Source organism: Triturus cristatus, chromosome 6 (assembly GCF_964204655.1).
Source record: "Triturus cristatus chromosome 6, aTriCri1.1, whole genome shotgun sequence".
Lineage (NCBI taxonomy): Eukaryota > Metazoa > Chordata > Amphibia > Caudata > Salamandridae > Triturus > Triturus cristatus.
The window spans coordinates 1,064,907,405-1,065,051,583 of NC_140589.1; positions in this window are offsets into that span (position 1 = coordinate 1,064,907,405).

Genomic DNA, 144,179 nt, shown 5'->3' on the forward strand with positions numbered 1-144,179 from the left:
AAGATAGAAAACACAAAAAAATGATGGATGGAATACAGAAACTTTACAGATACTCATCCCCAGTCAAGAGATCTGGGTTTAATCCATGGTTCTTTTCCTATTATGCTACCCCAGTTTGGACCCAGCCATATGTAAATCAGTCTTGACTCTACTACTCAGTGGAACAGTCCAGCCCAAACTGCAGGTCAGGTCTTCTCTGGACCGGAAACCAGCATTGTGGGGCCGGTTTCGGGGTATCACTCCTCATCAGCCAGGCTAGCTTGAATTCAGTGGCACAGCAAGCAAAGGACCCACATCTGGGCATACTCTTGGTCACTTAGAGCGAACATAGCAAACACAACAAGATGATGGATGGAGTCCTGAAACTTTTCACCCATTGGACTAGATGGATCCACTACGCGTTCATAGGCTGTCCTTTGTCCCATCTGACTGCAAAAACAGGCAGCAGAAGGTTTCTGTACAACTTGTCGACCTACTATAAACACATGGGTTAAAGGTCTGAATAGTTCTACACACTCTGATTTTCCCCCACAACCAACCTTTGAGAGAGGCCAGTGTACAAGCAGTATTGATTTTATATTTCTGGATAGTGCACTTTGACCTTTTATGACTCAAACGGAGGTAGTCCCCAGATCATATAGTGACCACAATGCACTGTCCATTTCTGAGTACAAAACTCCCATGCAACAATATCAGATGCCCAATTGAGACCAATAACAACAGAAAGAACGTAACATGGACAGTGATGGCAGATAATCCCAAACCCTACTCCCAATATACAACCTATTTGGGGAGATACTGACTCCTCTGGAGGAGACTGACAAGAGCAGGATACATTAATACTCACTGCAAACTTATAGAATCACTGAGAACCCTCTTTACAAAGGAGTGCCAGAAGGGCCATTATCCAACAAACCTTCCGGGATGGTACACGCGTGAATGCAGGCACACAAAAACCACACTACTAGAAGCAGTAACAAAAGCTGATAGTAGGGCATTAAATGGTGCTAGAAGAGCCCTGACCCAAGCAAAAACGAACTGGGAGAAAAATCGTTTGGGAAGAACTTGCAGACTCCCTTTAGAATTGGAACTTTCAGGAATTCTGGAGATTAATAGCTGCTGGGTCCCGCACCATAGATAAACATCTTGATGCGGCTGTCCAACTAGAGATATGGGTAGCCCGTTTCGGAGACTTGTACAAGGAGTGGCCCAATATTGCAACCTAGATGATGGCTGGCCCTACAGTAGACAGCACAGCACACAAGGGTGGGATTAACAATGGAGGTTCCAAGGACACAATGCAGATACACACAGTTTTTCCACCAGCACATAAGGCTGAGGACAGTGTCAGTACCCCATTGAACTTTGGGTTTGCAGAAACAGTGCAGGCTTTAAAACTAATGAAGAGGGAGAAAGCACCTGGCCCCAATCTGAAAAGATGGCATTGCTCCTGCTTACTGGTGTAGTTGGATTTGATATTACTATTTTAGAAATACCACTTTTAGAAAGTGGGCATTTCTCTGTGCTTATGACTCTTTGTGCTTTGCATCCTGACTTCAATTCATGTCTGACCTGGGTGAAAGCTACACTTGATGCATACTTTCCAGACAGCCACAACACAGGAAGGGCTGGGTGTGACAAGGATTACATCTCCACACTGATGGTCTTCCTGTGCTGGGAGAGGGCGTTCACACTTTACATGTGTATAGGTTGTGTCCTGCACTCACACAAATGGCTGATTTACCCCCTACTGATGTCTGGAGCCAGAGCTGGGTTGAAAGTGAGTGTTGTGCACTTCTAAGGTTTCTTGTGAAGTCACCCCCTACATCAAAGACATTTATGAGTATAGGTACAGGGGCTCTGACCTCATGTTGGAGTAACACATTTGGATCTGGTACTGAACGTCTGTCAGAAGGAGTGCTGTGCTGCTTTTCTGCTTGTTGCCCTGCTGTCTGCTTACTGCTGTGCTGCCTAAAGGACTCAACTGGACTGCTGTTCTGCTTGTTGCCCTGCTGCCTGCCACACCCTGATTCTGGTCTAACCAGAGATTGCATGGACTTGTAACCAGATGCTGCTGGCTCTACAAATTGCACATTGCTAGAGGACTGCTGTGCTGTCAGGAGAAACCTGCAATTCACAAATTGCCTTATGTGCTGGCCTGCTGCCTGTTATCTTCCCTTGTACTCAGCATCAAGTTCTCGCAAATGAATCTCAGTGCTTGGGGAGCACTAATTACTGCTTCTTGTCTGTGTTCTCCCCCAGCACGTGTGGAGTGCTTTAGAATCTCACGTAAACAGCGTTCAGTGCCTCTTTAGTGAGGAGCACTCTATCTCTAGGGAGCGGGCATGACTATTCAGGGATGAGCGCCGGGTGTAATTCCACCCCACACTCCGCTGGGAGGATCATTGAGTACAGAATGCTGCAAGCTTTCCCTGTGTAGTGTGGTGGATGAAGTAGTGATAGCCTGTATTGCGCTCCTGCAGTTCCAGCGTGAAGTTGCGCACCGCGAGCCTGAGAGTGGTGCCGCGGCCTGGGGAAGAGTGAGTCTCCGCTCTTCAAAGTTGGTGGTCTGATTGATTGGAGTCCAGTGAAGATTTCCTTTCTTGCGCAGTCCAGCAAAGCCGACGATACCACAGAGCCTCTAGCCCCGCAGATCAACATGGCCCCGGGACAGAGACCACCATGTCGGAGCTCCGATGTTGGCGACCCACCATAGTCCCCTGCTGAAAATGACCCTTTCTACAGGTTAGCAAGTAATATTGGTTTATGTGCATAACTTGGAAAGCTTCCAAAATCAAAAGTATACCTGTGGTACATGCGTCTATTGTAACATATGATGTTCCATATGTTTGGTCTCCAAACAAGGTCACAATACTTGCACTAATGTGGTGACTTGTGAACCTTTTCCTACTTTGCTGAATTGTTATGCCCTGGTGTTTTCTAAAGTATGTCATTTTGATTCTTGCCTGGTCAGGGCAACGAGTACTATTTCAACATTGGAATAATATGCACAGTATTTATGATTCATGTAGTTATGGTCTTTGTTGAATGTAGAATTCACTATAGATACATTTCTATATAATCTTGTGTGGAGTCTCTTTCATGATGTATTCATTGTGTTACTGTATGTGTGCACTGCCCAAATACTTTACACAGGTTGCAGGGATTCTCCACATACACAGAACTATGCGCAGAAAAACAGGACCTCGGTGTACAGGGGCTAAGCTTTCCCACCATCTTAGTGCCCACGAGCCAAGGAACGACTAGCTATAGTGTCTCACTCGCTCTCCTTCACACTCATGAAGAAGCAAATGATTAGACACCCCAGAACACAACACTCCCGGATCTCTCAGTTATCGCAGTAACAAGACACACCTTTTCGCTCAAAATCTCATACCTGTCCACAATAAGAACTGACTGAAACACAATTGTAGTTTAAAATATTTATTTCAACTATCGTGCTGTGAACCCAGTATACAAGCCACAACCAGCAGCAAAATGCATAATATCAATGAAGTTAGCCTTGCAGCAAGGCCATATATCATAAAGGGAGATGTAATCATATAAATACAGTTGATAAAGGACTATAACGCCTAACCACCCTCCCCTTGGTAAGAAGAAGTATATTTATATAATAGAAGATCTCTGGGCTTTGTCAGCAGACCCCATACCTTAGTGTCTAAATGGTATATCTGTATCATAGGAACTACATGGCTCTTCTCCCTGGAAATCTCCCACTCCAAGTGTGTGTTACCTAAACATGCATCCCCATAATATCAAAGACGAGTTTCCAGCAGCAGCTGTGTTAGCATGTTTTGTGTAGGTGCTAGGGACTGACCTAAACAGAATAACAAGTTCAGACTAAACTCTAGGAACAGACAGAGAACGAACAAAGCAGACAGTTCTGTGAAATGCATAAATAGAGTCTTGCAAAAATAAAGCCATCTAGTACCTTGCGCAAAAGCAGAATCATGTCTGCTGGGCTCATGCTAACTTAGCGATGTCGACAATGTTCCTATTGCTCACATGACACCCTCCCCTTGGACAGAACATAGTGTATAGAAAAACAGAATGCAACTGTAAGCAGAATCAAATAGCTTGGAAAAAGCGCTAAATTGGAAAATGTTGAAATTCCTGAGTAAAAATGTATTAAGGGGAGTCCCAAGAAATCATCAGATTACTTGAACCGAGTAATGCAAGCTGTTCCAAAAAATCATCCCTGTGATTTATAGCAAAGAGGGATGCCATCAATTAAGCAATTTGAAGGAACACACATGCTCCTCACAATCCGATGCCTCCAGGAGCATATCCGGGCAACTTGCGTGATACTCGATGAAACTCCATTGCAAGAGGCGCTGTGCTGCCTCACAGGTATTCCAGTCTGCCAACACTCCACTTGCAGCTGCAGGCATCAAACGGCCATCCCCAGAACAGCCCTGGTCATGGGCCAGTAATGGACCCACTAACAGATCATAATCCGGGTCAGTGCCGGGTGCATTGGAGAGGCATATATCCAAGGCCCAATAGAAAGGGCACCGTCGGCAATAGAACACAGGTTGCAAGCAAGTGAAGTAGGCGAAGCGAAAAGTAAGTCCATAACTCACTCCAAGCATTGCCAATGGCAAACATCCAAACAGTTGTTTCATTCGGTCACAGTACAGTCACAACTGTCCAGGTCTGTGTAGTACCACAAGATGGGCAGCCATTGCGTAACAGGAGCAGAAGTACCAGCGTCAACGAGAGAATCAATGGGAACCCTCCGAATGCGCTGGAAAAAATAGAATGAATAAATGCCAGTATTACTCCAAAAATAGTCTGAAAAGAGGACACAAGGCCAGATCCCACAAGTTAAAAAAATTAGCAAGGCCTTCAGTATCAGACGCATTGAATATTTGGTGTATTAATTCTCAAAATTGGAGTGGGAGATTAGTGTTTAGTAGTGAGTGTATCTCACTTGCGGTTCTTGCCACCTGCAATTCAAAGGTCTCTCGTGCTGATGTGAGAGCCACTTCTTGTTGAAACAAATTGCTTTGAGTCTTCTCAGTTTATTGAAATCTGTTTTCAAAGTTGGAATGGAAGGCCAAAGCGAACTATCTACGATCCCATGCGGGGGTGGAAAAAGGACATTGCTGCAACAAGTAACATGTTGCAAAACCGTTACTATATACGGGATGCCGTCTCATAAACCACAGCAGTCCTGGTTACTCAAAAGAAGTTATATGCCATTTGAAAGCAACGTGAGCGTGGGAATAATTGCTTGGACTGGCGTTGCTTTCAGAAAGCAAGCCATATTAGGCGCCAACACGTTACAGGCGCCGTGCAACTTAACTTGTTTACAAACAAGGGAATATCCTCCGCTGTTAGGAAAACCCCCTTATCCATGCACTGACACCTGTCTGTGAAGGGTAAGCACCACAATTGATGAATAAAAGCACTGCCCAGGGGTTAAAAGCGGCCAACTGGAAAGTGTTTCATGCAAGAAGTGAACTGAAATAGTGAGAAGGGTAGGGAAATAACACCATGCATTAAAAACACAGCAGAATCAGTCTCTGTCATAGAAAAAGATAACTGGTCTAATTGTTCAATATGTAACAGTGTGTAACTTGCATCTTTCATGGACATAAATGTCTGATTATCAGTCAAATTAAACAGTAAAAACAGTGCAGAAGCATTCAAATAATCCCACAGAACCTTTCCCATTTTGAGCGTTTGTAACGTCCATGCAAATTGCATTACAGAGCGCAATTGATTTTGACCATGATACAACACAGATACATCATTCTGTACAATGTCAATAACAGAGGAAACAATATTATCCAAGGTGTAAATACGGGAAGATAATGTATTAATGCTGTTATCTACAACTGCAAGGACTTTTTCCAAATTAGCTTGGCCAATTTGGTGCAGACGTACCGCAGCTTCCATCTGCGATAATTTCCATAACTCTTTATATGCCTCATAAATAAATCATTTTGATCTAAGTGAATTAGGACTCCAAAAAAATCAGCCAAATCGATGTCACTTGACAAAAATGACAAGTGTTTTTTCACTGACACTAGTGTAGAATGTCCCAACCACTGCTGACACGATTTCCACACTGAGTACATGGTTACTGAATGAGAATGCAGAAAACGTGGATCAGGTCTACTTTGCGTGAAACCTGTGGTGGTATTGAGAAAACTTAGTTGACATGCATTAGAGCTTGTTGGCCACAACAACTACCCCAAGGGGTCAATGTCTGACACATTTATACTACCATTTCTGAACAGGGCAAGCAGTACATCAATAGTATGATTAGTGTGTTTATGCCATGTATTGTACTCAGCCAGTGAACGAATGGAAGGAACATTCGAGTTCTTGGCCATAGCCAAACCATAACAAGTAGTCTTCTGCACCGTGTCATTTAAAAACAAAATTTGAGACAGACACACACGATGCAGAGCTTCGTTACCCTATGCCAATTTTTTAGTACCCCAGATCGCTTTCAAAACAATGGTATCTTTCCATTGGACGTAACCATAAAGCCAAATCAGTCCTAAAGGAATTAGAATAAATCAATTTAGTGTGAGTCAACATGGACTTAGATTGAGATGGCAATTTTAATTTATAGAAATAGGACTCTGGATTGGACGCATTGAAATCTGAAAAGTTTGTGAACGTACTCTGGAGAGTATTAGAACTCTCCAGTAAAGGAGTCGGACAATGCTCCCACTGGGTAAAATTAAAAATCAGTCTTAACGTGTTTGTTTTATAAAGAAATGATGGCCATAATGTTGGTAACAGAATAAATATGCATAATTGACCTAATTAAAATACAAATTTTCAAAAGCAGCATAATATTTCAAATCAGAAAACAATGAATAAACTGCCTGAACATCCCAGTTGTCTGAGGATATGTCCTGTGATACCACATCTCCTTGTGAAATGCGGAACACATATAGAACGTTCAGGACCTCCGTCGGACCATGGATATCGAATGCAATTTTGTCTCAAACGATGCCATCAGCGACAGGAAAGGCCGAAATGTTCACGAGAGCTTGATGTTGTTTCATTTTATGGGAGCCAGAATATCATCAACCAACTTCACAGCAGAGCGTTTTGGCAAATAATGACCATTGATAACTAAGAAAAACACAGTCACAAACCCAATCCACATGAAAAGGAAGATAAGTGTGAGTACTATCCAGATGTATATCCAGAGAGGGACCAGGTAAGTATTTTTGAACCAGGTGATGAAAAGACTAGTTTGCGTCTGTTGAGCTGTCACAGATGAGGACCAATATGATGAATTGTAGGAGACAAATGTACGATCCATGTAATAATCGAAAGCTCCCAAGCGCAACATCAGGGGCTGTGCAGCATCAGATTGCGGATGGACAGTACTGTCAGGAATGTCAATGAAAACCTCAATAGGAGGAGAATCATACTCGACGTCTGCATCGGAGGAAGACGAAGGCACAACAAGCAAGAAGTAAACAGAAGTTTACACTACCCCCTCCATCACACGGGTATTTGTCGAAGAATTTGTAGCCATCTGATTTAGTGAAACAGCCTGGCTTGGAAAACTGCGAGTCATACTATTCAGTATCGGCCATATGGTGTAGCTTGACATTGTCAATTGAAATAAATCTGTTATCCTTACAGCCTGGCAGAGGAGGTAAAATTACTGTATGAGTACCCTTCAATTCAAGAACGGGGACAGGTGCGCGATGAGAGGAACCACATTTTTATTTGTTCTCCAGCTTTTCTCATACCAGTTCACCAACTTTTGGAAGTCAGCCAGCAACAGGGATCAGCATCAACGCTTCAGTCGATGAGGGTGAATGATCTTTAGTCAATGTGTCACAGGTCTTTTGTAGTTCCTGCAACATAGTAGAATGGTTATCCAAGTCAAATGTTGTGGCAGCCGCCACACGTCTAGCCCATCAAGCTCTGGCACAAACGTTTTAATGCCAAAGAGCATCTCGTATGGGGTCCGCCCACACAGAGATCTTTTTGGGAGATTATTTAGTGCACGTTGAACCCCATACAAATGAGTCAGCCAGCCCCTGTCAGTACCTAAGACTCTAGCTGTCAAAGATTACTTTAAGTCACAGATCATTCGCTCCACTATAAAATTACCCTCAGGCCTGTACGGAGACAAAAACTGCACTAGTACCTCCAAAGACCTCATTGCGTCCTTGTACGCCTTAAAGGCAAACGCAGGACCTTGGTCAGAATGGAAGGTCCCACAGGCAAAAGTCCCAACAAAGACACGCAAATCTCTAATGACATTTCGAGCGCCAGCACTGCGTTGTGGCCAAACCCAAAGGAATCTAATGCACGAATCAACCACAACAAAATTTTGTTTATATGCACTGTCGGAAGTCAAAGGACTGCAGTGATCAAGATAAATACAACCAAACGGTTGATTAGAAATGTATAACTGCGTATGTGATGGACTTGCAACTGTAGATGCTTTAACCCTTTGCGTGCGTCGGACGGCCCTCGGCCGGCTGACGTCACGGTGGGCGTGTGCTGAGGACGGCCGGGGGCCGTCCTAACCACGCCCACTCATAAATCATCCGCACCGTGGCGGAATTCACGCTGCGGTCAACGGGTTAATCTGTTGACAAATGTCACAAGACAGCACCTAATTATGGGTTTGTTTGTATAGACCATGCCACCAATAACATTGCTGTAAAATAGAAACAGTCACTGACACTCCAGCATGTGCAGATGCCATGCCTTCCTGTGCAGCTATGATCAAAGGAAGTCTGCGATCCTCATTGGGAATCAGCCGATCCCCAACGGATGGTATCGTAGCAAAAGGGACTTGCTCAGGTGATAAATGATAAGAATACTTAGAAGGGAATCCTTGTGGGAAGTCTGTACCACTCTTTGTGGCAGCTATCGCCACAAGAATATCATTATAAATCCTAGTCATGGACCTAGTAACTGCTGCTACTGAACATGTGGCTACTGCAGATTTGGCTGCCTCACCAGCCAAGAAATTACCAACAGCATGTGTTACCACACACTGATGGCAAGAGTATGAATAACCTGTGTTAGCGGTAAATGTTCTTGAAGTTCCGCCACTCTGGCCCAAAGTATTTTATGCTTTATTGCGCTACCTTTAGAGTCTCTATAATCATTCTGAGACCAAAAGAACAAATTGTCATTGAAAGCCTGCACACAGTAGTAGGAATCGCACACAACAAGAGTTTTCACATCGGGATCTGCAAATTCTAGAGCCAAAATCAAAGCACGCAGCTCTGCCAATTGAACCGTACAGTCTCCAAGTGCCTGCGTATGAACTATAGAAGACCCAAATTCCCCATTTACTATTGAGCCCGCCACTATGGTGCAAGCAGCCGAAGCATGCTTTGCCCCACGGCTGGTTGTGCAGATCTGTCGGTACAGATTATACATTTGTACTGATCCAAAGGAAGCAACAACAACAGAGGAGGATGAACATGTTCATATTTTAAAAACTCCTGTGTCTGCAAAGAAGGATCAAAGATAAACATCACATCAGCTGATGTCAAAGAACTCACCCATTGTATCAAACTCGGATATGAAGCATTAGAATTCGGAACACTCGCCTTAGTCACTGCTTCTAAAGGAGATACAGACAAAACCATAAGAATGCATTTTCCCTGCGCCAGAGAACATTCTTTCAAAATTGTCATCTGGATTGCAGTCAAAATGTTCTCAACATTAGAAAAGGGCATTTCCGCTAATGTGTACAGATGCGACTTATAAGCTATAGGTACTGTGTCACCTTCATTGTATGTCAAGTAAGTGAAACCTACTGTTCCTGGCACAATTCTCATTACCAAGTTCATAGAATTGTCATGTGTCAACAAGAAGCTGATCTCAAATAACATGCACTTATGCCGAGGCACACTGAGTCAGTTCAAATTGTAATGTAGGTAGTAGGCCATATAGTAATCACAGGGAGTCCATATAATATTTCTTTTTCTTTTCTTTTCTTCCCAAAGATCCAAGCACAAAAGCACACTGGCAGCCGACATGTGTTTCGTCCAATGGACTTTTTGAAGGCTGCGAATAATTGTAATACAATTAAAACCTCTCACATACAAATGTATGTACAGTTAAAAGTGCCATTAGCGGGATGCCCACAAATAGGACAAAGCCCAATGCAGCTAATCACCCCACAGCAAGCGACATAAGACAGACTGTGACAGCCGGTGAGAAAGTTTTTATTCCGTTAGCAAGCATCACCAAAAAGAAAAAAACACCATATTCATGCTCCCGTGAAAATTGCCAACAAAGAGGTGGAAAGATTTGGAAGTGAATAATGGAGTTCTAGAAAGCAATATGTCTCCAAGGTAGACGTCACTAATGTCTACCTAAAATGTCCACGAGCGTGCTGAGCAGAGGAAAACCCTACGAACAGCATACCGCATGTAAGTTTACATGTGAAGATTCCGAATGAAGAAGAGACCTACAAGAAGTTGGTCTCAAGCAGATCAGACTGCAAAGACCGAAGAATTGAAGCCAGCTGGCAGATGAAAAAGAGGGTTGTATCAATGCATAAAGTGGTTTGATATGCTGGGCATAATCAGGAATGTAAGTCCTCCTAAAATTCAAAAACCCCAGCAAAGACTGACATTTTTCAATGTAGATGGAGGCTGCAATTGTTCACACTTCTCCAGAAAGTGGGGTGCTAAACCCCTACCTTCATTATTGAGGTTGTAGCCCAAGAAAAGAACCGCCAGACAAGCGATATGTGACTTGGCAAGATTAAATTTGTAACCCAAGTCTGCAAAAGAGAGAATGATGCGATCCACACGCACAAGATGCGGGATCAATTTGCCATCTGTCAAATAAATGTCATCGACGTATGAGAATGCATCAGGGTCAATGTTGTGTAACAGAGACACAACACATGTAGCAAAAGCCCCGGGACTGTTCTTATAGCTCATAGGCAAATGCGTAAGCGCTTCTGATTGCTGACCGTGGTAAATGCGGTTAAGTCACGGCTACCCAGAGCCAAATTGTGACTATATAATCCATTGGAAATATCCAGTGTTGTTTTGTATGTCTTACGAATGATATTATTCACTAACATAGATCTGTGTGTGTTTTGTACTGCAAATGTACAAACGTGACTGTTTTAATGTCTGTAATCCAAAACTGTACGATATGAACCATCCGATTTCGATATTGGAAAAAGAGGATTATTCACTGATGAAACACAGGGTTCATTGACACCCTGATATTCCAACTGGGTCAAAATGTCACTACCAATACTTTTGCTTCATGCCTAATCGTATATTGAACCTGCAGCTGTGGCATAGACCATAAAGGTATTTCATGTGCTTGTGAATCGTTATCCCAGCCAACCTGATTACAATACACAGCAAGCGCTAACGCCAAAGCCTTCCGCAGTGTAAACTAGTTTAGTCTCTTCAGGGACGTAACTGGAAAAACACGGGAGTATCACGTCTTCCCCTGAGGAAGAAGACAAAACAAATGGAGGGGGCCAATCTGTCTCCGCCAAGAAAATGACATAAGAGGACGTAAGGTTGTCTCAAAAGACTCCCTTAATGGTATGTTTAATATCACCCTCAATTTGGATGTCTATCTCATAAAGTCTAGCAGGGGGTGCAACTCGTGTATCAGCTGTCTCCACAGTAATGAAAGTATCAGTTGCTCACGCCTCCAGACAAGGATGGAGTGCCTCCTGCACTATGGTAACTTTCTCCGTGCTGTTGAGGAGTGTCACCTCCCATCTCCAATCGAGGAGCAGGGTTCTCACCATCTGAGACATACTTGGCTGTTAAAGGGGCATCTTCTCTTTTTCTGAAATGGGTCTCGAAAAGGAGGTAATCCCTCCAGTTTGGCTTTAACCTCAAACTGGGGTGGCGGATCACATCTCTGCTGAATGGTCTCACCTTGTCTGGGATCCTGGCGCTCTCTACCACCGAACTGTGAATCAAACAAGTCCTGTAAAGAAAAAGGAGAGTGTGGATCAGGAACCTGAAACCACTCCGGTGTCTTAAGTTTAGAGTAGTATGCAAATCATATCTACGCTCAGAAGCTTCAGGTGTTGGTGAACCAACACGCAACCCTGCTTCTGTTTTTGCTGCTGCTGATTTCTATTCCACATCTTTTTAGGAAATACGGGATGCCCGTCCTTTTCAGACTGGGTTTTTTGTTGCATCTGCACAAAAGGCTTAATCCCCATATTATTGCGCTCTAAGGATATATAAACTTTAGCAATAATCTTCGTCAACTCGTGTAGCTTATCGATGTCTGCAACCGCCTCAAGCCGCTTTCTCACCTGAAAGCTAATTGCTTCCCCCTTTACATTAGCAAGGATCATATTGGATACAATAGGGAACACCCCCACCAATCTCATCCCCAACTCCAGGGAAGCCTCTGCCCAGTGTCCATCCTGAACCTTTTTAAGCATGACGGAAGAAAGGTCATGGCAGGGGTGCCAAAGCACAGCGAATACACTGCTGCAAACACTTTACCCCAGGTGGTACAATCAGCCAGATTAGGAATAAGTCCTTTAGGTAAACTCATGGTAAGGATCCTGTGTTTCTCCACAGGTGAAGTATGTGGAAAGAAAGCTTCGAGTTGAGTAAGGGAAGTCATCCCCATTCTGGGGATGTTAACCCATCACTGAATTAATCATGATGGGCCTAATAACCAGACCACCACCATGTCCTGGTGGGTGTGCAGCAGCTCCAGGTGCAGCCACCTGAATATTGCGTGACAGTAACTGTATTACAGCTCTATGTATATGTATCAATGATGTATGCAATTGTTGTGACTGTACGATAGGAATATGTAGGTAATTTGGATGTGGTGTAAACCCAGTCAAAACTAGCCACGTGGCCCCATCGACTGATAAGGGGCCTAAACGGACCACAGAAACAGGGTGAGGAAGGGTGTCATTAAACCATATGGTGTGCTGCCAAGCCATCAACGGAACTTCAAGTATTCTATACGGGCGATACTCCTGCTGAACTGCAGAGGCAGTATATTAGTGAAAGAAATTGTCATTCCCATCCACTGCTGGAAAGGTAACCCAAGAATAGAAATCCTCGAAGCGGTATGCTGCATCCGCTTCTACCACAAAAATTAAATCGGCCCCTTCATTAGGGACTCCATGCTGTGACAAATAAGCTGTGAACGCAGCGTGGTTCGGCGCTGCAATAGCAACCGCCATAAGAAGAAAAGTATCAAAGGAACAGTAGCGCACAAGCGGGTTTATATAGAAAAAAGAAACTTTTAAAATTCAAGCTTGAAAAACCTATAAACATCAAATATACGAAGCTAAGCCCTCACACTACGGACGTCTCTGGAAACTGGTGAGAGGGTATTGTGGACAAGCACAAGCACAACTCAGGGATCTCACGAATAAGTACCAGACCAAACGTTGGTGGCACCATGTTGCAGGGATTCTTCACATACACATAACTATGTGCAGGAAAATGGGACCTCGGTGTACAGGGGCTAAGCCTTCCCACAACCTTAGTGCCCATGATGGAGCGGGTAGTACAACATTTTGTATACCTCACCCATTCTGCATGAAAATACTAATTGAATAATCTATTAATTATAATATTATTAAATGAGTTTGCATGTATATTAAACCAACAATTCTAATAACCAAATTACACGTGGGAGTGCATATTGCATGGCTAAATAACCTTTATGACTAAAATCCGTATGCATACTAACTGTAGTATATGTAGTAAATAGAATACTGCATGATATATGTTGCTTTTGTAATGTCTTGTAATGTTGCCCAGGAGGAGGACCAAAAGGGTGAATATAATTGCTTTAAATGTTGCTATACGCTAGATAAATACAAGCACATAGAGGGATTAGTAAGGGGTTAACATTAGATTTATTATTTCTATGCATTAATTACTCTTTTGTGTTTGTTTCGCTTAAGTTGGTGTTTGGGCCTAAAACCCAAAATGGCCGCTGACGCTACACGACGAAGTGGCCACTGTCCCATGAGGTGCGGAGTGAAGTGCGCAGAAGCGACAAAGTCTTCCAGACTCCGTCGTGAACTGTGATCTCCGTGTACCCAAGCAAGGACGCTGTGGGAAGACGGCCAAGACTGAGGACAATTGATTTTCAGTAAAACCGGAATGAACTGACTTTTCACTGACTTGATGACCTCACCCCTCATACTGTACTAAGGTCCCAAACTTTAGCATCAGACGATTGCAACCAGCCAATCATAACCGTGCTGAAATTACAAAATGTATCTTCTTGATTTTATTTTATTATAAAAGTACATGTTAGAATAGTGAGGGTTAATCACGCTCTCGACCGTTCCCTACATCGACTTCATCGACGACGCTACTTAGGCGACTGACTGCGTTTTCCTGAATCCTAGATGGTCCGGATGCTGCCCAATTATCTGATGACTGCGAACTTTTCCTAATTCTATGGGCACTGATAGATGCTTGCACGTCTCTGGTCTTTTGCCGATCCTTTGAGACTGTAGCGTGCTGAGCAAAGAACTTTGAACTTTGATTAGCTTTCGGACGATTGACTACAAATACAAACCAATGAATTAGAGGACTCCGAATAGCCAGATTAGGTAAATATGATGTTCTGCGATATATTTGAAATTTGATATAAACTTTCCAAATGCGAACTTTACTCATCCAGAAATTTAGATAAACAGATATTGATTAACAAGAAACAAGTTTGTGGTTTATTAAGAAAGGTGAGATCTAAATCTTGAATGTGTTTTAGCTGGTTCTAAATCACCATCAACCAATCCAACTAAATGGTCCATTGACCATGTGGGAGGAGTGCCTTGATGTTTAGGATTGAGATCTGTAGGTGGAAGGGGTATTGATGTACATTGGTGCAAAATAACTTTTCTTTCCCTATAGGTTATAAGGTGTTCCCCACACATGTCGAGTGCTTGAACCGCTCATCCCTCTTGTTGTGTGCAGACCGGAGAATGGTTAGTGTGAGTGTTGGTGTTATGGGCCCCACCAATGACTGCATGTGTGAATGAGTTAATGTGACGTCTGGTCTGACAAAGGGAGGATACCGGTGCAGGTTTGCTTTCCCCGTAACCAGGGTTTTTGCGCTCCATCAGTTTTTCTGGTAGCAGTTATGGTTTTTATTGTTTTGGTTTGGTGATTATTGCTTGTAAATTGCTTATTGATTATTGATTGTGGATAAGTATTGGTTTATGTATTAACACTCTATGTTGAGTCGCGTCGAGTTCTATGTTGTTTGACGGCTTCTGGGATGTAGGAAGTCAGAAGTTGTAACGGTTCCGTAGTAGAGCAGAGGTAAGCGCTGCTCTCGGTAAAGACGGAATTGTTGTTGCCCTGTAGGTACATGGGGAAAACGTGTGACGATTGAAGTTGCACGACGCATTATCTGGGTTCGATTTAGGTAACATCGTTGTGTGTTGCCATTAGGGACATTTTCTGTATGAAAGGAGTGTGTGGTAGCGAAGGTCACCTGTGAAATTTTGGTCTTAGGTACCAGGAGTCCAAAAGGTACTCTGATTACGCTTATCACTGGAAAGGTAATAGGTGTTCCCTAAGCTTGCTAGAAGGATAAGGTAGAGGGAAGCGCTACTTTATTAATGAGTGTAATAATTCTGTAGTAGGGCAGACTGTTCGCTGCTCTCGGGAAAGACAGAATTATGTGTGAATGTACTACATTTTCCGTATAAAAGTGCGTGAATGAAATAGCATTCAGGTTAATTGTGAAACTCTGGTTTTATTTCTCAGGAGCATTACGTCTCCAACTAGGTGTCTTAATTCTGGAGAAACGGTTAGCTGATGCTTGCTAGAAGGGTGAAGTAGAAGAAGGTGCTACTTTATCAACGGAAGTAACGATTCCGTAGTAGGGCAGAGGTAAGCGCTGCTCTCGGGAAAGACGGAATTTTTGTGAAAAAGGTCATTAACTATTCTTTGGTTAGCGAACCAGATAATGGTGGCGTTTTTATGTCGTTACTAACAGATTTGTAAGTTAAAAGAGCGTAAAGAGCTTACCGAGAAAATGTTGTAAAGGAGGGGTCAGCAGAAGCAGGAGTAGCGAGAAAAGCTGACGTCAGAAAGACCGCTCTGGGATTGGTTAGTCAGTAAGAAACGTGATTGGTGCGTTAGTGTGAGTCGCGCTGAGATTGGAGAATTACAGGGTGACGTAGACGCTGATGATTGGTGCGTTAGTGTGAGTCGCGCTGGGATTGGAGAATTGCAGAAGCGACATAGACGCTCCGGATTGGTGCGTTAGTGTGAGTTGCGCTACGATTGGTTAAAACAACAGAATAGTCATAGGGAAAATTTAGCGATACACCGAAGACAAAATGATGTATTACGATCCACCAGAAAAGGAGAAAAAGTCCTGGTTTGGAAAAATCAAGAGTTTATTTAAAAAGGACAAACCGATTAAGACTAGAGAGGGACAGTTGCTTCCTCCACCAAAATCACCCGCATCCTTTATGGTTGCAAAATATGGATATCATACTTGCATTTGGTTGGACAATTGGGCAAAATATACAAAAGATGATGGAGTTTTGGCATTTCCAGAGCATGGTTCATTTAATTTAGCAGTTTTGAGAAATTTACGAGAGAGAATGATGAATCTAGAACCGAGACCTAGACCAACACAGTTTGAAGCATTGACAGAATGGGAAGATGAGATGCATGACAGAGAAAGACAGAGGAGTGGCGGAAGGTATAGGTACATGTTTGGTTGATCACATGGACAAGAGAATCATGATGACAGAATGAGGAGATGGTGAAGTGCAAATATGACTGATGGTTTGTTTCCTATGAGACATGTTGAAGACGTTAATGGTAGAAAATGTACGGAAAAGAGACATAATATAGAATCAGGATGGTATGGAGTGAATGAATCAGAGGATGATGTTCTTGACGACATGTTTTATAAAAATCCACCCCCGTATCAACCAGATTCTGATATGTTGACACCAAGTGCCCCAATGAGAGAGACTTTGCGAAACATTAAGATTAAACCAGTACCCCAAGAGTTAGGGAGAAATAATTCTTTCAGAGAAATAGAGAAAACAGGATAGCAAGGTAAGTAGTGAAAATTCAACACAACTAGCAAAAACCACTTTAGAGTTAACCGAAAAGATTAGGGAATTGACTAAAAACTTAGAAGCTGTGACTGTTCCCTTAACCATAGCTCCAGTAATACCTATTTTTGATAAACAAAAGGATAATGAACATTGTTTAACGGTCCCTTATAACAGTAATAAACAGACAGAAAGGCCAAGGATAAAATCAGAAGAGAGCCCATGGAGACAAACAATAAGTACATCAGAACAGAGTACGCCTAAAAATTTGACAGGAAATCCAGGTTTAGTTGAGAGACTGATAATGACTACAGATTCCATATCAGAAACCCCAAGAGACTCAGAACGAGGTAATGAGGAGAAACCAGTAGGTCCTACTTCAGAAGAATTAAGTGAATGGTTAAGGAGCTTACAGAGAAAAGACAGAGAATCTCAATCTATAGATGTGGCCAAACTAAGGATGGTTTTGGAAGAATTAACAGTAGGGACTATCCCCACAGAAAAATTAAAAACTAAGGTGAAGAATTACTCTTTTTGTGCAAAAGTATAACTTGGAGAGCAAAAAGTCTACACAATAGACTAGAGGAAATAGCAAATGAAATGGGTATAGACATGGAAAAGGTAAAAGATTCGCAAAAACCATATCGAGTAGACTTTACCGAGAAAGATATTGAAAATCTGAACACCACAGGACGAATAATTCAGATTAAAGACATAATCATTTTGTTATGGAAATGGGGAGATGTAGATAAATGGGGAAGTAGGTGGTTTAGAAAACGAGATGATGCCTCAGAGAAAACGTTTGCCGCCTTCCCCGTAAGAGAAAAGGAAAAGATAGTGACAGAATGCCCTATGAGGGAAATTCCAGGAGGAGGATATGTACATGATCCTTGGACTAGGCAAGATATTTTGTCATTTACAAATGATTTCCCTCGACTACGCGAAAAGCCAGTCGAGTGGTATAGACAAGTGGACAGATTTGTAAAATTGTCAAAAGTTTAGTGGATTGATTTGAATAGCCTATTTGACGTAATAGTGCCAGCAGATTTATGGACGGAGTGTAAAATTGTAATAGACTGGCCTACAAAAGAATACCCTAGAGATCCAAAGACAGGTGCCCCTGATCCAGAGGTGATGAGAAAATATGAACAAGTGATCACCTTTTTGAAAAACAAAGTACCTCCCAAAGAGACTGATTGGGTGAAAATTGACCGAACTCATCAAGAAACTAAGGAGTCAGTGCATGCGTACTACGAAAGGTTAATCCTTGCCTTTAAGCAGTTTAGTGGTGATGACAATTTTGTATATAGATTTGTATATGGCGTACGTCCAGAAATTAGTGAAATGATTAAACAGCATACTGTGGATTGGCAAAACAAGAAAATAGATGAAGTACTAAGACATGCAAAATATTTTAGTGATGAAATTGAAGCCAAACAGTGTAAATTAAAAGAAAAAGCAATGTGGGCACAAGTAAAGGTCGCAGAAAGACAGGAAGCACAATTTATTGAACAAGCAAATAATGCAGAACCAAAACCTAGATTTAATACTGGAAAAGGAAAGGGACAATTCAATATTGATGAAGCCAAAAAGAAATGGCCATGTCATAATTTCGGAAGAATAGGGCACTGGAAATCCGAGTGTAAATTCCCCCGAATACTAATGGTGATAATGCATCATTGAATCCGCAGGTGCAGAAAGAGGTGAGTGGTCAACCGCAGCGACAGCAGCAGGTTGTTACCCAACAGAATCAGGTGCCAAAGCCGCCTATTCCACAGAGCGTAAATTCACAGAAATACAGTAATGAGACAGGATTCCACAACGAAGAACAGGTAACTAAGCTGACGCGCGCTAGCGCTGTTTCGCAGTATTGGCTACATCGCGATTAGAGTGAGTCAGAAGAAGGTTATTGACGGGGCCGAAGGGAGGAAGAAGAGTGCGTACTTGGCACAACTTTAGAAGTAGACCAGACAGGCCCTTTTGTGGACGGAAAGGTAAATAACAAAAATATTACTTTCCTGGTCGATACTGGTGCTACTCGATCAACTGTTAGGTCAGCTGATGTTAAGAATCTTCCTCTCTCGGATGAAACAATCCAAGTGGTTGGAGTATCCAACAGACAGATCAAAACGTATCTCACAGAACCAGTAAAGGTCAATATAGGGAAATTTTCCGAAATGCACCGCTTTGTTGTGTGCGATTCAAGTCCTGTAAACCTATTAGGAAGAGACCTGTTGTGCAAAATGAATTGCACCATATTTTGTACCCCTGATGGTATAGCATTTAAGACCCCTGATGAAGATGTACTGTATAAAATGACTATGGCTAAAATGGAAACTGAAATTACTGAAGCCTATGCTGTATTCAACCCTGACGAATTACCAAAAGAATTGCAACAGACAGTGAAAGCAGAGGTGTGGGATTTTACAGGAGAAGATGTAGGATTGATGAGAAATGTGGATCCCGTAAAAGTAACAGTGAAGGAAGGAATAAGCTACCCAAATGTTCCTCAATATAAATTGACACCCGAAATAATTGAAGGAGTTATCCCAATAATTGAGAAAATGATTAAACAAGGAATTTTGAGGGAAATAATGAGTAGTCCATGTAATTCAGCAATTATGGGACTGAAAAAGCCTAATGGAAAGTTCAGGGTAGTGCAGGATTTGAGAAAGATAAACAAAATTGTTGTGTAATGCTGTCCTATTGTACCAAATCCATTTGTGATTTTTTATCAGATTCCTCATGATGCAGACTGGTACACAGTAATTGACTTATGTCACGCTTTCTTTTCCATCCCGTTGCACCATGATAGCCAGCAAAGTTTTGCGTTCCGTTTTGGCGAACATATTTTGGCTTGGTGCCGAATCCCACAGGGGTATACAGAAAGTCCCTCTATATTTAATCAGATATTGAAAAAGTCTTTGGAAGATTTAGAAATGCCCGAGAATTCAGTGCTAGTTCAATATATCGACGACCTGCTTGTGTCTTCGAAAACTTGAGAAGCCTGTGTAATGGACACCGTAGCATTGTTAAATCATTTGGCAGATGGAGGACTTAAGGTATCCCCATCGAAATTGCAATTTTGTCAGAAAGAAGTACAATATTTAGGTCATAAAATTGAAAAAGGACTAAGAAAGAAAACTACTGACAGGATCAAGATAATAAAAGGAATGAGAGCTCCAATGACGCAAAGAGAAGTGAGAATGTTCCTTGGAATGGTTTTATATTGTCGTCAGTGGATAAGTAACTTTTCCCTGATCGCACAACCTTTGGTACGCCTGATGAGAAGTGATGTGAGAGACCCCATTGACTTAAGTAGGGAAGAACTAGCAGCTTTTAATAAATTGAGAGACAGTTTGTGTGAAGCGCCAGCATTAGGAATGCCTGACTATGAAAAAGAGTTTGAGCTGTACTGCAGTGAGAGGAATGGATGTGCACTTTCTGTATTAATACAGAAACATGAAAAATTGAGAAGACCACTTGCATATTTTTCAGCAATGCTAGATCCTGTAGCTGTAGCGCTGCCAGGGTGTTTGAAAGCAGTAGCTGCTACTTGTAAGAGTCTGGAACAGAGTGAGGGAATTGTGATGGGATATCCTGTGCGCGTGTTTGTACTTCATGATGTGGCAATCCTTTTAACAAGGAGTTACACTCAATACATGACACATAATCGGCTGACTAAGTATTAAAAGGTCATATTAGGTGCAACGAATGTGAGCCTTGTGAGATGCCTGAATGTGAATCCTTCAACGCTATTGCCTAATGCTGAGAATGTTGAAGTCAGGGACAAAGTAGATCATGATTGTTTGGATGTATTGGATTTCTGTACCAAACCACGTCCTGATATAAAAGATGTACCTTTGTCTGAGAGTGACTTTGTGATGTTTGTAGATGGGTCATGCTTGAGAACAGAGGAAGGAAATCTGAGTGCAGCATATGCAGTATGCACAGTTGCAGCAGTGAGCATCTTACCTGAAGGGAGTAAAATCAGCCCAGCTTGCTGAACTTGTAGCCTTAACTAGAACATGCAAGATTGGAAAGAATGTGAGAGTGACTGTGATGACTGATAGTCAGTATGGGTTTGGTGTTGTGCATGATTTCGGCCAGATATGGCTGCAGAGAGGATTTCTGACTTCAAGTGGAACTCCTATAAAGAATGCTGAAGTGGTTGGAAAGTTGCTTGAGGCGATACAGCTGCCTAAACAATTGGCTGTTGTGAAGTGTGCTGCCCATGTGCAAACCGCTGATTATATCGCGGTCGGAAACAGATATTCCAACGATATGGCCCAATATTGTGCTCGAAATCAGAACTCAGTCAACAGGGCTAAAGAAAGGGAGATACATTCTTGCCCCCTACTGTTTACTAACAATATGGGTACTTGGGAAGAAGTGAGGCAATTGCAGGAAGAAGCAGGAGATGAGGAAATGAGACAATGGGTAAAAGCAGGATGTGAACCAAGAGAAACAGATCATGTGTGGGTTTATCGAGATGGAAGACCAGTCATGCCTGATAGCATGGTGTCTGCCATGGCACGGATGTATCATGGACAGGGACACATAGGGAGGGACGCGATGCTTCGGTCCTTCAAGCAAACGTGGTACAATGCAAAATTTAGACTTGTAGCTGAGAGCCTTTGTCAAAGATGCCTTATATGTCAGCAGTTCAATCCAGGAAGGAAAACAGTAGTAAGTCTAGGAACGATAGGTCGAGAAGGAGGGCCTTTCACCAGAATGCAGATTGATTTCATTGAGATGCCGCCCTGTAAAAGGTTGATGTATGTATTAGTAATGGTCTGCTTGTTTTCTAGATGGGTAGAAGCATATCCCACAAGAAGGAGTGATGGAATTACAGTAGCAAAACTGCTTTTGAGGGAATTCATCCCTAGATTTGGGTTCCCAGTCACAATTGAATCAGATAGAGGGAAGCATTTCCATAATGAGATCATGAAATTGATATGTGAAGCATTGAATGTACAACAAAAACGACATTGGGCCTATCGCCCAGAGGCTTCTGGTGTGGTGGAACAAATGAATGGCACCATTAAAAACCGATTGGAAAAATGTGTCTGGCCATAGGTTTGAAATGGCCTGATGTCTTGCCTCTGGTACTCATGACTCTTAGGTCAATTCCAGATAGAAACACAGGTTTGAGTCCACATGAAATTATCATGGGAAGAGCAATGCGCCATGTATTCATACCAGTCAACAAGCTGTTGCCTATATCTGATGACTTGGTGTTGGATTACTGTAAGGGGCTGGCTGACGCAGTTCATTCTGTGTTTCATCAGGTTGGAGCGGATGCCACCACCTTTGAAAAGAAGCAAGCTCATGATCTGAGCCCAGAAGACTGGGTGGGAATTAAAGTACACAGAAGAAGGGACTGTCTGGTCCCACATTGGGGAAAACCACGACAAGTGATTTTGACTACAACAACAGCTGTGAAGTGTGCTGGGTTCAAGAACTGGATCCATACTAGTCACACATTGAGAATCCCAAATCCAGTGGATAATCTAGAACGAGAATATTATGAAGAGTCAGAAAGTAGTTCTGAATCGGATGCGGAAGAAGTAAGAATAAAAGAAAATCCTGAAAGGGTGGAGACAGAGCCAAACTTGACATTTGCACCGGTGAATATTCCCTTGAGAAGGAGATTGCAGATTTCTGATACCAGCTCAGACTCAGAGACTGAACAAATACCGGTATGCTCCGGAAAAGAGAAAAGCAGTGAAGGGACAATCAAAGAAGTGAAATTCCACCTGAAATAACAAAAGTAGACAAACAGGTGCCAGATACAGGAAGTGAGGGAAAGATTCTTGCGGAAGACCCCGGAGGAGTTGTAGGGAATTCCAACATCCAGTTAGAGGAAGGGACAGTTAGTCAGCAGGAAGATATTGTGCAAGAAACACGAGGAGGGACAGAAGTAGGGAAAATAAAAGAAGTGGTGGAAAGAGGAATAACTGAAAGCAAAAAGCAAGTTGAAACAGAATCAGAGGAAAGTGATGAGGAAGTACCAGAAGGTCGAGTCCTGAGAAAAAGAGCATGGAGAGCTGAAAAGAATGATAAAGGAAATAAATCGAAAAGACCAGCAAGAGATGAAATCTGGCCTAATAAGATAAAGAGATTAAGATATCGACTGACACGAGTGAATTCACCAAGAGCAGAGCAAGTGAACGAAGTATCAAGTCAAGAGAAGTCAAAAAATGAAAAAATAACTACAGCGGAGGAAAACAAAAGAACGAGAAAGCCCAACCAGAAGTATAAGTCGCCAGAATGTTCGTATGTGGCCCTGCCTGAAATAAAAGAAGAGGTGGATAGCCAAGAAAATCCAGAGGTGACTGTACCGGAAGTGGTTGAGGAAGACGAAGAATCGGAAATCCTGAGAGTTATCATGTCCAATATTGGAGAAGAGACGGATGTTCAGGAAGTATTGTATCAAGATTATGAGAGAAAGGTGAAAGACGATCAAATGCCAAACTGAACAAGACTAAAGTGCTGCTAATGGAAAGAAAATAGAACACAGGAAAAGACATAACTGATAGAACCAAGTAGGTGCTTAGAGCCTTGGGTTAGACAAAACTAGTTGTGAAGTAGAAGAGGCTAAGTCAAAAGACACTGATCATTTTGCGAAAATGGCAATCACAGAAAGTAGAAAAGCTGTGTATTTCTGAAACGATGGTTTAAAATGTGTTGTTGTTGTACAGGATTACTAATGCTTCTATGGAGTGTATTAGCTTTGATGATTTCATTTAAGATTACCATAGACACAATAGAAGAACATAGTGAAAATAAAACTAATATAGAGAAGATTCAGAAAGTATATCCGACTAAAATAGGTAGAGATTATCTACATAAAGACAGGTCTATAAATGATTTCTCTAACAATGTGTTTTCGAAGCTTCTGTACGAATATGTAAAGACAATGGATGTGAGAGATTGCTACGTTTGTATGCAGCTACCTGCATCTGTACTGAGGGAGTGACCTACCATCACCTCCCAGTAACATATGGAATAACATGTAGTGTAATAGCTAGTCTGTTTTACCAAATAGGGAAATTAGAATATTATTTTTCAGATTTAGATAACATATTTTTACAAGTACCTGCAATTAAGTTGAATAAAGTAAAGCCTGCAAAGTTGTTAGGTGAATTTTTCTTAGAAACTAAGGAACTAACATTAGAATACATATTTAGGAATAATTTGACTTGTAGTTTAAAGAAAGAAGAAAAGACGTTTTTGGATATGGTTGAAGAAAGGCGATTGAAAATGCAAAAGAAAGCATCTGAGAAATAGGAGGAAAAGACAGTCTGGGATGTTGAAATGGAAAAACACTTGAAGGGAGAAGCTAGTCCAACTATGGCTTTAGATTGGCCCCAGAAAGGGAAGATGTGTATTAGAAGGAATCAAACTGCATATGATAATTACTTACTTTGATAGCTTTATTTCGGTCAGATGACCATAAAAGCACAGATAAAATATATACAAGCATAAAATACATAAATAATTCAGAATTTGAGATAAAAAGTTATTAAACAACAGTTGTCAAAGTGAAAACGATCATGAGTACAATGTACATATTAAGCTCTGTAAGAGATAAAAAAAACATTTATAGGGGTCCTAACGCCTTTAAGATTCTGTTGCGCGTATGCCAAACATTAGTCAGGAATTTTGCTAATGCGAAAACAATTGGGCCAGAGAGATCAGTTTTTAAAATTCTGTACATTGGTGCGTATTCCCTACAACCCATGTTCCTTATCAAGAGGAGGAGCCAGTATTTACGTGCTATTTTATAGGCAGGGCAGAAGAAAACCATGTGCAAATCAGTTTCTTCCATGGCATCACAAGCCGGACACTGCTTTAAGGTGGGACCCGAAGATCAGGTACTTGTAAAAAATCTAAACGGCAGTGTGCCGTATCTCCATTGGAGAAACAGCTTCCTGGTAAGTACGGGGGAGATGGAATCCAGCACCCTCTCCAGTCTATAGGCATCCTTGCTCTGCATGAACACAGAAGCTAGGGACCCTTCTGCCTGGGTAGCTTGAGCCCTGTCTAATTTATATTCATGGTAAACCTTAGCCAGGGACCTTTTGGATATTTTCGGTGCGGCTCTCGCCGGGTCACTCCATAGGTCGGGGAGCCCTATTCCCACACAAATGGCTTGGATGTTTTTGACCCAGGGAATACTGAGCGCCATTGGTTCTTTCAAAAGTTCAGCCAATTCCGCCCTGTATTCTACAAGATCAATACTGCTCCACAGCCTACGCCAAAATGCTAGAGGTCTCAAGCTTATTTCATCAGCTAATGGTCGTAGGCCCAGATCTAGCCTCAAGGGGAGGAGCGGAGTACTGGGAGGGAGTGCGGCTATCTGTCTAATAAACTTATTTTCCACTAATGACAGACTCTTACAGGATGTGTGGCCCCATATTTCCGCCCCATACATTATTGCTCCCCGAGCCTGGGCTTTATATATCTGGATCAATGCCCCCAATGGACGGTATGATGAACCGTTCATCATACGAGCAATACCCCCAGTGATCTGCGTGAGTTTGAGGCTTGCCCTACTCTGGTGGGATCCCCAGGTCATGGTCTCGTTAATAGTCACACCAAGGTATTCAAAGGTAGTCACCCTGTCCAGCCGTCCAACTCCCAATTGCGGGTTTGGGCGAAGTTTTTGCCTCGGGTTCAGAACCATATATTTGGTTTTTGCCGCGTTGATTTCGAGCCCCCTATCATTACAAAAGGCCACAAAGGAGTCGAGAATCCTCTGAATACCCATAGGGGTTTTGGATAGCAGCAGGGTGTCGTCCGCAAACATAACTGCGGGCACCCTGCTGCCATTCAATTTCGGAGCATCAGTGTATTCGGTGGCATTCAAATGGGCGATTACCCCGTTGACAAAGAGGCAGAACAGGGTCGGTGCCAATACACAGCCCTGCCTTACCCCCCGGTCAACGGGGAATCTGTCAGTCAGTTCCCCCGCCCTCCCACACCTCACTCGGGCATAGTTGTTGTGATGCAGTCTCTGTAAGATCAAGAGGATGTCCGGGGGGACGCCCATCTCTGCCAAGATGCTCCAAAGTTTCCCCCGGGGCACCAAATCGAAAGCGGCCCGTAGGTCCACAAAAATTGTGTACAAACTACCGCCCTCGATTTTTGCTACCCGCCAGTAGACCAGGTTCAATCTAAAAACCTGGTCCACTGTGGATACCCCCCTCCTAAATCCCGCCTGGTAAGGGCTAAGGGCTCCCACCTCCTCGATCCAGTCCTGTAGCCTATTCAACATCACCCTACCAAACAGCTTCTGCGTCACATCTATCAAGCTGATTGGTCTATAGTTGGCTGGGAGGAGAGGTGAGCCCTTTTTAAAGATAGGGACCACCTCAGCCCCCAGCCAAGTACTAGGGATCTCCATACCACCAATAACTCCATTGAAAAGGGCGGTAAGATAAGGGGCCCATACAGCAGGTTCCTGCTTAAACAAGTCCCCTGGTAGTCCGTCCAGTCCCGGCGCCTTTCCAGGGGCAAGTCCTGTAATGGCAGCAATCACTTCACCGAGTGTTATCAGCTCCCCTTCGTAATCCGGGAAGCCTACCGCATCAGCAACAGGGGATTCTTCCGAGTCAGGGCTATATAGAGTCTGAAAGTGAGCCTGCCACACCCCAGGAGCAATATTCGGCTCTAGTGCCGATTTTAAGTTCCCCGACCCCCCATTCACGATCCTCCAGAACAACCGATGGTCTTGGGTTGCTAGTGCCTTAGTGAGTTTTTCCCACTGTTCTTCCTCCCATTCTGCCTTAGTGTGGGCAGTGAGTTTCTTATAAACTCGCCTGCATTGTTTTAGGGTATCCCCACCAAGACCCTCCTTGATTAGTTTGAGGAGCTCTGTTTTTGCCCTTCTGCAGGCCAGGTTATACCATAGTGTTTTTCCTGGACGCCCCCCTTTTGCCTTTCGCGGACTACAAGTGAGATGGGGTGCCGCAGCTTTTATGAGTTCCTCATGGGCTTTGTATAATTTACCCTGGGAGTCTTTGTTGAATGGTTCGGCGTCCAAGCAACCCACAGTTTCCAAAATGGGAATTATCCCATCATAGAGCCTAGGGAGTTTATTCTTGCTCGAGGCCAAGTGCTCCCACCTGATCCTTCTGCGGTTGTTTTCAAGGAGAAGTACAGGGGTGTTTTCTACCACATTATTCAAAGGTGCTTGGGGGCCAGGATGGACAAGGTCGAGCTCAAGTGCGTTATGATCGCTATCAGACCTATCCATCACCCTGAAGTCCTGGATTGTCGGCCACTTCGCTATTTGAGCCAAAACATAATCCAGGCGGGACTCTCTACCCAGCCTGTTGTAGGTGGTTTTACTGGGTATATCAGATTTTATACGCCCATTACAAGCTCTGAGTCCAAACTTCAGGGTGAGGGCTGTGATTTGCACCGCTAGAGGGGTCCACGCCTTTGGAGGTGGGGCTTCCACCATAGGGACTGACCATTTAACTTCTTCGTCAGATGATAACCCATCCAATAGACCAGGGAGTGGCTCAAAGTGAGAATTAAAATCCCCTCCCACAACATAATATGAGTCACTCGATAGGTCAGTTAGAAAAGTGGAGAGTTCATCTATGGTCGGCGATTCCTTTGCATTCCCCATTGGCCTGGAATATATGTTAATGAGCACCAGTTTAACTCGGTTGGGCCATAATAGAGAAATTGCAAGGATGTCCTCAGAGTTGGTCGGCATCCGAGTTGCCACACAACCCAGGTGGGATGCAACCCAAGTAGTGAGTCCTCCTGACGGCCGGCCTTTGCCCTCCCATCTCGCTGGAATGGAGAATGACATGTAGCCCTGATGGCCATGTTCCTCTCTGGCCCAGGTCTCCTGGAACATACATATGTCCCCCGACTCGATGTAATTTACCCAGTCCAAGTCTTCCAGTTTGTTGGCGAGGCCAGCGATATTCCAGCAGATTAGTCTCAAAAATCCGGAGGTGTTAGGTGCCGGACCAGGAGAATTGAAAAGTGTAATTCCGGGCTCCACTGAAATCGGGGATACTAACGTAGTACTAACAGTAGGGGCCGGTAAATCAAAAGGACTACTGCGGACATTCTCCACCAATGATGTGTCAATCTGAGTTCCAAGGGCGTTGATAACATTATGGGCCAATAAGTTATCCAAAACAGCCAGATTGTTCAGTGGCCCATCCAATTCAACAGCAGTCGAGGTAGGTAACTTAGGAGAACTGCAAATACCACTATCCACAGCCATTGACTTGTAACTAGAGAGTCAATCAACCCCATCCAAACCATTCAGGCAATTAAAACGATTAAAATGGAAGTAGGGCCTGTCCTGCACTTGAAGATTTGGACGTTGTACCTGATCCCTGTATCTATGTCTGTGTTCCACCCTCACCCACTCATCTTGTGTCGGGATGTGGTGCATATGGGTAGGGGGGAAAAAAAAGGATACTGGCATGGTCTGGATAGTAGAGTCCAGTGACCTATTTATTCCTTTACAAATGTGCCGCACAGTGCCCGGGTCCTGAAAGCTTGTCAGGATACAGTCCCCTATTATTAATTTCCTTGTTTTACCTAACCAGGGGACCCTTCTTACCATAATAATCTCATTATTAAAATGGGACGGTAGGGGTCGATTCCAATTCAGCCATTTAATGACCTTATATTTTAGTGATTGGTAATCTTCGTTCTCCCCTAGTCTTAGGCGGGGGACGCCTGCTAGGACCACCGTTAGACTATTAGCCTCTGGCGGCAAGTCTGGTCTCCGTGGACTTGGAGCCGACCGACCCGGGGAGGGTAGAGAGATACCACCAACTTCTAGATTGCCGTCAATAGTCCCCGAATGGGAACTTTGAGAGGCAGAATTCATTGTCTCTCTGGGCCTATTAGATACATTGCAGCGCGGTGCCTGGTCTAAGACAGCCGTTAATGGTTGCAAAGGAGGGGCAGTAGTCGCACTCTGGGGGGAGACTTTGTTATTACCCTTCGTGATTCCTTTTTTAGTAAGGTTTCCTGCGGAGGGATAAGGTCCCGTGTTATTGGATTGCTTACTAGCTAAGATGTTCAGATTAGTAAGAGCTGTTTCCAATAAAGTGAGCCTACTCTCTACTTTTATCAAACTATCGCTAATGGGCTGTAGAAGAGAACGCAGTAGCGATTCTAAGCTCCCTATAGCTGTAGAAAAGTTAGATGTATCAGCCACTGGGATGTTTAGAATAGTAGCTCTAGTTGGACTAGAGACCTTTGAGAGAAGAGCAGTGGGGGCAATCTTATTATCCCTCCCATGCTGGGGTACAAGTGTGTGTTTTTTTCCGAAATCTAGATGCGACGGTTTGGCTTTCCCCCTGCCCCCCGTTGACTTTTTACTACGTTTACTCGGTGGGGGCCTATGCAACTCTACCTCAACTCGTTGTTTAGGCTTACTTTTCTTGGCTGCATGCGGAGGTGGGATTTGTGTGACCAGATTAACAGGGGTAGAACAAGACCCTGAAGGGGTTATATCTAGGAGTTTTCCAGGGGCCAACTCAGGGGAAGTGGGGGTGTCCTTCAATAAGAGAGGGAAGTCCTCAGGGGTCAGAGGTTTTAGGCTAAGTGGGGGCATGCCATCCTCTTGGGTAATGGGATACGGGATGATCTCTGGCAGGGGCGTATTCTTCATTGAATCAATGGAGCGCCGCCGCTCAGCCCTGCGTTTCTCCAATGAATTTTCCTTACCTACATCTTCTTTAGTAGGTTTGAAGTACTTGTCCAACGACCCTGCCTTGCAGCCCCCTTCCTTGGCAGTGGATTTGCACGGTCCTGGAGAGGGCATCCTCCTAGACTCGTTTGCGTTTAGGAGGAAAGGGGTATGGCCCGGCCCGGCCTCCGACGGCCACAGACGGCCCGCCCTTTGCCCGGGCTTAGCCCGGCGCGTCCCGCACGCGTCCCGCGAAGCGGGTCCCTCTGTGGTTTTATGCGCCTCCTGGCGCTTGCTGCACGTCACCACGTCGCGCCGCCGCTGAGGCTGCCGGGAATTGCAGTCCCGGGGCGGCGACGCGGAAGATACTGGTGTCCGTTTGACCCTTGGCGGTGGCGGCGATGGCGGCAATGGAGTAGCGTGGCAAGGCTCCGCAGGTGAGTTTGTAGTTAGGCTGCTCCCCCCCGCTCCGCCGGTCCCTCTGTGGTTTTATGCGCCTCCTGGCGCTTGCTGCACGTCACCACGTCGCGCCGCCGCTGAGGCTGCCGGGAATTGCAGTCCCGGGGCGGCGACGCGGAAGATACTGGTGTCCGTTTGACCCTTGGCGGTGGCGGCGATGGCGGCAATGGAGTAGCGTGGCAAGGCTCCGCAGGTGAGTTTGTAGTTAGGCTGCTCCCCCGATAATTACTTTGTAGGTAACAGTGAGTGTCATGATACATACCGAATCATGGGAGCATGGGGATTTAAAAGAGGAAATGATCCAGTTTTTCCTGGGATATATTTTATCTGCGGGAACAAGGCATATTATCGGTTGCCAGACCATTGGTATGGCACATGTTATGTAGGTCTGGTTTTCCCAAAGATATTCCACATGGGAAGCGGAGAAGATGGTGTACATAAGTTAAGTAGTCATCTAGCACGTAGAAAGAGAGAATCTTGGTCAGAAATTGTAGGAGACATTTTTGGAGCATTGATACCAGCAGTGGGAATATCTCTGAATGCACACAAAATCAGAAAACTATCAACAGTAGTGGATCGCTTGTCACCAAGCACCGCTGGAGGATTTTTATTGGTAAATACTGAAATGGTTGCCATGCGTGCTATGGTAATGCAAAATCGACTTGCCCTTGATATATTATTGGCAAAAGAGGGTGGAGTCTGTGGAATGCTGAAAGTTCAACATTGTTGTACTTACATTCCTGACGAAAGTAAAGCTCTGAAAATCTACATAAAAAATATAACTGAATTGCATGAGGAAATTACACCAAAGGAGGTTGAAAGTGTTTGGGAAAAGATTGGGAAGAAACTTTCTTCTATAAAAGTTTTCCTGGTAAACTTAGGTAGTACCTTTATAGGTAGGATCTTATTTCCATTAACATGTGTGATTTTTATAGTATTAATTTTAAGACTAGGATGTTTATGCCATAAAAGAAAGAAAATACAGAAAAAGTTAAAAAGAGAAAATTTGAAAAGAAGACAGAATAAGAGACAAGAGAGGAAATTTAAAGAAATAGAATTAGAGGAAATGAAAGAAAGTATGTATAGAACAGCAAGAAGAGAAGAAATTGGGGAAACAGAGATGTAAACTAATTAAAAGAATTCATTTCACTTTCTTGACAAATTGATACAAAATTTAAATGGTGTGGTGATAAAATCACCAAAGGGGGGATTGATGGAGCGGGTAGTAAAACATTTTGTATACCTCCCCCATTCTGCATGAAAATACTCATTGAATAATCTATTAATTATAATATTATGAAATGAGTTTGCATGTATATTAAACCAACAATACTAATAACCAAATTACACGTGGGATTGCATATTGCATGGCTAGATAACCTTTATGACTAAAATCCGTATGCATACTAACAGTAGTATATGTAGTAAATAGAATACTGCATGATATATGTTGCTTTTGTAATGTCTTGTAATGTTGCCCAGGAGGAGGACCAAAAGGGTGAATATAATTGCTTTAAATGTTGCTATATGCTAGATAAATACAAGCACATAGAGGGATTAGTAAGGGGTTAACATTAGATTTATTATTTATATGCATTAATTACTCTTTTGTGTTTGTTTCGCTTAAGTTGGCGTTTGGGCCTAAAACCCAAAATGGCCGCTGACGCTACATGACGAAGTGGCCACTGTCCCATGAGGTGCGGAGTGAAGTGCCCAGAAGCGACAAAGTCTTCCAGACCCCGTCGTGAACTGTGATCTCCTTGTACCCAAGCAAGGACGCTGTGGGAAGACGGCCAAGACTGAAGACAATTGATTTTCAGTAAAACCGGAACGAACTGACTTTTCACTGACTTGATGACCTCACCCCTCGAACTGTACTAAGGTCCCAAACTTTAGCATCGGACGATCGCAACCAGCCAATCATAACAGTGCTGAAATTACAAAATGTATCTTCTTGATTTGATTTTAAAAGTACATGGTAGAATAGTGAGGGTTGATCGCCCTCTCGACCGTTCCCTACATCGACTTCATCGACGACGCTACTCGTGACGCTACTTAGGCGACTGACTGCGTTTTCCTGGATCCTAGATGGTCCGGATGCTGCCCAATTATCTGATGACTGCAAACTTTTCCTAATTCTATGGGCACTGATAGATGCTTGCACGTCTCTGGTCTTTTGCCTAACCTTTGAGACTGTAGTGTGCTGAGCAAAGAACTTTGAACTTTGATTAGCTTTCGGACGACTGACTACAAATACACGCCAATGAATTAGAGGACTCTGAATAGCCAGATTAGGTAAATATGATGTTCTGCGATATATTTGAAATTTGATATAAACTTTCCAAATGCAAACTTTACTCATCCAGAAATTTAGATAAACAGATATTGATTAACAAGAAACGAGTTTGTGGTTTATTAAGAAAGGTGAGATCTAAATCTTGAATGTGTTTTAGCTGGTTCTAAATCACCATCAACCAATCCAACTAAATGGTCCATTTACCATGTGGGAGGAGTGCCTTGATGTTTAGGATTGAGATCTGTAGGTGGAAGGGGTATTGATGTACATTGGTGTAAAATAACTTTTCTTTCCCTATAGGTTATAAGGTGTTCCCCTCACATGTCGAGTGCTTGAACTGCTCATCCCTCCTGTTGTGTGCAGACCGGAGAATGGTTAGTGTGAGTGTTAGTGTTATGGGCCCCACCAATGACTGCATGTGTGAATGAGTTAATGTGACGTCTGGTCTGACAAAGGGAGGATACCGGTACGGGTTTGCTTTCCCCGTAACCAGGGTTTTTGCGCTCCATCACCCACGAACCCAGGACCGACTAGCTATAGTGTCTCACTCGCTCTCCTACACACTCATGAAGAAGCAAATGATTAGACACCCCAGAACACAACACTACCGGATCTCTCAGGAATCATGGTAACAAGACACACCTTTTCGCTCACACTCTTGTACCTGTCCACAATAAGAACTGGCTGAAACACAATTATAGTTTAAAATATTTATTTCAGGGGGAGGAGCCAAGATGGCGACCGGAGCAGACGCTTGAGCGCCCGGCTCCGCCGGCCTTTGGCCTCGGACTATCATCCTGATTCCTATCCTCGCCGATTTTCGAGGTGCAACGTGCGCGACGACGCGCTGACCGCGCCGCCGCTTTCCCGGAGTCTGAGCCCGCCCGGATGCCGGAGCTCTTGGTGCCTTTGTTCTCCGCGCTGGACCCCTGCTCCATTGTGGCCTTGGTCGGCCCCCTGGAAGCTCCGCAGTCACTGGACCCCCGGCGCAAATCAGAGCCCCGCGGCCCCGATCCCGCCTCACACCACGGACTGTCGCCAGATGAGCCGGGGGAGAGACGCCCGGACACCTCCTTCACCTTTCACCTGACGGGCTGGAGCTATAGGGTAAGCCCCGGTGTGGCGGGTCTCCTGCCCCGCTCTGTGGCCCGCGCTGTGGAAGGCTGCAGACCCCCTTCTTCTATTGCCTAGTCGGCTGCAAAGAGAGTCCGGGAGAGGGGAAGCGACTGTTGGCTTTCACCTGTTGCGGCGCAGACCTGCGGGGAATTGCCTCCTTGTTACGACCCCCCCCCTGGCCACTGTACCGTTCAGCGGTAAAACATGGCGTTGATTGCCTGCTCGCTGCTGGGGGGTGATGCTCCGGTCTCGCCCGCTGCCTGCTTCGCCCTCCCTCTACCAGACTCCAGCTCCACAGTGCCGTCCCGGATTGCTGCCGATGTGGGGGCGCAGCTTCCGCTGACATGCGGCTCCGTTCTGGCTGCCCTGCGGGACTTTCGTCTGCAATTGTGTGTTGGCTTGCAAACGCTGAGTGAGCGGTTCGACTCCATACTGTCGGCTGCGGGTCGTGAGCGCCCCGTTTGTTCTCAACAAGACGTGGGTCTGCCAGTGCTTCTGTCCTCTTGCGGGGACGCAACGACTGGGTATAACCGTGCTGCACTGGTGTCTGCATCTGGCTTTCCCGGCACCCAGGATCAATCGATCTCCTGCTCAATTGTGGACACTTTGTTTCCCCGTTCATTGCTGCCTGCTTTGTTGTTGCCTGCCTCACCGCGCCCGCAAGAGTATCCAGCTGAGCGACACCTGACGTCCTCGATGAACTGTTCACGGTGGCCTACGGCTTCTTTTATGTGGAACTCCTGTACTTTACAGGCCAGGTCTGGATTTTATATGGTGCACAAGGGGACCTCAATAGATGATCGGCGGCCATTTTGTGACTCTACTTCTCCAACTTCTCCCAAGCGGCCATATTGTCTTTGTTTGCACGGGCTGCGGGGCCTTCATGTGGGGGCTAGTCTAATCTTACGCCCGCGATCGGGCCAGGGCTAGATTGCTTTCTATCACCATGGTTTCACGGATGGGCTGGACTGGGACTGGAACTGTCTGCATAGGTTGTGCGCACTCGTCGCGATTTGTCTGCCTTCCTTATATTGTTGTGACACGTTATCTTCACACGACCGCCTTTGGGTGTAGTGGGTTCTCAGTGTGTGGAGACGTAGTTGGCCGGTGGTTTCGGGCGCTCCGAGGTTACGTGGGCTCCTCCCCGCTTTCTTCTTTGTTTTCTTATTTTCTTTCCTTTATTCCTACTTTCTCTCTTGTCTATATTTCGGGTTCATTGGGCGACAGGTACTATGCTGGGGGGGGGCAGGCCGTAGCCTCCGCATTGGTGTAGGGTGGGGGGGTAATTAACTGTTTCTTTTTAGTTCTATGGGCCTTTTTCTTCTATGTCTCTGCGCTATCCTTGTTTCCGATTCGGGGTCCGGGTGTGGGGTGGATTGAGTGGGGGCGGCTTTGGAGGGGTGCGTATTTACTCATGTGACTATCCTGTTATATAACTGCAACGCCTCACTGTCTGAGATTTTCTATGGCCGTTTCTAATGATGCTGCTGCTCTCCTGTGTGATGAAGCCATCTTGCGGACTCGAATCTCCTTGGTTCTATCCTCTACTGACTTTTTTCCTCGATAAAATTATTTTGAAAACCTTAAAATTAACCTTTACTTCTCCTTCCCCTGGTGTCAAGGATCTCTCCAGTGTATAACTCCTGAATCGTTGCTAATCTTGACCATTGATGCACAGGGGATGTAATGTTTGTCTCAGTGCTTAACCGTTTTGTGGCCGGCCTGATGGTTGTAGGCCCGTATTTGTTCTTTTAATATGCACAAATAAAGGTTTTTAAAAAAAAAAAAAAAAAAAAAAAATATTTATTTCAACTATCGTGCTCTAAAATGCAGTATACGAACCACAATCAGCAGCAAAATGCATAATATCAATACAGTTAGCATAGCAGCAAGGCCATATACGGAGATGTCATTATTTAAAGACAGTGGATAAAGGACTATAAGGCCTAACCACACGTCCCTTGGTAAGAAGAAGTATTATTATATAATAGAAGATCTCTGGGCTTTGTCAGCAGACCCCATACCTAGATGGTATATCTACATCATAGGAACCGCATGGCTCTTCTCCCTGGAGAGCTCCATCTCCAAATGTGTGTTACTTAAACATGCATCCCACAATATCAAAGCACGAGTTTCCAGCAGCAGCTGCGTTACCATGTTTGTCTAGGTGCTAGGGACAGACCAGAACAGAATAATAAGCAGCATTGTTTATCGACCTTGCTCACAGTATTCAGACAAAACTCCAGGAACAGGCAGAGAACGAATAAAGCAGACGGTTCTCATGTGAAAGGCATAAACAGAGTCTTGCAAAAATAAACCCATGTAGTACCGTGCGCAAAAGCAGCATCATGTCTGCTGGGCTCATGCTAACTTAGCGATGTCGACAATGTCCCTGTCGGTCACGTGACACACATTGCCTCTGATATTAAGCCTGCCTGCTCTGTACCAAGCTACCAGAGGGTGAGCACAGGTTATCCTTGGTATGTAAGTACATGCCCTGACTAGACTGAGGATTTCTGCCTCACTTAGGTAAATACCCTAGTCAACCAGAAACCCCTTTTCTAACATCCCTAGAGACAGACAAACACTTTCTCTTAATTTGCCCAACCTATGAGCATATCCATTTAATGACTGTAGCCTGTACCTTTGCCACATGACTGGGAGTAGCTGACGGCTTTGTGTATTTCCCCTAGACAAGCACACACAATAGGGAGCTTAGGTGTGCCTGGATGGGCCATCACTGACAAGATGGAAGGAAGGAGCTGGGCACAGCCCCACTTACGCTTGGATAGGCTGTGTCCTGCCTCCACACAAAGGGCTGCCTACATACCACCTGTAGGTAGTCTGGAGCCAGGGGAGGAAGGGCAGGAAACCTCTAGAACCTTCTCCTCCACTTCAAATGCACAACTGGGTATAAATACTTAGACAGACCAACACTCTAGCACATTTTTGGATCTGTGGATACTCTGCCAGGAACAAGGACTCTTGAGCTTCTGGAGGACTGCCACTCTGCTGGACTGCTGCCCTTTTGTCTGAGTGGAAGGGGCTGGATCTGCTGCTCTCGAACCCAGAATCCTAGAGTGACCCCAATGGCTAGTTGGCTGGAATCCTAAATTGTGCCTCACAGTCAGAAGGCTCCAACAACCTTAACCCAGCACCTGGACTCTGTCATCTGTGAGTTTACCCTGCCAAGTGGTGCCACTCCAATCCTGGACCCTTGGAAGTGGGCCTAAGGTGCTCTGCCAGCCTCTGTGGATGCAGCCGAACTGATGCATCTTCTCTGTGGCGCAGCTCAACCAGGAGCAGAGCCAATGCATTGCCTTTACTGCATCGATCAGAACCATCACAAAGACCCACATCACATTTCAGCCCATCACCATATAAGAAGCACCCCTCAACAATGATGCCAGACTCTGCATCACAGCCTCAATGCACCTCAGAACCGATGCATCCCCTGAAATGCACGGCGCATCATCAACTCTGGACTTCGCCTCGCATCGCATCGCATGCGTTGGTCGACGGGATTCTCGATGACGACACAGGACCTCACTCAACAGCCTCGAGGCATCTTGGAACGAATGCATTGCTTCAGTTGCGAGACGCCTCTTCTACATGGAGCCTTGCAACGCTCCATAAAATTCAGTACTCACAGCGGGTGAAAAACATATGTACTATCTTTGGTATGTAATGCCGAGGAGGATAGGTAATTGGTAAGGGGAGTCCAAAAGGCTTCTTTTCGAAGAAGTTGCTGCGAGGTGGTTACAGAAGCTCTATCGAGCCTGTGATGATGGCATAAAAGATTCCACCAAGCCGAAAAGGAAACCTTGAAGGCATCTTTCCAATTGGATGTAATTACTTGAAAAACAAATTGCAATGGACAAATCAACAAATGAACCCAATTTGCGAGCACCCAGCCAATGTATGGAATTACTGCTCAGAAATATTGAGGAGATATCAAAAGGGAAATTAGCGGAGCAAGTAGAGGCAATTGATTTACATACTTTTGTCCAGAAAATAAAAATAGTAGGGCAAAGAAAAAAAGAATGTATAAATGTGCCAGGGGTATTATTACAGGACCAGCAGTTAGGAGATAAGTCAGAACTGAATTTGGAAACAGCTAATAGGGTTAAAAATAGTCTCTGATAGAAATAATAGAGAGTTTGAGTGGTGCTAGCATTGCATGAGTGTGGTGGATCCGAGCCCAAATAGAATTCCATGTGTGTATAGAAAGAGTACCTTGTAAATCTGTTTCCCATAAAATTTAAATTTTATTTTTGGGACGGGTAGGGAGAGAGAAATTAAAATATTTATAAATGTGAGAAGCCCGAACAGAAGGGGATGTAGGTAATGGTTCTAATGGAGGATCAGATGAAGAGGAGGAAGACTCAGAGATAAGAGAAAACCGTTGAGTTAAAATCAATCTTGAAGATTCAAACGTAAGGAGAGAGGCAATGAGCAGGCCAACCTTGGATTGAATTTTCTGGAAGGACAAAAAAAGTCATATTTTGCATTAGGTGTTTAACCTGAATAATCCCTTTGGCAAAATCCAATCGCTCCAGAAAATAGTACAATTAGAGATTTTAATGGACTTATTGTGCCAGATAGAGGAATCTAGGAACGTCTGTAAAGGTGAAAGCGATTTTGAAAAAAACGGATAAAGGGTCGATACAAGTTGTGAAATGGTAGGGGATTTAAACGAATGAGAAGTGTCAGGCACTGATCTAATGCGCCTGCCTCACGGGCCAAGATTCGGTGTTCCCGGATCCAAACTACATCTCCCAGAAGTCTTTCATAGGAGGAGATGGGGAATATTTGAGGCCGTTGACGCTTGTTAGCGGCATGTGTAATTCTTTGTCCTGATTTGGATGTTGCGGCGGCTGTATCCCGTATTTGTTCTGCCTGCTTGCTGAGGGAAATCTCAGTCGGAGAAGTCCTGCCGGTGTGGGGATTCCGAACTTTCGGCGCTCGGCGCATTACTGAAACCGCAGACGGCGGTCTGCAGGCTTTTTCGGTAAGAGTCATTCTGGAGATCGAGACTAGTCTTCAGTTGAGGCTGGCGGAGCACGCTGGATGAGCGTGTTCCCCATTTCGTTGTGCAGTGCGGACTACGAAGCTGCTAAGGATTCATTCTGCGTCTTTGCTTCCTGTTTGGGCTCGGGCTCGAGTCACAGATATTTCTGGAATGGAGTATGGAATCCTGATTTCCGGGACCCGCATTTCATGAGGTACGATTTGGGAAGTACCGAGCTAAAGACTTCATTTAGCCTCCGGCATTATTTTGTCCACTTTTGATTTATTTAGTTTTTTTCTCTTGGAATAACAATTGATCTTGAGACTTTGCAACAGGAATCAAGTCCACTATTGGGGTCGGAGAGGTTTCAATTCATGCCTGCTTCATGACAAAACGAGCTATACAATCCTGAACTGGTATTTCTCCTTAAGAACTATTTTTCATTAACTTTCAGCACCTCTACACTGTAGAAGAGTAATTCTACTTAATTCTTCTTTTCTTTTCTTCTGTTGGATGGGAATGCACTAAAGGGTATGTATGATTACTGAGTGATTTATTGTTGCCGGTGTGTCAGAAGGGAGAACGTACTAATGCCTATGTTTTTTTGTGGTAGGTATCTTGATTTGTTCCATGATAAGAGCAGTATCTTTCGTGGCTTATAGAGAGGAACACCGTTTCTACTTTTGTTATCAGGTACTTGTCACATTAGTGAGACTAACTGAGAGTAGATAGTGTTGTTAACCCTGTAGTAATTTGTGTTTTCTGTCTGCAGGTGTCCCGTTCCCCGCTGTTCCTACCCTATTCCCATCCCTCGCTTGATCGCCTCTTTACTCTGTGTTATTTGGTCAGAGTTTGGGGATGTCAAGAGGTGGACCCCTTTGTGCATCGCCCGGATTCTGAGGAGTTCTTGGAAACGTTATAAGAAGAATGAGTAAAACTAGCTAGAGAGGAAAAGGGAAGTGGGTGAATAACGGATTCCTCCAATTTATACCAAACGGATACAGGTGGGTCATCCACAGAATAAAGATAAGGCAAAACCTGACGGATTAAAAAGGAGGAATGGTATTGATGAAAATTAGGAAAGTTAACCCCACCCCTATCTTTAGGAGCAGACAAGGCAGACAAAGAGATACGAGCTTTCCGGTTATTCCAAAGGAATTTACTCAGGATGCCATTGAGAGTTTTAAAGAATTTTAAAGGAAGTCGTACTGGTAACATGGACAAATAAATATTTATTACTGGAAGCATCATAATCTTAGAAGTATCTAGTCTGCCCCACCAAGACAAAAATAAAGGAGACCATTTCTCTGCCATGCCAGATATCTTTAATAGAAAATCCTTCAAATTAAGTTGAACTGTTTTGGCAACTGAAGGGGAATACTTTATCCCCAGACAAGTAATGCAGTTGGTATTCTATTTGAAATCTGTCCCTTCGAACATACTTCTTAGACAGTGTTTATTTAATGGAAGGATTTCAGATTTAGAGAAGTGTAATTTATATCCGGACAGGGCAGCATAAGAAGATAGAAGATCAATAAAAGCGGGTAAAGAGGTAGAAGGGTCAGAAAGTTATAACAAAATATCATCCGCGTAAGCTGTGAACTTGACTTCAATAGATTTATGTGTAAAACCCCAAAACGCAGAAGAGTGTCTTAGGGAGTGAAGAAAAGGTTCAAGAGACAAAATAAAAAGCAAAGGTGATAAAGGACAACCCTGACGATTGCCACGTTGAAGAGTAAAATAGGGAGATTGAAATCCATTAACAAAAACCGATGTAGTAGGAGAAGAATATAACAAACCGATAAGAGATAAAATAACAGGGCCAAAGCCATGCCACCGAAGTGCACGCATCATGAAAAACCAGTGCATGTGGTCAAAGGCCTTCTCCGCATCTAGGGTGATAGCTGCAACAGGAGAATAACTTTTAGAAGCAAGATGTATAATATTTCAAAAGGTTCTAGAGTTATCCGCGATCGTTTTACCCTTGACAAAGCCTGTTTGTTCATAACCAATCAATTCAGGAATAACTTTATTAATAGGAAGAGCGAGAACCTTAGCAAAGATCTTGCAGTCTAAATTAATTAAAGAAATAGGGCAATAGTTAGCGCAAGAAGAGGGATCCTTGCCCTTCTTGGGAATCAAACAAATCATAGCTTCAAGAAAGGAACTACAAGCTTCTCTGTGAGAAATAAAATGTTGGAATAAAGATAAAAGGTGAGGAAGAAGAGTCTGGGAGAAACAAGAGTAAATTTCAGCAGTGAAACCATCTGAACCAGGGGATTTATCTTTTGGTAACTGAGCGAGGGCTGACTTAAGTTCGGACAGGGATAGATCATTCTCTAAAAGGGATCAATCAGGGGAGGAAGAGGGGCGAGGAGGTAACGCTTAAAAAAAAAGAGTCCAATGCATTGTCAGAGGGAGAAGATTCTGGAGTGTATAGTGTCTTATACATATCTGTAAAACAATTAAGTATTTCTTGGTCCCTGAAATGATCAGCACCACTATCATCAGTAATTTTAACTATTTTAGATCTTTGGGATTTTACTTTCAAGTAGTTCACAAGCAATTTACCAGCTCTGTTGCAGCCACCATACAATTTAGAGTTAACTTTAAGTAGAGCCCCAGAAGCTTCCTCAGTTGATTTTCTATTAAAGCAAAGTTTAGCTTGAATTAACCTCTTAAATGTATCTTCATTATTAGAAGTTAAGTAAGCATGTTCAAGGTGCTTAATGGAGGCTAATAAGGAGGTGGAGTCCTTCATACATTGTTTCTTTTTAACCCCAACATAATCAATAATTAAGCCTCTGGCTGGTGCCTTAAAGGCATCCCAGATAGTGTGGAAAGGGCTATCGGGGTTAGCGTTGCTAAGGAAGAAGTCTGGCAAAAATTCTTTAAAACGTTCCAGAAAATTAGGATCCTTAAGTAAGTAATTATTAAACCGCCATCTGCGCGGCTTGGATGGCTCAGAAGGGAGATCTAAATTAATCAAAACCGGGGCATGGTCAAAGATTAGAATAGACCCAATATCGGTATTGATTAAGTTAGTAAGGAGATGGGGACTAAAACATTTTTTGTCTATTCTAGATGAGGAGTGGTGAGTAGGAGAATAAAAAGTGTATTCAAGTGTGTCCGGTCCGGATGAAATAACCTCCAAGCATCCACCAACCCCCTCAAGTGAATTGTACTCGAAAAAGTTTTTTGCATTTTGTTGGGAATGTATCTAGTATTGGACTTTCTATCCGTGAAAGAGTCCATGACTTGATTGCAGCCCCCACCCACCAATAGATTAGCGTCGTAACATGAATAAAGGGTATGTGACATGTTCAGCCAAAATTGTGAATCAACACCAGTAGGACCATATATGTTAAGAAGGGATATAGGGAAACCATTTATAATGAGATGTAGAAGAAGCCATCTACCATCAACGTCCCTCCCCTCTTTTTCTAAAACAAGAGAGAGAGACTTATGAAATAAGGTACTAATCACTCAATTTTTCCTATCTTCAGCCGGGGAACAGTAAACATGGCCCACCCATTGCTTTTTAAGAGAATTAATGTCACTTTCATTAAAGTGAGTCTCCTGGAGCATTGCTATTTTACATTGCAACCTAGACAGGTGAGTAAGAACCCTCTGTTTCTTAACAGGATTACGCAATCCCTTCACAATCCATGAAACTATGCAAACATTATCAGACATGGTAAAAGGAGAAAAAGTTAAACAACAAAATACGCCATTTGTAACTTATACAACTGATAAATAAACATATGGAAACTTGTAGATCAATATGCAAGGGAGTGAATAGTAGAGACCAATATGAAAAAGGAATAGAGAAATAGTAATGAAATAGAAAAAAGAAGAAAATGGAGGCAATCAGAAAAGGTGTGCTGAAGAGATTTAAAGGAAAAAGGAAAAAACAGAGAAAAGAGAAGAAATGAAGGAGAGAGGAGGAGAAAAGCCAGAAGAAGGTAATGGTAGAAGAAGAAGAGTTGACAGGAAGCAAAGGACCTTCAGCCAAAAAGAGCAAAAAATATTGCCAGAGAAAAAAAAGTAGCATGAAGAGGCATGGAACCGCGAAGAAAAGACAGACAAGACACAGCAAAGACAGAGAGAAACAGCAAAGACCAAAGAGATCACAAAAAAAGACAAGAGAAATCTAATAAGGAGCTACCTTCAAAACAGCAACTTAATGGAACATAGTAACATGAAGTGAGAAATCCAAAAGAGAACAACATAAGGAGTGCTCAAACAATTGAGGATAGAGAAGCACTTACCAAAACACGGAGATTAATACTCAATGGGAATAGGAGGGGAGGCACCATGAGGAGGGAAAACATCAGGGAGGGGTATCCAAACTGAACAAGAGAAAGGAGAACACCAAACAGGTATTAATAAGCCAGTAGTTAATAAGCCAGTAGTTGAGACTACAAATAATAACCAGTGAAAACACTAAATATAAAGAATACGCAAATAAAGAAACATGAATAAAGGTAAATTTGAGGCAAAAACACTGAAAAACCTGTAAAATGAGAAAAGTTAAGTAAAAAATTAACTAAACGCAGTATTCAAAGAGGAGCAACAAGGAGTATAACGAGGTGTGGCAGTCAACAATCATGTTTTCCCAAGATCGATCTCTGCTCCTTTGTGAAGCATAAACTGTCTTAAGTCTTACGGATTGTCAAAAGAGTAAGACCTTTCCTTGTTAGTAACTTTAAAAAAAAAACAACGATGGACAAGGCCATATCTAGCGTTCATGGAGCGAAGAGCAGGACGAAAGGAGAGGAACTCTTAACGTCGAGCAGCAGTGGCACGGGATACATCCTGAGAGAAAAAGATTTTTTGACCAGACCACAACATCTGCTTCCTCTACTTAGCCGCAGACAAAACCATTAACAGTTCAGTGTATTCCAGAAATAGAACGATAATCACTCCGGGACGATTGACTGACGATGCAGACTGAGATCCGCCAGGCCTGGGATCAATAAGATGAGCTCGTTGTAGGTTTAATGGAGTGTTTTCCTTAAGACCAACTATTTTAGGTAAATGAAATTTGAGAAAGGTAAGCATGTCAGGGCCCTCCTCCCCTTCAGGAATACCATAAATCCTAAGGTTGTTGCACTGGTTACGATTTTCCAAGTCCTTCGTCTGCTGTTTGAGGAGAGTTATTTCCTTAGACATAGCTTCAACCCTTGAGGAGACATCCTGAGCGTCACTGATCCTCTGTTCTACCACCGACACCCTAGATTCTAGATTGGACCATTTCTCATCAAACCGCTGAAGGGTAGCATTGGTGTCAAGAATAAAGGGTTTCATAAGTTTAAATTCCTCCTTAAGGTCCTCTAGCGTTATGGGTAAAGGAGATTTTGTAGGTGAGTTAGGATCTTTCTTAGGACGCTTAAAAGCAGCAGTGGGAGAGTCCTTACGAAGGGAAGACATGCTTGAAGAAATGTCCTTCTGGTTAGCTAGGGAGGAAGGGTCCATAAATATAACAAGAGAAAATGACTCTGCGGGTCTCTTGATGAAGTTTCTCCTGCTCTGGTCCGGTCCCGGAGGACCACTACATCCAGTGTGCTTTGCGCCCGTCGCCAGCCGCCGGTAATCAGAAGAGCGCCTGGAGGCGCTACAAGAGGGAGTGCTGTTCCCCGCAGCGTGGGTACCTTGATGAAGTTTCTCCTGCTCTGGTCCGGTCCCGGAGGACCACGACATCCAGTGTGCTTTGCAGCCATTGCCAGCTGCCGGTAATCAGAAGAGCGCCTGGAGGCGCTACAAGAGGGAGTGCAGTTCCCCGCAGCGTGGGTCCCTTGATGAAGTTTATCCTTGTCTCGTCCGGTCCCGGAGGACCACGACATCCATTGTGCTTTGCGCCCGTCGCCAGCTACCGGCAATCAGAAGAGCGCCTGGAGGTGCTACAAGAGAGAGTGCAGTTCCCTGCAGCGTGGGTCCCTTGATGAAGTTTCTCCTGCTTTGGTCCGGTCCCGGAGGACCACGACATTCAGTGTGCTTTGTGCCCGTCGCCAGCTGCCGGTAATCAGAAGAGCACCTAGAGGCGCTACAAGAGGGAGTGCAGTTCCCCGCAATGCGGGACGCACGCGCGGACGAAGGCCGGACAAAGGGCGGGCCGTCTGAGGCCGTCAGAAGCCGGAAGAGGCTGGGCTGCCCCCCCCCCCCCCCCCCCTGAGAAATTCCCTCTGGTAATCCCAGTGACGAAGTGGCTCCTAGGTCATCGACTCGCGGTTGGCGAGACAAGGAGCGAAGACCGTGACTGTGAGTGACTGAATTAGGCTATAACCCCTAAAATTGTACTCTGGTTTGAATCGAGGGGCAGAGAAAGGGTGTTTTGATAAAAGGAACAATTTTGGGGTGGTTCTGCTGATTTTCTAACTAGAGAGCGAAAATTGTGGTTAAGTGGTTGGGATTACAAGTCCAGCCTTCCATCTAACTGCGAAATGGCCAGTACTGTGCAAACAAGGTCATCTAAATTGGGTCATAACATCTCCCCAAACTCTCGACCTGCGACCAAACAAAAGGGCACTCTCCCCTATACAGCTACATCTATACAGCCTACTGCGATTGCTAGAATGCTTCAAAAAGCTATAGGTGCGGTATCCAGTGAAATCGAGCGCACCGAAAGACGATTATCGCTAACCCCGCAAATTGATCTTACTCCCATGCCCCAAGAATTTGAGGGTTATGTTACCCCTAACAGTCCATTTGATGTATTAGTGCCACTAGCCGTGGAGCCTCTCAGTACTCAGATGAATAAAGAGGATTGTGGAAAAACCAAAGTTGGGGGAAAGGCACCTCCTACAAAGATAAAGGGGGCTAGCCTTGGGAAACATAAGCATAAGCATAAGAAGGGTAAAAACGAATTCTGTTTTGACTGAAGCAATTTGCGTGGGAGAGGGGGGAAGCACGGAGCATGTGCCGAGATTACAAGCACCCCCTAGTTGGGCGTCCCAATTAATTACTGACTTGCAATCTCATTTCGAGCATCTTATTAATTCACATATGAAATTGATTGTGAGTCGGTTGGACAAAGTGGTTACACTATTAAAAACAATGGGGGGATATGGGCGGTATATTGCCCACTCCCGTAGTAACTGTAGTAACTGCCTCTAGCAGCTCTGGGGCTTCTCCTGTGAACTCGCCCCAACCACAATTTGGCAAACATTCAGCTGCTCTTGCAAGTTTAATGACAGGGCCAACACTGCCATTAATTCCCCAACGTGAAAAAACAAGTGGTATCCCCACAGTAAATCCCCCAAGTCATGTGGAGACAATTACTGCTCCGTTAGCCACTATCCTGCAAGGTACAACTTACAAGCGGACTGCTCTGGAGCCCCTCCTGCAGGGTCAACCTAGGGGGCTGCCATCCAAGGAGAATAATAAGCAGTTACCTTGTATAAATTTGCCACTTGAGGCGTCCCCTTATGTTGTCATACTAGCTGGGGTACCTGAGCTGAAGCCTGACCTACAGAATCATTTATCGAACTAAAGAACAAAACAACGTTCTGGTTAAATAAGAACAGACCGCTTCCAGGAAATGAACAGGGGGAAATCCTGTTTGTTCGAAGGGTGAGTTGGGTGGGGAATAGACACAAGGACATCGTTGGTGACTGTGTGGTAGTAAACTTTAGGGACTATAGAGTAGCTGATTGCATCTTAAGATGGGGGTCCTCAAACCAGACGAGTAATATCAGGCCACTGCCCCTGGGTTATTTTTAACAGATGGGAAAACCGAGCCATGGCAGAGGCCATGAACGTCAAGGGAGAATTTTTAGCCCTAATAGTGGGTTGGGCCCCAGCTACCCAATGCTAGACGTTCTTCCTGGATATCAAGGTACACTACCCCTAAGAAATAGATTTGATCCTCTGACATCACTAGAGGAGCTTGATTGACTGGAGATTATTTGTGCACCCCATAAGAAACCATTACGGGAAAAGGGATGCCTCCTTAACACTTCTCAGGCCATATCCCCACCTCTCCACCATATATCGAATGCGACCATGGGTCATGAGGCCAGCATAAAATGGGGTTCCCAGATGAGGCACCAGCACGATTCCTCGAACCTTTTAACTATAAAGGAGGTCGATCTCACAATGGAGAATTTTGGTATGATTCGCTCTGACATCTTGAGAGTCTCCCCAGTTTTAGCAAAATATAATGGGTCTCAGGTTAGGTCAGAAGGGAGAGAAGATATATTGGGGCCCAAATGTACATCTTTGCCCTTTAAGCAGAGAGAGATCCAGCGACATTGCTCCATGGTCTCGTGGAATATTGCGGGACTCTCATCAAGAATTGGCTCGACTGACTGGGCTGATTTTGTAGTGATGCATGATATTCTCCTCTTCCAAGCGACCTGGGCTACCAAGCCCCTTTTTTTCCTGGGATATCTAAATTTTTCAACACAAGCAATACCAGGGAGAAGGGGAAGGTCAATGGGAGGCCTGACTGTTTGGATTAAGCAAGAGGGGGGATGGACAGCCCAGGAAGTTACCCTTGAAAACCCAGATATTTTGATCTTGAAGTTGCAAAAAAAGGAAATGCCAGACCTCCTTTTGTTTAATGTATATGTTAGAGGACTTCCGGGAGGCAAAACTTCGCAAACATTGCTAGAATTAGAATGTTTTTTAGACACTTTAAGCAATCTGACTAATGTCATTCTAGCAGGAGATTTTAATTGTACTTTTGAGCCTTTAGTTGGGGAAGATATGGATTTGGGAAGTGAGGAGGATGCCAAGTGGGATATCCCCCAGCTCTCAATCCCACCCATAAAGAGATGGTCTGATGCAGCCCTGCAACTCAAGGGTCTTTGCCTTGCTAAAGGTTTCAGGGCTGCAAATGGGAGAACCACCTTGGACAGGATGGCTGGGAATACTTTCAGTGCGGGTCCTAGAAGCAGTCGCATTATTTTATTTTGAGTATGCCTCTCTGGCCACTGCTGTTGGACATGGTGATTCTCCCGAGATGTGACAGTGACCATGATCCATTAGTTATGAGTTTCAAATCTCTAACCTTGGCTACACTACCACCCCAATGGTCCAATAACATCATTCCAGACGATTTAGTCCTTGCTAACAACATGAGAAGAGTTCGGTGGCAATATGTTGCTGAAAATGATGAGGCTAGGGATTCAATAAAAGCTCTCACTGATGCTGCTCTTCTCTCTCTCCTGGCCTGTGATTCCCAGGAGTCTATTAACAGCATGATAGTTGGGACGCATGAAAAACTGTTTGGGGACCTTAAAATGTACTTTACAAAACCACAGATAGAGAAGAAGAGACCCCAATCCCGCAGAGCCTCCTGGTACAACAGCTCATGTAGGAAGGCATACAAGACTTTGGCTAAGGCCATCAATCTTCGCAATGGGCAAGCAACGCAACTGGCTCACCGTCTATACAGAGAGCAGCAAAAGATAGCTCGCAGTGCTTGGGAGGAGAAACATTGGCTGGATTTGTTGGAAGCTAGTAGATATAGGGACATGATGAGATTTTGGAATATTTTAAAATGGGGGAGGGGCGACATTTCTAACACTCCCGAAATTAATGTCTCCCCAGAAGTTTGGGTTTCATATTTTGAAGCACAATTCAGGGGGCCCCCTAGTGATTTCTCGGTCCCAATGGACTCAACTCAAGAACCTGCTGTCTGCTTCACAAAAATAGAGGTCTTTAGAATTCTGAAACTTATTCCACGTGGAAAAGCCCCGGGCCCAGATTGTGTCCCGGCGGATCTGTTTTTATCAGACCCTGAAACCTGGGCTACGTATATTCTATTCCTGGCTAATGCTGTGGCGAGAGGAGCACCACTACCAATAACATGGGCAGGAGCGGAGATTGTTCCCATATTCAAGAAGGGGGATCGTTCTCTACCGAATAATTATAGGCACATTAGTCTGATAGATAGTATCCAGAAAGTGGTAGCTAGACTGGTACTGGGTAGACTCCAAAATTGGATAGAGGAAAATGAAATATTAACACCTTTACAGGCCGGTTTTCGCTCCCACACTGGTACCATCGACCAGGCTTCTCGATTTGTGGCTATTCACTGGAAGGTAGTAACCTTGGGCGGGGGGTCGCTGTACGCTGCTTTTATTGATTTAAAGACAGCTTTTGACATGGTTCCACGTGCCAAATTATGGCAGGCGCTGTGCTTGATGGGACTATCGCCAGCACTTTTAAACATTATCGTCAAACTTCACCATGATAACTATGCACAAGTACGTTGGGGGAAGCAGGGGAATGTGACAAGTAAATTTAAGGTTGGATTGGGAGTCAGACAGGGGTGCGTCCTGGCTCCCAATCTTTTCTCGCTGTTCATCAATGTGGTTACACACTACTTTGATGAGCAACCGACAGATGCACCAAGAATTGCGGGTCTCCATACTCACCTATTGATGTTCGCTGATGACACTTTGTTGTTATCGCGAACACAAAGGGGCTTGCAGGATGCACTCAATTGCTTTGAGGCCTTCTGTCGTGACCAGGATTTAGTTATAAATGTGTCAAAAACAAAATTTATGGTTTTTCATAAGACCAAAATATTGAGGGGGAGGGTTAGCTTAGATCAGGCCCCCCTGGATCAAATTGATGCATTTATGTACCTAGGGTTAACTATAGGCAAAAATGTTTCCTGGAAACCACACATTGATATAATGAATTTGAAGCACTCCCAGTTGGTGGGAGTTCTACTCAGAGAACACAAGCAATCTAAATCCAAGCCCATTGCTCCAGCGCTGCAAATTTACAGCAACAAGGTGGGGGCCTCGATTCTGTATGGTGCGAAGTTGTGGGGCTTGAGTGACTTAGCACCCCTTACCGTAGCACATAACAACTTTCTTAGAGCCCTTTTAGGACTCCCTAAAACCACCCCATTACTCCCCCTGTATATGGATACTGGAAGTAGGAACATCCGAGATCAGGCCCGGTTTTGTCCAATAGCCTACTGGCGCCGGCTGTGGACAACGCCTGAGCTGGCTCAGTATGCTCGGGCTCTGAGCGAAGTCAAGAAAATAAATACTTCTGATAGAATCCTGTGGTTAAGGGAACTCAAGTCTACATTAATAGCTATGGGGATGAGGAACATGTGGGACTCTCCGTCCTCAGCTGTGTTCCCCTCCAAGAAGCAACTAAAAGAAGCATACTGGTCTTATATTGACCAGATGCGATTATCCCAGAGCACTAGCATTGTAATAAGTGGTTTCTTGGAGTTTAAGTTGTCTTTGTTTATCAAGCCTTACTGGGATATTATTAGGAGTACCCTGGAAAGGAAGTTATATCACCAATTCAGGGTAGGGTCCCTACCATTAGGGTTTTTTATGCTCAGTTGGAAACAGGGTTGAGATGGTCTATGCCCGTTTTGTCTAGGCACAAGGGAAACAACTGCCCATTTTTTCTTCGTATGCCCATCCTATAGGCAACCACACCTGAAACGGTTAGTCCCAACATGTAAAAACTTGGGCTTTAGGGTAGCTTCTGCAGCTCTTAGGGTGCTCAGGACCGATACGGAACCCGCCATTGTAATAGCTGTGGCAAAATTCTTGGGGCGGGTTTGGGCGATAAGGGCTAGGAAGAGGAAACTATGCTAGTAGATTTAATTCCTCCTGTTGCTTGTTTTTATGTTAAATTGATTTTACATTCGATTTGTGTTTTTACTCAGTAAATGATGATACGAATTGTATTTTAAACTTTGTTGTCTTTTATGATTTTTTTTCTAAAAATCGAAATAAAGACTTGAACTTGACTCTGCGTTATCTCAAACCACAAGTGTAGTTGGTGAGCAAAAGTTATGTGAAACCAAGTCTCAGTTATAGATGCACACAGACCACAGTCCTTCAAAAAGTAGAAGAAGAACCACTCTATTTTAAAAGGCAGGAATACACTGAAAAAAGGTGCTAAAGACAAGAAAGGAAGCAATGAACTCAAAGCCAAGGCAATGCAAATGTCCAGGGAAAGTGCAGCTACACACCGCTGACGAAAACTGGCGTCTCCCGCTACAGCTAAAATGGCGGGCAGGAGTAGCGCTCATGAAGAGGGTGAGACGCAGGGAAAAACAGGCAAATAACTGAATAAAACACAAGAAAAAGAACAGCTACCTGTGCCCCGGCATCAGCGCTCCAATTGTATTCAGGTCATGTGGTCAAAACTCCGGTGTCGAGACAGTCTCTAACGAAGCGTGGAACTTCAAAAAGCTGCTGCCATCATGTGGCGACTCCAACCAAGCCCCCGTCAGACAACATTTTTAAAATATTAAGCGGCCATGAATTTATACAAGACGTCTCCTAGTAATTTAATATCAGTCTTAGTTTAAACAACTGGCCGTATTTTGACAAAACCTGATGTCAACACCTGGTGCAAACCTAACGATGCCAACCCATCCTTCAAGATAGGTCTTGTTTTTCACATGAGAGTCCGACTCTTTTAGAAACTCATGAGACTTCTGAGAAGTGCTTTGAATCTATGTATCTGATCCTTTTCCATTCCAGCGCTATACAGTGACAGAAAGATTAATTTTGACATGCTGTTGTTTGTTCCAGAATATACACAACGTTGCATTTTCCTCATATATCACCAAGTATTGACCGTTGGATCTCACACAGGTCTTCAAGGAATGGCATGGCATAACAAATGTCCAGGAAAATAACTGCCACACACTGCCGATGAAAACTGGTGTCTCTCACTGCAGCTAAAATGGCGGCTGGAATGGGCGTTCATGAAGGAAATGCGACGCGGGGGAAAACAGACAAAAAAATGGATGAAAAAAGAACAGCTACTATGCCCCCACATCAGCGCTCCAATATCCTTCAGGTCATGAGGTCAAAACACTGGATAAGTATCAAAACGGTCTCTACCGAAGCGCGGAGCTTCACACAGCCGCGGCCATCTTGTGGCGGCTCAAGCCACAGCCCCCCCGGGGTTTCTTCTTTTATAATGTCTCTAGCAATTCCCAGTGGTGTGACATCACATCCCCATTGAAAGACCATCACATGTCCATTCGCATCATGTCACCTGAGACATTTGAAACATTGAGATGCTTCCCATGCTTGTCCTAAGAAACTAGAGATTCAAAAGTCCACATAGGCGTAACACTGGAAAAGAAATACACAGTTGCATTTTATAGCAACAGCTGAAATCCTGTTCCCACAGGAATATTCACTGTGAACGTTGAAAAAACATTCAAGAATGTCAGGATGTACACATGTACAGAACAAATAAAGCAACATTTCACTCACACAAAATGAACCATTGTATTAAATCAGGAGTAAGGTCAGCACTAGAAAAAAAACATTTCAAAAAGGCTTTTAAGTTAACATCACACATAAATTAAATGAGCTCTAAACCAACATCAAATACAAGGAAATTAATCAATTCATAAAAAGAATATGTAGAATGTTCATCAATCCTTATTACATGAAAATAGCTAGCGCTAGAAAAAGCACACTACCACACATTTTCACAATATTCATATGAGTGCATATTTTCCTAAATTCATACTACAAAAATCGTTTTTAGTTTTTCATAAATAATAGGTTCTCTAGTATCACTATGCAGAGTTTCCAGTTTGCACTTCATTTCTACATGTTTTTACACTGACTTTTTTAATTTGTGTATTCTCAACAGCAATAATCAAAACACCAGGCCACTTCACTTAACATCAAAATGCCATCACTATATGTTAATAAGTAACTTGTGCATTAGAAATTCATTAGTACTGCTTGTTTATAGCAGTATTATTTTGTATATGTTTTCTTCATCTCATGTTTTAAAGCAAGCTTTCACGGTGCTACTATTACATCTTTCTGTTTCATGTGTCACTGTCTCTAACGTGTGCAAAGTGTTTCAGCTTTTTATGTCTTTCAGTCCGGAAATGCGTTGTGGTTTATGATTTCCAAAATCGTGCTACATCAATATCATCATTTTGAACGGACTTCCTTTAATCACTGAAGGTAAGCGTGCCTTAATTCTTGTTATTTTCCTCCTTACTTTTATATCGCTTTGACCCTGGGCTAATGGCCCGCTCCACTTATAGCTTCATGGCTATTAATTACTACTACAACTGACTCCTTGCACAGTCCTTATCTTTCATACCAGTCTGAATTCAACCAAACTACCCCGCTGGCACCTTTATCTATTTACCTTGCACATGCCTGTTCTTGGATTGCAATTTTCGCAAATTAACTACTACCTGGGTAGCAATTTTCACAAATTCAATACTTCCCGGGCAGCAGGCTCCCCCGGTTATTGGACCGGCCTTAAGGTTCATAACTTTAGTCACACGTGTCTTAATACTTGGGCAAACTCACTAATAGACCACTCTGGCCTTTGACTTATGGCCTGTCTCATTTGCAACTTCTCTGGCAACGAACGCCCATGATTATTGCTACTGCAGACGCCTCGTGTGGACGATGACTTTTATTTCTAGTCAGGTGAGCGCAGCATATGCACTGCTCCGCTTTTCTTTTTTAACCAATTCACCTACTCAAATGCATGTTTTTGGGTTACATTCTTTACAAAATTAGCATAGTGCACAGTCAGTATGCTCTCCTGGATGGATAATGGTTCAGTAGGGATGCCTCCTAACTTTTGTCACACGCTGTACATTATCCCCACAATAACAATGCATACAATCTGGGCCTCATTTTAGTTCTAATTGCACAGGTTTTTCTTATAGAGCATGGAGTGCGCATTGTTTTTCTCCTTCTTGGTAATGAATCTCTCTTTTCATTCCAGCTCCAGCTTACCCAATTATTCATTCCAGGCTCCTGTTTATTATTGGCCTTCTCTATGGACTATGCTTTCCCAACAGGAATCTACGGTCGAGTCAATCAGCCCTGGCCAAACCCAAACGAATCTATAAAGTCAGAACAGGCGGTCGCGCCTTTTCCTACCTGGCAGCCAAAAGGTGGAATGATCTACCTACAGACCTAAGACACACTATAAACTACCTTCAGTTCCGAAAAAAACTGAAAACACATCTTTTCCCCAAAGCGTAACCTTCCAGCATATGCCTTCAGTAGTCCCTCTTGGTTCATAGCGCCGTGATATCCCTTGGGTTGAGTGTCGCGCTCTATAAATACCGCAAATAAATGTACTCCAAGGTAAATATAATTGCCTCATTCTCAGTGGATGGCACTTCCTTGGACATATCTTCGCATGTCTGGGACCCACCCCTGCCTGGCTCTAGACACTTAATGCAACTCTCCCCATTGTGGAGGAAAGAGGGCCCTACTCCACACCTTGTCATGGCAACTAACTCTCTTGCTTCCTTTCTCTTTCCCCATATTACCTTTAGCTCATGTTTGTTTACAAAAGTTGTAACTCTCTCTTAGGGATTTATTTTATGTCCTGAAGATGATCGAAATGTCGTTGACTCTAGTACCTAGACTCGACAGTAAAATGTTGATATTGTTGTACACAAGCACATTGGTACTTTTGAAATGTGTCTGCAACCACTCTGTTATATTTTTTAACACTTATATGCCTGAGCCTTCAAAGTCTAAATCTATTGTTTTTCCGTTGTTATTTGTTTGTCCCCACTGTATTGTCTGGTATTTAGGCAAAATAAATATTTATGAATTGTTCATCGGACAACATATATAGGTTTCACTGTATCCCTATTTACATTCAGATGTTTACTTGCTTTACATGGGGGACCCTGGTTCCTTTATAAGTTGAGTGAAGGGCTATTCGATACTGAAGCTTGCATTTGTTGATCATTGCGGGCAGTTGCTGTTGGTGTGAATTGTTGATCTCACATTCTGGGCATCGTAAATGGTTGCTGTTGTTGCGCAGAGTAGGTTGTACCAGAGCTTTATGTTTGCGGTCATTGCAGGCGCCTGTCTTGACAGACCCATTTTCAGTCACGAGGATCCCAAACTTCAGGATTTTAACTGTTTACATGTGGAGTAGCCCTCACTGAATAGAAACTACCAAAGTAGTATTCTCGTTTTATGGCTGACACCAGAAAGCAAGCGTGGCTAGCAAGTACTATGTGAAACTGTGCTGCGGACCGTACTTGACACGACATGTACATTGAAAACAAAACTGTTATTGCAATTTGCCGCAAGCACTGAGAATGTTATGGATGCCGCCAGGCCATTGACAGAATAAACCAAGCTTAACAAATAGTGATATAATACAAAGGTCATTGGAGAGAGGAATCCTCCACTATCGTGATTGAACTATCCTGGTATCATGATCAAGACAGCGGCGTTGACTTTCGCCAAGACTTTTTCAATACTTTGCAGGACATCACAATATAAGACTTTTGGAAGACCGTTTTCAAGAAGCAAGGCCCAGTACTGACATTGAGTTCAAAAGTACCATTAAAGAACACAATACGAATGTTAGTGACAGAATCCTTTCCCCCCTCCTTCCACCCGTTACAAAGCAATAAATAACAGGTCCTGAAGAAGATGGTTTAGACAATAGTATACCATTGAATTGTATGTCAACCGGAGGGAGTGTGTGACACCCCAGCTACCAGCACAGCAATCGAGTGTTGAATTGATCACCCGGTTTATGTTCCATCCGTGCATGCAGTATTGCTATTGTGTTGAATGTGAATGTAGTGAATGCAAGAGATATAATTGTAGAAGTTGTGAGAGGTGGGTATGTGTGTGGGGATGTGCTTAATTGAACTGTAATTATTCCACTAATTGTGATCTTTAAAATGTTGAATTATGATGCAGCATATGTACAACATTAGTGGACAAATGAAGATAGTCACTGTGTTGTAATTGAGAAATATATACATATACTGAAAACATAGTTTTAAGATGTGAAAAATGAAAAGAGTTATATAAAAAAATAAAAAATGAAATAAAAGACGCTATAATAAGTAATCATTTTGTGTGGAGATAAATGTTTCTTATGCCCCATGTGTGAGCTCTGAAAAGCAGCTATTTAAAGAAATTTAGGTCTTGAGGGAATACTACTTTGGTAGTTTGTATTTGGTGCTTTCTTCCCCCTGTTCCCTGACCTGTTTAGTTAATTTTCTAGGGGGGTGCCTTGCCAATCTAAGTAGCCCTCAATTAAGCCAGCAAAGTGTCCAGCACCTGGGGGGGCACCTGTTGGAGATCAGGACTCACTCCAGCCGAGGCCAGCAACAGGACTCAGTCAGGTCCAGGCAGGTTCAGTTGGTGCTAGTCAGAAAGGCAATTGCATGGAGGCATCTAGAAGTTTTTTGTGTCCCTGTAGCTCACACAAGAGGTCAGCCAAAAGACCCTTGGAGACACTTTGGGTAGCCTGAGATCAAGGCAAGCAGTTCCAAACCTCCTTCTTCAGACAGAAAGGCATGCCTTCAAAGAGCAGGGAGGTCCTTCTTGCAGCAGGGCAGTCCTTCTTCGGAATCTTCCACAGGTCCTGGAGCTTACTAAGGAAGGGTTCTGAAGATCCATTTTTAGGTTTCACCTGCATATTGCCTGCGCTGTGCTTGAGACATCTATTCTATTTAATATAAACTTAAAATGGACTTACATTCCGCATCCTCACTTTCCTACCTTCTCATTGATTCCTGTGCATGCCATTTACCTTTCTTCCATTTCTATTGGCTGTAGCATGTTTCTCTGCATTTGTCAATGGCAAGGCTCGAACCGGGATCCCCAGCTCTGGAGTCAGCAGCTCTGGTCACTGTGCCACATCCTCGCCACTCCACTGTTATGTCAGGGAGCTCTTTCCTTCTTCCAGACGATTAAAACAGCTCTTTATTCATTACATAGGCAAAACCGATGCATTACCAATGCTCGTTTATACCTGGTGTCAGCGTTTGTGTGGGGGAATTTCCTTACTTACCCCTAAAATGGTTATAGTCAGTTCTACCCCTTCTCCGGGTTTTGACTCCAAACTATATAGTGGGGCAAAGGCAATGGCAAGCCTGGTGCCAGGTTGCTTTGTGTTTTCTGTTGGCAAGGTCCTTTTAAATGTAATCAGGGCAGGGTGCATCTCTTTCCCAGCCATCATGCCAGGAAGACTTACTCACAGCTACACCCAAGTCCTATTGCTCACTGTCTGTGCCCAATACACATGCTTGATAGGGAAGCAATTCAGCTCCCAGGCAGCTGTAAACTCCGAGAAAGGACACATAAACTTTGTACAGGAAAATGCCCAACTATCTAAAAGTGGCCTTTTTGAATTCAATTCAAAGGGATTTATCAAGCGCATGGCTACCTAACAGGCTTCCCAGCACTAAGGTATGTTAAGCATAGCTCTTAGATATTGAGCAAATAGATGGGTCTTAACTTGTTTCCTAAAGCTAAGTAAGTTGTCAAATGATCTGAGAGTAGGGGGAAGGTGTTCCACAGCTTGGGGGCAAGCAAAGCCCTTATCTAGCCTTTTTCACCCTAGGAATGCAAAAAGAGTGCAGGTTGCTAGATTCCCCAAATAGAGGGAGTTCCCATAGTCAAGCCAAATAAAATAAGGCCTTGAACCACCACTCTGCAGAGGGCGATAGGTAGCCAGCTAAGCATTTTCCTGAGGGCTTGTAAGAGACCAAAACAGCTGGTAGATAACTAATTCTTTTTTAAACAGGGCACACAACTGCTGACCAAAGGTTCAGCACTTCAATCCCAGTTGCTTTTGAATGAATGTCCTGTGCATCTGCTTCCTGCACTCACCGTTGTTGAGTGCCACTGAGACGAAAAGATACTTTTGAATGGAAGGTGCACCGAAAAAGTAGTCAGGATAACAAATTTAGTCCATCAATCTTCTTAATTCAAACTTGTGTTAAAACCGGCACTCAGCCAACGCGTTTTGTTCCTTGTGCATAAGGAACTTCATCAGGGCTGAAACAATAACATAAAGCCACAGAATAAACTGGAACACAAAGATAAAATGACATAGTAGCAAATAATATACATAGATATATACATATACACACCATATTTTTTACTCACAAATTACTCCGATAGAACATGGAGATGACGCATAACTTGGGTTATTATTAAAGAGTCACACTAGACAAAATCATGTCGCTGGACAGCCCACATAACATGTATATACAAATATACACAATAAATAGACTATAGGACATGTATAAATAGAATCACACATATATACATATATACAACTTTTTGTATAGCCTAAGAGAAGGTTCTACCAGTGCTTTCCTATAATCATTATAGTGTATGAGTTTGTGCTCAAGTGGGAAAAGAAAAGAAAAAAAATATATATGTAAGGGATTATCCTCAAATCGTAGCGAAGAAAAGATAGTACCTAAATACACAGGAAAGAAATTGCTAACTTATCCCTGATTTCATAATTCGATGGGATCTCACCTTGATTGATAATGTAGAGTATTCACAAGAGGTCCTTATAATATGCAGAAGTATTGTCCGGGTGTTCAACTCACAGTGAGGGGAAACTAAGTCAGATCCCAGCTCGAAATCTATTGTGAATAATAGGTCTATTAGTTGTGGTCGTAGTATAACAGAGTATCATGGTACATATCATATCAATGGGAGGGAATTCGATGCCCAGATGCTTGTCATGCACCAAAAGAAAAAATGAAGATCCTACATGTGACCTGAGTATTAAAAACAATCTAGGGTTCAAACCGTAGTTGGGCTCGTTAGAAGTCAAGTCCATATACACCATCTAACATAATGAGTCAGGCAAGCGAGAATGCATAAATCGTGATCTTATATCGTCCAAAATAGTCAATGTAACGGCACCACTGGGGATATAATGGACAAGAGGTCCAATGGATGCTTATTATATTAATTAGATCGAGAAGGATGACAGCAGCTGAGTCACCATAGTTGAGGGCCGTTTTTAGGTCTTCTATCACAGTAAGTAGCGCAGTTTCTGTGCTACATCATGGTCAGAATGCAGGGTGTAAAATGTTATGAGCTTCCAAGAATGTCGAGAGATGGCTTTTAATTACTTTTCCCAGGATTTTGATAACTAAATGGAGGAGAGAGATAGGCATATCACTCATAGCTAACTCTGAGTTTGGTGATGGTTTCTTTAACAGAGGTCTAATGATCGTGTGCTTTCATACATTATTTATTTATTTAGGGGAGAGAATGCGGCCTAACGGCTACGACCGTCGACCTCAGAGCTGGGGAACCAGGTTCGAGTCTCAGCAGGGAGGCTCAACATTCTGTGATTATGGGCAAATCACTTAATCTCCCCATGCCTAGCAAAAATGAATGTGTCCGTCTGTAAAGTAACTGGTGCTCATGTAAAGCGCTTGGATACCTTCAGGTCTAGTTTGCGCTATACTCCACACAAAAAAAAGAAAAATACATCTGGTACACCGCCACTGTCCAGGGACACAAAATGTCAAGGGGGTGGGGTCCTGTGGGGGCCTGATTTGATTGTTTTGGCTAGGTTATTAATTTCTACCAAGCTGACTCGAGGAAACTAAGTAAGTTCTATCTTGAGTCTAACAGCTGAGTTCTTATCACTGACTTTTGCCTCTAAAATCTGAAGCCCCAGCAAGCTGATCATAGATGACATTTGCTTTTGTAAGAAAGTAGTTAGCTAATGTGTTGCAAAGAGATTTTGAGGGGGAAGGGCCTGAGACCCTGCTCTGAGGTTTCAAAAAGAAATTGACATTCTTCTAAAGCTCCTTCAAGGAGTTGGAGGAGCTTTCAATTCTCAGGGCAAAGTCATCCATCTAAGCTTTCCTGATGCCATAATGATACTCTTTTAGTGCTTTTATATAGGTCAGTTCACATGTTTCATCATAGCTTATCCTTCACTTCACTTCCTTTCCTTTCTTTTACCTTCTTTCTTTAGTTCAGTTAACTGCTGAGAACCACAAGGCTTTTATTTGCGGCCTGGCATTTTGCTCAATCTCAGGGGGATTCACTCATCTAGTGAGTCTTTTACCCTGTCATTGAAGACTGTATACAGTGTAGACATCGTCATGCACCTCAGGTATTGAATTAAGCAGAGCCTTCTCTGACATGGCTGTGTCTTATTTAGACCATTGTCTTGTAACCCTCGGCTTCCTGACTACAGGGGGTGTATTTCCTGTTGTTTGGAGGGTCAAAAAAATATTAAAATGGTCTGACCAGCACACAGTAAGGGGAGCTCTTACTGACAATCATGAGATGTTAGTGAAAATTGGTCAAGTAGATGTCCTTTTTTAAACATGGGGGATTTGACTAGCTGAGAAAGCTGTGTATCCAAAAAGTCATGTAAAAAGTTTACCATCCATTCACATTTGTTGTCATCTAGGGGTGCAAATTTAGGTCACCCAGCAGCGTGAAGCTTACAAACTGTCTAGGTGAGACCAGAATTTCAGGCAGAACATGTACATTTTTAATGGTCGACCCTGGAGGGGATAGTGTCGGGGGTGGAGTGGGGTAGAGGGGGCAGTAGGCAAGAAGTTCAGAAAACCCCTGGATTGGCATGGAAGTAAAATTTACTTTAAGATGGCGCTTAATAATCACGGCAACCCATCTGCCCATTTTGTCGACCCTATCGCATCTGCACTAGAATACCCTTGTGAAAGTGCCATTGCAATATCAGCCAGACATTCATCTTTTAGCCAGGTTTCTGTGAGGAATAAAGTCTTTGGCTGCTTATCGTCCAGAAATGTTAAAATCTCTAGCTTATGTTTAGGAAGGGACCAACAACTGACAAAAACATATGCCAATGGCATTCAATCTTATTCTAGAGATTACGTGCAGTCATGCTTTGCCAAATTGACGGATCTATTACCATCTTGGTCTCCGAATGCTGTAATGTATGCTTACAGGCTCCGCACATCATGGAAATGCTAGCAGTGTTAAATACATGGCAGCATTTCTTGTCTATGGGTCGATTTAATTGTTTTAGCCTATCCAACGAGAAGCTAATCAACCCTCTGGTCAAAAGGGCAGGGGCTCTGACGCCTCACCAGATGTGAACGGGCGCAGACGGGCTTGCCTTTGGTGCACCAGCAGCGCGTTTGTGCTCCGGCCCTCATTAGATAATGAGGCCGGACCGAACACTTGAGCGCAAACAATAATTGTGCCTCTAGATGGCCTATTAATGACTGCTGGTGCTTGAACACTGCCAGTTAACTGCAGAGATACAGTGAAAAATCCCCAGTTGTAAGCCCGCCGAGCACGGTTCAGTTAGGCAAGTAAGACTGCGCAATTAGGCAGGCAAAATTGTGGACGTTTCAGCAAGAGTGTGTAAATACCTTAAAAATAATTTAAAACAGTTTAGAACATCAACAAATAGATTTTTAAAATTATAATCTCAAATCCAACTTTACCATTGAAAAGGATTTTAAATGGCTTTTCATTTGAATGTAAACATCATATTGAAATCCGCTCCCAATCTGGAGTTAGCACATAATAAATGTAATTCAGTGTTAGTCCACAGTAGTGATAGGCCTTACAATAGTGAAAAACAATTATAGAAGATTTTCACTGTGAGAACTTGTAAAATTTGCAGAAGCATGTCCTGCACTTTAAATATCATGCACTCTGCTCTGTGAGGTTTTAGGGCCTACCATAGGGGTGACTTTTAAGTATTAAATAGGAAGTTTAGGCCTGGAAAAAGGTTTTTTTTGCCAGGTTGAAGTGATAGTTTACAAATACACTACAGGCTTCAGTGCCAGGTCTGAGACATGTTTTAAAGGGCTAATTTAGTGGGTGGCACATTGTGTGCTGCCGCCCACTAGTAGCATTTAATTTACAGGTCATGGGTACATGCAGTACCATTTACTAGGGACTGACAAGTATATTAAATGTGCCAATTAGATGTAGTCCAATTTTACCTTGTAATAAGAAGAGAGAACTTTAGCCCTGGTTAGAAGCACTGAACTAACTACCAACTGCTGAGTGTTATGTTATTAGTATTAGTGAAGACCAGGTGGATTATATATGACCTGACATTATTATATAATAGACATGCCAGAGACAGGTGAGCCCTTCATAACTTATCTGGACATCGAATGTAGGGTGCTGGTTCAGCTGATCCATATCTGTCTACTGTTGACTCTGGATTGTCCTTGAAGAAATAATTATTAGTCCAGGATCAACTCAAGGCTTGTGAGATGCTGTAGTTATCTTGGAAATATCAAAAATCATGTTCCTAATTGGTAACTGAAAGTCGCATGCTGCTATTTATACAGTAAGAGGACTTTCCTGTATTATGTCATGGCATTTATTAATGAGTAATACTAGCTGATAGTATTACTCATTCTGCTGGCTCTGTCATAGAATTTGACCTATAGCCTACTTCTTTATGAATGAAACATTACTGAACAAAGGACTGAATGAACAAATGAACGATCAAACCAATTTATGAATGGATGGGAATAGTTCGGTTTTGAAAATGGATCACCTCACGGCACTTTTTTTAGTAATTAAAAAAACATTTAAATTAGTACAGACTAGACTTCAATTTTATTTCTAAGGCCCTGGCCTTCACACACATATGTCAAGACGAAATTAGTTCCACAGTCTTAACCCCAGAATTTCTAAACAAATTTTATCTTTAGAGTAGCAGATAATTATATGGTTTTAGAGTATCTTAGGTTCACGAGGAGAATGAAATGCCAGAAAGGGGCCTTTGTTTATTTTGTCTTGATAAATCGGAAATTCGTATCCTACTGTTAGAAGTGCAATGTAACTGCTCTTGTGTTTCTGGTGACACTAGATGTTAGAGGAAATGTGAACCAGGTGACATGTTGATGTGAAATTAACATAATTCAATGTGAAGCTTAACAAATGATTCATAGAATTGAACTGAAAATGTATAACCAATGTAACACAATTTTATAGGGCTCATTAGTGATGTGACTCATCGACACATTAAATGCATTCTTAATGCTTATTAGGCCAATGATGTAGTTGAAATAGATGTATTGATATAGTTTGGTGAACGTTTCTATCGAACATGCTAATGATTTTATGGAAATGCTAAACATCAATGACATTGTGCATTCATTATTTTAGCCTAAGTTTTACGCCTGAATCCACAATAAATTTTTAATGTTCTTGTTTCTGAAATTAATGCTTAGATTCCCATGCGAGGCTTATAGAATCTTACTTGTTCCCATGTTTTGCATTGCAGGTGGACAAATGCTTTGTTAGTGAAGAGTGAATGTATTGTTCCCATAAGATAGTTGAGGAATGAAGGAGCTACAGTTAGCTTTGCCTGGCGAAGATAAGTTGGAGGGCGGTGTGTTTACAAAGGAGAAAATGAAAAGACTGAACTATTGCAGAAGGGCGTACATGGAGGAGACTGTGAAAGGGAGAGCAAGACCTCTGACCTCCTGGTCAGAATATGGCTCTTCCCCTCGCGCAGCTCCACCATAGGGTGCCTGCCACCCAGTGCTGCTAGGCTGGTGTTCGAGGCTCCTGTGCCTCTTCCTGCTCATCTCCGCTTTTGTGCTCCTCTGCTTCAATTCTCCTGGTTATTCTTGCCATCTGAATCTTTGTTTTTTCTTTCCATTTTATTGCCTATTTGCCTTTTCCTTGTTCCTGGTTTTCCCGTCTTTTTCCCCTCTTCTCTTTCCTGCTCCTTTCCTATTTTTTGCCACTGCTTGCCCCGCAGCCCCTCCTGTGTTTTCCTGCTTCCCCCTCCCAGCTGTCCTGCCATTCCCCCAACCCCTACTTAATGGCGGCCGCTGCGCTGCTGGTGCGCCAAAGGTAAGTCTGTCTGCACCCATCCATGACCCGACCACTACCAGCGCCAGGGACCCTGGACCCCCGACCCACCAGCACTATAGCTCCTCAGCCCTCTACGCATTCAACACCAGCCAGGACAACAACTGCAAGCGGTTGACACCCATGGGCCTTTCACCTGCCGCCACTGTCGCCACTCCTTCTCCTTCACTGAGACCCAGGAGCCACAGCAACACAGCCGCCACAACTCCACCGCACCCCAAACCCTGCAATGCATCCACCTCAACGTCCGCTCCCTCCACAGACAAGCCACTGAAATCTGGGGCCTCCTCGACATCACCTCCGCAGATGTTGCCTTCTTCACTGAAACCTGAACGAACGCCGCCTCGGGACCTGACATCGCGATTACCATCCCCGAAAGCTATAAGATCACCCGAAAGGACTGCCCCAACTGCCCCGGAGGAGGCATCCCCATTGCTCACAAATCCAACCTCCGACTAAGCACCTACACTGACGGGCCCACAGACCTGATGAAACACCTCCACTTCAAGATACAGACCAACCCGACCACCAACCTCAGAGGCACCCTCATCTAAAGACCCCCCAGACCCTGCACACCCTTCTCCGCTTCCATCACTTACATCAACTCCCCACAAGCTATCACCTCCACCGACTACACCTTGCTGGGAGATCTCAACTTCCACCTTGACAACCTTCAAGACCCCAACTCCTCCTCCCGCATGGACAACCTCCTCAACATCAGACTCAAACAGATCGTCCTATAACCCACACACTCAGCAGGACACACCCTCAACCCCATTTTCACAGCAGGAAACTCCATCACTTTCAGCCATATCTCCAGTCTCCCATGGATGGACCATGGTTGCGTCCACTTCTCCTTTTTTTTTTTTACAACGTTTTATGTAGCTCAAACTTGACCCGGTATCAGGTATCAGAGCGCTTTGCATAGCACCAGTTGCGTTACCTGAGGAGACATTCATTTTTGTTAGGACACGGGGAAATTAAGTGATTTGCCCAGAATCACAGGATGTTCAGCGTCATTGCCGAGTCTCAAACCCGGTTCCCCAGATCCAAGGTCAACCACCCTAGCCGTTAGGCCAACTTCCTCTCCCAAAACCAACATCACCTGCAAACATCTACACCAGCAGGAACTGGAACAAGATCCCTGATGACCGCTCACCGCCTCCCTCAGCAGCTCCGCTCCCACCGCCACAGACAACGACCTGTGCCACCTCCACCCAAGCCCTGCACAACTGGATGACCGTTTGCGCCAACACCATCGCCCCTCTCAAGAAAACTACCAACCAACATGCCAAGAGAGTCAACTGGTTCTCCACTGAACTCCAAGAATCGAGACAAACCTGCAGACTCTTTGAAAAGATATGGAGGAACTCCAAAACCTCAGCAGACCTTGAAAGCTTCAAAGAAACGCCACCCACCACAAGCTCATCAGATACACAAGGAAGAAAGCACTCCAGAACAGACTCTCCGCCCACGCACAAAACAGCAAGGAACTCTTCGGTATCAACAAAGACTTCGTTCAACCCAACAGTGAGTCAACCAACATCCCCCCTCCATGGACCTCTGTGTAAGACTCTGTGCCTTCTTCCATCACAAAATCAAGACCATCTATGACAACTTTGAAGATAACCCCCCACACGCGAAACCTACTCCCAACACTCCCTACACCACACAGTCTACACTTGACAACTTGACCACACTCACAATCAAAGTCACCCTGAGGAATATGAAGACAACCCACTCCGGGGGCCCCACCACATCTACCACAGAGCCGCCGACATCATCGCCCAAGCTTTGACGAATCATCAACCTCTCCTTCAAGACCGCCTCCTTCCCTGACGACTGGAAACACGCCGAGATCAACCCTCTCCTGAAAAAAACCCTCAGCAGACCCCACCGTCCTCAAAAACTTCAGACCAATCTCCCTACTCCCGTAAACCGCGAAAGTCATCCAAAGAGCCGTCAACAGCCAGCTCGCCCCCTTCAAAGAAGCAAACAGCATCCTCGAATCCTCCCAATCCGGTTTCAGAAAAAACACAGTACCAAAACCGCCCTCCTCGCCACGACAAACGACATCCGCTCCCTCCTTGACAGAGAGGAGACAGTGGCCCTCATCCTCCTGGCCCATTCAGCAGGCTTTGACACAGTCTCTGACCGCACCCTAGCCAGCAGACTACACAACACAGGAATCTGAAACAAGATCCTCGACTGGATCCGCTCATTCCTATCCAGCAGAACGCTGTGGGTCATACTCCCACCCTTCCTCTCGGATCCTACACTTACCACCTGTGGAGTCCCCCCAAGGGTCCTCCATCAGACCTACCCTGTACAACGTCTACATGGCCCGCTCACACCCATCGTCAGATCCCACAGACTCAACATTGTATCCTACGCAGATGACACCCAACTCATCCTCTCCCTATTGAATGAACTCAACATCTCCAAACACAACTTTCAAGAAAGAATGGAAGCTGTCGCCAGGTGGATGAAGAAAACTTGCCTACAATTCAAAACGGACAAAACAGAAGTACTCATCATGGGCCCTCACCCCGACACCTGGAACAACACCTGGTGGCCCCCTGCCCTCGGAAGCACACCTTCGCCAACTGATTACACACACAACCTCAGAATCATCCTGGACTCTGAACTCAAAATGATCGCCAAATCAACGCCGTCACCTCCTCCTGTTTTCACAGCCTCCATCTCCTGTGCAAGACTTTCATCTGGATTCCCCCCGAGCACAGGAAAAGCTTCACCCACGCCTTCATCAGCAGTAGACTGGACTACGGCAATGCACTCTATGCCAGGATCAACAAGATCCTCACCCGCAAACTCCAGAACGTGCAGAACGCCTCCGCCAGACTAGTCCTCAACCTATATCGCCACTGCCACATCACCCAACACCTATGAACACCCTCCCTCTTTACCTCCAACAGACACCAACACTCTCCAAGTTCATGAAGGACCTCAAGACCTGGCTCTTTGACAAATCACCGTGAACTTACAGGAGCTGTGCCCCCCCCCCCCCCAGAGCCTTGAGACCCTTCTGGTGAGTAGTTGCGCTTTACCAACCCCTGATTGGTTGATTGAACGTCATGGAAAATTTCGTGACTGAGCCTACTATAGAGTACGTGTGAGAAAAGCATTATGGGAAATTTGCTTAATACCATTTTGAGTATAGGATGCATTGTACCGAGGGACTGATGCCCATTTTTAGGTCGAGCATCAGCGTGCATGCGCTGTGTGCAAGACCTGCTGTTATCAAAAGACCCGCTTTTGTACAACGACTCCAGTGTTGATCTTCTTTCTTGCCTCCTGAATAGTCCAGCAGCCGATACGTCACTTCTGTTCAAGGATGAGGAGCACTGGCTGAGTAGAGTTTCCTTCCGCTTTCATGGCGTATCCGTTGTTTGGAAGAACTATTTTCCACTGCCAATTCTCTGTACTCTCTGCTATAGAAAGGATTTTGTTCGATCAAGGCGGTTAACTTGTTATTTCTCTCAGGTCATAATGAGTTCATATTACACTTGGTCAGGGCGTCAATTCTGGTGGTTACAGATTTTTGTCTGCCTCTACTTTCCTTTTGCATTTTTAACTCACGTGCTGTAAGAACCTCAGAGCCCGACACCTCCTCTGTACCCCCTGCCTCCCCCACTTCGTCACCTGAGCAAAGTCCAGTAAAAAGGAACACACTGGCCCAGTTGACCTCACTGTGAAGTCACAGAAAAGCACGAAAAAGAATTCCACCTGGACAGAGTGACACAGTGATGCATGCAAACAGCAGCCGAAGAAAGTCGGGTACGGAAAAGAAACATACTGGTTTCAATAGCTGCAATGTCCCTTTTTTTAAAAGCACAATTGAATGTATATGTTTCTTATTTGGATGAGTGCTGAATGTGTTTTCTGTTCACAGCCTGCTGTCCCTGTTTGTCACACTTTACTAGTGCTCAGCGCCAGTAATTGTCAGTCTCCGCGGACTTCAAATACAGTTGATGAGCACGAGTGAAAAAGAAAAGAAATTTGTGATTTAGGAATCACTGGCTGAGGCATGTTAAAAGATCTTTTAACTCTTCTGGTCAGTGACTTGAAAAGTACAAGCAAATTGTGTGTGAACGAATAAAATGTACACAGCCCACACACACCACAGATCAAACATTGTCTTAGTGCCAGATTTAATAGAAGATAGCTCTGCTGTTTACTGCTAAGTTAAACCAAATCAACAGGTCACATTTGTTATAATTAGAAACAGAGCTACCATTTTTTTAATGACTACTGTGAGATAGCTCTGCTACTTCCAAAATGCAAAAATACTTTAACAAGCCTGGGTGTTAGTCTAAGAGCCTGCGCTGCTGTCTAAGGCTTAGGGGAAACTTTTTTAAGTGTGCCACCTGAAGTTAAGGTCTCTCGTGGTACATGCCATGAGCTTGCAGGTGAGAGGCACCTTGCTGTTATGCCAGTCATCTCACATGCCAGCAGAGGAAGAACCCCATCTGTCACCTATTAATAGCCGCCGCAGCATACAGTACTTGTCCTCTCACTTAGGAACAGATCACTACAGAAGGTGTGGGCAGCTGTGCCAGGACATGTTTGGATCAACAAATCAGAGTGATGTGCTGACAGTAACTCCCCCACAACAATTAGAAGATCAGTCTGCAGTCATGTCCCTGAAGAGGCAATCATCCACCTGCAGCTCCTCTGCACTTGAAGGGCAATGCTTGCTCTCTCATTTGCACCCACTGAGTACCCAGAGAAACAGTTATGTGGCCTGAGAAATGGGTACAAACCTTTCATTCAAGTGCATCCTACGAGGCAGCTTATCTTTCATTTGGTCCCACTATCATCTACATAACCTGAGAGCCAGTCCTGCAATCTACATGCAAGCCTTTCATTCCAATGTATCCTGAGAGCCAACGTAACTATCATTTACACCAACAGCATCAGTTAGTTATCTAGGCCAACAGCCCCACAATCTACATGCAAGCCTATAGACAGCTAATATCTCTCATTACACCCACTGTATCATCTAACCTAAAAGACAACCCTTCTGCCCAAGTTGCAAGTCTTTAACTCCTGTGATGCAGATGTTGGGGGTCACTCAATTACATTCTTGATTGATACTGGTACTACCCGCTCTACTGTGAGAAGAGCAGAAGGTACAAACCTACCCCTCTCTGGAAAATTGATCTAAGTTGTAGGAGTTCCGGACAAGAGAATTTCAAATCCTCTGACTGAGGAGATACCATCATCAGTTTGTGGTGTGTGACTCAAGTTCTGTTTATCTGTTGGGTTGTGACTTACTGTGTAAACTGAATTGCACCATATATTTCACACCAAAGGGAAATGAACTGAAGACAAATGATGAGGCCATTGCTTTCAAATTGGCCAACCTGAATCTACATGTCACAATGTTTCCTCTGCTGCCAGTGGGGGATATTCCTTTAGACCTTAGAGACACAGTCTTAACAGTGGTGTGGGACTTCACAGACTCATAAAAGGAGTTGAACCAGTCCGCATACAGGTTAAGCCAAACGCTGAATTTCTGAGAACACCACTGTCAGGAATCACAGGAGGTTTCCTCCTCATATTTCCTCCGTAGCTACTATTCTCTCTTCACAAACTCAAAGAGTAGCTAATCCTTTTAGTTGGAGCGCTAGTTGGCACCGTAGAAACTCCAACATGGCTGCCAACATCCTGACATTGCAACAGCATAACGCTGTTTAGCAGTCTAGTCTTTCTGCAAATGACAGTTGGTGAGGTGTGCTCCAACATTCTACTGTGCACTTCACTGAAGATTCTTCGGAGCAGCACCTGTTGTTCATGCGTCGCAAAAGTTAGTCAGGGTAGTGGCGGAATATGCGGGGTTAGCTTCGTCGGTTACTACCAATATTCAAGATTAAAGGTTAGTGTCAACTTCAAAGTATTATTTCTGTTCCCATCCAAGTTTTTCAGGCAATAAGCTGTTGAAACATAATTCTGACTGAAGCCTTGCTTGCGCTAACGATTGAAATAAATCTGTGAAGAAGATTAATTCAACTTTAACCAATTAAATATATTTAGTATTGTATTTCCTGAGAGAATGACAAGGAAGAGAATGTTGACAAGTTCAGTTAACTCTTAACGTCCTGTAAATTCGCACTACGGAAAAACGCGAGCATTGTTTCTCTGATCTGCGTTATTCTAAAACGAATTTCTCATTCTGGATTTGAAGTTTACTCGCGGGCACTGTTCCTTTTGTGCCTCGCGGTACCTAAAGGCTGCAGGAATTAAACTCGTGCGCACGTTTCAGTTCGTGCGCACTACCGGCAAGGTTACAGAAATTCCTCTGCAATATTTAAACGCGCCTCTCTTTTGAGCTGCGTAATTCCAAAAACAAACAAGTGCGAACACTGAGAGATTTCCGTTCGCGCTTCATTAAATTTTTTCCCTGAGAAGGAAAATATCAAATTGCACACGTCTTGGCAGCCGCCATAAGAGCTGTGATAAATAGTCATACCAAACTGATTATAAGCACCTTCGCTAATTGGCTGGGAAGCATAAATCAGCAAATCTTCCATTTAGAAAAAATCTTAGACAGGTGCAATTGTCCTCATAGCTCTATTTAATTGAAGTTCTCATACTTCAGGCAACAAATTATAAACAACTCAATCACTTGTCCAGTAAGTACATAGGTAGGAAGGGAACATCGACCTACATTACATACTTACAGAACAGAAAGATAACTTACCTTGTTTTTTCCTTTATCAAGACAGAGAACCTTAGAATAGAACGGCCTGCTAGGAAAAGAACAAGTGATTAGAGAGAAAGCTTCTCTGGGTAAACACACACAACGCTCAAGAGAAGTAAGAAGAGTGGCAAGCCCAAAACTACTTACTGGTGAGATTAGTTATTAAATGTATATGTATCTATATTAAGGAAAGCAGTCTGTCAAGGTAACCGATATATCTGACTATTTAATGTTTCTAGCCTAACAACCTGAAGAAGAAGATTAAGCAGAACCAGCAGTGTTTTGGAGCTGTCTCTTCTCTGTCCAATCCCCTTTCCCCCCTCAGAACTTACCTGCGATGGATTAAAACAAACCTAGCAGGGGTGGGGTCCTGAGAAGGGCATTGGGAGTTAGCATCATTCTGTTCCTGTGTGATTCGTTAAGTTCCCCTGACAGAGTGAAGTGCCCACGTTGGTACTAACACCTGAGCAGAATGACGGAAGGTCTGGATCTAAAAAATTTAGGTGAGGTTTTAAGTAATATACAAAGGGACTTAGAGGCAGTGAGGGAGGAGAATAAGCTCTTAAGACAGGAGATTATAACCTTTAAAACGGGAACACCAGTTCAGGTAGCCAGTCGAGCCTCCACATCTTTTACTACACAGAATCCAAACGCTAGCACTCCGTCTTTTGCCACCATCCAAGTCATTCACTCATTATCCCCCGTAATTCCTCTTGCTTCACCAGAGAGGTTCAATGGAGATCCGCAAAAGGCACACATTTTTTTGACCCAGTGTTCATTGCACTTCATGTGCCGTCCAACCATTTTCCCTGATGCCCAATCCCGTGTGGCGTTCATCCTGTCCTACCTTAGTGGGGACGCCGCTTCCTGGTCCATGCCACTAGTGTCTCAAGATGATCCAATTTTATATAACCTTGAAGACTTCAAGAAAGAATTCCTTCGCATCTTTGATCGTAGAACTGCATCACAGGCGTTTGACAACGAACTGTTAGAATTAAAACAGGGTAACTGAGAACTCATGGCCTATCTAGCTCAATTTAATAAATTAATAGTAGAGACGAATTGGCCAGAAAATAAAAGAGCAGCAGTATTTTACAGGGGATTGCGAGAAGAATTGAAAGATGCCCTTTCCCAAATCCCACTTCGACCTACTGACATCTCTGCCCTAGTGGATTTGACTCTAGAGATTGATTATCGGCAAACCCAGCGAAAAGGAGAACGTAGACGGGAGTTTCGACCTAGTGTTCCACGTTTTGATCGAGTTAAAACTGAACCGTCACGAACAGCGGAAAGTTCCACTGGAGCAGAACCCATGCAAATTGGAGTAATCAGAGGTCCACTCTCCAAGGAGGAAAAAGAGAAACGAAGATTAAACAAGCTGTGTTTGTATTGTGGAGGAGGTGGACATTTTGCCAGGAACTGTTTAAAAAGACCAAAATTACCAGCAAAGGAGAAGGAAAGCTAGAGGCACCACGGGTGAGCGTAGTTGGACCCGTGGTTGCGAAAGGAGCAACAACTCCAACCGACCATCAGGTAGCAAACATGTTACAAGTCTCTTCGCCCCATTTGGTTATGACAGTAACATTACGATTTAGAAGTATACATTTGACCGGAGTTATTGTCATGGTTGATTCTGGAGCAACAGGTAATTTCTGCGACCATAAATTTGCGCATCAAATTGGATTACAAGCCATTAAAGAGGAGAAAAGCGAGAAGGTCCGAGCAGTTGATGGTACTGAATTAATTTCAGGACCAATAATCAGTCATACAGAATCGGTACACATGACCAACATTGAGGGACACCAAGAGACCCTGCAGTTTGATTTAATTGACGCCCCCCAATTTCAACTAATCTTGGGCCTACCTTGGTTGACTGAACACAATCTGTTGATAGATTGGGGAGCCCGGACTATTCAATTAAATTTGGAATATTGTGCAAGACATTGTTTTGAAGATATGGCTCACCCTACCGTAACCAGTGCGGTCACTCAGTTATGCACTAATGGAAATTCTATATATGTCATTCAAACACCTGAAATACCAGAGCTTTACCGAGAATTCGCAGATGTCTTTGATGAAATTAAAGCCGAAACATTACCTCCACACAGGTCTTATGACTGCAAGATCGACCTGGAACCCGGAGCCAACCTACCTTGCAGTAGAGTTTATGCCCTAACGGAAAAGGAAAATCTCCACTTAAAAGACTATTTGACCAAGAACTTGGCAAATGGCTTTATTCGGCCATCCCAGTCCCCTGTCTCGTCCCCCCTTTTTTTCGTGCCAAAGAAGAGGGGGGATCTCAGGACTTGCATAGACTTTAGAGCAATCAACAGAATCACTATCAAAAACCGATACCCGTTACCCCTCATCTCGGTATTGATTGATCAGGTGAAAGAAGCTAAGATTTACACTCGCCGAGACTTACGTGGAGCATATCATCTAATCAGACTCCGAGAAGGCGATGAATGGAAGACCGCATTCAGAACTAAATTCGGGCTCTATGAGTACCTTGTAATGCCGTATGGTCTGTGTAACGCACCTGCGGCCTTCCAATACTTTATCAACGATGCTTTAAGTAATTTTATTGACCGATGTGCAATAGTCTACATTGATGACATCTTAATTTATTCAAATACGACTGAAGAACATTATGATCAGGTCAGAGCGGTTCTACAATGCCTACGGGAAAACTCTCTATATGTAAAACTGGAGAAATGCCTCTTTAACACCGACACAGCGGAAATCCTTGGCTTTGTACTCTCGCCTAGTGGAGTTCAAATGGATGAACAGAAGGTGAAAGCAATAACAGACTGGAAATCTCCTACTAGTATCAAAGAACTTCAAAGCTTTATTGGATTCTCCAATTTTTACAGACGATTCATTCATGGATTTTCTTCTAAAATTCTTCCTTTAACTCGTCTTCTGAAGAAAAGCGTCTCTTTCCACTGGTCTGATGAAGATGAAGAGGCCTTCCGATTAATGAAAACCAGTTTCACCACAGCCCCAGTTTTACTTCACGCAGATCCCTCCAAACCCTTCTATCTGGAGACGGACGCTTCAGACCTAGCCATCGGAGGAATTCTTTCACAGAGACACAAAGACACTGGGCAGCTGCATCCTGTAGCGTATCGTTCACGCAAACTCAATCCTGCGAAATGTATTTACACTATCACGGAAAAAGAACTTCTGGCCATTAAGGATGCCTTCAAGGATTGGAGGCATTACTTAATGGGGGCTAAACACACTTTAACTGTGTTCACAGATCACCGCAATCTAAAATGTTTTCGCTTTGCGCGTACACTCACACCACGTCAATTGCAGTGGTCTCTCTACTTTGCAGACTTTGATTTTGTTATTACCTTTCGTCGCGGATCCAAAAATGGAAAGGCTGATGTCCTCTCACGGCTAGATACAGAAAATCAAACTCCAGTCATTGAAAATCAACCAATCATACCTGATGACGAATTAATTGCAGTGCTTTCCTTGGAACCCTTTGAACATCATGTTCGCAATTTGATGTCAGATCTGGATATGCAGACTTGGCTCTCAGAAGACCCACTACATTCCATTCACAACGGTCTCCCCTACCACAACTCTGCCTTGTATCTACCCACTAAGGAACTCCAGTTAAAAGCCATGCAGAAAAGTCATGACAATCCACTGGCTGGTCATAAGGGCATCCTAAAAACTGAAGATTTACTTAAACGAAACTTTTGGTGGCCATACATGTGCCGTGATATTCGTCAATATGTTTTGAGTTGCGAACTACGTGCACGGGGGAAATCGGACAGGCAAGCTCCAAAGGGCCTCTTACAACCCATGCCAACCCCACCATATCCTTGGCACACGGTCTCCCTAGACTTGATTGTTGATTTACCTTCCTCTCATGGTTATGACACTATTCTGGTTGTGGTTGACACATTTAGTAAAATGGCACACTTTGTACCCTTTAAGGGTGCACCCACTTCCAAGCAGCTATCTCAACTTTTCAATCAACACATTATTCGCCTTCATGGGATTCCTAAGGTACTCATTTCAGACAGGGGCTCTCAGTTCCTATCACACTTTTGGAAAGCTTACATTAAGGGCCTTAACATTGACCACCGTTATTCTACCAGCTTTCATCCTGAAACTGATGGTCAAACTGAACGCATTAATCAAGAACTTGAACAACACCTTAGGTTATACTTGTTAGACGAGGAGGGTGACTGGCCTGACCATTTATGGACTGCTGAGTATGCCTACAATAACGCTCTTAATGTCTCCACAGGTTGCTCACCTTTCTTTATAAATTCAGGCAGGCATCCTAATTTCCATGGTAATTTTGACAATACTAACCTTCCTGCTGTTCAGGATATTGCCCACCAGTTAGCTAGGATCCACCACAATGTAACCCAGAATTTGTCCACAGCAAAGGCTCGTTACAAACACTTCGCTGATCGAAAACGTAAAAAGGCACCTGAGCTTCATGTGGGAGATTTAGTCTGGTTGTGTACAAAAAATCTTACACTCAAAGGTTCCTGTAAATTCCAGCCTCGTTTTATGGGTCCTTATCCAATTGAGAAGGTCATTAATCCAGTTACTTATCGATTATCTCTTCCTGGTTTTACCAAAATTCACCCGGTCTTTCATGTTTCTCTTTTGAAACCAATTCACCCCGGGTTGCGTAGGTCTTCCCCTCCTGATCCTCTAATCCTGCATGGTGAGGCTGAGTATGAAGTTAAATGGATTTTAGATTCAAAACTCATGCGTGATCAACTCTTTTACCTCATTGATTGGAAGGGTTATGGACCTGATGAACGTTCCTGGGAAAGAAGTACTGATGTCCATGCCCCTCGATTAATTAAAGCCTTCCATGCTAAATTTCCTTCCAAACCCAGATTGGAGGAAACCCCGTTGGGAGGGGGTACTGTCAGGAATCACAGGAGGTTTCCTCCTCCTATTTCCTCCGTAGCTACTATTCTTACTTCACAAACTCAAAGAGTAGCTAATCCTTTTAGTTGGAGTGCTAGTTGGCACCGTAGAAACTCCAACATGGCTGCCAACATCCTGACATTGCAACAGCATAACGCTGTTTAGCAGTCTAGTCTTTCTGCAAATGACAGTTGGTGAGGTGTGCTCCAACATTCTACTGTGCACTTCACTGAAGATTCTTCTGGAGCAGCACCTGTTGTTCATGCGTCGCAAAAGTTAGTCAGGGTAGTGTCGGAATATGCGGGGTTAGCTTCGTCGGTTACTACCAATATTCAAGATTAAAGGTTAGTGTCAACTTCAAAGTATTATTTCTGTTCCCATCCAAGTTTTCAGGCAATAAGCTGTTGAAACATAATTCTGACTGAAGCCTTGCTTGCGCTAACGATTGAAATAAATCTGTGAAGAAGATTAATTCAACTTTAACCAATTAAATATATTTAGTATTGTATTTCCTGAGAGAATGACAAGGAAGAGAATGTTGACAAGTTCAGTTAACTCTTAACGTCCTGTAAATTCGCACTAGGGAAAAACGCGAGCATTGTTTCTCTGAGCTGCGTTATTCTAGATCGAATTTCTCATTCTGGATTTGAAGTTTACTCGCGGGCACTGTTCCTTTTGTGCCTCGCGGTACCTAAAGGCTGCAGGAATTAAACTCGTGTGGACGTTTCAGTTTGTGCGCACTACCGGCAAGGTTACAGAAATTCCTCTGCAATATTTAAACGCGCCTCTCTTTTGAGCTGCGTAATTCAAAAAACGAACAAGTGCGAACACTGAGAGATTTCCGTTCGCGCTTCATTACATTTTTTCCCTGAGAAGGAAAATATTAAATTGCACACGTCTTGGCAGCCGCCATAAGAGCTGTGATAAATAGTCATACCAAACTGATTATAAGCACCTTCTCTAATTGGCTGGGAAGCATAAATCAGCAAATCTTCCATTTAGAAAAAATCTTAGACAGGTGCAATTGTCCTCATATCTCTATTTAATTGAAGTTCTCATACTTCAGGCAACAAATTATAAACATCTCAATTACTTGTCCAGTAAGTACATAGGTAGGAAGGGAACATCGAACTACATTACATACTTACAGAACAGAAAGATAACTTACCTTGTTTTTTCCTTTATCAAGACAGAGAACCTTAGAATAGAACGACCTGCAAGGAAAAGAACAAGTGATTAGAGAGAAAGCTTCTCTGGGTAAACACACACAACGCTCAAGAGAAGTAAGAAGAGTGGCAAGCCCAAAACTACTTACTGGTGAGATTAGTTATTAAATGTATATGTATCTATATTAAGGAAAGCAGTCTGTCAAGGTAACCGATATATCTGACTATTTAATGTTTCTAGCCTAACAACCTGAAGAAGAAGATTAAGCAGGACCAGCAGTGTTTTGGAGCTGTCTCTTCTCTGTCCAATCCCCTTTCCCCCCTCAGAACTTACCTGCGATGGATTAAAACAAAACTAGCAGGGGGGGTCCTGAGAAGGGCATTGGGAGTTAGCGTCATTCTGTTCCTGTGTGATTCGTTAAGTTCCCCTGACAACCACAGTCCAACTTGACACCTGAAACTGTGGCGGGTATCACATCTGTGATTTATTCTATGATTAAACAGGGCATTCTGAAAGAGATTCTGGGGAGCACATGCAATTCTCCTATTATGAGCTTGCAGAAGCATAGCGGTAAATATCGCATTGTGCAAGAACTCCGAAAGATTAACAATTAGCACCCTTATGCATCAAGCGAAAATCCAGTCGGTAAAATACCGATTCCTTATTAGCTCCCGGTATTAAGTAAAAAATACCCAATCCCAATGCATCAACCCAAAAGCAGAAATCGGTATTTAAGGAATCCTTAAATAGCGATTCTTTAAATAGGGATTCCTTAAATACCGATTACTTAAATAGCGATTGCATTTAAGGAATCCCAAAGTGAGATTCCTTAAATGCAATGCATCAAAGTTAAAAAATTAGCGATTTCGCTAATAAGGGGAGCAAATTACCATGAAGATGAACTGCATGGTAATTTGCAAAAACTTTGAAAAATGCACTTTTGTGCATTTTTCAAAGTGTCATGTTGCGCACACACATGCCCTTAGAGCATGTGTGTGTGCAACATATGTGCACATATCATTTTCAGGGGTGCAACAGGGTGTCCTTTTGACACCCTGGCACCCTTGAAAGTGCTCCAGCTATTAGCGATTCGGTAATACCGAATCGCTAATACAGAATGGCTTTACATTCATTCCTATGGGCCTCCAAGCCCATAGGAATGAATGGGTAGGTATTCCTTATTACCGATTCGGTATTACCGATTCGGTAATAAGGAATGTTAAGGAATCGCTATTTGAATAGCGATTCCTACATGCATAGCCTTTTGCTATTCCTTATTAGCGATTCCTTATTTTTCGCTAATAAGGAATCGCAAATGCTAATGTTGATGCATATGCCCCATAGTAGTTCATTGCTGTCCCGTGGTACCAAATCAATCCATGATATTGTTCCAAATTCCATGTGAAGCTGAGTGGTTCACAGTCATTGATCTCTTCCAAACCTTTTTCTCGATCCCACTCCATGAAGAGAGACAATTTTTATTAGCTTTCTGGATGGGAAATCATGTTTTAACATGGTGTCGTATCCCACAAGTGGATACTGAAAGTCCATTAATCTTCAACCAAATTCTGAAAAAGAATATTGAGTCCTTAGTCTTACCTCGCAACTCAGTTCTGGTCCAGTACATTGATGATCTTCTCATCGCATTGAATACGAGGGAAGCTTGCAGAGATGATACCACTGCATCTGGCTTAAAATGGACATAAAGTGTCCCACAGCAAACTCCAATACTGCCTGCACGAAGTGAAGTATTTTGGACATTGAATTGAGAATGGCAAAAAAAGGTGTCACTGGACAGATTATCGGCGATGATGGAAATGAATCCTCCACGCAATCAGAAAGAGGTCAAGATGTTTCTGAGAATGGTGGGCTACTATCGACAGTGGATTCATAACTTCTCCCGATGGATAAGCCTTTGCAAGCGTTGACACACAAAGATGTGTCAGATCCAGTTTCATGGGATAACAATTGTTTGCTTGCCTTCCTGGAGCTCAGAGAGAGTCTGTGTCATGCTCCAGCCTCAGGAATGCCTGTTTACAACAAAGCGGTTTAGCTAGTCTGGCATGAACGGAAAGGTTGTGCACTCTCTGTAATCACTTAGTTAAATAGAAATTACCATAGACCAGTAGCCAATGTCTATGCTACAGTAGATCTTGTAGCATCAGTATTGCCTAGATGTCTAAAATCCATTGCTGCAAATAGTGTCAGTATTAAATGATGTGGGAACATCGTGATGGGTCACCCATTGACAGTGTATGCTCCATTCTCAGTGGAAATTTTGTTGACAAGAAAAACACAGCACTTGGCCAATAACCAATTGACGAGGTATGAGCAAGTGATTTTGGCTGGTGACAATGTAACTCTGAAGCGCTATTCTGTGTTAAACCGTGTTACCAGTTCCAAATCCTAAGGGGGAGGAAAGGTAAGACCATGACTGTCTCGATGTTACTCAACTGTGCCCCAAACCACATACTGACATTGACGATGAGCCACTGTCTAATGCTGATTATGCTCTGTTTGTTGATGGCTCATGCTTAAGAGGCAATGAAGGAAATCTAAGAACAGCTTTTGATGTCTGTACAGTTTCTGGAGTTCTAGAAGCCGCTTGGTTACAACAAGTATACTCTGCGCAGGTGGCTGAAAGCATGGCCTTGACCGGTGCATGCTCTGTTACTGAAAAACTCCAAGTGACGATCTATACCGACAGCCAGTATGGGTTCAGTGTGGTACATGAGTTTGGACAGCAATGGTCTTAATGGGGATTTAAGACTTCATCTAGGTCTCTGATTAGAAATGGAGAGATTGTGAAACAATTGTTGGAGGTATTACAGCTGCCAAAGGAAAGTTCAGTCATACAATGTTCCGCACACTGTAAGGGAACATATTATGTTACTGTAGATAATTGCTTTGCATGCAGATGACGTTGCAGGTTATTGTGCCTCGAAGGCATGTACTTTCGATGGAGGATACAGAAATGAGGACACAGAGGTGACCAATTTCAATCTGATGTTGGCTGCTGCCAATATTTGGGGTGAGGTGAGGCATCTGCAGGAGGAAGTTTCTGAAGAGGAACAGTTAGGCTGGATCAGAGCAGGTTGTATGAAGAGAGAGGATGATATCTGGGTATCGACTGATGAGAGAGCAGTTCTGCCTGACTGTTTTTTGTACCCTATAGCCAGGCAGATTCATGGTTTGGCACATTTAGGAAGAGATGCGATGGTGAGGTTGTTCATGCAGTCATTGTTCAATCCATGGTTTCGAGTGGTTGCAGAAGCATTGTGCCACCGATATGTAATGTGTCCGCAAATGAATGCAGACTGTTGTTACAATGAGCCACAAGGGAGGTCAAAATGACCTCTCAATAGGATGCAGTTCGATTTTGTTGAGATGCCCATGTGCAATGGATTTAGGTACATTCTGGTTGTGGTGTGCACATTCTCCTGTTGGGTCAAAGCCTATCCAGCTAGGAGGTGTGACAGTCCCACAGTAGCTAAGCTGTTGTAGATGGAGCTCATTCTGAGGGTTAGATTTCCAACTACATTGGGGTCAGACGGAGGGACTCATTTTAATAATGAGGTCCTGAAATCGCTATGTGCAGCTTTGCAGGTGGAATAGAGACTACATAGCAGTTACGGGCTGGATGCCTCAGGAATTGTTGAGCAGGTCAATGACACTCTGAAGTTAAGATTGAAAAAGGTGTATACTTCAACGTTTATGAAATGGCCCGTTCCATTGACTCTTGTGCTGCTGTGTCTACGCAGAGTTCCTGATAGAAGAACCGGCTTGTCCCCTCATTAGGTTCTTATGGGGCGAGCAATGAGATCGCCTGCTGTGCCTATTCTTGTGAATATCGCAGGTGATTTGGTTCTCAACCACTGTAAAGGATTGGCTGATGTGGTTTGTTCTGTGTCTCAACAGGATGAAGCAGTGACTGCACCTACATCACGAGATTTCTGCCAAGACCTGAATCCTGGAGATTGAGTGCTAATGAAAAGGCATGTGAGAAAGAATTGCCTTGAGCCCCGTTGGCATGGAGTCTACCAAGGGATACTGGTGACTGCGACTGCTGTGAAATGTGGTGGAGTACCAAACTGGGTCCATGACTCACACACTCATAGAGTTCCAAGCCCATCTGAAGAAACAGCTCCTCTTCCTGAAGCATTGGCAGAAGTGACCAGAGAGTCACAGGAGACGACAAGCCAAGCTGTAGAGGGACTGGTGGAGGCTATACTAATACTGGATAAATCTGAGGGGATCCAGTTAAACAAGAGACCGACTTCGACTTTGAAGAAGAGAGAAGAGTGGTGTCTGAACAAGTGTCTCACCCCGACGAAGGAGCTAGTGAAGTGAGCAGGCAAGTGCAGTCGAGACCGAGAGCAAACATGAATAAGAACTGTACAGTAAGAGAACAGAGAAAAAACCTAAGACCCACATCTGAAAGAGAGCTCACACCGATAAGTGAAATTTCTGAATCCGAGCAAAGTGAGGCTGAAGGTGAGAGACTGAGCTTGAAAAGGTCCAAAAGGGTTATGGTGCTTTGACGGAGGTACTCATCTCCTGAGTGTGCTTATTTGGCTGCCAATTCCGACGAGGGCGAGTTCTGGGATATCAGTACTGATAATCGACATCCTGCTGAAGATTCCAGGGACTAGGTTGCATGCTCCTCTTTTATTAGCTGTTCCTTACCTACCAAGGTTGAGTGGCCTGCGATCCCTGAAATTGAATGATGCAGTTTTTCCTCATTTGGGTGTAGAAACATCACCGGCAGAAATTGTGGAATTGAGGGCTGATCTATTATAAATGATCATATATAGATGAAATTGGATCAGAACTTATTAGGAATGTTGAATCAAATTTTATGAACTTTATCGAAGTGTTTGAAGAAGATTGCCTAGGCCTGAGTGGACAAAGAATAAATGTAGGGGTTACATCTCAAAGAAGACGGTGAAGGGTTAAGTAAGTTTAGGAACTTGTGTAAATAGCTGCAAAGAAGTAAAAGAAAAAGAGAGCATTGCAGGAAGTCCTGCTTAAGAGACATTTACATTTTCCTGCTTTGTACGAGTAGAACCTAATGGAAAATAGAGACTCTGTGGCTGCTGTTTCTCCACTTGAAATTTGCTCTGAATCTGCTTTAGAATGAAGTCTGGCAATCCGAACTGTAGATGCAAATTTATTATACGTACACTTACAACCATTGCAGTGATAGTAGTACTAATTGTAGAATCAGTTTTGAGATCCTCGGAGGAGGAGACACAAAGAGCTAGTATCCCTGAAGTGCTTACACCTACATCAGCTATTTCAAAGAAGGGTACTCTAGGATCAGACAGAGTTTTAGTTGCCCAAAGGCGATTATCCATTAATGAGCTTATTTACAAGCCCCTTGCACCACCGGTACGTCACTTTTTTTGATGCACCAATGGCGCATTTTGCTGCCCCATATTTTCAAGGACACGTAAAGCTACCCTGCGTGGTTTTTTGTGTCCTTGTAAATATGGCCCCTTTTCATGCAGCACTTTGCGTGAAAGGGGAGTGTCACGGGTGTTGCTGTGAGTGTTCCTAGGTAACACACATTGCTTCTGCCGCACTCCCAGATTTACAACCTTTCATAACCTTGGGAGTGCGTCAGAATCCTACGCCTCCCTAGGTCAGGCGTAGGGAGATGCAACAAAGTGAAATATTTTCATTTCTCCTTGTTTTTTCCTCTTTCCATGTGTGCTGCATTCTGCAGCACACACAAAAAGAGGAAATTACCTCTTGTGATTGTTTTTGTACAGGCAGGTGTTCCTTACTACACAAAAACAATCATCCCCGCAACTCAGGAACCTTTGCACCATGGTGCAAGAGTGCCTGCATTGGGTCCATGGCTGCCAATTGTGTGCCAGCGCAAGGGGAGAGCACAGGGATCCATCCTATCATTGTAGATATGACACATCCCTGTGCTTTGAAAGTGACTCAGTGCGGCACAGCAAAATGGCTTGCGGCACCACGCTGAATCACTTTATCTTAAATAAGTCCCTAAATGCGTATGCTAGGCTCTTATATGAGTACGTAGACACCATGGAAGCTAGAGTTTGTTATGTTTGCATGCAGTTACCCACATTAGTGCAGGAAGGTATCACATATCGTAACCTACTTGTATTATGGCATTAGTTGTAGTCTGCTTCTTAGAATGTTTTATAAGAAGGATCGCTATGAATATTATGTTTCTAACTATGATGTAGTACTTTTTGAAGTAACAGTATACAAACACCTGAATAGATATGACACAAAGAAGACAGTTGAAATGATAGGGAATTACTTTGTGCCCACTGCTATGCTAGACACTACTTACGCTCATAGACACAATTTAACCTGTACATTAACTGACACTGAGAAGACATTCATAGATCAGGTGGAAGAAAGATTTAGAGTTGTAGTGCGTGAGGGAAATAAACCATAAAAATCTCCCCACTGGACGAAGGAAGAATTAGGTCATTGTGCTACAGGGAGCTCAGGGCCACTTGCTTTGGTTTGGCAACACAGGGAGACTATGTGTTCACCAGACTGAGAGTGGATATAGTTCTGTGTTTGTGGGAACGAGTGAGTGTGATCATATTGTTTTTGGTACATGGTCCTTGGAAGATGTTTTTAGAGAACACTGCACATATTTTACCAGAAGTCTACTTTTTGTGTGGGAAGAAGGTATATTTGAGACTGCCTAGCAAATGGTATGGTACATGTTACTTAGCTCTGGTGTTTCTCAAAATATACCAAGTGGAGGATTTGGAAGACCTTGGAGAAGAAGTGAAAATTAGACAGAAAGGTGGATTGAGTGCTGGAGTAGTTGTGGGGTACATTTTTGGAGCAATGATACCAAGCTTAGGGCTAGTGTTGAATGATCAGAAAGTTGTCTACCATAGTTGGTAAGCTATCTACCAAATTGCTAGATCTCTGTTGCTCATAGTTGGTGAAATGGTTTCTATCAGGTCTATGGTGATGCAGAAGCAACTTACTTTGGATGTTTTACTCCTAAAAGAAGGCGGAGTCTGTTGGATGCTGAAGGTCCAACAGTATTGTACCTATATTCTTGACAGAAATTTACAGACGTATATTGGCAACATTACTGAGTTACATCAGGAATTGAGGAATTTAGCTACTGAAGGTGTTTGGGATGAAGCACGACAGGGATTTGGTGCAATTGGAAGGTAGTTTGCAAATTTAGGAAGTGTATTGTTTGGTTATATTCTGTGACCAACAATGATTGTTCTCATCTGTATCATTGTTTTGATCGGAATGGTGAGGGGATATAAGTGGTACAAAGCAAGGCAAAGATAAAGGGCTCAGAGGGAAAAGACAAAAAAGAGAAGCTGCAAGACCATTATTACAATAATCTGAAGCGCACGGAGGAGTTTAGACACAGAAGAATGGTGATAACATGTTTATATCTATCCATTTGATAAAGGTTACCTAAATGATCATTTGATAGGCTTATCTGATGAGATAGGATAATTATTGTGATGACTTAACGTCATCAGAGGGGGGACTGATAGAGAGGAAATTTGTATCCTACATGGGGTACCTGTTAGGTGTGCTCGTAGTAGGCACTCAGATATATGTTTCAGGGTTTCTGGTGAAAATAGATTTTAGAGGGAGATGTGAACTTGGTAACATGTTCTTGTGAAATTAACACGATTCAATGTGAAGCTTAATGAATGATTCATAGAATTGTACTGAAAAAATATAACCAATGTAACACACTCATATAGGGCTTATTTGTGATGTTACTCGTCAAAACATTAAATGCATTCTAAATGTTTATTTGGCCAATTATGTTGTTGAAATAGACATATTAATATAATTTGGTGAACGTTTCTATCAAACATGCCAATGATTTTATGGAAATGTTAAATGTAAATAACATGGTGCATTCATTATTTTAGCCAAAGCTGAAGCCCTGAATCCACAATACATTTTGAATGTTCTAGTTTCTGAAATAAATGCTTTGATTCCCAATGCAAGTTTTTTAGAATGTTACTTGTTCCCATGTTTTGCATTGCAGGTGGACAAACACTTTGTTAGAGAAGAGTAAGGATATTGTTTTCGATAGATAGTTGAGAAATGAAGGAGTTACAGTTAGCTTTCCCTGGCGGAGATAAGGTGGAGGAAGGTGCGTTCACACAGGAGAAGGAAAAGAGACAAAGTAAGGACTGTTGCAGAGGGGCGTACATGGAGAAGGCTGTGAAAGCAATCAACGTCAAAAACAATTAAATGGCTGAGCCTACTGTAGAGTGCGTGTAAGAAAAGCATTATGGGGCATTTGCTAAATACAATTTTGAGTATATGATGCATTGTAGAGAGTGACAGATGCCCACTATCCCTTTTTTCTCTGACAGAGAGCACCTGAGAGCTAGTTTGATCCTTTCCTGCTTGTGGCTTTATGCTGCTGATCCATCCAATGGTGGAGTGACTTATTAGGAAGACTCTAACCACTGACACCTTTTCTTTTTCAAACCTTTTGCCTAAATATGGAATTAGAGTTAGAGTACGGATAGATAGGACTAAATGCTTTACTCCAACGAAGTGCTGATGCAGTGGAACCTTATCTTTTGCTTACTGATTTCATACATAATAGTCATAGAACTTGTTGTCCTTTTCTTACTGCACTGAGTAAATCTCTTTAGGAGATTTGGATTTCTTCTGTTTCCTTTGTATTTTTATACTCTCATGCTGAGATTCTGATATGTCCAACTATTTTTGAATTTGTAATACATTTCTGATTAACCTTTATTTGGTTGTTTACCTGAGTTATTGTGTAGCCATATATTGAGTTACACTGTATATGTAGGAAAGTAGAATGTGCTTCTATAGTTACCCCAACGTTTTACCTGGTGCTAAGCTGTATTTGCCGAGTCTGACTGGGATCCTGCTAAAAAGGATCCCAGACTATCTGCTTTCTCCCTAAATTGTTGTGTTCAGTACTTAAGTACATCTCAGATTAGATACTGGGGTACCCTTATAAGTCCTTACTATATGGTACTGAGGTACTCGGGACTAGGTCTCCCATGGGCTGAAGCAGGTATTATGCCACCCACGAGAGACCATTCAAAATGTAACTACAGGCCTGCCATTGCAGCCTGTCTAAGTTGGTGCTAGCACCACTTACTAAAAGATAGGTTTCCTATATCGAGGATCACTGTATTTAAAACCTATGTCACGGGGGGCGTGGCTTGGACGCCGTAACGACATGGCGGCTTCTCCATGAGCTCCGTGCGGACGCGGAGCCTTCCGGCCATTTCTTCAGCTTCGGACGCCTCATATTCACGCCTGGAGGACATCTCCAACTCCGTAATGGGTTGGTGAGTCGGCTTGCCATAAATGGAGTCTCCTGCTTTGTTTTTCGCCCTAGGAGCCGCGGCGGTGAATATTTCCTTATTAAAACGCGAGCGTCCGCCATTTTGAACCGCGGCGCTCGCGTTCCGATTTTTCTGACTTTCTTCTCTTCAACATCCATTGCCTGGTTATCCATCACTTTCATCATGCCCATTCTGCATTTTTGTGATGTGGACAGTGCTGTGAGGTATTTATACCGCCTTTTCATCTTTCAATTCACCAGTTTAACTGGTCCTTCATCGTTGATGCTGTTAATCACCTCAGAGATGTGAGCGACCGCCATTTTGTATGGCTTTTTTTTGCGGTGCTCGGTTCTTTTTTCATCTTCTAATTGTATTTTTACTCAAATAGCTGTGGAAATGTGATTTTTTATATTTACAATGTTCTTCACATGGTCTGAAGCTCCTCAAGGACATTGATTGGCTATATTTTTTGCTGCCTCTTTTCACCTCCTGCTGCTGCTTTGGCTTTTCATGGACTTTTAAATCCCAGTCATTATGTAAGTTTTTCCTGCTTACGTTTTCTATGACGTGAATTTCTCTCCTCAGTTGCGGTCTCCTTAATTACTTATTGATTTTGTGAGGCATTTTCCTTACGACATCGTTGTGCCAAATCCAGTCAGGGTGGGGTCTAGTTAAACTATGTTCCAGTGTCCAAGTGGATTTGTTACTCCGGGATTGTCTATTGCATACCAGACTTCTAAGTCGTGTTCTTGTTTCTGCTGAAGTTACTATTATCCCGCGTTAAAGTGTCGCTAAACTTGTGCTGTTTTTGGATTACTGTATCCCTGTCTCTCTACTACTTCAGGATGTCAATCGAGCCTCATTCGCCCAGAGCTTCAAGCTCAGGTACAAAACCGAAAAGGCACAAAAACGACCCGCCTTCACCGATTTTATCTTCACAGAACCCTGTTCTGGACTCCATCTTAGATGAGGTACGTGGCCTCCAGCCATTCATGTCCGCTACCAATGACAAGCTCAAACAAATTGAAGAGAGATGGATTGTTATGGAAGGTAAAGTACTAGATCTCGAACAGCGGGTCAGTGATTTGCAGGATATCTCCACAAAGATCCCTTTTCTTGAACAGGAAGTTCTCAAACTAAAGCTCCACACAGAGGACCTCGAAAATCGCAATCGCAGAAACAACCTTCGCCTTTTTGGCCTGCCGGAAAATGTTGAAGGGGCTGATCTTGTATCATTCCTGAAGAAATTCCTTCCTGAGCTTCTAGACCTTCAATCTTCATCAAGTCCTCTTAACATACAAAGGGCTCACCGACTGGGTCGGCTTGTTCCATCTGCTAACAGACCGCATGGAATTATAATGCTCTTCTTGGAGTTCACTGATCTTATGCAAGTCTTGAAAGCTGTTAGAATTAAGCGCCGTCTTTCCTGGTCTGGCCATAATATTTTTATATCTCAAGATGTTTCCAACGCTACCAATGCCAGACGTAAAGAATTTCTTGCTCTTCGACCTCAGATGCGTCAGCTTAACATTCAATACGGAATTCTTCATCCCTGCCTGTGCAAAATCACACATGAAGGTCGTACACGCTCCTTCGAGGATCCGGAAAAACTCAAACTTTTTCTTCAAAATTTTTCTGCACATGGCATGGACACTGGCTCTTGATTTCCTCCCTATTGATGGACTGTTTTTCTTCACTGTTATATTGATATGCATGTCTTCCTTCCTTGTTTCTTTGTTCTCTTTATACTTGTGAGGTTTTTGTACATTTTATTGTTCTCTTCACCTGTTCTCATGGTGGTCCGTGTCCTTCGGTGTCACTATGCTCCCCATTCTTAGATCTTCTCTCTCTTTACAGATCTGGATGTCCTTCCTTGATCTGTCTACTTTTTTCCACCTACTCCTCCTGTTGTTCTCTTTTCCCCCTTTAATCTATTTCTATTCCCCTTTTCCTCTTTCCTCTTTATTTTTTACTCCATTTTTATGCTTTGGTGTTTTTTCCAGGATTTGGTCCTTTCTTTTAGCTATTGTAATTTGTCTTTCTTTTTCTTTTTTTGTCACTCCTGCAGTTTTGTGGTCCTATGTCCGTACGTTCCCCTCCATCCAGAAGTATGGTTAATGTCGTTTCGTGGAATGTTCGTGGTCTGGGTCACCCGGTCAAACGTCAAAAGGTATTGTCTCATCTTGCTAAGTTTAATACTCAGATTGCTTTTTTACTGGAAACCCACTGCAATGATACAGAATCTCTTAAACTTAAACGTCAATGGGTTAACCAGATTGTTTTCTCCCCCGCTAAGGATCGACATGGTGGTGTCGCTATTTTGTTTCATAAATCTATTAATGCTCAAATTTTGTCGACTGAATGTGATCAAAATGGTCGTTGGGTATTGACTGAGGTTATCATAGATAAGAAGCAGATAGCTTTTTTCAATATTTACGGGCCTGTTAAGCCAGATCCGGAATTTTGGCATTCTATTAAGCTGAAACTTCTGTCCATTTCCAATTCCAATATTGTGGTTGGTGGTGACTTCAATAATTGGTTAGACCCGTTCACAGATAGACAATCCAAATACAAGTTCAAACCTGATAAATCCCACAAATCATTTCAAACTGCCATCTCCTCCCGTCCTCTATTTGATTCATGGAAAACGTGTAATCCTGTTACCTCTGAGTTTACGTTCTTTTCGCCCGTACACCATACTAGATCCCGTATCGACTATATACTTGCCTCTAAAGCATTGTTACCTTGTCTCTTGTCTTCTGACATTGGATCCATTTTTATATCTGACCATGCTCCTGTCTCCACCCGTATTGATTTATCCCTCACCACTTGTAAACAGGGTAGATGGCGCTTCAATAATTTCCTGTTATCAGATCGTACTTTTATTTTAGAAGCGACTTCCTTTATCAAGGAATTCTTTTCCTTTAATAATTCCCTAGACACTTCCTTGCATAACAATTGGGATGCTTTTAAAGCATCCTTTAGAGCATTCACTATTGCTTATTCCTCAAAGAAGAAGAGGTTACTGCACACTAAATATAAAGAAACCTTAGCCCATATAAAATTGCTTGAACATAGTTATTTTTCCTCTAAATCTTCTTCATCATTACAAGAATTAATAAAAGCTAAATCCACTTTAAATAAGATCATTACCAAGGACGCCTGTAATACTCTCCTTAAGATTAAGTCGAAATATCATGGTGGCCAAAACAAAGCCGGGACATTGCTGGCTAATTACCTAAAAATTAAATCAGAACAAAAAGTTATTGGTCCCATTCACTCAGAGTTGGATGATACCCTCCTCTCATCTGATTCTGATATTATTGCCTCATTCCAATCATTTTACAACCTTTTATATTCCGAAACTACCAATCCTTCTAAGGAAGATTTTGTCTCCTTTTTCCATGATATCCCTAAGCCTAAAACCTCCCCAGATGATTTCCAATCCCTGGAAATAGATATTTCCCTACAAGAATTGAATGATGCTCTTAAATCTTTGAAGAAAGCAAAAGCTCCTGGCCCTGATGGCTTTTCAATTGAATTAATTTCTGCCTTTTCCTCAATTTTTGCTTCCAAATTATTAGGACTTTTTAATTCTTTTATTTCTAATTCCCAGGCATGTGGCTCTTTTTTGGAAGCCCTTATTGTCGTACTCCCCAAACCTGGTAAAGATCCATCCTATTGCAAAAATTTTTGTCCTATTTCACTAATTAATAACGATTGTAAAATTTTTGCAAAAATGTTGGCGTCTCGCTTAGAGAAAATTATCCCTATGCTCATTAACCCAGACCAAGTGGGTTTTGTCAAAGGTCGATTGGCCTCTGATAATGCCAGGATGTTTTCCAATATTCTTGCTCTTAGTAAAAAATATCCTTCCCCGCTAGCTGCTCTATCCTTAGACGCAGAAAAAGCCTTCGATCGTGTTAATTGGGAATTCTTAATTCATACATTACAATGGTTTGGTTTTGGCCCGAAATTCATTTCTTATGTTAAATTGTTATATACTAACCCTAGAGCTTGTATTTTTGTTAATGGCCTCTTTTCCCCTATTTTTCTCTGCAGAGAGGTACTCGTCAGGGCTGCCCTCTGTCTCCATTGCTGTTCCTGTTATGTTTAGAGCCATTTCTGGAACGGATTAGGATTAACCCTCTCATTACCGGTTTCAGTTTTAAGTCTACACAAATTAAGCTGTCTGCATATGCTGATGATGTTCTTGTTTATATGTCCAACCCTGATTCCTCCTTACCTCCCTTTTTACAGGAAATCTCCTCTTTCGCTAAAGTCTCAGGTTACAAATTAAACTTCTCTAAGACTGAAGTTCTACCCTTAAATCCTTCCTGTTACAGATATATGTTTGAGATATCTAATTTTACATGGTGTCCTCAAAAAATTAAATATCTCGGCATCTGGTTCTCCCCCAACATTCGTGATACGCTATTTCATAATTTTTCTTCCTTAAAACTCAAGATTACTAATTTGTTGAATCTTTGATCCCCTTTGTTTCTCTCTTGGTGGGGCAGACTTGATACTATTAAAATGATGATTGTCCCCCAGGTTCTATTTATATTGTCAATGTTACCATTTAAAATTCCTCGATATTATTTCTCTCAGATCAATTCTATATGCTCCAAGTTTCTATGGAATAACAAACATGCACGTATTGCCTTGTCTAAACTGATTCGACCTAAGAATGAGGGTGGGGTAAGATTCCCTAATTTCAATTTATACCATGATGCATTTTTGATTCGTCAATTCTTTGCTTTATCTAAGGATTATCAGGATTTACCTAAGCCTCCATGGGTTAATGTTGAAAGCTCACTGTTAAATGATTTTTCAATACGTGATGTTGTTCACATGTCTAATTGTACTTTTATTTCTAAGTATCCTATTTTGAAACATTCTCAAATTTTGTTGCATACACTTTTCTTTAAGTCACTTAAAAACTACCAATCTTTTCTAGCGTCATCACTCTGGTTTAACAAATACATCAAATTTCGTCACAAATCATTTTACTACAAACAATGGAAAGAAAAGGGTCTTTTATATGTACATCAAATGTTTGCCAATAATGTAATTCTTTCCTTCCATCAGTTGCAAGAATCTTTTCAATTACCTGATTCCTGTATTCAGCAATATGACACTTTAGCTCCAATCCTTCAGAGTTGTATTCACACCTTCCTTTCCCTACCAACTCCTACTTCCCTTCTTCCTGACTCTTCTCTATATCAAATTTCTAACGACACTATTCCTACTGCCTCTTTCATCTATAAATCTTTATCTTCCCCTACTGTCACTCGGAATAAGTCTGAGGTTGAATTGGATTGGGAACAGGACCTTTCTTTGACTCTATCTGTATCTCAATGGGACAAGTTCTGGCTGAAAATATTTAAGACATCTAAGACTGCTAGTCTCACTCAATCCCTATTTTTTATTTATAATAGAGTTGTTATTACTCCTCTCTTGCTACATAAATTCAATCATTCTGTCTCAGCATCTTGTTGGTCTTGCCTTAATGCTGAAGGTTCTTTATTGCATCTATTATTTTATTGTCCCAAGGTTTATGCTTTCTGGGTTGCTATTTGGTCAAAATGTGCTGTGATTTTTTCTCATACATTACAACTTAGTCTTCAAAATGTATTTTTAGGCACTTTGTCACCAGCTTTTGATACAGTGACTCCTATTTCACCATTACTGGATTTATTTCTTGCTGTGGCCTTTAAACTTATATTAACTTGTTGGAAAGACAATTCTAAATTAGCCTTTTTACATTGGTGGAACTCTATATGTGATGAACTTAGAATTGCCTCTATTCCTCAATCCTCCATTCCTCTTCAAATCAAATCTGATCTCTTATGGCTTCCCTTTACATCTTTTCTGTCATCAACACCATAATCTTTTTCCTCTTTTCTCCTTTTCCTCTTTCTTCTCTCCTTCCCTCCTCTCTCTGTTCTTTTGTTTTATTTTTTCTTTCTCCCCTTTTTTTGATTAAAAAAAAAAATTAACCTACCTTTTACAGTTTTTACTCATTCTTATTAGGTCCTCTAGATCTTTGTGTAACTATTATAATACAATAATTCTTGTTATAGGCTCTTGTTCTTAGCAGCATTAGTATCTCTGTTCATAGAGTTTATTGCCTTTTTCTGTGTATTTTGTATTTAATGTTTTATTATTACTTTATATTTGCCTATATGCTTATTTTTATATTTTTATTGACTTAATTTACACTTGTAATTCTGTGCTTTCTTACCTTCAATAAAAATTATTTAACAAAAAAAAAAAAACCTATGTCACCCCTCTAGCAGGCCTTTGCAATCCTGAAGGCAGGGTGCTTGGTACTAAGTGAGAGGGTGCCCCTGCATGAGCAGAAACCCATACAGCCTACAGAGTCCCTTCTCCTGGGTTGTCAGTGAAGCAGTCATAAAATATATAGAGGGGCATTGCGTAATCACACGATTACCATCTGGAAACCGGCTGCAACCAATCCTATCATGCTTGGTATCAAACATGTTGAAATCATACCCCCCACACCAAGGTGTGCAAGGTATGATTCCAAGCACTGGAAGAGCTCTCCGTTATGCTCTCAGTGTTCCCGTGCCAACCTTCTAGACCCGAACAGCACAAAATGGCTGCTGCCGACCAGAGACACATTTTTACCCTTCTGCTGCTGAGCCAAGCTCAAACAGGGGAAGGCAGAACAATAGGCATCCTGCCACAGGGAGGTGTGATCACCTCCCAGACAGGATTTAGTGTATTGAGACCTGGTGGGTGTGCTTGCCAGCGCCACAAAGTCTGCATGAGTGGCACATTTGGTGTCCCTGTGTATAGTCTAGTTCAAACCTGTCCTGGAGCCTTTGGCACCCACTCTGATGCAAAACTGGACAAAGGACATGGAAGTAACCTTCCCCCTGGAAGGGTCTCCTGAATTGTCCCAACCCTTTCTTTAGGGTACTTAAGGGCTTACCTGGGTGTAGGTCCCTAGATTCGTCGTGGGACAAGATTCAGATCAGACACCACTTCTTCTATCATCTGGGCACTCTGGAATTTGCTGGACTTTGTTAGGCTCAACTTCGTTTCCTGTCCACTCTGCTGCATCGTCTGTGCCTGTACACAATACAGGAACCTTCCAAGGCCTGTGGGCATCAAAGACACCTGAAGGAATCTCTCTTGGAGTGAAGGGGTCACTCTCCTGCATTTACAGCTCAGTCTGCTGATCCTGAGTTCCTCCAGACTCTGTAAGGGTCTGAAAGACAGGTAGTAATTTTCTACAGCTCCCAAGGCCTGCCCTCTCGCCAAGTTTGAGGCCAGTATTCCTCATTGGGGCTGTAATAACCAAACCCCTGTACACCACATCAACATGCAATTGCAAAGGCTTGTTGACTTCCTTCTAAGTAGATCTTTTAGCTCTAACTATTCCCAACCTCAAGCACCTCTAGTGACCAAAGCCTTCATCCACATCGCATCGTGTGCACTGTGGCCTACATCAGTCAGTCAGTCAGTCAAAATTACTTTATTCGGTTTCATAACAAAAACCATAAAAGCATATAAATATATACAATATAAATCACATTTAACATTAAAACACTACAAATGAATTAAAAAGGCATACAAGGTAGTGGTTACAATTCATGAATTACCCAAATAATGATTATGTCCAAGAAATTTTCTTCCTTAATCTCATTGAGATTGCTAAAAATTTGGCAATATTAAAGATCTCCCACGTTGATCCCAGCAATTGTAAATATAAAAGGGCAGGTTTAACTTGCCTAAAACCTTTCTCCTTAATAAGGGGGATGATATGTTTTTTACGAATGGGAGCCAAGTATTTACAAAAGAAGATAAAGTGCACTGTATCTTTAAGGGAAAAACCGTCACAAGAACAGATTCCCAGGTCCTTCTCCCTTGACCACCCTGGGGAATCGGTGAGCAAAAGATGAAATTTGTTCAGTCTGAACCTGGTAAGTAAAAAACGATGATTCATGTTATTAACAATGACCAGGTAGGGTTCAATACTGTTTGAGGTGATTAATAACTGATGAGCCCTGACTGAAGATTTAAGTAGCTCCTTATCTTCTCTTTCTAAAGTTATCCGATTTTTATGTTCAACTTTCACCCATTTTAAATCCCCCTTAGTTAGACTGCCAGGAGCATCAAATAATTCTGGACGACCTAGTTCTCTTGATAAATTCTTAACATAGTTTATCCAGGGGATGGAGGTGCCATACTCAAGAGATAAACAATCCTTTAAAATTGCGTGATTTAATTCCAAATCAGGGTTTAGCCAGGTTGTAATCCATTTTAACATGGGCGCTAGAGCAATACGGTCCACAAGGTGGTCTAACCCGCATTCCTGATGAACAATAAAGGCAGGGGTTGACTGAGGAAGAGATAAAATAGATTTTAAAAATTTGTCCTCAACTATTTGAAGAATTTTTACATCTTTAATTCCCCATAATTCAGCCCCATACGTTGCTATAGAAAAACATTTAGCAACATAAATGTTCAAAATGGCCTGCATGGGCTTCACCCCCAATTTGCGGGCAAAGTCTAATACAGCTAAGGTAGATCTAACAAAAGTATTACGCTTAGCCGCCAATTGCGGAGACCAGTTAAGACTATCATCAAAGATAACCCCCAAATAGGGAAATCTACTGACGCGGGATAAAACATGCCCTTCGCAATACAAGCTCTTAGCTTTTTTTACTTTACACCCCATAATCATAACATGAGATTTGGAAAAATTCACGCTGAGATCAAGTGCTTTCATAAAATTTGCAAATGAGTCCAGCAACCGTTGCAGACCCACAGGAGTACGTGCTAGCAAGGCGGCATCTTCGGCGTATAATAATGCCGGAATGGACAATTTGCCAGCTCTAGGAATGTCCTTGCACGATTTGGTCAAAACAGCACCTAGATCATTGATATATAAAGTAAAAAGCAGGGGGGCTAGAATACAGCCCTGTCTAACACCATTCGAAATTCCAATCCTACTAGTACAATTGCCCAGGCGGTCATATCTAACAGTGGCGGTGAGATCCCTATGTAAATCAGCCAGGAAAAATACAATGTTTTCATCAATGCCACACTTAAGAAGCAGATCCCATAGCTTTGACCGGTTTACTCGGTCAAAGGCCGAGGACAGGTCCATAAAGGCAAGATATAATTTCCCTTTTTTGGCAATAGTGTATTTGCCTATTAATAAATATAGGTTCAGACTTTGATCTATAGTACCTCGGCCTGCTCTGAACCCATATTGTAGGCAAGATAGGGTCTCATTATCCTCCAACCACGCAGATAGTCTCCCCAAAACTACACGCCCAAGGACTTTGACTGCAGAATCGATGAGGGAGATAGGGCGGTAACAACTAGGATCCCCCCTGCAACCTTTTTTAAAAATGGGTATAATCACGGATTCAGACCAAGTATCCGGGATGCCTGAAACACAAATCCTATTAAAAACATTCATTAGAACCACAGACCAAGTCTCAAGGTCAGTTTTATAAAGATCAACCGGAACACCATCCGGGCCCGGGGCTTTGTTGCTTGTCATCTTTTCAATGGCCTCGACTACCTCGGTCTTAGAAACCGTTAAAGTATATTGATTTACAACGGAGGAGGATGGGGGCTGTGCCCCATTTCTAACCCCTTCATAGACTGACTTAAAATGGGTACACCACAAATCTTCCCCTATGCCGCAATCTAATTGGCCGTTACAAGCGTCGCTAAAATAGGGTTTGTTCACCACAGACCAGAACTTTGCACTATTTCTAAGAACATCCACGGAAGCTAGTTCCACCCAAGCCTCCTCTCTAATCTCTTGCTTTCTAGTTTTCAAAGCTTTATAATAATCTTTCCTCAGCATAGCAATAATCGGCCTGTTGATAGGTTTACAACGTAAAGCAGCCTTCAGCCTTCTGTTAGCCAGAGAGCAGTTACTATCAAACCATCCCAGGTCTATATTATCATTACCCTTAACTGGGCAGCTGAGATCAGCAGAGATTTGTGAACAAATTACAGAGTAAGCCTCTAATACTTCATTATTACCGGCATTCGTGTTCAAACAAGTATTTATCTCTGAACCCACCTTCCTTTTTAAATTAGAGTGGAAATCCTCCGGAATAATTTTGTTCCATCTAATCCTACGATTCTGGTCAGAGGGGCGGATATTGAATTTATCCGTCCTGCCCGTAGTTTTAGTGCGGGTAATAAGAGTTTCTGAGATGCTAAGGACCACAGGGTTATGGTCACTGAAGTGTGACCACATCACCTTGTAACCGTGAATCATTTTACCAAGTGCAAAGCTAATAAAAATATAATCGATGACAGAGTGTTTACCATTCCCTTTAAAAGTGGGAATTTCCTCCGACGTCAAAGAAGGGAGTATAAGGCCGAAGTCTGCTAACAATGACTCAAGACATTCTCCCTGAACAGAGTGCTCAAAATGAGCATCACCTTGTATAGATGATCCTAATGGGTCAAAAGTCTGACAAGTGTCAGGACAGCCGTGGATATTAAAGTCACCCGAAATTATAATAAAACAGTCATTATGGTTAGCGTCTTTGTAAGCCGCCAAAAAGCGTGTTAAAGCTAAGAGATGATCCGTTGTGGTGACTCTTTCAAAAGAATTATAAAAATTTACAATTAAAAGAACGCCTCCCTCAGACAAGGAAATTTCTACAGCCAAACTGTTCCGTGAACCTGTGTCTATTTGGATCTGTTGACCTGAAATACTAGCGGAGATTAGAGTGACCAGCCCACCCTTTGCCCTCCCAGCATTTGAGGGTACAGCTGGGACAAAAAAACTCCTATAGCCATCAACGAACAAGGTGTTCTCTGTATCCCAGGTTTCTTGTAGGATAATGATATGTCCTGAACCTATAAGTGCCCGCCAAGCTGGGTCATCAATTTTATTTTTTAGCCCGGCTATGTTCCAACTGACCAGTCTAAGTAAATTGCCCAATGAACCAAAAGTAGATACGTCAAGACTATCATCTGTTGGCTGCAGTATATTTTCATCACAGCCAGTTGCCCCACTAACTCGGGTATTACACTCAGCCAATGTCCCTAGTCATTCGTTATCATTTAGATTTGAGAGAGCATCAAATCTATTAAAAATAGGGACAGCATAGTTGTTTAAGCTTGTACCTCTAGAGGGGTCACACAGTGGCGGTCCAGCTTGAGAAGGAGGATAAAAGAAGCCCAAAGGAAGAACATTAACAAAATCCGTCTGGATTCTCACTGACCCCGCCTGTTTCAATATATCCTCAACCAGCCTTGGAGATCTGAAACTTATAACAATACAATCGCCTGTCAGACTCTTATTTGTTCTACCCACCCAAGGAACCCTTCTAATCATCATAAAATTGTTAGCAAGATGTTGTCCCAAAACAGTTTTTCTAGATAAGAAGTGGATGGCCTTATTTTTAAGGGAAGTCCAATGTTCTCTTGTATCCCCTTCAAGTTTTGGGACATTAGCTAAAATAATGGTGTATGGACAGGCCTCAACGGGTAAATGCAAGGAGTCCCTCTTGTCATAGTTAGCTAACGAGCCGGGGCCCCTTTCAGTATTCTGAGGGCCTGAAACCAGCGTTTGAGTTGTACTCATAGGATTTGAAACTAAAGGTAGTGTGTTAACGCCAGAAGCCAAGGACGGACCCTGATGTACTGGTTGTTGGGGTACAGTAATTATGGTATCCAGCAGATTATTAACCGTGGCAGTAACAGAGTTAAGAGAGTTAATTGCTCCGGTACTAGGACCGGGAAGAGAAACCTTAGGAATACAGTGTGACTCAATTATATTCAGCCGCTCCTCAATGCGCCTTAGGGTGACCAGTAACGGGGCAGTAAATGATTTCAGGTGCTCATCGAGAATGTTTATGAGCTCTAGCATAGATTTTTCGCTGTTTCTATCGGCAAAACTGCCCAAAGCTGATTTAGTACTATCATTCCCTGCCGCTCCCAGGTTCTTACTAACTGAGGAAGGAACCTCGGTAGTGGGTTTATTCAAACCGGGAGCGGGATTGTTAGCCTTAGATAGTTTTGCCGGTTTTCTATTACCCTGTGGGTTGTCCTTCGCCTTCCTTTTCCCCGTGACAGTTTTACCCCCACCAACAGACAGATTAGACCTGATTCTTAATTGTCTAGTACGAACTACAGGGGAGGTTTGAGCAGAACTCACTAAGGTAGAAGGAGGTGTCATAATTGTAGGACTGACATTAATGCAAGAGCCATTCCTATTCTCAAGTATATGCACATCCTCCTCAAGAGTGTTATTTGATAAACAAACTACAGCAGGTGATAAAGGTACAGATGATCTAATGGGGTCTAGTGATAGTCTACGTTCGACTGGCCTACATCTTTTGGTGAGCTGCTCGAGGTCCTCTTGTGACTCCAGTGCCTCCGGCCCGTGGGTCCATTTGAGGGTCACCATTGTTTCGTTTGGGCTCACCTCATTGCTCAGGCCTGCCCTGACTCTCCTGCTTGTGGTGAGTCCCCTGGATCTTGCTGGCCCCGAGGTTGCTCCTTCTTCAACTCCTGTGTTGGATGCCTTTGCCAAGGCTTGTTGGTGCTCCCGCCGGACCCCGACAAGCTTTCTAAGGTTGTCTAAGACCTCTTAAATCACCATGGGCCCGATGTAGGTGGCTAAATACCGGTCGGTAATGGTGAAATTCTGTAAATATCACCGTTACCGACCGGTATTTAGCCAATTGCAATGTACGTAATACCGAATGGATTCAGCAATAAGGAATCTGTAAAATAAGCAAAATCAGTTACCGATTACTTATTACCGACTCAGAGATACCAAAAACCCCAAATACGGAATCGGTAAATAAGAATCTGTAAAAGAGATATACCAAAAATCGGTAATACCGAATTTTATGAAATTCGGTATTTAAGAGTCTGTAATTACCACTGACTCAAAGCAGGTGGTAATCATGTGCACAGCATTTAAACAGCCCCAAAATGAAATGCAACAGTCTCAACACAATGGCAGCCCTCTACGTTATTGCAAGGCGGCTACGACTACGGGAAGCAGGTGTGAGGATCTGGAGAAGTGAGGTGCGCGTATACAGACCGCGCATCACCCTATTCCAACTCACTGAGGCAGAAATACATGAAAGGTACAGGATACACCCCAAAATTATCCTGGACCTGATACAAGACCTGCATCCACTCCTGGAGCATCCTACACCAAGGGCGCACGCCATACCACCACATGTCCAGGTGCTCTGTTGCCTCCACCTATTAGCATCAGGAAGTTACCAGGGGTTGATAGCTGCGACAGGTGGAGTGTCGCAGAGCTGCCTGTCTCGGTTCCTTAACAATTTCCTGAATGCCATGATGCAAAGGATGCATCACTACATACGCTTCCCCAACACACAGGCCGAACTGCAGAAAACAAAAACAGACTTCTACCAAAAGGCACAGTTCTTGCATGTCATAGGGTGCATTGATGGGACACACATACCTATCTGCCCACCTGCAGCCACCGAGTACATCTACCGCAACAGAAAATCCACCCACTTCATCAACGTGCAGGTCATCTGCGATGCAGCAAACATCATCACCGACATCGTGGCAAAATTCCCTGGGAGCACCCATGACTCCTACATATTCCGCAACAGTGGGATATACACACGTCTGACTGGGGAGTATTTGAAGAAGGATACCTGCTAGGTAAATCAATGTGACACACCCTGATGTATACCTTGAATGAATGTATTGGTGACTCAGATTAATGGCACTTTCTTTCCCATATAGGTGACAGCACATATGCTGTGCGGTCATTTATCCTGACTCCATTTTTCAATCCATCCACCCCAAGTGAGAGGAGATACAATGTGGCACATAAAAGCCCGCGCAACATTGTGGAGCACACCTTTGGACTACTAAAAAGCAGGTTCTGTTGCCTCCACAAAAGTGGAGGTGCACGTCAGTACCGCCCCATCACCTGCTGCAAAATAATAGCAACATGTGCAATGCTGCATAACCTTGCCACAAAGAAAGGAACAGCAGTGGAACTAACTGACTCTGAGGACGAGGGTGAGGACTGTCCACAGCCAGAGCACAGTGCAGCAGGTGTGGCAGCAGCACCGGATGGGAGACAAAGACGGGCTGAGATAACACGCAACTACTTCTGAGTGAGTAAGGAGACATAGCCAGTTACTGCATTTTAGTGATGGTGTTTAATTACCATAGCACACCACCAAGATCGAAAGCAGTGTCCACACAAACATGGGTTACGTCACCCATGTCAGTACAACTATAGCATGGCTGCCTCTACTTCTTGCGCCCACGCGCTGCACTGCCATGTTCCCTTGCCCCACTGTCCGCACTGCCGGTTTGTCCAGAGCCAGCGCTGTGGTGTTCGCTGTGAGTCCTGGACTCTGTGGGAGGGGGCATGATGCTACTACGGCTAGTAGCCTCCTCACATTTCACCCCATCACCTGTTATGGCTACCTTGTCAGTCTGGAGAACTTCAAGTGCAGTGGTCACTGTGACCAGCCCCCTAGCCACATCATGACTGCAGTGTGCCATCTCCTCTTGCATGGCCACATGAGAGAGGTTGCAGTGGACAGGCGGTTCACCGCCTTGATGTAATTGTCCAGCTTCTGCCGCTCCCTGCGCCTTGAAAGACAGTCCTCGTCTAACTTGCTGCACAGCAGCCTCACAGCCTCCGCCACGTCATTCATGCCCTTAGCCATGGTGTTGTTCATGGCACCGATGCCCTTCTAAATGCGTTGCATGTGGGCATTTATGTGTGCCATCTCCCGCTGCACTGACCTGATTGCTCTCCCTTGCAGATGCTGGACCTTCAGCATGTTACCTTCGAGGCCAGCAAACACACTGTCATCTTCGGCCTGGACCTGAGGACTTGCTTCCCTTGCCCTGCGGCGCCTGGAAGATGTGTGGGCGCGCTCTGTGGGGGACTGTGATCTTGCCCCGGTGTCAACCTCAGCCACTGTAGACTGTTGTCCACCCGTGCTGTCCTCCTCTGACACCTCCATCAGCTGGAGGGTGGCCACTGCATGCCTTCTGCCTGGCGGTGGTGGTGGCGTTGATTGTTGCATTGGTGATGGTGGTGGTGGCGTTGATGGTAGCTGTGGTGATGATGGTGGTGGTGGCGTTGATGGTGGGTGTTGTGGTGGTGGTGTGGTGGTGTGCCATGCAGGCGACTGGTCCTCCTCCTCTCTCCTCTCTGGCCTGGGTGCCCTTCCTCTGCTCCCCTCTGCTGCCCTGCGAGATGGCTCGCCTGTGGAGACAGAATGTACATATGCTCACTTTTCTGGCAGCATTTGCATAGTGATACATTTAATGCCTGCCAATCACACTGACTGTCCTCTGCCTGCTAATTGCGAATTGCTGCCACATGCCTTTGGGTTTGCTGGACTGACTGTTCTGACATGTGTTACTTCTAACTACATCTCCCATGATGCATTGCAGGTTAGGGGTAAAACATGAACTGGAGTGGGAGTCCCTATGCCTCTCTGGGGATTGGGGGAGAGTGGGGGGTGCACAGCATGCTGTGAATGCATCTTACCTTGTTTGTTGGCAGCTCTGGCTGAGTGGTTGAGCTGTCTGCATCGCCGACCCCACTCACACTCTCCGGCTGGAGGGTGGACTCAACCAGCAGATCCAGAGCAGTTGGTGCAGGTGCTGCATTCCTCCCTCCACCTTTGCGCTCTGCCTGCTTCCGCCTCTCTGCAAGACTCGCCTTTGCAGCCTTTCTCAGGTCATACCACCTTTACTTGAGGTCATCCATGGAGTGGTGGGTAACTCCAATGGCGTTAATTTTGTCCTGGATAGCAAGCCAGATCTTTCTTTTTTGGGACTCTGGCACCTGCAGGGACTGTTTCCCGAATAAGCGGTCATGGTCCTTGGTGACATCTTCAATGAGGACCTCCAGCTCTCTCCCACTGAATTTCTGCTTTCTTTTCCTCTCTGCTGCCTCATTCTCCCTCTCCTGGTTTTCCATTTGGATGGCAATTGGATGTCAAAGTCTGTGGAGTTGCACCTGGCTTCTCTCCTCTTCTCCCTGCCTCACAGTCTGCTCCAGGTTCAGTGCAGCTGCATGGGTGTGGCCACCTCCTGTTTGGGAGGTATTGAGGATTCACAGGATTGGCTGATTCCACAAATTGCGATTTTTGAAATTACCGAATCGGTAATTACCGATTCGGTATTTACCGAATCGGTATTAACTATTCGGTAATGGGGATTTGTTTATTTTTTATTGGATTCATTCCGATTCGGTACTTCTTAACGATTTTTACCGATTCGGTAATTTATACCGAATCTTTACGTGCATCGGAAATACCGATTTCTTAATACCGAATCGGTAAAATTTGGTATTAACGAATCGGTATTTCACCTTTACCTGCATATGGCCCCATAAGGGTTGTCTGGACTGGTGCAGTGTGCCCACTTACATTAGTGGACATCATATACCAGGCCACCTTCTCACATTGGTGGCCGTGGTGGAATTCAAGCCTGCATTGTTTTACCAGATAAATCTTTGTGTTGATAATTGAAAAACCATCACTAATACTAGGCGCATATAATACAAGCTTAGAATAGTAAATTCTACTGAACTTAGTGTTGAGCTGCCAAGGGTCTAGCACACCCTTTCTCCAACCTCAGAGAGTTTAGTTCCCATTAGGGTACACCTTGTGCAAAGCCATACCTCACTTAGTATGTCTTCTAAAGGAGATGGCAGTGTCTCTCTGCCTACTAGATACAGTGAGCTTTTGTTCCAAGAACTGAAAACACTGTATGCCTCTAGAAAGCTGAAGGCAGGGAAAAGTGCCAACACTCAACGCCTCCTAGAGGTGTTACTGTTAGATGACCTAAGGAAAGCCAGTGGGTCAAATGAACAACAAAGAGGGGGTGGGTAGGGGACTGAAAATAGGCCCGGAGGCGGACCCCTTTGTGACCTGACCAGTTGAGCCTGATGACTCCCACCTTGATAACTCAGACCTCCCAGAGGATAACACAGGTGACCAAGAGGATGTCCTCTTTGATTCTCCTGGGAAAGTGCAGAGAAGACCAAGGAGGTCTAGATCCTCCTCTGCAGCAGAACCCAATGCCTCAGGACATTTAGTAGGGACCTCCATTTCTATTCAGAGGGGGAACTCTTTGATTAGGGAGTACCAACTTCTTGAGCTTGAGACAGCCAGGCTTAGGCACAGACAAGAGCAGTTCGCCCTTGACAGAGAGTCCCTAGAAGTCCAGAGAGCAAGGAAGAAACTGGGACTAGAGTCCCATGGTAGCGGCAACAGTGTCCCTAGAGTTAAAGAACATTTTATGACAATAGGAACCTGAGCAAGATAGTCTTTTCTTACCATGTTGGGGATGACATCCACAAATGGATAACTGCTTTAGAAAGGGCCTGTACAGGTCAGAAGGTCCCTCAAGAGCAGTGGGCAGCTATCTTGTGGTTCTCCTTTGCTGACAAAGGGAGAGATAAGCTCCTCACTGTTAGAGAAGAGGATGCTGATAATTACACAGTTTTGAAAAGTGCTCTCATTGATGGGTTTGGCTTAACCACTGAACAATACAGGATTAAGTTCAGAGACACCCAGAAAGCACAGACTCAGGACAGGGTAGATTTTGTGGATAGTCCCATTAGGGCTATAAAAGTTTGGCTACATGGCAACAAAGTGCATGACTACCAAGAATTGTACAATTTGATTATGAGGGAGCAGATTCTTAATAAACATCAGAACCATCTTTTGCGTCAGTACCTGGTGGACTCAGATCTGACTTCTCCCCAAGAATTGTGAAAGAAGGCAGATAAATGGGTCAGAACCAGGGTTAAGCAGAAAAATCAGAGCAATGGTGGTGACCAGAAGAAATGGGATTCTTTAAAATCCCAGGATAAGGGTGGGGACAAGGGCAAAGATAAGAGAGAGTCTTCCCAAGGGGCCCCAAAAACTTGCATCTGGGGGGAGGCACAATCATCTATGAAAGGCAAGAAGAAACTTTGGTGTTACTTGTGTAAGGTGAAAACCCATTGGACAAAGGATGCTGATTGTCCAAAAGCCAAGGTGAATACGCCTACCAGTACTGCCCCTAAGGCAACTGCTCCACCTAGCACATGTACAAGTGGTGGTACAGGAAACAGGGGATTAGTGGGGTTAACCTTGGGTTCTGAGGTGGGTTCTGACTTAGTCAGAACTCCAGCTCAGGCTGTTTTGGTCTGTGATGGTGGCATAGATCTTGCCACCTTACTAGTCAGTCCCAGTAACTTGGGCAAGTACAGGTAACAGCCTTTGATAAATGGAAAAGAAGCAATGGCCCACAGGGACACAGGGACCAGTGTCACAATGGTGACAGCGAAACGTGTGTCTCCTGACCAAATCGTACTTGGACAAATGTACTAAGTGACCATTGCTAACAATGTCAGGACTGGCCATTCCTTGGCAGTTGTTCATCTCAGCTGGGGAGGGGTAACTGGACCGAAAACGTTTGTGGTATCTTCAGACCTACCTGTGGATTGCCTGTGGGGTAATGATTTGGAAACTTCAGCCTGGGCTGAAGTGGCGTTCAGGACCCATGCAGAAATGTTAGACATCAGTGCAAGTGTGTTTGCTGTGACCAGGTCACAAGCCAAACAGCTTCCCACTGAATGGGCCCTGGATCCTGGAACAATGGACCAGGTGCCTTCCAAGAGAAGGAGCAGAAAGGGTAAGGCTGTGCCTTTCCCCCGACTCAGAGTGAGGATCAGTCTTTTGAGGGAGATGATCTGAGCCTCTGTGAAGGAACTGCCCAAGATTAACTTGAGCCTGATCAGGTTGTGTCTTGGGAGCAGGGAGCCCTACCAGAGCAGATTTCAGTTTGGAGCAGCAAACCTGCCCTCTCTTGAACCCCTCAGACAGCAAGCTGCTGCTGAGGCTGCTGGGAATATTAGTGGGTCACAAAGGACCTACTGGGATGAAGGACTTCTTTACTCAGAGGGTAGAGACCCCAAACCTGGGGACACCTGGAGGCTGGTTATATCCCAGAAGTTTAGAGGCTTCCTGCTCACCCTTGCACATGATATTCCCCTGGCAGGACACTTGGGGCAAAGCAAGACTTGGGACAGGCTTGATCCTCACTTTCTCTGGTTCCATATGTCTGAGGACACTAAGGAGCTTTGTCACTCTTGTGCCATCTGCCAAGTCAATGGCAAGTCAGGTGGGATCACAAAGGCCCCTTAATTCCACTTACATTGGTTGGGGTTCCCTTTGAGAGGGTTGGGATTGATATTATTGACCCCATGAACCCTCCAACAGTATCTGGGCATAGTTATATTCTAGTGGTGGTGGACAATGCCACTAGATACCTAGAAGCTATTCCCTTTAGGGCCATTACAGCTTCTGTGGTGGCAAGTGCCATCTTGAGAATTATTTCCAGAGTGGGCTTCTCTAAGGAGGTCTTAACTGACAGAGGTACAAACTTCATGTCAAGTTATATTACTGCAATGTGGAAAGAGTGTGGATTAAATTACAAATTCACCAAACCCTACCATCCTCAATGCAATGGGCTAGTTGAAAGATTCAACAAACCCCTAAAGGGTGTGATAATGGGCCTCCCAGAAAAGCTTAGGCAAAAATGGGATGTCCTTCTACTCTGCATTCTCTTTGCCTACAGAGAGGTCCCTCAGAAGGGAGTTGGCTACAGACCTTTTGACCTTCTGTTTGGGCATCCAGGTAGGGGTCCCTTGTGTCTGGTGAAGGAGGGATGGGAGTTACCTCTCAGACCTCCAAAGCAGGATATTGTGGACTATGTACTTGGTCTGCGCTCCCACATGGCTGAGTACATGAAGAAGGCAAGCAAAAACCTGGAGGCCAGCCAAGAACTTCCAAATCTTGGCATGACCAAAATGCTTTCCTGACTTTTTACCACTCAGGTCAGAGGATGTGAATGTTGGAGCCTGTGGCCCCAGCAGCTCTCCAGGACAAATGGAATAGACCCCACACCATACTTGAACAAAAGGGTGGGGTCATCGAGTTGGTAGACCTTGGCACTCCCAGAAGTTCCCATACGGTACTTCATGTGAACAGGCTAAAACCTTTTGTTGACAGGGCTGACATGGGCTTGGTCATGGCAACTGATGAGGGACAGGAGGAAGAGTGACCCTCTCTCTGATCTCCTCTCCCAGAACCCTGATGATGGATCAGTTGATGGTGTAGCCTTGACAGGCAGCCTCACTGATCAGCAGCAGATTAATTACTGGAAGGTCCTCAATCAATGCAGGCACATGTTTTCTCTGACACCGAGATTGCATCAGGACAGAAGTCCAGAAGATGCTGGAGTTGAAAGTGATAGAGCCCTCAGACAGCCCTTGAGCTAGCCCAGTAGTCCTAATACCTAAACCTCACACCAGGGTTGGAGAAAGAGAGACGAGGTTTTGTGTAGACTACAAGGGACAAAATGCAGTCACTATGACTGATGCTCACCCAATTCCTATTGCAGACGAGCTTATTGACACTTTGTCCTCATCAAAGTTCTTAAGTACATTTGACCTTACTGCTGGCTATTGACAAATCAGACTAGCTGAGGATGTCAAACCAAAAACAGCATGTTCAACCCCTAGTGGGCATTATCAATTTATTGTAGTGCCCTTTGGCTTGAAGAATTCACCTGCCACATTCCAGAGGTTGGAGAAGGTCTGGAAGCCTGTAGTGCAGCATATTTAGATGATAAAGCTGTATTTAGCTCTACCTGGGAGGATCACCTGGTCCACCCCAAGAATGTTTTGGAGGAACTGCAGAAAGCAGGCCTCACTATCAAGGCAACTAAGTGTCAGATAGGGCGGAGTAAGGTTTTGTACCTTGTCCACCTGGTGGGTGGATGCCAAGTTCAACCACTACAGAGCAAAATCCAGACCAAAATGGAATGGATTGCTCCAACTACCCAGACTCAGGTCAGAGCTTTCTTGGGCCTGATTGGGTACTACAGAAGATTTGTAAAAGGATATGGGTCTATAGTGACTCCCTTGAATGAGCTCATATCAAAGAAAATGGCCAAAAAAGTTCAGTGGACAGTTAGCTGTCACAAGGCATTTGATGACCTTAAGCAGGCCATGTCCACTGCTCCCATTCTGTAGAGTCCTGACTGCTCTAAAACATTAATTGTCCAAACAGATGCATCTGGCTTGGGGGTAGGGGCTGTGTTGTCACAACTCAATGCAGACGGCCATGATCAACCAGTAGGTTTTATCAGCAAAAGGTTGACCCCCAGAGAGAAAAGTTGGTCAGCTATTGAGAGGGAGGCCTTTGCTGTGGTATGGGCCCTGAAGATGTTGAGGCCATTCTTGTTTGGCACTCACTTAATTGTTCAGACAGACCATAAGCCCCTCTTATGGCTTAAACAGATGATGGAGGAAACCCCAAACCTTTGAGGTGGTCCATTTCCCTACAGAGGATGGACTATACAGTGGAACATAGACCTGGGAGTAACCATGCCAATGCAGATAGACTCTCGAGATATTTCCACTTATAAAATGAAGACTCAACTGGGCAAGGTTAGTCTCATCTCCTTACATTGGGGGGGTTGTGTAGGAAAGTAGGATCTGCTTCTATGGTTACCCCCACTTTTTGCTTGGTGCTAAGCTGTATTTGACTAGTCTGACTGGGATCCTGCTAATCAAGACGCCAGTCTATCTGCTTTCCCCCTACATTGTTGTGTTCAGTACGTAGGTACATCCCCAATTGGATACTGAGGTACCCTTATAAGTCCCAAGTATATGGTACTAAGGTACCCAGGGCATCGGTACTCCAGAGGTCTCCCATGGGCTGAAGCATGTTGTTGCAAAGTCCTCCTATGCCCTGGGCACCACCCAACTTTTTGCTGAATGGTACTGGTGCTAACTGACTCTGACTGACCCTGGGCTCTGCCTAACCAGGCCCATGGCCATGCTATGCTGAAACAGACAAATTTAGAATACAAACATCTACATACCCTAGGGTACACTATGGTATGGGGTACCCCTGTGATTGACATGACCCACCCTATCAGATCCCATTCAATAATAGGGCAGGAGGATTAAAACTACCTCGAAGTCCCTAGTCCACAATAGGGAATGGCAGTTTACAGGCCAGCAGCTTTTTCTGCACTTGCATGTGTGCGCTGCTGAAGCCTGAGGTCAGTTTAAAAGTAGCCCTGGGTGGCGGGACTGCTTTTAAAAAGTAAATTGTGCCCAAACTCGACTTTGGTGTTTGGGGGCACTTAAAAAGGGATAACCTACAATGTTTTGGCATATTAGGAACCCCCAGGGTCTCCCCTAGGTGTAACAGGGGTGGGGGGTCAGGTATTTATAAGGTAGACCCTTATAAAATGAGTTTTATATGCCCTGAGTTCAGTGAAATTTCACATTTCACTCTATACATTGTGATAAACTGCTGCCCAAATTTGACTTTGATGCTAGGAACACTGTGGAGGGAGGATCTGCATTATTTCAACAGATTCAGAACCCCCAAAGTCTCCCCTAGTTGTCCCATGGGGTGAGGGTCCAGTAGATATAAGGAAAGTACTTATAAAATATGTTTTTATAAGCCCTAGTGCTGGGAAAATGGCCCAAGTCATTTTTCCCATTGCAAATCCAATACCACATAGGTTAACATGGCAAGAAGTTATTAACTAATAACTCCTGATAGGAGAATGATAGAACTTCCATTCAAAGACTTCCCAGAATGGTAGTGATGAATCCAACAATATCATCTTGTTGAATTTCTCCTAAAATGTACAGACAAGAAGTTATAAGACTTTCTTGTTTGTAAGTCCAGACTCAGCCTTCCAGTGGTCTGTCCTGATTGGTTTGAGTTAAGGGGATTAGTCAGGCTGCCTTGAAGAGGTGAGAAAGAGCCCCTGGGGTTAACCAGCTCTGCTGGGAGGGCAGTGTGCTGCTACACAGGAATACCAGAGCAGGGGGAGGAGTCGTAAACCATGGTCTTCAAAGGGAGAGGGACGGCCTCAGTGTCATTTACAACTCTACTCTCTTGACCCAAAGCCAGAGCTAGGATTAAGGAAAGAATGAGCAGATACAAGTGGGAGAGGCTATGGAAAGTAGCCATCCTAGGGGTGTGTTTAGCCAGCTCTTACCTCCCTGATGGAAAATCAGCCATTATGAATCTGGAAGGTTTGGTGCACTCTGGGACAAAATAATGCCACACTCTACAGGATGTGCTCATATCCTTGGGGAGTTGCCCTGCTCCCATTGGTCAGGAGTAACCTCCTGTTTGACCCAGAGAACTTGGAATAAGTATCTGAGAGGGGCAGAGTCTCTCAGATCTGCTGCTTGAAACTTAAGGAAGCAAGACGTTGCCATGCTGAGAAGATGGGGTGCAAATTCTAAGGCCTGCCCTCTGAAGACTGCCCCAGGTGAAACTACAGCCCTGTAGATTACCTTGCTGTAAAAGAACCAAAGAGTGGACTCCCTGCAAGCTACAGGTTAACAGAGGAACATCACCACCAAGGATTCTCAACCTGGAGAACTTCCAGTGGATTTGTAAGGGTTTTTTCCAAGTGGATTGTTGCAACTGAAGTCCTCAACTTTCAAGGACCATCTTGGAGCTTCCAGACCCTTGGAGTGAGTTTGAGACACTTTGGGACCCTTTGGGGAACTTCAGGAAAAAGTTTCAGAAGTTTGGAGAACTTTGGAGCAACTTTGGAAGAAGCTCCATAGGGGGACCGACTCAACCTGGCCAGCCAAGCCACCTGCCTTCATCTGCGAGCCGGCCGAGCCATCCAGGTTCCTCCTGCTAAAATCTCCGTAGGTCTGACTTTCAGAGTTTGACTGCGAGTAGAAGAAATCTGAGCCTGGCGAACCCTCACCGAATCCGGCCTGGTGAAGAGCATCGAGGGACCCCGTGAGAAAAAGCTCCAGAAAAGTTTCTAAGTCCAAAGGTAAAAACTGTGACCGGGACCTACCCTGAGGTGTAGCCGCTCAGGGCTTCATCGCAATTGGCCTGAAACTTTGACTTTGAGCCGGTCTATCGCGACCAGATATCCCAATATGGTGCTATAAGTTTCTAAGTGCTATATAATGCTAAATCTTTGAAAATTCATATCTCCGGTTCCCTACATTGGATTTTTGTTGTTTTGGTGTCATTTTAAAGATACAAATGTTTCCTATTTTTATAAATTGGGGTTGGATTTTTATTATGTGTTGTGTCTTAATTATTTACTGAATTGGTGTTTTTAAATGCTTTACATACCTGTCATTGAAGTTAAGCCTGCCTGCTCGCAGCCAAGCTACCAAGGGTTAAGCATAGGAATAATTTTCTAAGACCTTTTCTGAGCCCTATACTGTGGTAGTGTCCTTATTGCCAGTGGCAAACCTACATTTGCCCCTACCAATAATCCACTTTCCAACATTTGGTGCTCAGCGATGTGGATGAGGACTAGTGTTTAAAAATTAGACATTTCAGTAAAGTGAATGAAGATTATAAAAATTCTCTAAATTGCCTTAGAACAAAACGTTTGAGTTTGATTTTTGGAATTTGGACTAAACTGTTTTCATCCACTGTTTTGATTTTTCCAAATTGTTCTAAGTCTGTTGTGCCTAGTTGTTGTGACCCAAAACTAGGGAACCATGGAGCTGGACCTGGCTAAACTGTCCCAGTTCAGGTTAGCTGTTCTTAGGGTACAGTGTAGGCTTAGGGGGCTGCCTGCTTCCAACAAGATTAGGAAGGCAGGGTTGCTTAAGTCCCTACAGGCCTGGGCTGGAGTAGCTGAGGAGATTCAAGGGGGAATGGATGGTGTTCCCCTCAACCTCACCCAAGAAGATGGTGAGGATGGTGCCTCTTCCATTATCTCTAATGTTAGCCCTATGATTCCAGATGGTGGGAGTGAGGATGGGTCCCTTACTCAGGAACCACCACTGTCCCTTGCAGAGAGACAGCTTGAGACTCAATAAGCTTTGATTGCCTTGGAGAAGGAGAAATTGGAATTGGCTAAGAAGAAATGGGAGAGGGAGGAGGCGTTCAAAAGAAATGGTGGCAGTGAAAATGATAAAGATTGTGAAATGTCCTGTGGTGGTGGATTTGATCCCAAACTTCCCAAGGGTATAGTGCCCAAGTACACAGAGGGGGATGATATTGACCGGTGGCTAGCAGCTTTTGAGAGGGCCCTTAGAATGAGTAGGGTCCACTCTAATTATTGGGGTGCACTCCTGTGGGAGTTGATTCCAGTAGCTGGGAGGGAAAGGCTACTGACCCTGAAGGGAGAGGATTCAGAATCATACCAGCAAATGAAGGCAGGCCTAGTCAAGAGATTTGGTCTGACTCCAGAGCAGTACAGGGTGAAGTTTAGAGGCACCCAGAAATTGAGTTCAAAGTCTTGGGGAGACTTTGTGGACATTTCAGTGAAGGCAGTGGAAGGCTGGATTGTTGGTAACAAAGTTGACACATATGAGGGTGTCAGGTTGTCACTCTGCAGGATCCATTCGCAGTGATAAGCTCCACCTCCGGACCGGCCAAACACCCTGATGGTTAAATACGTACAGGGTATTTGACTGATACGGCGAGGGAAAAACCCCTAAAAGGGGAAAAAACCCAGGGAGGGAAAGGAAGGGGCAGCAGGGAAGGGAAGATGAAAAACAAAACACACAGGTTAATAATACGCCAACTTCCTACTCTCGGTATTTCTCGCTAATGAAATGAGCGTCACCTGAGCTGTCTCGGCATGGCAGCTTCACCGCAGCGTTTCCTTCCTTGTGCCTTCCTTCCCCTACAGAACACAAGACCATCAGTTAGTGGATACTGCACTCCTTGCCCACCTACGGTATATCTATATAAGCTATGAGAGTCATGTACCCCCCTTACTGCGGGAATACCAAGGCATGTAAATTCTTCTGCAGGGTCACCTCCTGGTATATTCTCTCCAGACACCACACTATGGGCCTCATGTAGGTAGCCAAATACCGGTCGGTAACGGCCGATTTTCGGTAATTTTACCGTTACCGACCGGTATTTTGGCTAATGGTATGTAGGGGGACAATTTTTGGTGTCGGAATTTACCGAATCGTTAAAATTACCGACTCATTACCTACATACGAGTTACCACTTCTAAAATACCGATTCGGTATCGTTCGGTATTTTAGAAGTGGTAACTGGTATGCTACCTACATGAGGCCCTATATGTTGTATTGAAAGTGTCAATGATAATGTCACGCAACCTTCGGTATATATTGCTCCATATGCACCGATGAACTCAACAAACACTTTACCGCAATTCCAAAGTCCATCAACACGGGAGGGCGTAGGATTAAACTACCGCCGTCCGCGTTGTACACGATATTCCGCCCAACCGGCTCAAGACCTTCGAGAAGGTAATGAGGAGGATTCCCCCCAACACTCCGCCCCTTGCAGATCTCGGTTATCGTCCGGGTGTCTACCTGCTCCCCTCGGCTCAGGAAAGCAAATGATCCTTCCAAACACTCCACTCCCCGGCACACCAGCCTGATTCCCTGGTACCTGCCCGAGCGCCCCGCTCGTCCTAAAACCTCCGACTCTGGATCGGTCAAGCAAACGAATCCTCGCTCCTGACTCGGGAGTCCGTAACCGCTCCTCTGGTCGTGCTGCTTCTTGCGCAGCCTCCGGACACACAGGAACGGAGCTCAGCATCTCCCGCCAAGTACAGCTTAATCACGAACAATCCCCTACCGGCCTTGCCTCGCTATATCCTTCCGGCGGCCGGGGCTTCTGGGAAATGTAGTTAAAACCCACGGAAGCGTGGGAGTTGTAGTCCAGGCAGGCGCCTAGGCTAGATCCTGACAGTACGTCCCCCTCCCCGGCGCCTTCTAGGCCCAGGTTTGGAAGGGAATCTCCGATGAAAGGAAGCAATGGCCCTTGGTGCGTGCACGTTGTCCCAGGGCTCCCAAGAGTCGTCCTCCGCCGAATAACCCTTCCATGAGACCAAATACCAAAGTACCCCTCTGCGTATCTTGGAGTCCCTTATGGACCGCACTTCATATTCCAGCCCATCGTCACATATCACCGGCGGGGGTGTTCTCCTTTGGGACGTCAGCGCCTTCTTCAATAAATGAACATGGAACACCGGATGGATCCTTAGAGTGTTAGGTAACTTCAGTTTGTAAGACACCGGATTGACTTGTCGCACTATTGGATAGGGGCCAATAAATCTTGGATGAAAGATACTTCTCATCTTAAACCGGATGTACCTGGTGGACAGCCACACCTTCTCTCCTACTTGAAACTGAGGACCGGGGGTTCTATGTTTGTCCTCCCAACGCTTGTATATCTCTTTGGCCTTCACCAAGTGAGTGCGCACTGCCCTATGCACCTTCCTCAAGGCACGGATGCGATCCCTTGTGTTGGCCTGGTTGTCCACTTCCGGAGGGATAACTATGGGCAGGAAGCGGGCTTCATAACCGTAATTGGCTTTAAAAGGGGACATACCCGTAGAGCTATGCCAAGCATTGTTACTCGGCCATCCAGAGAAGGTCCACCCATGATTCCTGCGCTTCCTTGGAATAACACCGCAAGTATTTTTTCAAGGTCTGGTTCAGCCTTTCCGTCTGCCCATCAGTCTGCGGGTGAAAGCTCGTGGAAAGAGCTGCTTCACTCCCCAGGGCCTAACACCAAGTCCTCCAAAAACGTGCAACGAACTGCGGGCCCCTGTCGGACACTATCACCTGCGGGACTCCGTGAAGCCGGATGACCTGAGAAGCCACCAACTGGGCGGTTTGGCTGGCCGTGGGTAGATTGGTACATGGTATAAAATGACCCATCTTGGTTAGATTATCAACCACCACCAAGATAGCCGAACACCCCTGATCCAGGGGCAACCCTGTGACGTAGTCTAGACTAATGTTCTGCCATGGGCGAGCAGGTTTGGGCATGGGCCTTAATATGCCCTTCCTTTTTGTGTCCTCTCCCTTGGCTCTGGCACACTCCTCGCACTCATTCACCCACCGCCTGGCGTCTGCACCCAAGGTTTCCCACCCAAAGTGCCTGTGAAGCAGACTCACCGTCTTGGTAACCCCTGGATGCCCCGCTAGGGGCGTTACGTGACACCACACAAAAGCCTTTTTTCGTATTTCCCTGTTGGGCATATACAAACACTCTCCCTGAAAGGGCAACCCTTGTCTCACCGCCCTTCCCGCCTTACTGGCAGCCCATCGTTCCCATGCCCCAACCGACTTGGAACCCTTCACCATATCCAGGAACCTCTCTGCCCGAACCACACATAACACCTTGGTTGCCAGTATAATGGCTTGTGGGACTACCTCTGGTTGTTCTCCTGGCATCCTTGGCCGGGACAAGGCGTCTGCTTTTTGGTTATCTACTGCAGGTCTATAGGTCACCACAAAGTTAAACTCGGCAAAAAAAGCATCCAACGCATTTGTCTTTGCGTCAGATGCCTCGCCGATGACATGTACTGAAGGTTGCGGTGATCGGTGTAGACGGTCACCGCATGACGAGCCCCCCACAGGTAGTGTCTCCACTCCTGAAACGCACGTTTGATCGCTAAAAGCTCTTTTTCGGCTACGGTGTAGTTGAGCTCTGCGGGGCTCAACTTGCTAGACAAGTATGCCACCAGATGGAGGCGACCGGTGAATGTATCCCTCTGCGATAAGACAGCCCCTATCGCTTCCTCCGAAGCGTCGGCTTCCACTACAAAGGGTTGTTCCAGCATCAGATGGATTAACACCGGGGCCGTGGTGAACGCTCTTTTTAGGGTCTTAAGAGCCTCCTCGGCCTCTTTGGTCCATACAAATGGTACCCTTTTTTCAACAGCCTGGTTATCGGGACGGCTGTCTGCGAGAACTGTGCAATGAAACGGCGGTAATAATTGGCGAACCCCAAAAAACTCTGCACTTCCCGCACGTTTTTTGGGGCTGGCCATTCCTGCACCGCCCTGACCTTCCGATCTGACATCTGCAATCCCTTGGCACTGAGATTCACTCCTAGGAACTCCACCTCCTGAACCCCAAACTCGCACTTGCTCAACTTTACGTATAATTGATGTTCTCTCAGCCTCTCCAATACCTTCTTTACTTGTTCTGTATGGCTAGCTTCGTCCTGTGAGTATATCAGTATGTCATCGATATACATAACTACAAACCGGTCCACATAATCTTTTAGAACGTCCTTTATAAAATATTGGAAAGCCGCCGGGGCGTTACAAAGCCCAAAGGGCATTACTAAATACTCGTACAGACCATACCGCGTCTTGAACGCCGTCTTCCACTCATCCCCCTCGCGTACCCTGACCAGGTGATAGGCCCCCCGTAAATCTAACCGGGTATAGATCCTTGCCTCCCTCACCTGGTCGAGCAACACAGAGATGAGAGGGAGAGGATAACAGTTGCGTACGGTGTTTTTGTTCAAGACGCGATAATCCACACAAGCTCTCAAATCTCCATTGGCCTTTGCGATAAAGAAGATAGGGGAGGCTGCAGGGGAGCGAGAAGGCCTGATAAACCCCAATTTAAGGTAATGGTCTATGTATTCTTTGAGATGGGTAGTTTCCGGAACGGACAACGCATATACTCTGCAAGAAGGGATAGTTGCCCCCTCCACCAAATCAATGCGGCAATCATACTCCCGGTGCGGGGGTAGAGTGTCCGCCTTGATTTCGCTAAACATATCTCCATAGCCGCTGTATTCCTTAGGGAGTTGTACATTGGTTTCTGCTGCCGTAGCCGCCAAATAAGGGGTGGCCAACACCGCTATATGGATTGAGGGACTAGGCAACATATGCTCCTGACAAAACTCGGGCGAAAACTGGATCGTCTTAGTCCTCCAATCCACCGTAGGGTTATGTAGGCATAGCCATGGCATGCCCAGGATTACATGTGTGAAGAACAGAGGGTTACCCCTAATTGTTTTTCCTAAATCAGGGTAAGAAAGAACTGAATGTGAAGAAACATAGATTTAGGAAAATAGATTCAATAACAAAATCAGCGTTACTCTTGAACCCAGGATTAGTGAGAGCTTGAATGCTTTTTATACATCATTTTATTTTTATAAATTTGTAGAAAAAATATATATCAATATTTACAATTGCATGTTTTAAATTTGCTGTTCATATAAAAATTGATCACAGTTCTTCAATTAGTTTGACATGTGTGGAAATGTTTGACACAGATAACATGGGAATTCTCCTCAATGTAAACATAAATACAAAGGTTACACATGTGACAAGCAATTATTCAAGGACTGTTAGGTAAAAGGTTGAGCGTTGCTATGGCCTTAGGATGTATCCACAATCCTACGCGCGTTTCGGCATGTGCCTTCATCAGGGGGCCATACAAAGTTTTCACCAGTACCTAGGTGAAATATGAACAACTGTCAAGAGTATGCTGCGTATTGAAGTTAACAAAAAAACAAAAGATCTTAATAAATCTCCTATCGTGACATTTTCTACGGTAGAACAATTAAAATCACTAGTCAATTGCATCTTATTGGACATCTTCTAGTTGTGAACTAAAAATGCTGTACACCTTATACAATCCCATCACCAGATGTGACTTTTTTTTTTTTTTTTTTTTTTTTTTGTTAAAAACCTTTATTCGTGCATCTTAAAAGAACAAATACGGGCCTACAACCGTCAGGCCGGCCACGATACAGTAAAGCACTGATACCCACATTACAGCCCCCGTGCATCAACGGTCAGGATTAACAACAGGTTATGAGTCACATACTGGAGATATCTTTGAAACCCGGGGAAGGAGAAGTGAAGGTTAATTTTAAGTTTTTGATAATTTTATCAGAGAAAAAAGTCAATGAAGGATAAGAGCAAAGTAGATTCGAGTCCGCAAGATAGCTTCACCACACGGGCGAGCAGCAACATCAGTAAGAACGACAATGGGAGTAAAATCTCAATCAGTGAGGCGGTGCAGAGATATATCAGGATAGTCACATGAGCAAGTACGCGCCCCTCCAGAGCCGCCCCCACTCAATCCACCCCACACCCGGACCCCGAATCGAAGAAAGTAGAGCATAGAGACATAAAAGAAGAAAGGCCCATAGAACTAATTGAGAACAGAGTATTACCCCCCCACCCTACACCAATGCGGAGGCTACGGCCTACCCCCCCCCCAGCATAGTGCCTGTCGCCCAAGGAACCCGAAATATAGAGAAGAGAGAAAGTAGGAACAGAGTAAAGAAGGGAAGAAAACAGAAAAGAAGGTGGGGAGGAGCCCACTAGACACCAGAGCGCCCCGAACCATCAGCCAGTTATGGCCCCCACACACTGAGAGCCCTCTACGCCAAAAACGGCATGCAAAGATACCATGGCACCACAGTTTAAGCAAGGGATACAAGTCGCGACAAGTGCGCGCAAAACATACATACAGTCCCAGTCCCAGGCCAGCCCGTCCATAAACCATAGCGATAGAAGTCAGACTAGCCCTGGCCCGATCGCGGGCTTGGGATTAAACCAGCTCCTGCGTGAAGGCCCCGTGTCCCGAGCAGACAAAGACAAGATGGCCGCTTGTGAGAGGATGGGGAAGTAGGATCACGAAATGGCCGCCGACCATCGATTGAGGTCCCTTGTTGCACCACATAAAATCCAAACCTGGCAAGTAAGGTACAGGAGTTCCACAAAAAGGCAGCAGTGGGCCACCGCGGACGGTCCCTCGAAGCCGTTAAGTATCGCTCAGCAGGATAGCCTCGCGGACGCGATGAGGCAGGGAACAATGAAGCAGGCAGCCATGACCAGGGGGACAAAGTATCCGCAGTTGAGGTGGAGAGCGGTGGACCCTGGGCGCCGGGAGCGCTAGATGAAGGCACCAGTGTAGCACAATCATACACCGCCGCTGCGTCCCCGCAAGAGGACAAGAGCACCGGAGGACCCACGCCCTGTGGATGACAAACAGTGCGCTCACGGCCCGCAGCCAACAGTATGGGGTCAAACCTCTCACTCAGCGCCTGCAGGCCAGCGCACATCTGTAATTGAAAGTCCCGCAGGACAGCCAGAACGGAGCCGCATGTCAGCGGAAGCTGAGCCCCAACATCGGCAGCAATCCGGGACGGCACTGTGGAGCTGGTGTCCGGAAGAGGGAGGGCGGAGTGGGCAGCGGGCGAGACCGGAGTATCACCCCCCAGCCGCGAGCAGGCACTCAACGCCATGTTTTGCCGCTATACGGTGCAATGGCCAGGGGGGGGGGGTCGTGGCAAGTGGTCAATTCCCCTCAGGTCTACGCCGCAACAGGAAAGGCCGACAGTCGCTTATCTTCTCGCCGGTCCCCCTCGCCGCTGGCTAGGCAATAGGCAAAGGGGGCAGCAGCCCCCCACAGCTCGGTCCTCAGAGCGGGGCAGGAGACTCACCGCACCGGGGCCCACCCCACCGCTCCAGCCCGTCAGGCACAGGGTGCAGAAGGTGTCCGGCCGTCTCTCCCCGGGCTCATCCGGCAACGATCCACGGTGCGAGGCGAGATCGGGACCGCGGGGCTCAGGTTAGCGCTAGCTGATCCGGTAACTGCGGAGCTTCCAGGAGGCCGGCAAAGGCCGTAAGGGCGCAGGGTTTCAGTGCCGAGGACAAAAGCACCCAGAACTCGGGCATCCGGGCGGGTTGAGACTCCGGGAAAGCAGCAGCGCGGTCAGCGCGTCTTCGCACACGGTGCACCTCGAGAATCAGCGAGGATGGGCATCAGGATAGTAGTCCGAGGCCACGGACCGACGGAGCCGGGCGCTCAAGCGTCTGCTCCGGTCGCCATCTTGGCTCCTCCTTCCCAGATGTGACTTTTGATTGGATGATCTATTGGTTAGAAAGTGTCTAAACTTAGTGCTGAAAGATAGGTAAAACAAGGAAAAATGAAGAAAAGATAGTAGAGATGTGGCTATGCCCTGAAACTTGGTCAAGTGACCTGGAAGAGATGAAGACTTACGAGTAGAAGATTGAATGAGGGGAACAGACTCATGCGTCTTACTCGTGTATCACAAAGGTTCTCGGTTCCTCGGTGTGTTTACTACTAAATTATGTCTGGATTAAACAAAAAAGAAGGAGATGTGTATAATGAAAATGCGAGGACCGGCATGCTAAGTATGTCACATTCAAGGAAGGGTAAAGCTAACCTGAGTCCTAGTAGATGGAATATATAGTCTCATAAGGAAGTTTTTTCAAAGATGTATGGAAAGGGGTACAATGAACGGGTGGTTTCATGAACGTTCAGTTTAGGTAGACTACGACCCTTTCGATTATCTAAGTGAAGAAGAATAAAATTAATAGTTAAGGACCGGTCTTAGGGATTTGTGAGTATGCTGTATCCTGTGTAAATAGATGTAACTTACAATTTAGACGAATCCGGTTTCTCAGAATGTCATGTGATGAGGAAAAGGAATATGGAGGTCTAGTGGTTGGAAAAAAATGAATGCGAAAAATATAAGTCGGTGATTATGGCTAACACATTAGGTGGTGTTGGGCGTCAGATTTAAATATGACGAGTGCAAGTCGACTTACTTAAAAATGTGTCCGAATTCAAACTGGGAAGTCTTGGTGTGATTGGTAGAATGGGGCGAAGAGAGCGTGGCTCCAGTGGTTTCAGAGGGCGAGCATAGGACTCGATCGTAAAAATCTAGTGAGAGACAATAGCGCAAATCTATTTGTAGATGTGCATGTCTCCTCTGTAGGTGATATTTTTTCACAAACGTGAATACAATTGCACTTACTTTGCAATAAATTAGAGCTCAACCCAGGTAGTGTTCTCTGGTAGCGTAGGTAGGTAAACTCGCGTCTAGTTCTTAAAAATCTAATGTGAGACAAATAGCGTGCAGCGCTGCATAAGTAAATATGTCCTCTCTAATGTGGTAATATTTGCTAACAAATATAAGTGAACTTACTTTGGGATATGTTAACTACGCGGCCCAGAGAAACATCATGGTGCGCTCGGGTGTCTCCGGTAGGATGTCTCGCTGCTCTCGCTTTGCCGTACTGTGCGGTTTTGATGCGAAGCCTAAAGGCTTTCATATAGTGTTTGTGTCGTTTGATTGGGCGATGGTGCGGTTTTAGCAGAGACGGAGAGAGGACTGGCGTTCAAATGGATCGTACAGGATGGTAATTGTAGCGGCCATCTTGGAGGGGAGCTGGAAACCCAAGTTATATTGGAAATTGGATGAAGGAGATAGATTATAAATTATAAAGTTCGACCTTATACTGATGCAAATATGTAGCCATGGCAGTAGTCGTGCATGCAAAATGGGCTGTATGGATGGAACAAAAGGGGGGGTTTGCAGGGATTCTTTGGGGCAAAATTGCCACAATAAGAGTGAAGAGTTTTGCGTATACTCAAAGCGTGGATAACGATCTACAGCTTAATTGCTATTATATTTAATAACTTGTTCCCACGGTATTTCACTGTTCATACCCTTAAGGTATGTGTTGAGATGGAAAATCCAAAATACTTCTCTTTTTTTGCGTATACTAGTACTTGTGTTGGTGGAATGGTTTCTGATTTTCTCTAAAATAAGCCACCGTATTTGGTTTGGTGTGTGGTTTGCTTCCATGTAGTGGCGAACCAGGGGGGCTTGAATTTTCTTAGTTCGTATTGCTGACCTGTGTTCCGTTAGTCTAGTGGACAGCATACGAGCTGTCTCTCCAACATAGCCTTGATTGCAAGGACATAGTAGCAAGTATACAACGTTGGTGGTCTTGCAATTGGTGAAACTCGTGAGTGGTATGCTTTTGTTGTTGAAGGTGAATTGTTTCGTTTCTATAGCCGAATCACATGCTGTGCAGGACATGCATTTGAAATTGCCCACCAGTTTAGTGAGGCCAGTACTGCAAAATTGTGTTTGAATGACTGCAGGTATGCTTGGTAAGCGCGATCTTACTACCAAGTCTTTGAGGTTTTTATTTTTTCTGTATGCATACAGAGGTTTAGGTAAGGCTTGATCTTTAGGTTTGGTGGCATTAAGAATATGCCAATTCGAATTGATGACATGGCGTACTTTTGCATTCATTGTTGAGTGTCATGATATGAAGACCAATCTAGAATTAGGGGTTCTGTGGCGGGGTGTTAACAAGTGTTGCCTGTCGTAAAATCTTGCTCTCTTGTATGAGTCTCGTATTAGGCGTTTGGGATAGCCTCTGGTTAGAAATTTTTGTTTCATTTCCTCAGATCTTAAATCGAAATCTCGCAGGTTGGTACAATTTCGGCGGAGACGCAAGAACTGACTGAAAGGTATGCTGGTTTTTTGCGTAAGGGGATGGAAGCTGTCAAAATGAAGGAGTGTGTTACGCGCTGTAGGTTTTACGTAAAGATCAACTTCAAGGTGGTCGCTATTATTTTGGATTTGTATGTCCAAAAATTCCACTTTGACATTGTTAGAGTTAGCTGTAAAGAAAATGTTGTTGTCGCATAAGTTCAACCAGGAGACAAATTGTGGAAGGTCTTAAGGATCAGCTGTCCAGATGAAGAAGACATCATCTATATATCTGGACCATGATGTTATAGATTCGCTGAAGGGAGCAATTTCATTATATATGAATCGTGTTTCATATAAAGCCATGTAAATGTTAGCCACCGTGGGAGCACATGATGCTCCCATACTGACTCCCTTCGTTTGTTTATATAGGGAGCCATTAAATTCAAAGGTGTTCTCTGTGAGTATCAGCTTTAAACACTCCAAGATGAATAATCTTGGGCAATCAATGTTAAACGTCTCCATGAACCAGGCTACTGCTTCTAAGGCTCCTGATTGTGGAATATTGGAGTATAGAGCTGTGATATCCATGGTAACCATGAGGTGCGTATTTTCATTGAAGGGTAGATTTTCAATTTTAGTGATGATATCACTGGTATCCCGGATGTAAGATGGGATCTGTGATACAAATGGTCTTAAAATAGTATCTACATATTTCGAGAGTGGTTCTGTAACAGATCCTATGGTGGTCACTATTGGTCTGTACGGTGGATTAGTACTATCTTTGTGTATTTTAGGGATGCCATAAATGGCTGCCATTTTGGGTTCTGAGATGTTGAGAAATTCCCATTCTTTTTCACAAATTAGTTCCTGTTCGAGAGCTTGTGTGGTAAGCTGAAGTATGATGTTGTGTACCCTTTTGGTAGGGTCTTTAATGATCTTGGAGTAATGACAAGGGTCATTCAACATTTGATCCATTTTCTGGATATATTGGGATTTATCTAGAATGACTATCCCTCCGCCTTTGTCACAGCTCTTGATAATGAGGTCTTTGTTGAGTTTTAGTGATTCTAATGCTAGATGTTCTTCGTACGTGATGTTATACTGAGGCGGTAGAATGTATTTGGTAATCGCAGAGAGTTTATTGAACACTACATGTTCAAATACTGAAATTTCCGGTGCCACCTGTTCTAGAGATGGAAGAAAGGTAGAAATCGGCTTAAGGCCTGATCTGTTTACTACTGAGGATTCTTCTTGATTATCTTCGAAGAAATTCTGTAGTCTTATTTTGCGGAAGAAGGCCATCATGTCTTTGAATAATTCAAATTGGTTGATGTTGCCCAGGATTACCTCATACTGAGGTGCCGCGATGATGTTTAGCGACAACAGCTCCGCATGGATAACCCCCTGCAAAACCACAGATAGACCCACCTCCTGCGTTCTTTCCGTTATCTGGCCTGATTTCAGAGGCTGCCCGTCTACCGCTAGAACGTCCTCAGGGTTCTCTCTCGGGACACGGGGTAAAGCCAGACGGGACACCAGGCCTTCGTCAATAAAATTGCCGGTTGCTCCTGAGTCCCGCATAACCAACACCTGATGGACCTCGCTCTCACATTCGAGCGTCATACCTATGACGAGATGTGTCTCGGTTTCCCCTGTTCCTCTCGTGGAGAGCGATGTGAGTTTCCATTCGTGTCCTCCCTCCAACCCTGGTCTCGGGTTCTCAGACAGCCCCATGTCGGAGGCTACGGAAGACACCGCTACTCTCTTGACCCTATTGACCCCCATACTCCTGGGTTTGGAAGGGCACTCCCTAACGTAATGCCCCTTCTTCCCACAGTACATACAAAGTCCCTGAGTCCTCCGTACTTCTCTCTCTTCCTTCGTTAAAGGAGCACGAAGAGCACCTATCTCCATGGGTTCCGGACTGCCTTCGAACCCTCTCACGGGCTTACGAGGGGACCGATCATAACCACCAGACCCCCTCTCCGATCTTCTCCTACCACCCCCTCTCTCTGTCATGCGACTATCCAGTCGTAACGCCAGATTGATCATGGCTACGCACGTTTGTGGCTGTGGATCTACTTGAGCTACCACGTCCTTCAGATCCTCTTTCAACCCCTGATAAAAAAGAGACATTCTTTTTTCCTCCGGCCATTCAGCCTCAGCCACCAGTCTGTTAAAAGTGGTCAAGTAAGTAAAAAGCTCGCCTTTCCCCTGCCTCAATTCCAAGAGTTCTTTGTCCACACTAAAGGTTGTGGCCCTACGATCGAAGACCTTCTCGAACTCTGTTCTAAAGGCAGCCCAATCTGACAATATAGCATCATTGTTCCTTACTAGTGGCACCGCCCAATTGGCAGCGTCCCCCGCCAGATAGGAAATGGCGAAAGCCACCCTAGAATGATTATTTGGGAAAGAAGCCGGTTTACACGAAAAATGTAACATTATCTGTGTTAGAAAAACCTGTGTTTTGCGAGGGTCGCCGGAGAACCTCTCTGGGGTAGCCAAAGGAATGGGAGGTGGCACAGTTACCTGTATGGACGAAGCAGGAGCAGAGGCACTGAAAGGGTTCCTGGTCAATTGTTCTACCTTGTCTTTTAAGGTGTTGGTTTCGGCTCTAGCCGACGCCAACTCCTGCTGAACCAAGACTAAAGCACATAACACGTCCTCCATGGACGCCATTATCACTGCGAAATGAACCGGGCAGAATGTAATTTGTGGGTTCGTGATTCTGTCAGGTTGTCACTCTGCAGGATCCATTCGCAGTGATAAGCTCCACCTCCGGACCAGCAAAACACCCTGATGGTTAAATACGTACAGGGTATTTGACTGATACGGCGAGGGAAAAACCCCTAAAAGGGGAAAAAACCCAGGGAGGGAAAGGAAGAGGCAGCAGGGAAGGGAAGCTGAAAAACAAAACACACAGGTTAATAATACGCCAACTTCCTACTCTCGGTATTTCTCGCTAATGAAATGAGCATCACCTGAGCAATCTCGGCATGGCGGCTTCACCGCAGCGTTTCCTTCCTTGTGCCGTCCTTCCCCTACAGAACACAAGAACATCAGTTAGTGGATACTGCACTCCTTGCCCACCTACGGTATATCTAGGTAAGCTATGAGAGTCACGTACCCCCCTTACTGCGGGAATACCAAGGCATGTAAATTCTTCTGCAGGGTCACCTCCTGGTATATTCGCTCCAGACACCACATTATATGTTGTATTGAAAGTGTCAATGATAATGTCATGCAACCTTCGGTATATATTGCTCCATATACACCGATGAACTCAACAAACACTTTACCGCAATTCCAAAGTCCATCAACAAGGGAGGGCGTAGGATTTAACTAGGCGGGACGCGGGACGCGCCTACGAACCTGGTAGTTACTCCTGAAGGTCGGGAAGACCACTGACTTCACGCTGGTCTGAGGGGAACGGCTCCTCTGCCCCTGCATTCTGCCTCTGCTCTCCCCCTTGTTGAGCCGTGAGGCGAACGGCAAACCTGCTCAGTACTACATCCCCCAGATGCCCTGACAGCGCGCACACCATCTGCGTCACTGAGACGCCGCCTGGAGCCCTTAAAATCACCGAGGGCATACCGCAGCGCGGGACGCGCCTACGAACCTGGTAGTTACTCCTGAAGGTCGGGAAGACCACTGACTTCACGCTGGTCTGAGGGGAACGGCTCCTCTGCCCCTGCATTCTGCCTCTGCTCTCCCCCTTGTTGAGCCGTGAGGCGAACGGCAAACCTGCTCAGTACTACATCCCCCAGATGCCCTGACAGCGCGCACACCATCTGCGTCACTGAGACGCCGCCTGGAGCCCTTAAAATCACCGAGGGCATACCGCAGCGCGGGACGCGCCTACGAACCTGGTAGTTACTCCTGAAGGTCGGGAAGACCACTGACTTCACGCTGGTCTGAGGGGAACGGCTCCTCTGCCCCTGCATTCTGCCTCTGCTCTCCCCCTTGTTGAGCCGTGAGGCGAACGGCAAACCTGCTCAGTACTACATCCCCCAGATGCCCTGACAGCGCGCACACCATCTGCGTCACTGAGACGCCGCCTGGAGCCCTTAAAATCACCGAGGGCATACCGCAGCGCGGGACGCGCCTACGAACCTGGTAGTTACTCCTGAAGGTCGGGAAGACCACTGACTTCACGCTGGTCTGAGGGGAACGGCTCCTCTGCCCCTGCATTCTGCCTCTGCTCTCCTCCTTGTTGAGCCGTGAGGCGAACGGCAAACCTGCTCAGTACTACATCCCCCAGATGCCCTGACAGCGCGCACACCATCTGCGTCACTGAGACGCCGCCTGGAGCCCTTAAAATCACCGAGGGCATACCGCAGCGCGGGACGCGCCTACGAACCTGGTAGTTACTCCTGAAGGTCGGGAAGACCACTGACTTCACGCTGGTCTGAGGGGAACGGCTCCTCTGCCCCTGCATTCTGCCTCTGCTCTCCCCCTTGTTGAGCCGTGAGGCGAACGGCAAACCTGCTCAGTACTACATCCCCCAGATGCCCTGACAGCGCGCACACCATCTGTGTCACTGAGACGCCGCCTGGAGCCCTTAAAATCACCGAGGGCATACCGCAGCGCGGGACGCGCGCGGGCGTGCCCGGGCGAAGCCCGGGCCAAGGGCGGGCCCGTCCGCGCCCGTCAGAGCCAGAAGGAGACTGGGCTGGGCCACCCCCCTGTCATCTGCAATATGGGTAAGAGAAAGCTGGCTGCAACCCAGGTACAGGGGGGCTCAAATGCAAAAGTCCCTCGTAAATCCACCTCCATTATTACTTACTTGACTACAGCGGTGGGTGTGTTGAACAATGAAATCGAGGTTGTGGAAAGGGAGTTGGGTCTAACGGCTAGAGAGGGTGTGGACACACCACAGGTTGAATTGCCATCTATACCATTGGAACCGGAGGTGATTGTAAATAAGGGTCCTGGAACTGTTATTGCTCCCTCGGAGATTGCTGGTAGGGAAATGGGGGAGCAGGACCGGCTCTTGGAAGTAGCTACTATTGATTTGGCAAAAGGACCCAAACATCAGGCATCCAAGACAGAGGGACCTCGTGCTTTACTCAAAATAAATGGTAAAAAACAAAAGGGGCCCAAACCAAACACAGTAAAACCTAGCCACGGCCTGGATGAAAATATACAAATAGCATTGCGGAATCTGGTTGAAGAGATTTTTTCGTCACGGTTCGAGGCTATTCTGACAAATGTTGCCAAGGATGTCATTGATACCATGAACAAGTGTGTGGCGGACCTACGGTGTAAGTGTGACCGTCTAAATGTTATGATTGACTCATTTAAGTCTGACGCCAATCGTCTTTTATTGAATAGTCGGCGGTCCAATTCAGGTCCGAACACACACCTTAATGCTGATTTGGTTGAAAGTCCCCTACAAAGGAACTGCCTCTCATCTAAGGTTAATATAAATCAAGACCCACTAACGAACCATTTGGCTTCTAATATACGAAATCCTGGGGGTGAATCACACTTGGCTGGGGACAAGAACTTTGGGATTCAACTCGTTGAGAGAAAGAAGGTGGCTCGTAACACGATTGTAGAGGCCTGTAATAAGAACATAGGGCAATTGGGGAAGTTGCCTTCTCCCAATTCTTCCATAATTAATCTACCTCCAGAAGCTACCCCCTTGGTAGTAGTTTTGGTGGGGGTCCCTCCTCTACCGGCTGGTGATGTTGAATCCACAGCCGCCCTAGTGAGAAAAACTAAGCATTGGTGTGAGCATCATTCCTCAGGTTCAGCGGGGATTTCTGCCAATATTATTATGGCAAGGCGAGTTGGCTGGGTGGGTTATGGCCCCAAACGTGTTACTGGGGACTGCATTATTGTTAATTTTAATAACCAAAATATACCAGGAAGATTGCTATGGAATGCAACGGATCAGCTTGGTGGGACTATTAGAGTTGTGCCCCTGGGGTTTTTCTATCCTCCCTCTAGGAGAATTCAGGATCCCTCTTTTCTCCCCCATGTGGATAGGCCTGTCCCTCAAGATGGAGTTATTAGTCCATCTAAAGATAGAGTGAGTATGGTAGTGTTACCACCAGCACAACATACATCTCTATTACCTACTCCCAGGGATACAGGGCTGTTGGCCTCTAATAGATTTTTTCCCCTTTCCCAGTTGGATCAAAATGATTGACCACTAGGGATAGGGGCGCCTAGTGACGACTTGATTCCTAGGGTTCAAGATTCAGGTGTGATTAATGTAGATCCCATTCGTAATTGTAAAATTATTACGTGGAATATTGCTGGTCTTAACTCTAAGAAACACGATCCCATATGGCTGAACAACATAAAGCAATATGACATTATCGCCCTTCAGGAAACATGGGACACGGAGGACAATTTTTGGTTAGATGGGTATAGAACCTTCTCCCTACCGCCACGTCCATCTAAGGCTGGTAGAGCAAAGGGTGGCTTGTTGTTCCTCTTGTCCCTTAACCTTACAGGTTCTCTATCAAGACTAGAGGTTGATTCATCGAATATATTGGCTCTAGAAGTCAACCGTCCCAATAATTTTAATCTGTTATTAATTAACTTCTATAATTCAAGTGATTGTATAGATAAGAATATGCATTTGGGAATTCTAAATGATTTTTTACATGAATATAGGAGAGATCATTCCACTAATTCTTTTATTTTGCTTCTGGGGGATTTTAATACACACTTATGTGAACATGCTTGTCACATTGTAGACAACTTGGTCTATACTATTTCAGAGACCCCGCACTTTGAGCACTCTCCTCGAGGTGTTGCCCTAGAATTTTTTTTGTCTGATTCAGATCTGTTTGAACCCTCTTTCGCTAACTCCTCTGATCGCTATTATACATTCAAGAATGGTGAGACCATCATCGACTATATTTTTTTGACTCACAATCTTCTTGAAAAGATTATTTTTTATAATGCTATATCATCTCCCTTTAGCGATCACAACCCTGTTCTGCTGGAATTAGCTTCAGATTGTGGGTTTTTAGATCTGAGTAGGAGAACACTTGGCCCTAAAAACCTGGTAACCCGGGATCAAGATAGGAGGCTTAAGTGGATTAAAGTGATACCTACACTATTCTTTACTGATTTATGTGCGAATACCAGGGACCTCATATTATTATGTAATGATCCCCTAACTTCGGAGGATGTAACTGTGGAAGCCTTCGTGGGTATTTGCTCGCAGATTGCTAAAGATCTGATCACTAAATCCAAGGGATCTGTCGAAGTGCATGAAAAATGGTTTGACCGAAGTTGTTCGCAAGCACATAGTGCCTTAATCTCAGCATTGAAGGCCTCTCCGCAAGATAGGTCTTTGATAGCGAGCCGTAGGAAATTATATAAATTGGCGATCCATAAGAGAAAATCTGAAATTAAAGCAGATACGTGGGATGCCCTGCTATCAGTCGACGTCCTAAAAGATAGTGCCAAGTTCTGGTCAATTGTAAATACCCCCTTTTTTTCAGGCTCGGCTAACAGTTGCCAGGAAACTAATGTTACAGAAGCCCAATGGTTAAATCACTTTTAAGGGATCTATGGCACTAATGACCCTAATAATCATGAGTCTATTAATTTTCTACAGCATGGGAGGTCACCTCTCATTTTTGATATCGAGGATATAGAAAAGGCCATAAAAGATACAATGAGTAATAAAGCACCAGGCCCTGATCATGTCCCAGCGGATGTCTACAAACATAATCCTACATTCTGGGCAAAAATTCTGGCCAATGTCTTTAACGCTGTGGCCTTGCCTGGGCCTCCGCCATCTTGGTGTCACTCGACAATTATTCCGATTTTTAAAAAGGGCCAACGGTGTGAACCAAGGTGTTACAGACCTATATCCCTCATTGATTCGGTAGTGAAAATTCTTGGCAAAGTGATTCTTGGTAAGATCACAGCTTGGGCAGAAGATAACAAAATTATAACTAATCTACAATATGGTTTCCGTAAAGGTCGTGGCACTTTAGACCAATGTTTGAATTTGTTTATGTTAATGGGTAAGTACACCATGGCCAAGGAGTGCACGTTGAACCTTGCTTTTATGGACTTGTCCTCAGCTTTTGACCTGGTCAACAGGTCAAAGCTGTGGACAATTCTATTGGAGTTGGGTTTAGACCCTCCTTTGGTCTACTTTTTAGTAGATCTCCATCGTAATCTTACCGCATCGATCAGGTTATCTCGGGATGGTAGTTGTTCCAAGCCCTTCAAATCTAGAAGAGGGGTAAGACAGGGATGCATCATGGCACCTTTGTTATTTACCCTTTATATTAATGCTCTGGACAAAACCCTGGTCAAAGCTTGTTTGGATATTCCGCGTGTAGGAGATACTTTAATTCCAGTTCTCCTATACGCGGATGACGCTGTCTTACTGGCTAGGACGGCGGTAGGTCTACAGTCCCTACTCGATGCTTTTGGTAAATTTATGTCGTCTCTGGACCTAATTGTAAATATGGGTAAGTCACATGTCATGGTAGTTGGCAGGAGAGCTAAAAAAACAAAAACCTTCACTTGTAATGGAGGACCAGTGTCGCACGTCCCCTCCTTCACCTATCTTGGGGTAGTTTTTGATGAAAAAAGTACTTGGGTCCCTCAACAAAAATTAAAAAAGAACGCAGTAATCAGATCAACTTCTGCAGTTCTAGGTTTTGCGAAACGCTTGGGGGCAAAACCAATGGAGGCCATTTTAAAAATATATTCCTCCAAGTGCTTGGCCATAGCGGGATATGGCTCCGCGATCTGGGGATATAAACCCCAACCAGATCTCCAGGTAGCTGAAAATAGTTTTCTGCGGAATCTACTCTCATTACCCCAATCTGCCCCCATTTTCTCTCTGCATCAGGAATTAGGTCTGGGCTATTTATCTGATACCCTGAGCATGGCTCCGTTACTCTGCTGGCTCAGAGTTTGGCTTAACCCAGACCTGAGTCTAAATCACGAGATACTTAGAGATTGTGTTAAATTAGATAGAGTTGATAAGATTAACTGGTTGGTATATGTCAAAACTATGTTCGCCAAATTGGGACGTCAGGAGTTATATGACCATCCGGAAAACATCAGGAAGGATGATTTGAAATGGGTAAAAAGCAATTTTATAAAACTAAAGACTATGGAAAGGGAAGGGATTGAAATACAAAAACCTTTGGTGAGGGCTCATTCCCTATTAAAAACTACTCTGCTAATAGAACCCTATCTGCTTATAGTCACTAAACCATTTCATCGCTGGCTTCTGACCAGACTGCGATTCAATTTACTACACTTTATTTTGGGGGATTATCCAACCTGGTCGAAACCCGAGGATGCTGGGTTATGCTCCTGTGATAACTACTCCATCCAAGATACTCTACATTTTGTATTATTCTGTAAACACTATACGGGGGCCCGCAAGAAGTTCTTGGTTCCCTTGCTTAGACAGAAGGGTTTCTTCCAGGCCAAACCCGCCCTACTATATTTACAAATGCTACCCAATACATATGAAACTTTTTGTATAGCGTCTTTTCTTGTGGCCGCAGTTAGGGTGAAGGGTAGGATGATAGCCAGTAGGACCTTGTCGATTGATTAAAAAATGGCATGCACTTATGGCAAGGTTTTCCTTATGTGATTTTCTATGTTTATGCACTATGGCTTCTGTATTATGAATTATTTTTATAGTTGGTTTTATGATGATTGTAAATAGTGTTATTTATTGTATTTTGTATGTATATATGAATGTATATGTTGTGTGCTCTTTTATGATTTTAATTAATTGAATAAAGTGGAATGAAATGGAATGATTTAACTACCGCCGTCCGCGTTGTACACGATATTCCGCCCAACCGGCTCAAGACCTTCGAGACGGTAATGAGGAGGATTCCCCCCAACACTCCGCCCCTTGCAGATCTCGGTTATCGTCCGGGTGTCTACCCGCTCCCCTCGACTCAGGAAAGCAAATGATCCTTCCAAACACTCCACTCCCCGGCACACCAGCCTGATTCCCTGGTACCTGCCCGAGCGCCCCGCTCGTCCTAAAACCTCCGACTCTGGATCGGTCAAGCAAACGAATCCTCGCTCCTGACTCGGGAGTCCGTAACCGCTCCTCTGGTCGTGCTGCTTCTTGCGCAGCCTCCGGACACATAGGAACGGAGCTCAGCGTCTCCCGCCAAGTACAGCTTAATCACGAACACTCCCCTACCGGCCTTGCCTCGCTATATCCTTCCGGCGGCCGGGGCTTCTGGGAAATGTAGTTAAAACCCACGGAAGCGTGGGAGTTGTAGTCCAGGCAGGCGCCTAGGCTAGATCCTGACAGAGGGATTGTATAGTTTGTTTTTGAAAGAACATATTTTGACTCATTGTGCAGAAGAGAAGTTAAGCCAGTATCTAGTGGACTCTAAGCTGACAGACCCCAGAAAGCTGAGGGAAGCAGCTGATGAGTGGATAAGAACCCGGGTTTCCATTCAGCACCAGGGGAGTAACCAGAAGAAAGGAGGACAGGTCCCTTCCCACGGGAAGCACAAGGGAAAGAAGGTCAAAACCAGAAGGAGCCCTCCAAATACCCACAAAAACTCCACAAGGAAGGGGGGGACCAAGTCAACCCAAATTCAAAGGGAGGTTGAATCAGGGAAAGAATGGTAGGTTCTTTGATCCCTCAAAAGTGGGTAAGTGCTTTGACTGTAACCAGCCAGGGCACAAACAGGGAGATGGTGTCTGCACCAAAAAGCTCCCCCCTAAGGGGCCATCCACAGGGATTGCCAGTGTAAGTGTAGGGGTGGAGAGTGGTGTTCCAGAGAGGGCTAGTCAGGTGGTGGAAGCAACCTTAGTGTCCCTGGGTGGGTGAATATTGCAACCCTTGCTGCCTTACCTCCAAACATGGACAAGTACAGGCAGAGGCCTAAAGTGAATGGGACTGAGGTTTAGGCTTTCAGAGACACTGGGGCCAGTGTAACTATGGTCCTGGATGAGCTGGTGCCTCCAGGAAGGTTGCTACCTGGTTAGTTTCACCAGGTGATTTATGCAAACAGCACTACCAAACTCCATCCTATGGCTGTGGTGGATTTGGAATGGGGAGGTGTGACAGGCCCTAGAAAGGCAGCTGTGTCTAAGGTGCTCCCAGTCCAGTGTTTACTGGGCAATGATTTTGATGCCTCTGTGTGGTCAGAGGTGGAAAGAGGACTCCATATGAAAATATTGGAGCTTCCTGAGTGGGTATGTGCTGTGACTAGGTCGCAGACTAGCCAGAAGGGAGGGGCTGGACACTTGGACCCTGGAACAAAGGGCCAAGCATCCAAGGACAAGGGTACTGGGCCTGGTGAGCCAGCCCAAGGAACTTCAGAGGTGCAGGAAGAATCTAACCCTGATGGGGAAGATCTGGCCTCTGATGGAGGGGCTCCATCCCTGCCAGAGCTTTCAGATTTGGCAGAACTGACAGGAGCAGGTGGACCCTTCAGAGAGGAGTTCAATAAGGAACAGAGAGACTGTCCTACCCTTGAGAGCTTGAGGCTGATTGCTTATAAGCAAGAGGAGGGAGATGACAGTGGGTTTCAAAAACTCTACTGGGAAGATGGACTGCTTTATACTGAGGCCAGAAACCTCAAGGAGGGGCCCACCAGGAGGTTGGTGGTGCCCCAGAAGTACAGAGAGTTAATCCTGACTTTGGGTCATGATATCCCCTTGGCAGGACATTTGGCACAGACAAAGACATGGAACAGGTTGGTGAACCATTTCGACCGACCCCATATGTCTGAAAAGGTAAAGGAGTTTTGCAGCTTCTGTGTCACCTGTCAGACAAGTGGCAAGGCAGGGGGCAAGACAAAGGCTCCCCTAATACCACTGCCAGTGGTTGGGGTTCCTTTTGAAAGGGTGGGGATGGACATTGTCTGTCCCCTGGATCCACCTACTGTATCAGGGAATAGGTATATGTTGTAATCTACCTAGTTCTCCCTATCTCTCTCTCTCTCTATATATACTTGGTTTCTACCCCTTCCCCCTCCCCTCTGCTCCTACTTAGAATGTTCCATATGAGCTTGCATTTGAATGTTGACAATGACAGTTGAGGAGAGTGGATGATCAGAGAATAAAGAAGCTTTCCACTTACCTGAAACCTTGTCTTCTTTTTTCGGAAATTATTACACTGGAGATGACTCTGCGCAGGGGGCAGCTGATCATCTCCCCTTTCAGTACTCTCTCCAATTGGACTTTTTCGTGTTGAAGTGGGATCCCTTTTACACCTTGGAATGGTTTGAAGATTTTCTGGTTCCTGCCGATGACCTAGTTCACCCCTACTTGTCACACGTTTGGGTGCCACGAATCCTCTTTGACTTGTTAGCTGACCAGTGTTTTGGCGCAGCCCTGCTCTGCAGCAGAATGCCAGTGTCCACTGGAGCGGTGCCTACATCGGACTGGGCTATGTTACGTGCAAACGCTGCCCTGTCCAACAGTTACATGCTGTGGCCCTGCAGAGTGGTACCTGTGTGAATTTTGCCTCCATTCGTGGTGTCCTGTCTCTCAGCGGGCGGCAGACAATGTCGCTAATGGAATGTGCTCTATTGTTACCAACAAACAAAGGTCACTTTAGCAGTATCCAGCCTGCACCAGTGGGGCCTCGTTGTCAATTGGCATCATCTAAGGTGCTGTACTGAAGGCACGTTACAGAACTCTCCCTCGGTGCACCATCCCATGTGAGCTTGTCAGGGTGAAGGTCTTCACAGCGACGCCGTTTCCAGCCTGCTCTACTGTTCTTCGGACCGTTGGTGGTGCTTTGCTTGGTGTGTGCTGCGGCGGAGCTTCGTTCTCCTCAGTGACGCCCTCTAAGATCTTATGCGCCAATCCGGCGCACCAGCCTCTCATGAGCCTTCCCAAGCTTCGGAACCTGTGCAGCGCGCCAGCCTCTTCAGAGCCGCCCCAAAGTAACGAAACCCTGTCAGCGCTCAGCACTCCTGTGACGGAGTTCGACGCTCAGTTCTTGAGGCCGGCACGTCTCCTCACAATTTCCTGTCAGCGTTCCAGCGGTCTTCGTGCATGTCACTGTGAACTGCCAAGTAAGAGTATATTTGACTGTTAGTTCCGCCTTATTAGTGTGTCCTCTTCCTACTTCGGTGGCACACTCACCATTGTCTCCATTCGACTACATCTTCCATTACGCTGTGTGTCTACCTCCCTGCGGTGATACACACACCCTCCTCTTCAGTCACAATGCCACTTTGACTTTCTTCTACTACGCTGTGTGTCAACCTTCCTGCAGTTATACACACACCTTCCTCTTCAGTCACAGTGCTGCTTTTATCCTTTTGTTAATACGACATTGCGTGTGTCAACATCCCTTCACTTCTCCTTCTGCTGTACGCTGTGTGACAACCTCCTTGTGGTACGCATGCACCTACTCTTATGTCCTGGCAGTAATTGCACGTGTCACCATAGCTTTTGGCATTTCATCATTTCACAGCCCACACCGTAGTTTCACAACCCTATACATTTATACAATTGGCACTCCAGGTATAAGCCAACCACCATTGTTTCTAAATGATTGTGGAGACCTTGAAATCCATTAGAAAGACTGGACCAAGTTGTTTGAATCGTATCTAATTGCAATGGGGGGAGAGAAATTCTCAGCAATACGCAAACAGCACAACCTGTTGCATAACTTAGGGGTCCATGGTCGCAAAGTGTATGAAACACTTACTGAGCCTGATTTAGAGGATGATGATGTATATGATATTACTCTCATGAAATTAGAGGCGCACTTTGGGGATAAAGTCAATGTAGTCCTCGAACGTCACAAGTTTTTTGCAGAGAGCAAGGAAAAAACAAGTCTATCAATAACTACATTGTGGATCTAAGAGGACTCACTCAGTTATGTGATTTCGTTGACCTAAACGTTCACTCATACGGGATCAACTTGTCAGGTGCACGAACAGTAACAGAGTTCAAGACAAAGTACTTGCAAAAAAACCCACACTGAGAGAAGCAATTTCTTTAGCAGAGTCCATTGAACATACAGCTAAATGTATAAAAGAAACTAAACTTAAGGAGGAAGTAGTGGCTTCGGTCCAAGCAGATGTTTCAAACAGTGATGTGCTCAAAGTCAAAAATAAAGAAGTCACAAAAGAAGTACCTTCCTTAAAACCCACAAAAGAAGGACAAGGGCTTAAATGTTTTAGATGTGGCAGCAGCAATCATTTGGCCAACAGTCCTTTCTGTTCAGCGCGGAGTGCCACATGTATAAAATGTAACAGAAGACGTCACCTCGCCAGAGTTTGCAGAGACGGGGTAAATAATTCTATAAAAATGGTTGGCGTGGATAATGAACCACCGGCAAAATTTGTTTTTCAATTAAAAGACTGTGATGAGTCTGTCAAACCCAATTATCCCAAATGTACGGTACATATTGACAATAAGCCTATAGAAATGTATGCAGACTCCTGTTCCCCATTCACTTTAATTAATCTTACGGACTTTGAGAATTCCCTGAATGGCACTAAATTAGTATTGTGTCCACCTGATATCTCACCTGAAGGGTACACCAGAGACCCCATCCTATTGGTTGATATGGTAAAAGCCCACATAGACTTCAAGGGGAGCCAATCTCCTGGGCTGGCAACATCAGAAAGAATTGGGAATTATTCTTGACCCTAACAACAAAAGCCAGGTCATTCTGGTAGAAACTCCCAACTGCAACAACTTTCTTTGTGATGCCTTTCCTGACCTTTTTGCCGAAAGTTGAGCGACTTCCAACATAAAATCAAGGTCACACAGGTGGCCAAACCCGTTGTTCACAAAACCCGTCCAGTATCGCTTCTGTTGAGAGAGACCCTCAAGGTAGAATTAGATAAACTGTGTGAGATGAGGGCATCCAACCCATAGATTCCTAAGAGTGGTTGGCGCCTTTAGTTTTAGCGTGCAGAGCTAATGGCCAAGGTATCCGCCTCTGCGTGGACCTGCGCAGCCTCAATGAAAATATATGGGTGGAGAGGTTTCCCCTTCCCAACATAAACAAGATGTTAAGCACCATGGGGAGGGCGAAGTTCTTTTCGGTCATTGATCTCTCGATGGCCTATCACCAGGTGGAGTTGCACCCGGAGTCTAGACTGTTGACGGCATTTACCTCTCCCTTTGGAGCCTACATGTTCATCAGGATGCCGTTTGGCTGGGCCTCTGCGGCAGCAATCTTCCAAAAAATAATGCAACAAATCCTCAAGGGCATCATTAATACCCTATGCTTCCACGATGACATGCTAATGTACGGGTCAACCACGGAAGAACATGATAGCGTTCTTAACTCAGTGTGCCAAAGACTCACCGATGCAGGCTTGATGGTGAAACTGGACAAGTGTAAGATCAAGGTGAGCTCAGTAGACTACTTGGGGCACACTATTTCCCAAGAAGGTTTCAGACCTAAATACAGTTTGATACAAGCAGTCGAGGACGCTCCATACCCAACCAACAAAGAAGAACTAAAATCCTTTTTAGGTTTGGCTGAATACATGGCCAAGTTTGTGAAGAATTTTGCAGAATTGTGCGATGGCTTACGCGACCTCTTAAAAAAAGTAAGGAATTTACTTGGGAGGAGAAACATAACAAAATGATTGACACAGTGAAAAAACAAATTCTGGATTCACCAGCCCTAGTGCCTTTTGACCCTAAAAAGAAGACAATGCTAACCACTGGAGCTTCCAATAAAGGGCTAGGAGCGGTGCTATCTCAAAGATGGGAGAATGGTGAAACATTAATAGTGTTTGGTTCCCGGTCCCCGAGTCCCTCGGAACGCAACTATTCGGTCATCGAGAGGGAAGCGTTAGCATGCTTTTGGGCTGTGAATCATTTCTTCCTGTGGGATATCAAATTAATTATACGCACGGATCACAAGCCATTAACCTTCATGTTCTCGTCAAAACACATTCACAACAAATCTCCTCGCATTACAAAGTGGGTGCTGGGGTTGGAGAACTCATTGGATCAATTTCAAATGTACACCGTCCACCAACACAAACAATCTCATCTCCTTTTTGGAAAATATATTTTTTATGAAGGTATACCAGCAACCTTGGTATGGACAACGGGGTGCAGTTCACCTCCGAGATGATGAGAGATTTTCTAGAAAAGTTAAACATAAAACATGAAAAAACTGCACTCTATTGTCCTAAAGCCAATGGACTGGTGGAAAAAGCTGACCGCATGGTTAAGAATCACATCCAATTGGCCATCACCAATGGCCACAAAATTGAAGATTCCTTAAAAGAATGCATCTGGGCATACCATACTACTCCCAAACTTATCACAGGGGTCTCACCTTTTGTAATGCTAAGAGGGAGGGAACCCAGCACCAAGATGAGCCCCCAGTGGTTGAAGGGTGGTAAGAGGGTTATGCTCGACCATGAGATGAGCCAAGAGAAAATCCAACAACACCAAAGGAAATACAAGAGTTGATATGACCAGAAACACGGAGTTAAAGATCATGACTTCAAGGCCAACACACATGTATTAATAAGGAAACCCACACATGTACAACCAGGTCTGAGCAAATACCACCTTCCCCAATGAGTGGTAAAGACTAACAAGAATGTGGTCCGCCTAGAAAATGGACAGACCTGGAGTGGCGATAGACTGGTTGACATTGCTTAAGTTTCTTCCATTCTCCCCTAGGAAGGGATATGTGTTGTAATTAGGGCTTCCGGTGTTATGGTACTTATTTTTTTAGCTTTTCCGTCTGTATTTATCCATATTTATTTTTTGCCTACTTTATCTGTATTTATCCATATTTATTTTGTGTTTTGGGACAAATGAAGTTGTAAAACTGTACATTTCCATATTTATATAATTGATAGACTCGTACTCATAATTTGATGTCTGTTTGTTTTAGCTATTTAAGATGCCAAATATTATATAACAAAATATCCACTGGTAAATATTAGCATTATAGCACAAATGTATATTGACACATGGCATTATTTAATGAAATTGCATCCTGTTTTTTAAATTTCCCATGCTGTCTATCTGCTCAGGTGTTGGCCTATAATTCATTAAAGACAGCACAGTCACTAAAAAGAAACCCAATTTTCTGTATTTATCCACTTTTAAAAATAAATGCAGACAGAAAACACATTGTTTTCTGTCTGTATTTATCTGTAAAAATCCCTAAAAACGGAAAACCGGGAGCCCTAGTTGTAATCTACCTAGTTCTCCCTCTCTCTCTCTCTCTCTCTCTCTCTCTCTCTCTCTCTCGCTCTCTCTCTCTCTCTCTCTCTCTCTCTTCCTACTTGGTTTTTTCCCCTTCCCCCCTCACCTCTGCTCCTACATAGAACGTTCCATGTGAGCTTGCATTAGAATGTTGACAATGACAGATGAGGAGAGTGGATGATCAGAGAATAAAGAAGCTTTCAACTTACCTGAAACCTTGTCTTCTTTTTTCGGAAATTATTACAGTATATCTTAGTGGTAGTGGACCATGCCACTAGGTACCCTGAAGCAATCCCTCTTAGAACCATTGATGCTCCTGCAGTGGCTAGAGCACTGCTTGGTGTGTTCACCAGAGTCGGTTTTCCAAAAGAGGTGGTATCAGATAGCGGCACAAACTTCCTGTCCAGCTATCTGACTGCTATGTGGGATGAGTGTGGTGTCAACTCAATTTCACCACCCCCTATCACCCACAAGCAAATGGTCTTGTTGAGAGATTCAATAAAACCCTGAAGGGCATGATAAATGGGTTGTCAGAGAAGCTCAGGAGGAGATGGGATGTTCTCCTCCCATGCTTACTGTTTGCCTACAGGGAGGTGCCACAGTAAGGGGTTGGTTTCAGTCCCTTTGAATGGTTGTTTGGACACCCTGTGAGGGGCCCATTGAGCCTGCTGAGAGTCTTTAGAGAAGCCTCTTAAAGAAGCAAAGGACATTGTGCTTGACTATGTGCTCGACCTGAGATCTAGAATGGCTGAGTAGATGTATAAGGCAAACAGGAAACTGGAGGCCAGCCAGGAGCTCATAAAGCACTGATATAATCAAAAGGCTACTATGCCTGAGTATACTCCAGGACAATTGGTGTGGGTGTTGGAGCCTGTGGCTCCCAGGGCCCTCCATGACAAGTGGAGTGGGCCCTATCCAGTCTTAGAAAATAAGGGTGAGGTTACCTATTTGGTTGACCTTATCACCCCCCAGGAACCCTAATAGGGTCCTGCATGTGAATAGATTGAAACCCCACCATGACAGGGCAGACATGACCATGTTACTGGTCACTGATGAAAGTGTGGAGGAGGAAACTGAGCCTGTGCCCGACCTCCTCTCCACTAATGTGCAAGATGGGTCAGTGGAGGGAGCTGTGCTCTCTCCCAAGTTGACAGACCAGCAGCACATAGACTATAAGCTAGCGCTGGAGCAGTTTGCTGGCCTATTCTCTTTGACTCCAGGCATCACTGAGTGGTGTGTGAACCACATTGACACTGGTGTCAGCACACCTGTAAAAAATAAACTGTACAAGTTGTCTGACCATGTCAGAGCCAGCATTAAAGCTGAGTTTGCTAAGATGCTGGAACCGGGGGTAATTGAACCGTCTGAGAGCCCATGGGCCAGTCCACGGGTGCTGGTACCTAAACCTAATCCTCAGGGGGACCCAAGGAGTTAAGGTTCTATGTGGACTACAGAGGACAGAATGCATTCACAAAGACTGACGCTCACCCTATACCTAGAGCTGATGAGCTCATTGACAAGTTAGGGGTTGCTAAGTACCTGAGTACTTTTGATTCGACTTCAGGTTACTGGCAGATTGTCCTAACTGATGGCGCAAAAGAGAGGTCAGCATTCTCCACAGCAGAGGGACATTATCAGTTCAAGGTAATGCCCTTTGGCTTAAAGAATGCATCTGCCACCTTCCAAAGGTTGGTGAACAGGGTCTTGTTTTGGTTGGAACAGTTCAGTGCAGCTTACCTGGATAATATAGCTGTATACAGTTCTACCTGGAGGGATCACTTAAGTCACCTAAGGGAAGTGTTTCAGGCCATGCAGCAGACAGGCCTGACTATTAAGACAAGCAAGTGCCAAATAGGGCAGAGGTATGTGGTGTACCTGGGCCACCTGGTAGGTGGGGCCCATGTACAGCCTCCCCAAGCTAAAATCCAAACTATTTTGGATTGGACAGCTCCTGTTACCCAGACTCAGGTCAGGCCATTCCTTGGACTGACAGGGTATTACAGAAGGTTTGTTCAAAATTATCAGACCATTGTGGGACCCCTAACAGAACTTACTTCTAAGAAGAGGCCCAAGAAGGTGGATTGGAACCCAGAGTGTCAGAAGGCTTTTGACACTGTGAAAGCTGCTCTGTGTTCAGCACCAGTGTTGCTGGCCCCTGACTACACAAAAGAATTTGCGGATCAGACAGATGCTTCAGAACAAGGGATTGGGGCAGTTTTGTCACAGCTACATGAAGAGGGCCTTGATCAGCCAGTTGCCTTTATTAGCAGGAGACTTCTTCCCAGACAGCAGAGGTGGAGTGCCATTGAGAGAGAGGCTTTTGCTGTGGTTTGGTCCCTGAAAAAGTTGAGACCATATTTGTTTGGGACTCACTTTTGTGTTCAAACTGACCACAGGCCTCTCAGATGGCTCATGCAGATGAGAGGGGAGAAACCCAAGCTGTTAAGGTGGTCCATTTCCCTACAGGGAATGGATTTTACAGTGGAACACAGACCTAGGGTTGCCCATGCAAATGCGGATGGACTTTCCAGGTTTTTCCACTTAGCTGATGAGGACTACCAGGGTGTAGGTTAGTAACCCATCACCTTTCATTTGGGGGGGCTATGTTGCAAAGTTATCCTGTGCCCTGGGCACCCCCCAACGTTTTACTGAATGCTACTGGTGGTAACTGACTCTGACTGACCCTGGGCTCTGCCTAACCAGGCCCAGGGCCAGTGCTATGCTGAAAGAGACACATTTAGAATACAGTGAAAACACCTACATACACTAGAGTACACTATGGTATGGGGTACCCCTGTGATTGGCATGACCTACCCTATCAGACCCCATTAATTAATAGGGCAGGGGGATTAAAACTACCTAGAAGTCCCTAGTCCACAGTAGGGAATGGCAGTTTAGAGAGCAGCAGCTTTTTCTGCCCTTGCATGTGTGCACTGCTGAAACCTGAGGGCAGTTTAAAAGAAGCCCTGGGTGGCAGGACTGCTTTTAAAAAGTAAATTGTGCCCAAACTCGACTTTGGTGTTTAGGGCACTTCAAAAAGGGATAACCTACAATGTTTTGGCATATTAGAAACCCCAGGCTCTCCCCTAGGCGTGCCAGGGGTGGGGGGTCGGGTATTTATAATGTAGACCCTTATAAAATGAGTTTTATATGCCCTGGGTTAAGTGAAATTTCACATTTCACTCCATACATTGTGATAAAGTGCTGCCCAAATTCAACTTTGATGCTAGGAGCACTGTGGAGGGAGGATCTGCATTATTTCTACAGATTCAGAACCCCTAAAGTCTCCCCTAGTTGTCCCATGGGGCGGGGGTCCTGTAGATATAAGCGAAGTACTTATAAAATATGTTTTTATAAGCCCTAGTGCTGGAAAAATGGCCCAAGTAATTTTTCCCATTGCAAATCCCATGCCACATAGATTAACATGGCAAGAAGTTATTAACTAATAACTGATGATAGGAGAATGATAGAACTTCCATTCAAAGACTTCCCAGAATGGTAGTGATGAATCCAACAATATCATATTGTTGAATTTCTCCTAAAATGCACAGACAAGAAGTTATAAGACTTTCTTGTTTGTAAGTCCAGATTCAGCCATCCAGTGGTCTGTCCTGATTGGTCAGAGTTAAGTGAATTAACCAGGCTGCCTTGAAAAGGTGATAAAGAGCCCCTGGGGTTAAACAGCTCTGCTGGGAGGGCAGTGTGCTGCTACACAGGAATGCCAGAGCAGGGGTGGAGGAGTCATAAACTATGGTCTTCATAGGGAAAGGGACGGCCTCAGTCTCATTTATAACTCTACTCTCTAGACCCAAAGCCAGAGCTACGATTAAGAAAAGAATGAGCAGATGCAAGGGGGAGTGGCTATGGAAAGTAGCCATACTAAGGGTGTGTTTAGCCAGCTCTTATCTCCCTGCTGGAAAATCAGCCATTATGAATCTGGAAGATTTGGTGCACTCTGGGACAAAATAATGCCACACTCTACAGGATGTGGTCATATCCTTGGGGAGTTGCCCTGCTCCCATTGGTCAGGAGTGACCCCTTGATTGACCCAGATAACTTGGAATAAGTATCTGGGAGGGGCAGAGTCTCTCAGATCTGCTGCTTGAAACTTAAGAAAGCAAGACATTGCCAAGCTGAGAAGTTGGGGTGCAAATTAGAAGGCCTGCGCTCTGAAGACTGCACCAGCTGAAACTACAGCCCTGTGGATTACCTTGCTGTAAAAGAACTAAAGAGTGGACTCCCTGCAAGCTACAGGTTAAAAGAGCTCACCTTGAATTTCACCACCAAGGATCCTCAACCTGGAGAACTTCCAGTAGATTTCTAAGGTTTTTGTCCAAGTGGATTGTAGGAAATGAAGTCCTCAACTTTCAAGGACCATCTTGGAGCTTCCTGACCCTTGGAGTGAGTTTGAGACACTTTGGGACCCTTTGGGGAACTTCAGGAAAAAGTTCCAGAAGTTTGGAGAACTTTGAAGCAACTTTGGAAAAAAGCTCCATAGGTGGACCGACTCAACCTGGTCAGCCAAGCCACCTGCCTTTAACCACGAGCCGGCCGAGCCATCCAGGTTCATCGCGCTAAAAGCTCCATAGGTCTGACTTCCAGAGTTTGATCGCGAGTAGAAAAAATCCAAGGCCGGCGAACCCTCACCGAATCCGGCCTGGTGAAGAGCCTCGAGGGACCCCATGAAAAAAAGCTCCAGAAAAGTTTCTTAGTCCGAAGGTAAAAACTGTGACCAGGACCTAACCCGAGGTGTAGCCACTCAGAGCTCCATCGCAGTTGGCCTGAAACTTTGACTTTGAGACGGTCTATTGTGACCAGACATCTCAATATGGTGCTATAAGTTTCTAAGTGCTATATAATGCTAAATCTTTGAAAATTCCTATCTCCGGTTCTCTATATTGGATTTTTGTCAGTTTGGTGTCATTTTAAAGATAAAAATATTCCCTATTTTTATAAATTGGGGTTGGATTTTTATTATGTGTTGTGTCTTAATTATGTACTGAATTGGTGTTTTAAAATGCTTTACATACCTGTCTTTGTAGTTAAGCCTGCCTGTTCGCAGCCAAGCTACCAAGGGTTGAGCATAGGAATAATTTTCTAAGACCTATTCTGAGCCCTATACTGTGTTAGTGGCCTTATTGCCAGTATCAGACCTACATTTTCCCCTACCAATAATCCACTTTCCAACACATGTATTATGCCACCCATGAGAGACCATTCAAAATGGAATTACAGGCCTGCCATTGCAGCCTGTGTAAGTTGGTGCTTGCACCACTTACCATAGATATGGGTTTCCTATAGCTAGGGTCACTGCACTTAAAACCTATAAGTCACCCCTCTAACAGGCCTTTGCAATCCTAAAGGCAGGGTGCTTTGTTCTAAGTGAGAGGGTGCCTCTGCATGAGCATGACACCCCTACAGCCTACAGAGTCAATTCTAACTGGGTTGTCAGTGAAGCAGCAATATACTATATAGAAGGGCACCGCATAATTACCCGATGACCATCTCAAAACCGGCTGCAACGAATTCTATCACTTTTGGTAGGTATCAAACATGTTGGAATCATACCCCCACACCGTAAACGGTGTGGGAGGTATGATTCCAAGCACTGGAAGAGCCCTCTGTTAGGCTCTCAGTCTTCTCGGTGCCAACCTTCTAGACCCGGACAGCACAAAATGGTTGCTGCCGACCAGAGACACATTTCTGCCCTCCTGCTGCCGAGCCAATCTGAAGCAGGGGAAGGCAGAACAATAGGCATCCTGTCACAGGGAGGTGTGACCACCTCCCAGACAGGATTTGGTGTATTGGGACTGGTTGGATGCGCTTGCCAACTTCACAAAGTCTGCATGAGGGGCACATTTGGTGTCCCTGTGCATCGGCCAGTTCAAACCAGTCCTGAGAGCCGTTGGCTCCCTCTCTGGAGTGAAACTGGACAAAGGACATGAGAGTAGCCTCCCTCTGTCCAGACCCTCCCCTGGGAGGGTCCCCTGAATTGTCCCACCCCTTTCATTAGGGTACTTAAGGGGTTATCTGGGTGTAGGTCCCTAGATTCATCGTGGGACAAGATTCAGATCAGACACCCCTTCTTCTTCTACCATCTGGGCACTCTGGACTTTGCTGGACTTCGCTGGGCTCGACTGCGTCTCCCTTCAGGTCTGCTACATCACCAGTGCCTGTGCACCATTCAGGAACCTTCCAAGGCCTGTGAGCATCAAAGACACCGGAAGGAATCTCCTTTGGAGTGAAGGAGTCACTCCCCTGCATTTTCAGGCACTGCAACTAAGTCGACTGGTCTGCTGATCTTGAGCTTCTCCAGACTCCGTGATGTTCCGCAACACAGATTTTGGTTTTCCACAGCTCCTGAGGTCTGCTCTGCCCTCTCACCAAGTTTGAAGCCAGTATCCCTTGTGGGGGATGCAGTAACCAAACACCTGTGCACCATGTCAACTTGCAGTTGCAAAGGCTTGTTGACTTCCTTCCAAGAAGATCTTCGGGCTCCAAGTAGCCCCAACCTAAAGCACATCCAGTGAACAAAGTCTTCATCCACATTGCATCGTGTGCACCGTG